The 121896-nt window shown below is 44.9% G+C and overlaps 1 protein-coding gene across 12 annotated transcripts; it reads left to right on the top strand.

The window, feature by feature from the left end:
- The first annotated feature begins 456 nt into the window (after positions 1 to 456).
- On the top strand, positions 457 to 68618 carry LOC112236864 (GRB2-associated-binding protein 1). Of its 12 annotated transcripts, none has more exons than XM_024405462.2 (14): positions 466 to 782; positions 864 to 911; positions 1020 to 1149; positions 51419 to 51547; positions 51841 to 52006; positions 54919 to 55135; positions 56109 to 56779; positions 57916 to 58010; positions 58262 to 58574; positions 61402 to 61491; positions 62592 to 62685; positions 63103 to 63220; positions 66308 to 66436; positions 66513 to 68618. In XM_024405462.2, the coding sequence occupies exons 3-14, from the start codon at positions 1078 to 1080 to the stop codon at positions 66669 to 66671; spliced, it is 2253 nt and encodes a 750-aa protein (XP_024261230.1). In that variant the 5' UTR covers positions 466 to 782; positions 864 to 911; positions 1020 to 1077; the 3' UTR covers positions 66672 to 68618. The 12 variants fall into 12 exon arrangements, with proteins under 12 accessions (XP_042185567.1, XP_024261234.1, XP_024261232.1 ...); XM_024405463.2 differs by having other exon boundaries at positions 864 to 919; XM_024405466.2 differs by lacking the exon at positions 63103 to 63220 and adding an exon at positions 65867 to 65942 and having other exon boundaries at positions 458 to 911.
- Positions 68619 to 121896: the final 53278 nt, after the last annotated feature.

Raw genomic sequence — 121896 nt, 5'->3', positions numbered from 1 at the left:
GAGATATGTTTTATTTATTGTTGCTGAAATTATAATATTCCTACTCGAGTTGTTGTTGTTTCTGGTTTTGGTGCTCACACTTACACACATAGATATAATGTAATGGCAATCGCCAACTTTCTAATTGTACGGTCATTTCTACGCTGTCCTCGAGGTTGCGTGACTTCGAGCGCACAAATGGCGCGCATTGTGGTAAGTGTAGTTTCCACGTGCACATGGTAGGAGAGGTCCTACATTGAACACTGGAATGCAGGTTCTTTGTTATTCCGTTCAATCATAAGAAAGCCATATTTTCCCCCGGTATTCAGTCAGATGGGTGTAAATCTATACTAACCATATGCAAACATTTTTTTTATCAAAATGCGGTTATTTGTTTTAGGGGGAGAAACGCCAAACAATTGAGAACTACATGTCCCATGGTGTGTTGGTTAATTTTTCCTGCACGCCGCCTCTCCCTCTGCCTGCGTGTTCCAAAGGAGGCTGTCAGTCTGAGTTCAGGGAAAACACAGAGTTGCCTATCTGTCAATCATAATTAGCAACCACAGGGAGTGAAACTGGGAGGAAGGTCGGTGAAACGCTACGTTTTTGGGTGAAAAGGCTTTGTACTTCCCGTGAAACAATTATGCTTCGGAAAGGAGAGGGAAATAAGTATCCTAGTGTGCTTAAAAATATTTGATCTACTTTGGAAGGAATTGCATAAAAGCGCGTTCACTGAAAGCCAAACTCGGCGAGTTTCACTTGCAAGCAACTATTCTGCTTGGAGTACGAAACATATCCAGAAGGTAACCACGGACGCACGACACTTTGGGATTTAATTTGGCTATTTAACACACTTCTTGACAAAAGTGGTTGACACATTTCAGAGGACTGTCTTAAAGTCGCTGTTGGTTACTCGCAGCGCAGACTAGGAGGTGTGACGGTATTTATCGCTTACCCAACTCATAAAATCTCAACCAATGCGACATTCATTTTTTTCATATTATTTTCTTCCATTGACCGCTCCCTGTCAATATTTGCAGGTTCACTCAAAACAATCTCGGCCCAAACATCCAGACGGCGAGGAAGAAAGGAGGAAAGATGAGCGGGGGAGATGTGGTGTGCTCGGGCTGGTTAAGAAAATCTCCTCCAGAAAAAAAGTTGCGACGTTACGTAAGTCTGAGCTTGATCATATTCATGTCTTGCTTTGGATCGTTACCACAGAGCGGATACATTGTAGCTATGCAAATGAAACACTTTCGATTATTTCGAATTTGCGTACGTTGCCTCGCTAATCACCTCCCCCAGCTGCACAAAGTTTATGCAGCATCTCGAATCTTTGTTTGCTACAACAAAACTATCGACAATTCATGAATAGCAAGAAGTGGATTTAAAATCCGATTGTAGTATTGACAAGTGACAATGGCCTCCTAGGCTACATCTTGTTATGATGACAGCCTGCATGCTGTTGAGCTTTTCAGTGATTTGATGCGAATTCCAACACGGGGCCTATTTCAAAGCATTCATGAAAATGGTCCTATACTGTGCAACATTCGCATTCCACGGCAAGGCAACTGAAATGCTCGTCTAAGTCATAGCATAATAGTTTATGAGCACATGTTTTAATGTCAAAATCCTAAGTGTAGGTTTGACTAATGTACGAATCTAAAAAACAGATCACGTTGACAACTCTCACAATGTCGTGAATGAATTCCAATTGACTTGTGTTCTTAAAAGGAATGCTTTTGAAAGCAGTTTCTGGTTGTCATAGGAAATTAGAATGTTCAGTCTTCTCCATAGTCTAGTCTATGTAGACTATGTAGACTCACGCCACCTCGATACCGAAGTGACTTTTTTTTTTTGTAGCAGGTTAGGAGAACTTACGCATCAGGTTAGGAGACTGAGGTTAAGGTTACCAAAAATGCTATGCTAACCTGCAACGACAATCACTTTGTATCGAAGTGGCGTGAAGAGTGTCCCATGTAGACTCAAGACTCGGCCTACTTACGAGACGGGGAGGTATGCCCATATAAATCAGTACAGTATTGAAATGATATGAAAATACATTTCTATCACAGTTGCAAAGCTAGAACACAGTTATGCAAAATAATGTTTCTCTCTATGAATCACACACTTCTTTGGAAGCTGGATGTCATTGTTGATAGTCTTACATGACCTTTGTTTGTTTTTTTACCTGAAAAGTATTACCATTTTCACACCCATAATGAAATTGCCACCCTGTATATGTCCCCTTTCTTTACTGTGTGAATCAGTGGGTGAATCAGTTGGCTGTATATTAGTTCCCATGATATTGGATCTGTTATCTATCCAAAGAACATCTATCGCCATTGTATTCGTGGGCCCTCTATCAGTTGTATTTGCTCCTAATCTACAAAGATGGCGTGGTAAAGAGACTGCACACCACAACTCTGGGACACAAATGACCATTTGTAAAAGAGTCTTGCTGTGTCCAAAAGGCTGTTAAGTGTTGTATTTGTGGCTTATTGGATATCTCTATTGATGTTTGCATTAGGAACTGGACGGCCCTGCGCTCTACATGTTTTCGCAGCAACCACAGTTCTCCTCAACCGATCTCTCCGAGAGAATCTCGATTGTATACCCCTCGCGTCCTCTCTCCTCAAAACCCACTGGAGGCGAAGGACCTCTGGCTTTCTCAGCCAACGGGTTTTGAGAAGGAGGCGGGGCAAGAGGAGGATGTGAGGAGTATACAATTGAGATTCTCCCAATGTCTCTGGTTGGCCATACTGAACCAAGGCATTGCCTGCCAAATACCATTCCTTCTGTCCTCCCTCCACTGATGTTATGATCAATCTGAATCTGCACAGAACTCAGTTCATTGTTCTCCTTGTAACTACATGCCTAGAACAGGAGTTTTTCCTGACTGCAGCCCTACTTAGAGCCTGTTTTTTTATTTTATTTAACCATTATTTAACTAGACAAGTCAGTTAAGAACAAATTCTTATTTACAAGGACAGCCTACAGTGGAGCAGTGTGTTAACTGCCTTGTTCAAGGCCAGAAACCTTTCGGTTACTGGCCCGACGCTCTAACCACTAGGCTACCTGCCGCCCCAAAGTTAGAACCTCTATCGAGGTCCCAGAGCGTTTCCTGTTCAGGTCACATGGTCAGGATAAGAAGTCCAGCCCCTAGTCATGATCAATCGGCACCCGGAGCTCAACACTCCCTCTGTCATTGTGAAGTATGACAGTCAGTCAGCCAGGGGGTGTAGGGGTTACTATGGAGTGGTTAGTGGTGGTGACACAGTAACCATGGTGATACAGTAAGTAACTATGCCTTCCCACAGCAGGAACAGATGAGACAGGAGACTCTGATCACATGACACTTAGTGACCAAGACACTGTGTGTGTGTGACGTTTTAACTGAATGGTAGTGTAGGGAGCCAGCCCAGCTGCTGTAGGTCACTCTGAAGTGACAGACTGGGAACACTTATCCTTATGTGAATGGAGCACTGAGAACGGTCTACTTCCTTAAAAAGTGGACATTTTTGTTAAGGGCATAATCCAATGGGTAAATGCAGTGTGTTGCATTTCACCAGGCCCCTGAGCAAACTGATTGTGACCTGATTGCACTGTAGCCTACTACTTCACTACCCTCAGGTCTATAGACTAGTGTGTATTTATCTCACCCTACATTCATTAGACCCTAAGAATGTGTTAATCTATTTGTATGATTTGGTACGTGTCCATTCTGGCCTAAATGGCTTCATTGTGCCCCTATAACAGCCTGTTTTGCTGCTGCCTCTTTGTGGCCCTGTAGGAACAGCCTGTTCTACTGCTGTCTCTGACCAATTCTTTGACCCAATTCATCTGATTCACACTTCTGCCAAAGCCTGGCGGCGTCTGTTTAAACACCGCTTTTGTGACCTTTTGTGTGTGTAAGTTTTGGAACTGTGTGTGTAACTGTGTGTGTCCTTAATGGTGTTCGACAATATGAATGGCTGTATTTTGACCCTCCAGTGTTAATAGGATCTGTGTGGTGTAGATGAGGCCCTGCATGCAGTATGAGAAGGAACACTGATCACTGGCGAATTGTTGTTTCTGGTTGAAGCTGTTAGCTGGAGCCCCCACTGAGTTACACTGGGCCAGGTGTGTGTGCGACCCACTCGCTGAGTGTGTGAGACTTGCCGGTGTGTGTGGCAGTGGCTAACGACAGCAGCGGTTGTGGGTGGAGGCGACCTCACTTGAGCCCTCTCAGAACAGCCTGGGACTGTGAATAACCGAACCCAGTATGCCTAATACAGCCTACTGGTCCTCAGGATTACGCCGTGACATCATGACCCGGTTTCAGGTGCCCCATCCAGATTATAGGCCAACCTTCTAATATACACTACCGTTCAAAAGTTTGGGGTCACTTAGAAACTTCCTTGTTATTGACAGTAAAGGCCTTTTTTTGTTTTTTTTTGTCAATTTTAAAATAACATCAAATTGATCAGAAATACAGTGTAGACATTGTTAAAATTTTAAATGACTGTTGTAGCTGGAAATGGCTGCTTTAAAAAATGTTTTTAATGGAATATCTACAGAGGCCCATTATCAGCAACTGTCACTCCTGTGTTCCAATGGCACGTTATGTTAGCTAATCCACGTTTATCATTTTAAAAGGCTAATTGATTATTAGAAAACCCTTTTCCAATTATGTTAGCACAGCTGAAAACTGTTGTTCTGATCAAAGAAGCAGTAAAACTGGCCTTTAGACTAGTGGAGTATCAGCATTTGTGGATTTGATTACAGGCTCAAAATGGCCAGAAACAACTTTCTTCTGAAACTCTTCAGTCTATTCTTGTTCTGAGAAATGAAGGCTATTCCATGCGAGAAATGGCCAAGAAACTGAAGATCTCGTACAAAGCTGTGTACTACTCCCTTCACAGAACAGCGCAAACTGTCTCTAACCAAAATAGAAAGAGTGGGAGGCCCTGGTGCACAACTGAGCAAGAGGACAAGTACATTAGTGTTTCTCAGACTAGACACTGACGCCTCACAAGTCCTCAACTGGCAGCTTCATTAAATAGTACCAGCAAAACACCAGGTCTCAACGTCAACAGTGAAGAGGCGACTCTGGGATGCTGGCCTTCTAGGCATCTTTCATAAACTAGACACTAATGTACTTGTCCTCTTGCTCAGTTGTGCACCGGAGCCTCCCACTCCTTTTTTTTCTATTCCAGAGCCAGTTTGCGCTGTTCTGTGAAGGGAGTAGTACACAGCACTGTACGAGCTAATCCAAGTGTTATCAAACAAACCATGCCATTGGAGCACAGGAGTGATGGTTGCTGATAATGGGCATCGGTACGCCTGTGTAGATATTCCATTAAAAAAATCAGCTGTTTCCAGCTACAATAGTCATTTACAACATTAACAATGTCTACACTGTATTTCTGATCAATTTGATGTTATTTTATTGGACAAAAAAAATTGCTTTTCTTTCAAAAACAAGGACATTTCTAATTGATCCCAAACTTTTGAACGGTAGTGTAGGTCTACCTCTGGCAAGGGTTCTGAATGTAAAGGTGACAGATACAGGGATGGGTATTTCGGTTGTGTGTGGAGGCGTTAACTGAGAGGGGGGGGGGTCAGAGAGGTGGTTCTGCTGCTTTTGTCAGGGTGACGGGTCATCTATAGACTGTACAGGTTGATCTAAGTAGACCTTCTGTTTGTGTGCCCTCTCATTCTCCAGTGTTCACCCTTACTGTATGAGCATTCAGCCTCTACTCTCCACAGTAGCTCCAGGCCAGACACGTAGCCCTGCTGGCTGCCGGGAGGTTAACCACTCTGGGCAAAGTTTGTCCCCGGCTGGCCAGCTCAGCCCCTGATTGGACGAGATCAAGGGTTAAACTGTTCAGCGGCCTGCCTGTGTCTGCAGCACCGCCCTGTTTACCGGCAGGCAGAGCACTGGGCAGCTCAAAGTGCACACTAAGGCCTTTTTTCTATTTTGTGGAGACATGTAGGCACACAGACGGCGTATATAGTGGGAGCTTAACCATGACCGTGCAGGGCCCCAGAGAAAGGGGTCTCTGTCCCATCTAGGGGCCATACGCTGGCATATAGACTTCATGGACCACAGTGTTGTGGGTGTTTAGTGTGTTACAGGTTTATCCATACACAGGATAGGTATTTTATTCAATTTGATATACTATAGCCATCAAATTCAACTCTGGACCTCAAAGCCAGTTCCGCTGCTTTTGTCATTGTTTCCCTCTAATCAGATGCTGATTTCGACCTGGGACACCAGGTGGGTGTCATTTCATTATCAGGTAGAAGAGAGAACCAGCAGGCTCCGGACCTCGTAGAGTAGGCGTTGAATACCCCTGGCCTATATGATGTATTAATGTAAGGTCACCTTCAGAACTGTTGCGTTCTCCTTTCTTGTCTTGGTGAGATGGTATGAGGAAACCTACCACAACCACTCCAGTCTTTTTTTTTTTTTTTCCCAGCCGCAGAAATGTAAACGTTTGCTCTGAACATGCAACTCTGTTAGGTTTTCATTTCATTGACATTGCACTTTCCATCTTTCATTTTTAGACTTCCTCTTTCGTTTCTCGCAATCTGGGAATTTATGGAGGTCCCACTTGTAAAGCGTTCATCAAAGAGAGAGCCCTGCAGGTTGTGTGTCTTGAGACATCTGCGCTGTGTTTTCTAAACTACCCAAGGAAATTAAAGGGGATAAAAGTTGGTTGTTACTTCGTCAGCTCCACTTAATGTGCGGAGACAGTTGAGGCCGGGAGGCAGCAGGGGGAATCTCTCTCTGTGTCCCCTCCCCATATGGCGACATGGATCGCTCCTCTCCTCTCCTCATAGGAAGCTCAAATGGTTGGTCCCATCCAAAGCATTCAGAGGGGTTATTCATGCTGTGCTTATCCCATCCTTTCCCTCACAGGGCCTCAGTGTTTGAACAACAATACTCCAGAGACAGGCTGACACAATGAGCTGAGAGGGAAAATGTTGAACCCTAAAGGTCCCTTTTTGAGTGTCTCTCTGTCCCAAATGAGCCCTGATCAAAAGTAGTGCACTATATAGGGAATATGGTTCCTTTGGGACGAACCCATAGGGTGTTGGCAGTAAACTCACTGAGGACATCCTCTAGCCGGCTCAGAAAATATCCTTCCACTTCTGTGAATGTGTCTTCACCAGTTAGCAGCTTGAGGGAGTCTGTCTCCTGACCTGAACCACTTACTGTATGTAGCTCGCTGCAGCGCCCTATAAGCCATTACTTGTGCTCAAGCCTAATTTAACATTTTTGAATTGCGACCAACCAAGGAGGAAATTCTGCAACTTCTGAACAAACAGAGCGGACGGATAGACAGATGGGAATCAGTGGAGTGGTCAAACGAAACAAAGGAATAGCTTTTTTGAGTACAGGATTCATTTGCTCAGCAAGTGGAACAGAGAAGTGCTTGTGTGGCGTTAGCGTAAGAGGCTATTCCTAGCCAGCATACATTATTGTTGAAGACCAGGGCTCTCCAACCCTGTTCCTGGAGAGAGACCCTCCTGTAGGTTTTCACTCCAACGCCAGTTGTAACTAACCTGATTGAGTTTATCAACCAGATATTTATTAGAATCAGGTGCTCTAGATTAGGGTTGGAGTGAAAACCTACAGGACGGTATAGCTCTCCAGGAACAGGTTTGGAGAGCCCCTGTGTCCCAAACAGCACTATTCCCTATGTATTGCACTGCTTTTGACCAATAAGTAGTGTACTGTATAGGGAACAGGGTCCCATTTGGGATGCAGAGTATGTCCTCCTGGCTACCACGACAACAGAACAGTCCATTTTGAAAAGCAGCAGACTGCTGCTGCTGTGTGGGAGCAGTCATGCCCAGAAAATAATGGATTGCATCGGCCATCAATTATTTAAATGTCCATTAGAAATATAAAGAAAAAAAGAGAGACATACAACATTAATGCAGGGTGATATCTTGTTGACACAGCAATTACAATGCTGTTACGTACCACATACACCCTGTTTATCCCTCTTTTCAGTCGTTTTCAAAAGGCTGCTGATATATTAAGGTTGAAATATTTTCCAAACCGATTAACTGCCTCAGACCCATTCATTGTTTGTATTTGAATGATTCTCCAAAAAAGAAAACGACCACCTGACTAGTGTTTATGTACCCAGAGCTCCACCAGTATCGCCAGACGACCCAAGGCGCTTTTCGGTTGTCTAAGTTTTCATTTGCTTGTTTGCGTTGCGGGGGCCGCTTGAAACCCAATCACGACAAGATAAACAATGCGCACAACCACAATAACAAAGCATCCATTTAAAGCTAAGCCCTATGAATAAAGTTTTGGTTATTTTACAGGGACACACACACATGGGTGAAAACCTCGGGCAGTGTTTTTCAACATCGAAGAAGCCTGATTTAACATGAGCTGTGGTGTATTTGAGCGTCTTGTTTTTCACTCAGGTGTGTGTGTGTGTGTGTGTGCGGCAACGGTTCGCCTGATTTGGTTTTATTGGTGTAGTTAGCAATTCAGTGATGAAAGCCATAGGTCTTTTATAACAGACACTAGACAGTTAATCTATGCACACTTTCTGCCTGATAGTCTGTCTGGGACTCAGGGACCAAGAATAGGCCTGGAGTTGACCCACGGCCAAAAACCCACGGGCTTAGTCCTACAGCAGGTACGTGTAGCCGGTCAGACGAAGCACCCTGTCTGACAGTGGACTGCAGTGATGATATAGCAGGGATAAGATCATTTCAACTTTTAAGTTATAACTATTTAAACATCTATCTGTATTTCATTGTGGTCTGACTTGTCCTATTAGTGTTGTGGAGTGGGAAAGCCCACCAGCACAGACCCCATCCTTCCCCATATGTAACAATTTCCTTGCGTCACTCACTACCACTGTGTGGACAGTCCTGGTGACCAGTTCTCTGTTTCTGTGGCTATTCTCGTCAACTGCGGTGGTGGTCATGTGGCGTTCTAGGCCCATGTCGTTTTTCCAAAGTCCGCCCGTTATAACTCCCAACGTGCTCTGCTGACAAACACAAACACAGCAACAAGTTGGAAGTTAATCTCCCCCCTTTAAACAACACTTTTTGCTTTTTGTCATGTTGCTTGGTGGCTGGGCTGCTGGCCTCGCTTGGTGCAGTCTGTTAACAGATTTGTTCCTTTATTGCCTGGCTCTTGCTGTTTATACTGTCATAGATGAAAGACTCAATCTCCTGCTGAATGTATAAAACATTACAAACACCTTCCTAATATTGAGTTGCACTCCCCTCAACATCCTCAAGTCGTCGGGGGAAGGACTAAAAGGTGTCGAGCGTTCCACAGGGATGCTGGCCCATGTTGACTCCAATGCTTCCCACAGTTGTCAAGTTGGCTGGATGTCCTTTGATGGTGGACCATTCTTGATACACACAGGAAACTGTTGTTTGAGAGACCCTACAGCTTTGCAGTTCTTGACACAAACCAGTGCACCTGGCACCTACTACCATACCCCAATTGAAAGGCAATTAAATTGTTTGTCTTGCCCATTCACCCTCTGATTGGCACACATACACAATCCATGTCTCAATTATCTCAAGGCTTGAGAATTCTTCATCCTGTCTCCTCCCCTTCATCTACACTGATTTGAAGTGGATTTAACAAGTGACATCAATAACTTTCACCTGGATTCACCTGGTCAGTCTGTCATGGAAACAGCTGGTGTCCTTAATGTTTTGTACACTCAGTGTGTATACACACTTTCTGTTTTATTATTTTTTTGTGTGGAAACTCTCCTGTGGTTGTTGTAGAGCTCCACAGTCACATGGCGTTATGGTTGAATAGGCGAACTCTTAAAACTATCCAGACCCAGTTCTTATGAAGCACAGGTAAGACACTTCTCCAGACTCTTGGCTGGATAGGTTTAAATGCCTGTATCCAAGGCAGAAAATGAAGACAGATTTATACAATGCAGGCTACATAAATGAAACTTGCAGTACGATATAACGTAAACGTGTTCAGAGTTCAACTTTAGAAATCGTTATTTATTGTTCCATGTTAAGCCCGTCCAGTGACGTCTGGCTGTAAAGATATTACCTGGCTACCCAAACACTACGCCACGACCACGGATGCTAGTTTCTTCTCTGCAATTTATGAGTACCTACTACCTCCCTGACGCAAACATTCTAACTGCTCTGACTGGTCTCAGAAACCCGCCAGGTTAGGCTGGGACACTCGTGGGTAAAGTGCCGTGAATTTCTTTTTCCATTTGTCATTGGCTTTGATACTCTGATTGGTTAGAGATGATTCAATCGCTGATTACTTTGTTCTGTACAACACCCCTTATCTTGCCGTTGCCATCGTTGAAGTAGTTTGTTGCGGTCTCAGACTGAATTATGTAGCAAACAGAGCAGCGCTAGAATTCAGTTGGAGTCATCGGGCTAGTAAAAATAGACCTTATGACAGAGAGAGAGGTTATTTCAAGCCCCAACTTTGAGTCCTACTGCTGCTCCAGAGAGAGGGGGCTGCTGCAGGGACCCAGGAGCACACAATGTCCAAAGATGGTCCCTTTTGCTTTGGCCTCTCAGGCAGAGCTGGCTTCCCCTTCCAGCAGCTCACGGGACCAGACCATAGAAATACAAATATGATCTGCAGGCCATCCACCCATCACAGAACATTGACTTGAATGGGGATGCTTTTTCTAGTGATCCTGTTTCTATGGTCCAGACCACTGGATTGTTTGTGCAGTCATGGGAACAAGTCTCTAAAGCTGAGAGTGTATGGAGCCTGTGTATAAGCACATGTGAAATCGTCCTGGAAGGAGTTCAGAACCAGTTACGAGGCTAAGTGAGCAAGGTGTGTGTGCATGTGTTTGGTGTGTGCATTTTGGGATATTCCAGAATGTCAATCAATAATCCACTCCACCTCCTCATAGGCCATCAGTAGGCAGAGAGAGTGGGAGGGAGAGAAAGGAAGGAAACTAAAAGATGCACCGAGCTAGCCTCAAACCCACACCATTAGCCAGCCTCAGTCAGCCTACTCTCTGTCCCTCTCCCTGCTCAGGGCTCCTCTTGGCAGGCTGTGGCAGTAGGAATGTGAGCCTCTTCTGTGCTTCTGCTGTGTTCAGTGAGGGCTGGCCTCTGCTGCCTGATTTGTTGTTTCTGCTGAGCGCAGCGCTGAGTCTGACGGAGGAAAAAGGCGCAGCTCCCTGGCGCCCCAGCACGGCATGGCGGCCGCTTCCTGTGTGCGGTGCTGATGGCTACCAGATGTCTGGAGGGAAGAGAGACTAGTGGTCTACCACGCTGGTGTCTAGTGCTTTTCGTTCTGTTTCACTTTCGTGCTACCTCTTTTTTTTTCCCCTCTCGGTCACTCCCTCTCGGTCACTCTCTGACAACTCCTCTCTGGGTCGCTCGGTCACTCTCTGATAGAGGTTGACGGATTAATCGGCATGGCCGATTTAATTAGGGCCGATTTCAAGTTTTCATAACAATCGGAAATCGGCATTTTTGGACGCCAATTTACATTTAAATTATTTTTTTTTTACAATTGTTTACACCTTTTTATTTAATCTTTATTTAACAAGGCAAGTCAGTTAAGAACACATTCTTATTTTCAATGGCGGCCTAGGAACGGTGGGTTAACTGCCTTGTTCAGGGGCAGAACGACAGATTTTTTTTTTTTTACCTTGTCAGCTCAGGGATTCAGTCTTGCAACCTTACGGTTAACTAGTCCAACACTCTAACTACCTGCTTTACATTGCACTCCACGAGGAGCCTGCCTGTTACCAGGTAAATTGGTAAAGGTAAATTGCCAAGGTAAGTTGCTAGCTAGCATTCGTAAGCATTCCTTCAAACAGCACTTTCGTGCATTTTGCCAGCAGCTCTTCCCTGTGCTTCAAGCATTGTGCTGTTTATGACTTCAAGCCTATCAACTCCCAAGATGAGGCTGGTGTAACCGATGTGAAATGGCTAGCTAGTTAGCGGGGTGCGCTACCTCTACTCTCTGACAACTCCTCTCTGGGTCGCTCTGTCGTTCGGTCACTGACAACTCCTCTCTGGGTCGCTCTGTCGTTCGGTCACTGACAACTCCTCTCTGGGTCGCTCTGTCGTTCGGTCACTCTCTGACAACTCCTCTCTGGGTCGCTCTGTCTGTCGCTCTGTCTCTAACCTAATCACACACCCACAAACTGTGGATCAGGGTGTGAGCTGCTGCTGTGGGCTGTTTAACCCAGTAGAGGTTAACTCTGCCTGTCTGTCTTAGTCAGCTTATAGTTGAGCCTCTTCCCAGATCCGCTCTCATGGAAAAGACATGCTTCATTAGAAACTACCATTAAATCATCTTCCCCCCCCTCCTTCTGCATGCCTTGGCCACATCCCATTTTGGGACGCAGACATGAACTAGATGAGCATAACTGGGCCGTAAAGCCTGTAATGCTACATTTCAATATCCAGACCTCATACATTTTATAGCCGCTGTAATTCGTGGTCGTTGAGAGAGAAAAAGGTGTGCTCTTCACATTTCAGTGTTTAGTGACTTGACTGTTTGATCTAGAGATCTGGACTGTTTGACTCTTATCAATCCACGTGAGTGGTCTACTGTTGAGAGTCGACCACAAGGGACCATGTGTAAGTGGCTTTACTTCATTACATAACTAATATTATGCGCATGTTTCAGTATGTCACTCATTTTACGGTTTGGCATGGATTGTCAAACGTGTGCGCAGCCCCCCGTGGCGGCTCACCTGTCGTCTCCGCCACATGGACACCTGTGCTTCTGCAGGGCCTTCGTACAGCCTCTAGACCCACTGCTGCTGTGGTCCAGCCCCTCTTTGTGTGGACCAATCTCCCCTCTTGAGGATTCCTATGTGTGTTTGTGCGACGGGGGGAGGGGGCACCCTGGAGACAAGCTGTGAAATGCCCACCGCCGCCCCGTGTAATTTCTCGGGTTACTGCGAGTCGGCCGGCCCATACGGACAGACCACACACTCCTCCCTACCTCTGTCGCTCTCTTTCTCGCTATTTTTCTCTTTTCGTCTTGTTCTTTCTCTTTTTAAAAATCATTATCGAAATGCGATTATACCAGAGAGATGAGATGTGGCTAGTCAAGAGGGAGATGGCGAGAGGGGCAGGCCAGTCCTTTCTTAGCCTGTCCCCAATGAGTGTCCTGCGGGCAGCCTGATTGCATTATAGAGCTCTGCTCTGGTGCTGCTCGATCTCTCTGGCCTGGCTACCAGCCAGAGGAAGGGGATGAGACACCCCCCCCCCCCACTCCCTGTGAAGACCCTGTTGTGAGAGCGGGCTAGTTTACACACTCCCTCTGATTGGTGGCTGAGAGACTGAACTCCCACCTTCTCTCTCAGTATTCCTGTGAACTCTCCCAACGTTATTTCCGTATATCTCTCGGGTACATCTCCGAACCCTGTGGAATAGCTTGAGTGCTCGACCCGTCGACATTTTGTAGGGCCGACTTCATCTCTCGCTCTGATTATACCAATGGCATTTGGCTAGGCGACTGGACTGGTCGATCAGGCATTGAGTTCCAGGTCAGTACTACTATGCAGAATGTAAGCATTTTTGTTGTATTTATTGTTGAGGGAATTCTATTGAGTTTACTGCTGCTTATCTGGACATTTTGGGGATTTCCAACTATAGACCCTGGCTTTATGGTTCCCAGGTGGACTGACGACCTGCAGGTGTCCACACAACTCAAGCTCCGTTGGAGCTTAGCTCTTACCTGCTACTTTAACACACACCAACTCAGCTTCCCCTATTCAGAAACCATACAGCCTGTGACAAGAGTCTCTAAGTGTTGGGTTAGTGAAAGTGATGTGGTTTTGAGCTGAACAACGATCCTCCCAAAAAGAAAAGATCCTTCCTCATAGTTTATTCGTAAAGTAATGACAACATTCCACAATGTATTCTGACATACTGGTTGTCTGGAAGGGATTTGTTTACAGTAGATACGCCTCAGCCACATACTGCTCTTTCATCTAGAATTTATTGATCAACAGGCCATTTATGTTGATCAGTGTTAAGCCCATGCATGTGGTTATGTGTGGCTCCCGAGTGGCGCAGCGGTCTAAGACACTGCATCTCAGTGCAAGTGTCTTATGCAGTCCCTGGTTCGAATCCAGGCTGCATCACATTCAGCCATGATTGGGAGTCCCATAGGGCGGTGCACAATTGGCCCAGCGCTGTCTGGGTTTGGCCGGGGTAGGCCATCATTGTAAATAAGAATTTGCTCTTAACTGACCTGCCTAGTTAAAAAAAAAAGTCAAAGGTCTGGCATTGGCCATGCATTCATTGTCATACTTCCTTAACATATAACATAACACATGGCATAGCCTTGTCTTGGTCTGTTTTGCGTGTTCAGCTCCACTATGCCAGTGTGTGGTTTGGACCACTACTCTGATAGCCGTTTGGCTTGTCGAGTTGTGCGCTCAGTCATCCTCTTGTGTGTACAGACCAGACACGCACTCGCAGGCCGAGACAAACCACGGCAGAACTAAGAGGGGAATTGTCTGGGCCGCTGGTCTTCCCCCTCAGCCTGGCTACTCGCTCTCTGCAGCCAAGAAACACTGATCATGTGAACGGCCCAGCCCTGCTAATGGAATGTGTTGAATTCCTAAAGATGCAGTTTTGACAAACACATGTGACTTGGGGGGGGCTGCTGTACATGTTTTGATCCTCAACCTTTGTACAGATGTTATTGTTGAGAACCAACTTGAATATCAGGTAAAGAGGAGATGTAGAAGGGGAGGGATGTCTCTGCCACCTACCTCCCCCATGCCTGCTCCCCCACGTTAAGTAGACGACCTCTGAACAGCCTAGCTAGAAATGCCACGAGTAGAACCTACAGTATTCCTCCTAACATGAGAGAGCATGTTTGTTCCACGTAATATATTTATATCTGAGCCTTCCACATTGTTGTGCAATGTACTGCTATAGTCGGATGACCTAGTCCGAGCTCTTATGTCCTGTCCCCCATCAGTTCTCACAGCTAATCGGTTGCCAGTTCCACTAAAAACAATCCCCCTAACTGAATACTTTCCTGCATGAATTGAATAGGCTGCTGTATAGCAACAAGGGCAATTAACAACAGAAATATGGGAATCGCTCTTAGTGGCGCTTCCCGTTGGATAAACAATTAACGCTAGTGTGTGTGCATCTGGAAGTAACAGTAGTCCTATGTCATTGCAGGCCTATTAGGAAGGAAGGACACATTTCAAACTCAAATCAACCAATCAATAACTCAATAAAACTACAAATCAACTTGTCAATTCTCAGGTTATTGGGTTAAGCTAATAGTAGGTTGACCCCTGTATGACTGACTAAATCAGATAGTATTTAGTGGTACACTTCTCTGCAGTCTATCCGATATAAGGAATTATACATTTAAATTCTAAACTAATCTGAAACATGGATTACTGTTGCCTAATTTATTATTTAGGCAAACAAAATTCTGTTTTCTGTAATACAATTGGAGTACAACCCATCTGATTTGATGACGTAGGCCTACACCACAAATGGACTCTTTTCACGTAGTTGAAGAATTCTCCCATACATATACAATAGATGACTCTATTTCTGTGCTTTCCCTACAAACATGCATCAAGAGAACACATGGACTCCACCTCTGTTCAGTTGTCAGTTAGTTAGAAGCCAGTGGGTGTTGTGTTCTCCATTGGGCTAATCAGTGCTTAACTTTGGCATGAGCTCACCGGAGCTGAGTACTGGCACATCAGATGTTCTACTGCTTGAGCTCCTGCTCCTCTTATAGAATATTAGCTCAAAAGTATTGTGGAGCTCCTGCACCTAAATATAAACAGTACTGGGCCCCAAAACTAGTACTTGAACCTATTTCAGTCCAAGTCAAGCACTGGTGATAATAGCTATTGAGCTTTGGTTTCTGTTGCTCCATCCCTCTACCACAAACCAACATCTATACAGCTTCACCAGCCAATAGCGAAAGTGCATGAACATGGCGGCCATTGTGTACTTACCACAAGTCACATAAGTTGCATGGACTCACTGTGTGCAATACTAGTGTTTAACGTGATTTTTGAATGACTACCTCACCTCTGTACTCCCCATATACAATTATCTGTAAGGTCCCTCAGGTGACAAAACATTTGATTTGACTGTGTTGGATGCAACAGGTGTAGTGTGAAATGCTTACTTACAAGCCCTTAATAACCAACAATGCAGTTCAATAAATAGTTAAGAAAATATTTACTAAATAAACTAAAAGTAACACAATAAAATAACAATACCGACGCCAAATATAGGTGGTACCGAGTCAATGTGCAGGGGGGATCAGGTTAGGTAATTTGTACATGTAGGTAGGGGTAAAGTGACAATGCATAGATAATAAACGGTGCGTAACAGCAGTGTAAAAACAGAGGGGGTGTGTCAATGTAAATAGCCCAGGTGGCCATTTGATGAATTGTTCTGGGGGGGGGGATGAATGAATCACTTTGATTTTCATATGGGTGCACTCAGAAGACATTCATTTTATTCAATAAATGTTCCTTTTGTTCGATAGTCTCTATTTATATCTGAAAACCTCAGTTTTGTTTGCGTTTTCTTCAGTAATCTACAGGCTCAAACGCAGTTACAACAGGCAAACAATCAAAATTGTATCCGTAAAGTTAATAGAAACATGTCAAACGATTTTTCAATTTCTGCCTGAAGACACACCAAAATCTAACTGCCTGTAGCTCGGGCCCAGAACCAAGGATATGCATATTCTTGGTTTCATTTGAAAGAAAACACTCTGAAGTTTGTAAATGTGAATTGAATGTAGGAGAATATAACACAATATATCTGGCTTAGATAATACAATGAAAATCATGTTTTTTTCATTTTTATTGTTGTATCTTTAAAATGAACAAGACCAAACAAACATTCAGATAGGATGATGGGAAAAACATAAGAGGGCAACAGTACTTGTGCAAAGTTTCAGAATGATAACTTCCCAAATGACTGTGCTACATGAAAATTTATCATGAAGTCACCCAGGTGTCCCAAACAAGTAGCCCAAATGTACCCAAGTGGCCAAATTGGTGAAGTTATACATTTTGAATGGAATAACTATATACAAAATACCAAAATGGTATTCTAACACCCCCCCCAAAAAAGAAAAAATATATATATATATACACACACACATTTACATTTACAAAATAACACTTTCAATATTTGGAAGACTCTCAGTCCTCTACACAATATTGTGCTGCTGATGCCAGGTGCCATAGCAGTCTCTTTCTGCTGTAAAGCAGAGGGTCACCAAGTATGTGGTGCATATGATGAGGGACTTCATTTTGCAAAGAACACAGCAATGCCTCCATGCTGTGCCCTTTTGGCCCTGAGGCACATCCATGCCTGCAGAAATACATTTGGGCAGATGAACACCACTTGTGGCAGGAGCAGAAGGGACAGAGGTAGATAGGCCAGAACGTGGTGCTGTAGCCATAAGCTCCTCGATGAGCAGCTTTCTGAAGGCTAGCTGTGAGATGGGGGGCTTTCCACAGCTCTTAGCCATTTCCTTGTGTAGGATGAATGCATTTACCACAGCAATGTCAATGAAATGATAGAAGGTCTTGTGCCATTTCATCATCTTATGGAGAACATAAGATATAATGGCCTATCAGCGCATCTGACAGGTCCACACCTCCCATGCTCTTGTTGTAGTCCTTTATTGCAGTTGGAATGGGGACATTTTTTTGCAGTCCATGCCCCAGTAGCGCTGAGACAACAGGTGTCCGGCTGGATGAACCAGCTTCAGTGGGGGATGGACACCTTGGCACTGGTGGCTCCCATTCGGAGTCTGTCACTGTGAAAGAAAACATAAGGTTTAATATATTATTATAGACCTGCTAGATCTACTGTCGATTTTATATTGACATTTCAGCTAGATCTACTGTCTCTATTATATTACAACAGACCAGCTGTATCTACTGTCTCCATTTCACTTTGGCCATTGTTGTGGGCCTGCCCTCCACTCAACAGCCTCAAATAGGCTATTTCATGTGGGGGTGGGCTGGAGCGGCAGACACGCGTATCTCGGACATGCTCCCTCTAATTCAAAACATGTGTATATATACACACAACATAGGCTATGGGTCATACACATACATACAAACAAACCCCCACCCACAATGTATAGCCAACGTGTACTTTACACATTTCATTACATTTTTATATATTGCTACTAAAATGTTAAATCACAAATAATATTTTATGTTATTAATTTCAAACAATGGCATTAGCATGAAGAACTTACCAGTTAAAAAAAATATTTAGCTATGTTAGCTAAATTAATCGTCCTCCAACAATCTGTCTCACTTTCCCGATCAATTTCTTCTAAAATTGTGTGTACATCTGTATATCTAGACTTAGATTTAGCTTTCCCTGACTTAGTCACCATACTGATTGATATATAAACAGCTGAAGATGCGCTTTACCAAAGAAGTGCTGTGCGTAACTCTTTACGCCGGAGTTTACTACATGGGTTGGTCTTCCAACACAACCATTACATATTGCCGTTTACCTCTGCTCATTGGCTATCTACCCAGCTAGATTTCAAGACAATCAGTGGTCATTGGGTTAAAATACAGTCACTCAACGAAACAGAGGTCATATCATTGGTGCACAATGATGTCATTACTTGTTGTCTTCAAATCGGTTTCTTTCAGTCAATACGTCCTGCGAAATGACCCATCACATTTGGTTGTGTTACAAACAAACCAGTTGATTGCAATGAAACTAAACATGACTGGAAAAGTCACGTTTAGTGTGTGTATTTACATCGACTGTCGTCAAATTGAATGAGACGGAATTCATGACACAAGCGGTTCACAAAATGTTTCATGTTCGGTTATAAAAATTGATTTTATCAAACAAAAGACCATTCATTGTGTGTCAATGAGCATTGAGATTGCAAACAGAGGAAGATCGTCAAAGGTAAACATTTTATTTTATTGCAAATTGTGATTTTGTTACGCCTGTGCTGGTTGTAATCCTTTTTTTATGGAGCTCTATCCTCAGATAATCGAATCATATTCTTTCGCAGTAAATCCTTTTTTACATCTGACAATGCCGTTGGATTAGCAAGATTCTAGGCTTTCGAAACATGTGAGACACTTGTATTTTCATGAATGTTTGACTATTTATGTAGCGATCACCGTATGTTGTCGAATTTAATCCTGCTAACGGGTTCGGTGCGCAGCGAGGTTAACAGTTTTGGAAACTTCAGAGTTTTCTATCCAAATCGACTAATTTTATGCATATACTATCTTCTGGGCCTGAGTAGAAGGCAGTTTAATTTGGGCACGCTTTTCATCCAAAATTCCAAATGCTGCCCCCTATCCTAGAGAAGTGAAGGAGCCTTTTGTACCTAGACTTGGTGATCCGTTACCGCTTGCAGAGAGAACAGTCTATGACTTGGGTGACTGGAGCCTTTGAATTTTTTTGGGGCCTTCCTCTGACACCACCTAGTATATAGAGTTGAAGTCGGAAGTTTACATACACTTAGGTTGGAGTCATTAACTTCTTACGTCGAGCCATCCGGGATCGTGAATACAGCCTCAAGCTCATTACCATAACGCAATGTTAACTATTCATGAAAATCGCAAATGAAATGAAATTAATATGCTAGCTCTCAAGCTTAGCCTTTTGTTAACAACACTGTCATCTCAGATTTTCAAAATATGCTTCTCAACCATAGCAAAACAAGCATTTGTGTAACAGCTAGCGCAGCTAGCGTAGCTTTTAGCGTTAGCATCAGCAGGCAACATTTTCACAAAAACCAGAAAATCATTCAAATAAAATCATTTACCTTTGAAGAACTTCAGATGTTTTCAATGAGGAGACTCTCAGTTAGATAGCAAATGCTCAGTTTTTCCTGAAAGATTATTTGTTTAGGAGAAATCGCTCTGTTTGGTGCGTCACGTTTAGCTACGAAAAAAAACTGTATCCAGGAGTGTAATTATCCCCGCAGCTCATTAGCATAACAACGTTAACTATTCATGAAAATCACAAATGAAATGAAATTAATATGCTAGCTCTCAAGCTTAGCCTTTTGTTAACAACACGGTCATCTTAGATTTTCAAAATATGCTTCTCAACCATAGCAAAACAAGCATTTGTGTAACAGCTAGCGCAGCTAGCGTAGCATTTAGCGTTAGCATCAGCAGGCAACATTTTCACAAAAACCAGAATCATTCAAATAAAATCATTACCTTTGAAGAACTTCAGATGTTTTGAATGAGGAGACTCTCAGTTAGATAGCAAATGCTCAGTTTTTCCTGAAAGATTTGTTTAGGAGAAATTGCTCCGTTTGGTGCGTCACGTTTGGCTACAAAAAAAAAACGAAAATTCAGTCTTCAAAACGCCAAACTTTTTTCCAAATTAACTCCATAATATCGACTGAAACATGGTAAACGTTGTTTAGAATCAATCCTCAAGGTGTTTTTCACATATCTCTTCATGATATGTCGTTCGTTGAAAGCCTCCTCTCTCCTCTCAATCACTGGATGACTGCGTGCAGCTTGTAGATTACGCACCAATTTAGACATAGGACACCGGGCGGACCCCTGGTAAATGTAGTCTCTTATGGCCAATCTTCCAATGATATGCCTACAAATACGTCACAATGCTGCAGACACCTTGGAGAAACGATAGAAAGGGCAGGCTCATTCCCGGCGCATTCACAGCCATATAAGGAGACAATGGAAAACAGAGCTTTAAAAATTCTGCCCATTTCCTGGTTGAAGTTTCATCTTGGTTTCGCCTGTAGCATGAGTTCTGTGGCACTCACAGATAATATCTTTGCAGTTTTGGAAACCTTAGAGTGTTTTCTTTCCAAAGCTGCCAATTATATGCAGAGTCGAGCATCTTTTCGTGACAAAATATTGCGCTTAATACGGGCACGTTTTTTAATCCATAAATTAAAAGAGCGCCCCCTATATCCAAGAAGTTAACTCATTTTTCAACCACTCCACAAATTTCTTGTTAACAAACTATAGTTTGTTTCGGCAAGTCAGTTAGGACATTTACTTTGTGCATGACACAAGTAATGTTTCCAACAATTGTTTACAGACAGATTAATTCACTGCATCACAATTCCAGTGGGTCAGAAGTTTACATACAGTAAGTTGACTGTGTTATTAAACAGCTTGGAAAATTCCAGAAATTATGTCATGGCTTTAGAAGATAGGCTAAATGACATGATTTGAGACAATTGGATGTTTACCTGTGGATGTATTTCATGGCCTAACTTCAAACTCAGTGCCATCTTTGCTTGACATCATGGGAAAATCGAAAGAAAATTCACCTAACTTATTGTGGGAAGCTTGTGGAAGGCTACCCGACACATTAGACCCAAGTTAAACAATTTAAAGGCAATGCTACCAAATACTAATTGAGTGTATGTAAACTTCTGACCCACTGAGAATGTGATGAAAGAAATAAAAGCTGAAATAAATCATTCTCAACTATTATTCTGACTTTTCACATTAAAATAAAGTGGTGATCCTAACTGACCTAAGACAGGGAATTTTTACTGTCAGGAATTGTGTAACTGCGTTTAAATATATTTGGCTAAGGTGTATGTAAATTTCCGACTTCAACTGTTGGTCCTGAATAGCAGGAAGCTTGGCCACTGATCTACTGGACCATACGCACTACCCTCTGTAGCGCCTTATGGACGGATGCTGAGCAGTTGCCATACCAGGCGGCGATGCAACTAGTCAGGATGCACTTGATGGTGCAGCTGTTGAACTTTTTGAGGATCTGGTGACCCATACCAAATATTTTCAGTCTCCTGAGGGGGAAAAGGTGTTGTACCCTCTTCTCGACTGTCTTGGTGTGTTTGGACTAGGGTTGCAAAGTGTCGGAAACTTGCCGGAAAATGTTCCATTGGAAGTTAAGCCCTGAAATTTTGCTTAAATGCTATGCTATTGAGGCCACTACATGCTTTCGGGTAAGTTTTGATTACGATACTGGGTGGGGTGAATATATTTTCTATTACATGTTTTTTTTTTAAACTAGTAAATAGTAGCCTACAGCAGTGTTTTAGATCATTTCATACTTGTTAACCATTTCTTCTAGTAAGTTTTTGCTACCATGTGGGTTTTAGCTTGCTTGAGCCTGCTAACTGAGGAGTGTTAATTCACCTGTGTCCATACATGTTACATTTTAAAACATTTATCTTACAAAGGAGTTGTTTAATCTAACTGCTTAACTATTTATCTGTATGTGGAATTGCGTTTATTTTTTTACTCATTTTTTTTCTAATCTTTACAGGAAAATGCCACGGGCACTATCTGATGTGTGGAGACATTTCACTGCAGCTAATGTAGAAGGAAAAACTGTGTACATTTGCAAATACTGTGCCAAATCATATGTGAAGAATGCAACAAAGAAAGTTTCCTCACCGCTCACGAAATGCAACCTCTGACAAAAGTCCATCTACTTCTATTCGAGGTGAAAATGGTGAATCAGACACCTTATCGATGGCAACAGCTCATGGTCCTCCTGGAATCAGACATGTTTTTGACTCAATGGAGGAACGTAGTCAGAGAAATGGTGATGAATGTCTTGCTCGAGCTGTGTAAATCAACTGGTTTACCTCTGATGCTCACAGGCAATGTGTATTGGAAGAGATTTCTGAATGTTCTTCGCCCAGCATACACCCCTCCAACCAGACATGCTTTATCTACTCATTTGCTGGATGCAGAGTTCAGGTGAAGGTCAAGCAAATCATAGAGAAAGCAGACCATATTGCAATCATCTCTGATGGGTGGTCGAATGTTCGTGGGCAAGGAATAATTAGCTACGTCATGTCCACCCCTCAACCAGTATTCTACAAGAGCACAGACACAAGGGACAACACACACCGGTATCTACATTGCAGATGAGTTGAAGGTATTACCACAGAAGGTAAATACCACAGAAGGTATTTGCACTGGTGACAGACAGTGCTGAAAACATGAAGGCGGCTTGGTCTAAAGTGGAAGAGTCCTACCCTCACATCACACCCATTGGCTGTGCTGCTCATGCATTGAATCTGCTCCTCAAGGACATCATGGCACTGAAAACAATGGACACACTCTACAAGAGAGCCAAGGAAATGGTTAGGTATGTGAAGGGTCATCAAGTTATAGCAGCAATCTACCTCACCAAGCAAAGTGAGAAGAATAAGAGCACCACATTGAAGCTGCCCAGCAACACTCGTTGGGGTGGTGTTGTCGTCATGTTTGACAGTCTCCTGGAGGAGAAGGAGTCTCTCCAAGAAATGGCCGTATCAGTCTGTTGATATGGACAGCCCCATCAGGATCCTCCTGTATGATGTATTTTGGGAGAAAGTGGTAAGCAGCCTGAAACTCCTGAAACCTATAGCAGCTGCCATTGCACGGATTGAGAGAGACCATGCCATCCTGTCTGATGTTCAGACTGCTTTCAGATACAAGAGAATACATCTGTATTGCCCTGCCCACTTCATTGTTGCTCCAAGCAGAGGTAACTGCAGTTCTGAAATGCATCAAAAAGCGTGAAGACTTCTGCCTGAAGCCCAAACACGCTGCAGCGTACATGTTGGACCTCAAGTATGCTGGCAAGAGCATCCTGTCTGGTACAGAGATCAACAAGGCCTATGGTGTCATTTCTACCATGTCTCTCCACCTTGGCCTGGATGAGGACAAGGTTCTTGGCAGTCTGGCGAAGTACACTTTCAAGCAAGGGCTTTGGGATGGAGACGAAATTTGGCAGTCATGCCAACATATCTCATCAACCACCTGGTGGAAGGGACTTTATGGATCTGTGGCTCTTTCCCCTGTTGCCTCCATTCTCCAAATCCCACCAACATCAGCCACCTCAGAACGCAACTGGTCCTTATTTGGGAACACACACACCAAAGCACGCAACAGGCTGACCAATACAAGGGTTGAAATTGGTGGCCATCTGGGCAAATTTGAGACTTTTTGAGCTGGACATTGAGGTCGTTCCAGGGAGAAAGACATGTAAGCCTGAAAGAAAGACGTACAAAGCTTTAGTTTCTAGACTATCATTTTACAGATGTATGTTAAATATTTTTGAGAGATGCGATGGATCTTTGGGATCATTCAATATTCCCTTTTTGATCAGTGAAATCATCCCATGTGAAGAGTCAACTTATTTACTTAAAGTTCAATTTGTAACAAATGTTTTTCTTCTATTGGAAGGATTTAATAATTTGCAATTATGTCTACTTATAAGGTAAAAAGTTTGTTTCTGTCTTTACCATATGATATGGTAAATATATTCAATGCAAAAAAACATCTACATTTAAATGGTATTAATATTAATTTGCATATATTTCCATAAATTCATATGGAAAGTTTCCAACTTTTGAATATTCCCCAAAATGTGCAACCCTAGTTTGAACCATGATAGTTTTTGTGATGTGGACACCAAGGAACTTGAAACTCATGAACCCGCTACCGCCCCGTCCAATGTGAATGGGTGCGTGTTCGGTCCTCCTTTTCCTGTAGTCCACGATCATCTCCTTTGTCTTGCAAAGGGGGGAGAGGTTGTTGTCCTGGCACCACACTGCCAGGTCTCTGACCTCCTCCCTAAAGATACAGGCATCCTCCTTCTTAGTTGCAAGAGAGGAAGGAAACCGCTCAGGGATTTCACAATGAGGCTGATGGGGACTTTTTAAAACAGAGTTTAATGGTTGTGATAGGAGAAAAACTGAGGATTGTAGTTACTCCGCAATGCTAACCTAATTGAGAGTGAAAAGGAAGCCTGTACAGAATAAAAATATTCCAAAACATGCTTTCTGTTTTCAACAAGGCACTCACTAAATTAATACTGCAATAACTTTTTGTCCTGAATAAAGTGTTATGTTTGGGGCAAATACAACATTGAGTACCACACTCCATATTTCAAGCATAGTGTTGGTTGCATCATGTTATGGGTATTCGTGTAATTTTTAATGACAGGAGATTTTCAGGATAAAAAATAACAACGTAATGGGGCTAAGCACAGGCAAAATTCTAGAGGAAAACCTGGTTGTCTACTTTCTACTAGACACTGGTGAATTAATCTCCCATTCAGCTGGACAATAACCTAAAATGCAAGACCAAGTCTACACTGTAATTGCTTACCAAGAAGACAGTGAATGTTCCTGGGAGGCCAAGTTAGTTTTGACTTAAATCTACTTTAAAATCTATGGCAAGACCTAAAAATGGTTGTCTAGCAATGATCAACAACCAATTTGACACAGCTTGAAGAGTTTTTTTGAAAATAATAATGGGTCAAATGTTGTACAATCCAGGTGTGGAAAGCTCTTACACTTACCCAGAAAGACTCAAAGCTGTAATCATTGCCAAAGGTGCTTATACAAAATATTTGCTCAGGGGTGTGAATACATATGTAAATTAAGTACTTCATTTTCAATATTTGCACAAATTTAAGAAAATATATTTTTCACTTTTGTCATTATGTGGTATTGTGTGTAGATGAGTGGATTTTTTTAAAATTAATTTTGAATTCAGGCTGCAACACTACAAAATGTGGAATAAGTCAAGGGCTAAGAATACTTTCTGAAGGCACTAATTGAGAAGACTAGGCCACCAGGCTTATTGGCACTTTGTGTGTGTGCGCGTGCACACAAGTGTGTTTATTTTCCTCCACTCTCACTTCCCTACAATTCCTCCCAGATGCAAACAAATGTAAACAACAAAAATGTGTCACAATACTGATGTATACACGGTCATTTAGAACGCAAAAACCAGCCCATTGTTATGTGGCAGAGCGTAATATAGTGCGTAGTAAGACATTCCAGTGGCTTGGGGGAAATTGCTGCTGTAACACAGTAGGCTGTCATTAGACTAGCCTTGTTCTATCTATGGGAACACATACACAGCAGACTCACAGCCTACGGGCCATTGGCTTTCATTATTTTAGATTATTAAAGTTTATGTCCACTGGGTTCACGGAAACCCTCTGTCCTGTGGGCCAAAACAGTCAGAGTAATGTTATGGAGGGAGTGAAGGCCTGGAGCTGGGCCGCTGCTTTATTTGGTGGTGCTGCTGCTATGGCTTATGCCGTTAAGAAAACGAGAGACTGGCTGGCTCTGTTGTGTAGCGGGATGGAGACATTTTAGTAGTGGTTTGGTGGAGTGGGATAGGAGGAGGGAGGGTTGCTGTGGTCATGGAGGGGTGGGCCGTGGTAGTGGGGTTTTCTTGACGGATCACTGGAGAGGAGACGCAGACACAAAAAATACAAAATCCCATTTGGATTGGTTAGTCCAGAGTCTTGTCTCCAGCAGCAGTGTAAGCAAACTGTTATGCTGTCTGTCTTGACTACTGTAAACCACATAGACAGCCGTACAGTTCTCTACTCCTGTCTTCTCATTGTCCATCAGGGTGTCTTTGCTCTGTTAGTCACCGTCTGCTCCATGAGGTTCTTCGGCTACCCGTAGAGTCCTAGTTGTGTCTTGAATCTACAGTGAACTGTTGCGCTCCACCACTGTCAGATACATTATGCTTGGAAAAGTTAGCGTTCCATGTGAAACAGTGCTGACCTCATGCAGTTCAGTTGTGCCCATAGTTTCTCACATCTGCTGTGTTATGAACGGTTGCACTCCTGAATGCTGCACCACTGGTGTTAACAGAGTAGCATGTCAATAGCCCACTGCTCATAGTTTCAGAGAACTGCTTCAGGAGTAGGAAGTGGGGTGGTTGCTGTTCTTTCCAAGAACACAGTGGTGTTTATCCCATTAAGGAACTGAAACCCCCTGCAGGTTCTCAGCTGTGGTGTGCAGAGTTTAACAGGAGAGACGCATCATGACACAATTCTCAGGAACGCATACACACACTGACAGATGCGCGTATCCCAGTCAGACTGGCGCATCCCAGTCAGGGACTCTCACGCGCATCCCAGTCAGGAACTCTCACGCGCATCCCAGTCAGGAACTCTCACGCGCATCCCAGTCAGGAACTCTCACGCGCATCCCAGTCAGGAACTCTCACGCGCATCCCAGTCAGGAACTCTCACGCGCATCCCAGTCAGGAACTCTCACGCGCATCCCAGTCAGGAACTCTCACGCGCATCCCAGTCAGGAACTCTCACGCGCATCCCAGTCAGGAACTCTCACGCGCATCCCAGTCAGGAACTCTCACACCACAGACAGACAGAGAATTTGATTTGTCACATGCTTTGTAATTAACAGGTGTAGACTAACAGTGAAATGCTTATTTATGGGTCCTTTCCCACAATTGATAACCTAACTCGTTGCACACGTCATAGCACTTAGTCACACCCCCATGTGTACAAGCCTCCTGGGCCTGAGTAGGCACAAGTCAACCCCCGTCCTCTGTAAAAAAAATTAAAAGGGCCAAAAAACATCTAGAGAACTATTTGAGAAATTGCTGACATTGTTTTGGGGCTGCTTGCGTTAAACCTGACTTGGGAAATGGTTCACATTTCTCCTCCTGCTGCTGCCTCTGTTGCCTCGCGGCTCTAATCACAGACACTATGCACGAGCTCACAGACGATCGAAAGTGAAGCAGGTGTCGGTATCAGTGTGATAATCTGGGCCAGTGAGCAGGGTTCCTTGGGACTGGAGGAGAGGGGGAGGTGTCTCTCTCCTTGCTGTCTGAACAACGTGCCTCAACAGGCCTCAACAGGCCCAACACCTTTTAACGCTTCTTAGAGGAGAAACACACAGGAACGTCATGTGACTGGAGTCACTATAGAAAGGGCAGGATTATGATCCTCAAAGGGATGTACCTGCACTTGTAGGAGGAGACAGGTGTGGTATAACTTGATTTAAAATAAACTGCTTCTTACTCACTTGTTGAAGTGTTCACATTTGCAAGTAGTGTGTGAGAGCTTTTAGCCCCCATAAGGACTGTTTGATTATAGAAGGTCAAGTATTGCAGTCGTGTTGGTCGCTATATATTTTTTTTTTAACCAAATCATTTGTAAATACTCATTTTACACTGAGTGTACAAAACACCTGCTCTTTCCATGACATAGACTGACCAGGTAAATCCAGGTGAAAGCTATGATCCCTTATTGATGTCACTTGTTAAAGCCACTTCAGTCAGTGTAGATGAAGGGGAGGAGACAAATTAATAAGGGATGTTTAAGCCTTGAGACAATTGAGACATGGATTGTGTTTGTGTGCCATTCAGAGGGTGAAAGGGCAAGACAAAAAACATGTAAGTGCCTGTCAACGGGGTATGGTAGTAGGTGCCAGGCAGAACATGTGCCAAGAACTACAACGCTGCTGGGTTTTTCCACGCTCAATAGTTTGTCAAGAATGGTCCACCACACAAAGGACCTCCAGCCATCTTGACACAACTGTGGGAAACACTGGAGTCAACATGGGCCAGCATCTCTGTGGAACGCTTTCGACACCTTGTAGTCTAAGCTGCGATGAATTGAGGCTGTTCTGAGGGCAAGAAGGGGTGCAACTCAATATTAGGAAGGTGTTAATGTTTTGTACACTGTGTACTCCAATGGTTTGGTGAGGAAACACTAACGTGATGTCCCTTGCGACATCAAGCACATCCACAAACCACATGCCTGTGACTGTCTGTTGAGTCCGTTCCATTTCCTTTATCTTTAAATATAGTCAGTGCGACTTCAGGCACATTTCCTTTCCCTCAGTCATAGAGCAGAGGAATTGGATTATGGTTGAATCAACGCAGCCTGGGGCAGTAAATGTGATTTAGTCTGGGTTAGCTCTGCTCTCTGATTGGATTAGAGACGGTCTGTGTCGTCTGCTGGTCACTGTCTTCAGACACTCAGGATGGGACCCAGGAGAGAGAGGGAGAGAGAGAGGGAGAGTGTGTGTGTGTGTGTGTGTATACCGGCCAGGGATTCCCCATTGGATGCATACACACTTATGTAGACACATGCATTCACTATGGCTGCCACAGTAATCGTATGAATGTGTAACTGACAATTATGGGCATTAAACGTGTGTGTATATTTTTTGTCATCGTCTCAATATATTCATTTTAGGAAGAGGGGGATTTGAACTTGAACCATTTTCCATTTTTCCGTGAAGAGGGTAAGGTTTGTAATTATTTTACGAGCAGAACCACATGGTCGGAAGTGAAATCTTTAAGAAAGTATGTCATAGCTCAATTTTGAAGATTCATTAGAAGCTCACATTTTTTACAAATAAAAAATGACCATGACTGTCATTTGCATGAGAATTAATCGTTACCCAAAATCCCGTAATCGTCACAGCCCTAGCATTCACACTCAAGCACGCAAACCCACATGACACAGGCATGCACGCACACACACACACACACACACACACACCCTCAGTGGGCAGTGAGAAGGTCTAGTCATGTGTCTGGCTGGCTTCTCCACCACCCACAGCCTGCTGCTGTAGTGTGGAAGCTCTACTGATTAGTGCTGTCTCTCTCTGGTTCCATCAGCTTCATCAACTGTGGTTGTGTCTGTCAGAAGTTAACCTGTCCTTCATGGGTAGTGGTGAAGCCCTGACTTATTAGGCATATGATCATCTTTTGACCATCTGTTAGTAGGATCATGAACTTTGCATGACGACGTATGACGACAGGTTGGATCGGACTCAACAGGTTGTCAGCAGGCCTTTTGGGCCAGACATAAGGAGAACTAAGGTCCTGCCTCCATTTGGCCACAGCCTGGCGAGGGGCGGACGGTGAGGGTGTTTTCTGTCCTGCCTCGCCGCTGTACCACTGGCCTAGCTAGTGTAGGCCCCTCTCCTCTCGGTGGAAACAGCCTGTCGTAGCTGAGCAGGGAATAGGAGGTGGAGGGGAGGTGGCCTCTGTTATTTTCAGTCCATTGTGTCTACTTCCTGTGGGCCAGTGGTTATTAGAGCAGGGTGTTAGGCTTGACGGAGGTGGGGAGGAAAGGAACCAGACTTGGTCGGCTCAACGCTGGCTGGCTGGCAAGCAGCTTGGATGACTAGCTACCACGCTCCTGTCTTCTCTTCCCTATACCCGTCTCCACTCCGAATCGGCACCACCAGGTAAAACATTGCCCCCTGATTTCGTTGGCATACTAGTGGTAGCCATGTTTTCCTCGTTGTTATGCAGTTTTTTTAAAAACTTGTTGATGGGGAAATGTTCGAACCACACGTCTGGCGGGTAACACCTACCCTCACTCGGCGCCTATGGTGCCTCTTTATTTCAAGTCAGACGTTGTAGTTCGTCTGTCCGCAGCTTGTTTGTTTATCTGTTGCGTGTTGACAGTGTTTGACGCCGCTGCTAAAAACCCAGTAACACGGGGGACAGGAAGTGGGCGGTGGAAGTGTGCCATCCGCCCTCACTCTTATGTAAGGTGAAGCCTCCTCCAGGGCGGACGTTGTAGGCGACGTGTATTATTTGAAGACGAGGAGAGGAAGCTGGGCAGTACCTGTGGTAATAACACCAGGTAATAACACTCTCAATAAGAGCCTTTCTGTCTGGTAGCATTGGGATAAACAGTAGACCTTTCTCAGGGGAGCTAAATCTCATTTAGGTTTACTTGCATGTCCATGTCAATGGGGGTATTGAGTTTGTAACCTGCACTATACAGTATATTATCTAACCTGTGTAATCAGTGTGTGAATCCTTTCCGTCCGTATTGCATTGAGACAACCAAATGCCACATTTGTGGAGTTGTGGGGGCCCAAGGGGACATTGATTGGATGGATGGATGCATGAACAGACAGGACATCCCCAGTTCCCCCTCACACTCAGGACAGGGCCCCTCTCCTAAAGGATTCCCTCCTCCCATGGTACCAAGCCCAACAGAGAGAGGGGGGGGGGGTCTATAGTTAGCCCTGACCAATGGACCCCCTGCCGCATGACAATTGAGGCAAAACAGGAAGTCTTTTTGCCGTGTGTGTGTGTCGGGAACAGATGACCAGGAAGATTTTAAAAAAGATGAGAAAAATGCCAACAAAGTGGAAACTTCCAGCAGCAAGGGATGGTTTTTCCTTGTGTGTTTGTCTCTCTCCTCTCTCGCTCTCGTGTTTTTCTCTTCTAAAAGACCCTGTTTCCTGGTAAACATTGAGAGAGAGGGGGAGGAGGGGGGGGGTTTATTTGGTTTGGCGTTCGAGCAATGGATTGGTACCTACTGTTCAGTCGGTGGTTGTGTTTGTGTGTTCAGTCGCTGTGTGAGAGCTGTTACTTAACCACGCTCTCTCAGCCATGAACGATGGGAAATCAACCGACACGTTAATGTTTAAGCCCACTCACTCATAGTTAATGCTTTACCCGCCTTAGGCCTCTGCAGCCTAACCTGGGCTGACTGGAGCTGTACATACTGGGGGATGTGGTGGGGAGGATTTCTCCACTCTGGCAACCATCAACCCTGTCTGTCGCTGGGGGTTTCGGGTTGCAGGTGGTGGAGAAAACTGAACCAGTTGAAGAGGGAGATGAAAACGGTCCTCGGTTTCTAAAACCAGGCCATTCCCACGGGAACACTGTTACTGTTCAGTGCTATTGATCTCCCACCCTCCCTTGTTCTCTCGCCCCCCCTCCCTCTCATTCTCGCTCTCCCCCTCTTTCTTTCTCTGCCTTTCCTAATGAATGATTGTGGCCTGGCCCCTGACTGAGAGCTCCCCTTGTCTCTGCCTTAAGAGTCAGTAACAGTCAGTCACACAGTACTAACCTAGCCTAGCCGTCACAGCAGCAGTAGTACGGCGTTGGGTGACAGTATGACAGAGGGACAGCAGCAGAGATGGGACATTGGGAAAGTAGGATCTGGTGGACAGGGGAACTGCCTCTAACTGTGCCTCTTCGGATAACACATCCCAGCTGACCAACACTCCCACAGACCGGTAAGAACTAAAGTACCTCCGTTATCTCAACTGGGAAGAAGCAGAAGGTGTTGTTCCAGTACTGCACACTTGTGGTCCCAAGACTACAGGAAAGCCTTTGAAGAAGTGTGTGTACTGTTTGGCTGGATAGCAGGGCTATCCAACATGGATTTGTGTTCTTTGGACTGTCAGTGTAGAGGGCGGTTGGGGGATTTGAGGTCTGACGGTGACGGCGTCTCGCTGGGTGTGAATTTCACAGCTGCACATCAAAGAGCGGGACTGTGGGACGGCGGAGAGGGAGGGAGGGAGGGAGGGAGGCTTGTTTTGTTCATCATGGTAGATCAATACAGTGATCACATCCAGCCAGCCAGTGCAGCTCAGGGTCTGATGCATACAGCTACAGCACCATACTGGAAGGCTATGTGGATGGGATGCTCTCTATGCATCCTCACTTAGGATATATCCTCTCAACAGGACATGGAATTGTAAGGTGAGGATGCTTCTCTTGCCATTGTTTGTGTGTGTAGGGCTTTTTGGCAGAATACTGTACCTTGGCTGTTGGGTCACTTCATTGTTAGCGTCATATGAAAACAAGCTGAGAGAAGTGGAGCTCCTGTTTTCAGTTTTTATTTTTATTATTTTTATTCTGCTCTCGCAACGTTGCAGAAATCATCATTAGTCAGTCTTAGTCTCAGCAAAGCAAACGTTTTATGAACTCTGCGTCGGGGGGTTTGGGTCGCCATATTCTCCAGTCTGTCTCCTCCGTTGTTATTGCGGCCTCATGTGTATGAAGACTTATGCTGATTCCATGCCTTTTCCTGTTGCTGTTAGCAGTGCTGGCCTTTCCCTTACAGAGAGGAGGAGAGAGAGGATCGTCGATGTTACACGGCAGATGTAGGTCCCTGCCAGTGTATTTCCAGGGGGAGGAAATTGTTTAAGGTCACAGTATATGATGATGACATTAGGTGGACTGGCCACTGTTTTTCCTTTTGATTTTGGCCCTTATTCAGAAGAGCCCATCCAGAGTCAAATCTTGTCTCCTGGCTATTTGTACATCTCTGTTGTGTTACTGACTAGTGTAGGAAGAAATGGAGCACAGAGAGAGGAGTTGGATGTGATCTTAGTTCTGTAGTCCTATTCCACAGCAGGATGAGCTCTCTCTCTCTCCCTCACCACAGAGAGAAAATAAACAACCAGAAATACGTTTATCAAAGTTAACTGGCTAACTCATTGATCTTGCTTGGTAGTATACCCCTCGGGTGTTAGCCTACACCTGGCATGGTTGTTGTTTACAAGGTTGCTGTAATAGGTCATGGGTGCTCCTCAGCCCATTCCTCCTCCTACGTATCTTTCCTTACCAGTTTGACTTTATTTTTCTCTCCTTTTTCCCTCTTTTTTTCCCTCTCTATTTTGCTTAAACACACACAGGAATTGAGGGGGATTCTCCATGATTCATATTAGCCAAGGGCTGTGTAATGGAAGTGTGTGGCCTCCTCAGCCCTGTCTCCATCAAGCCTGCTGCTGGCTCACATATCAGCTCAGGTGCTGGGGATAGGAATTAGGGACTGACTCTCTGTAGAGTGGTTGTGTTAGGGCTACGGGGCAATCAGTATATGGTCCTATGGTGGTTTTCCTGGAGACAGCGTTACTTAATGACCTCAGACTGGATGTGGTAGTCCGTCCGTCCGTCCCCCCCCCCATTTGTGGTTTTCAAATACGGTTTTCTTTTCTCCTGCTTGTGATGCGGAAGAGTAGTTTTTTTATTGGGAGCTAAATTAGTTTGAACTGAAGTTTTGTAACTGACCTAATGTCAAGTTAATCACGATGGGTTGGCCGAATATATTTATTTTCCCTGTTTCATGGTAATGCCTCAAATTAGCCAGTTAAACAGAGCAATTTATGCAGTGATGGAAAGAAAGTGAGAAGGTATAAAAAGCAAGCACCTTAGTCAGTATGCACAGAGCTGCAGTCTAGACTGTCATGCGTGACCTCTCCCTGGGTGCTCGGCAACGTCACTCGCTGTGTGCCTTTAAAAAAAATATAAAAAAATGTTTTAAGGGCCACTCGTATTCTATTTGGACAAAAATCCCCTTCCCCCACCGTATGTGTTCTAAATGAGCACGTAGACTTTGCCCATAGAATATCCTGTTAAAGGCAGGAAAAGTCTTGGTATCAACCACTCTCTTACCCAGCCCCCTGTTTCAATCAATTATCAACAAAGTGTCTGTTTGGTTTTAAATATGAACTCTTTGTTCAGTTCATGCTAGTCCATTTCATACCAGTCAGTCGACACTAGTGGACTTGAGAGGACCACAGTCCGCCCCAGTAACTCCCCTCAGTAATAGTTTTGGTGACGTAACGTTACTAGAGTGCCTCTGACAATTGGCTATGAAATGACCTGCTGTAAACAAGCAAAACAGAGCAGTGAATTTAACAGGTGTTTTCAATAATTAACATTCAGGATAATGTGTCTCCAAGTCTTTACTGTGTTGTAATGTCAACAAATTGCACATCCTGCTTTCACTGGACATCTTCATTGTTTTAGAAAAATATCAGAAATAAACAGCGCAATGAGGAAGTGTCAATTTTCAGTTGGCAACGGAGCTGATAAAGAGGTAACGAGGTGATGCTCTAGCAGGGGCCGTGTGTGTGTGTGTGTGTGTGTGTGTGTGTGTGTGAGCGAGTGACATGAACAGTGAGGAGGGAGAGACGAGCAACCAACCAATCAGACATGTTCTATAGTAGACTAATAGTATAGCGTGAGTCCTACAGTTACAAACAACTCCATTTAGAATATAAACGTAGCAGCCTACTGTTATACTTGGTCATTGTAGCCTAACCTTCTCTCCTTTTAATTTATAATTCCAATATATCTCCTAATTTTATCTCCTAATTTTTGCCCCACATGGAGGCTCTGACTGTACCCTATTGCCACCACTTTTGTGAAAAGCAAAGAGCTGCAGCATAAATAAGTCTCACGGTCTCTCTCTTTGTCATGGGAAACATATATGTTTACATTGTCAAAGTAAGTGAAATAGGTAAGAAATTAACAATAAACATTACTCAAGTTTCAAATGTCATATTATGGGTATATACAGTGTTGTAACAATGTGCAAATACGCTGAACAAAAATATAAACAACATGTAAAGTGTTGGTCTCATGTTACTTGACTGAAAAAAAAGACAAGATAATACATTCACCAAACACCAAGCTCTGGTGGACATTCCTGCAGTCATCATGCCAATTGCACGTTCCCTCAAAACTTGGGACATCTGTGGCATTACGTCGTGTGACACAACTGCACATTTTAGTGGCCTTTTATTGTCCCCAGCACAAGGTGCACCTGTGTTATGATCATGCTGTTTAATCAGCTTCTTGATATGCCACACCTGTCATGTGGATGGATAATCTTGGCAAATGAGAAATGCTCCCTAACAGTGATATAAACAAGTATTTTAGAGAAATAAGCTCTTTGTGCTTATTCAAAATTTCTGAGATCTTTTATTTCAGCTCATGAAACATGGGACCAGCACTTTACATGTTTGGTTTATATTTTTGTTCAGTGTAAGAGGGGACTGTGCTCTGTTAATGGGGAGTGTTTGGCGACCAGGCCCGGGAGGAAACTGACCACGCAGACCGTGCCGTCTCTTTTATTGACCGTGCAGGAACAGGACCATAAACTGCACAGGAAGGAAGACTTCGCTGGCTCAGGATTCAGGAGATTGGTTGAAGTCTGAAGATGTGACACTGTCTGGAAAAATAATTAAATCCTGCTTCTTTGTCTGCAAGGAATGTGGCTGTCTTACTGAGAAGCAAAAGTCTTTCTTTCAGTTTAGGTGTTTTAGTCACTGGTAGTGCTGAGATGTTTTTTGTGGTTGTGATGAGGCCTGTGAAGGTTAATGAAATGACCATACTCACTAACAAAAATTTAAAGGGGGGGGCGTTGCATAGGCAGACCAAATTCTTCTTGTTTGCCACAACATCTTGCTTGTTTCAGCAAGGAGCAACAAAGTTATATATCATGTTCAGAGGTGATATTTCTGTGGAAATGGCCTGACCCGTGTGAATGCCCGGCCGTCCCCTCTTCAGTCAGTTGTTCGCTACGCGATTATACAGTAATTGTGGCAGCCCGAGCAACCAAGCACAGGATTAAACTAACCGAGCACGGGAAGTAAGACTTAGCTGGCCCAGGATTCAGGAAGTAGGATAAAGTCTCAAGAAGTGACACTGTGCATATTTACATGCACATTAATATTTCGATATCAAACTGATTATGGCATTAGTCACGTAAACACTTATCTGCTTGTCTTAATTGGGTTAAGGTCCTAAACAATGTAACACCTAGTTCTGAGCAATCTTTTGAATGATTGGGATATGTAAACAGCTTTTTCAGCGTTCCAGTTGTCTATTTGTTCTGTGTATGTGCCAGCAGCGGTAGCGCAAACCTCATATGAAGTGTGTTCGGAAGAACTGAACGGATTCACACTTGGTCAATTTCAGCCAATTTTTGCCAACTCTGCATGTGCCAGCACATTGATGGCTTAATTTGTTGTGCGGTGTGAGCACTCCATTTTGAGAGGTGGCTTGAGTTCGGTTCGCTTGAATTACGAGGTCCGGTTCCCTTTTTTGGGGGGGAAATGTGAACAGAGCTCCCCAGGTTCGTGATTGTTCCCACACCACAGCAACACTGTTTACCCTACCATAACCTCTCACTTTGGTACCACAACAAAGAGAACGTGTGGGTTTGCAGAAAAATGCCAAGTTTTTAGTTCAAGATTATTTGTTGGCCATATGTGATCTATAGTATAGGCTTAGAGCTTCATAAGCTGTTTATTGATTTTGAGGGGTTTGAATAGTGTGAGAAGATAACATATTTGGTGTAAGTCATAACAGGGTACCAAATCTATCTCTAGTTGTCACATACAAACGTTATGTCTGAACTGCGAATCCGAATATTCTTTGCAAAAATAACATGGTCACTGTAGTAGAATGTTGTTTTTTTTATTTTTATTTTTTTATTTTTTTTATTAAATATTTTTTTATATATATTTACTATAGTCCCATGAGGTAGCCTGATGTCCACAACAGGATTATTAGGGATATTTTTCTGCTTGCAAAGCATGTAAACATGTCTTACTGAAAAGGGAAGGGGATACCTAGTCAGTTGCACAACTGAATGCGTTCAACCGAAATGTCTAACGCAACCCTTCTGAATCGCCCGGGGAGCAGTTGATATTGAGGGTTAACTGCCTTGCTCAAGAGCAGAGCGGCAGATTCCTACCAGCAATATTTTGGTTACTGGCCGGAAGCAAGGTTTTTGTCTTTCAGTTTGTCTTTTAGTTACTGTTAGTGCTGAGGGTAATTTTGAAAATGTTGTGGTTCTGATAAGTTGTGCGTGTGAAACGATGACCATATCCTCGTTCTCAAAGAGGAGGAAAAGAGTGCCAATATTAGAGGAAGACTCATGACTGCTGAAGTCCCTTATCCATCAATGTCAGTGAAATAAAACATGATCAACTTTTTTAGTGGAATGGGAACGTGTGTGTGTTTGCTTTTCAGAGATGCTCTTGGGTAATCGTTTCACTATCTTTCCAAATATATGTGTGTATTGGGGTGCATTTTAATTTTTTTAACACACACACACTCCACCCCTGCCTGTCTGGCCCTCCCCCTCTGATTTAGTGGTGGGTTGGTGGCTGCTGCTTTCTGCTGTGTGCTGCTGGCAGTTAAGGAGGTCTGGGACCACCTGATTACACTACACAGGAAGTCAGAGGGAGAGGTCACACTGCAGCCCCGCGCAACACACTGCACATCTCCATAAAAACAGGAGGAGAGCAGACAACAACACTCACAATTTAACCAGACGCTCAAGGAGACTCAAAACCCTGCGCGCAGCACTCGTAAGGTACAGTAAAGGGAACGCTCGGTCTCCTGTGTTTGTTTGGACAGTGTGTCAGCCAGGGGAGGTAATATCAAATACCTAGAGATTGTGTGTGTGTGTGTGTGTGCGTGCAAGGGGATTAAAGCTGCCAAGAGGGTTGGTGGGAGAGGCCAGGTGAGATGACTGAAACTCACCTGTGGAGTGCGTGTGTGTGTTAGTGGAGCAGCATGGGCTGAAACTCTCACTCATCTGTGGTGGAAGGCGTTTGGGGTGGAAGAACGGGGTCACAGAGGGGTCGAGGTGTTTTGCGGTCTCCTTTTTGGCTTGATCTCTCTCAACGTAACAGGAGCTTCTGTTCTGCTCCTGCTGTCTCGTTGACTTTGGGCGACATGTGAGAGGCTGGCGTAAGGAGGACCAGGCAGCCATACACTTTTTACTGAACAAATAGATCCAGATGTTTGTTCTATTCAGTTTTGGAGGGAGTACTATTAAATCCACTCATGCTTGTTGAGGTGTTAGCTCAGTATTTTATTACTGATTGAAAACCAATGGCTTTACAATAGCTGTGAACTGAAACACTTGCCACCTTTTTGTTTAACTATTTTATTTGGGCTTCCTATGTCCGTTTATGACATGAACTGTACCAGTGGTTTAGATGGGTTTTGAATTCCCCTAACGACTGTGCCAGGTTGGACAGAGCCAGATGCTGACAGTGCTATCACAGAGACCATTTTCTCTCTGTTCGGTCTCTCTCCCGCTCACTGACGGGAAAACTGCCATTGCTCCTCAGTCTCAAACTGCCATTGCTCCTCCAGCTCCCAGCCCTCATTTCCTGTCCCTGCGTGGCTCTTTCCCTCTTTCCTTCTCTCTCTTATTCTCTGGCTCTGTGTGTGTGTCTGCAGGGGCGGCTGGCCCGCACCCTGTACCTCTGTCTCTCTTCTCTCTCCCTGGGGTTCCTGTCTGGCCAGGGAGGATTGTTAGGACACATACCGACTCCCACTGATTAGAACAGAAACAAGGGAGGCCTTTTCTCACTTCAGAGGAACCTTGAATGAACTCACATTGTGGCAGTTGGGTGGTTTGTCAATGGCCTTTCGACACACTGACAGTTACCTTCTCTAGTAGAAAACTGTGATAACACTGTTCTATGTATCAGCACCAGTATCATCACTCTATTGTTTTGTTTCCCCAAACCTCTAGAGGTGCCATACTCATGTCTTTGTGTGCACAATTTGCCGTTTAAAAGCAGATCCAGGACCTGTTATGTTGTTGCTAGTGATTAAAGTGACAGTTGCTGGCAGGCAAAGCTGATCCCAGGTCACATGTTGATGGCAGTGAATAACAGGAGAAGGGACTGACCACTGACCACCAGTCTCCAGGCAACTGGACCTCAGGCCTGCCTGCCTGCAGATGGAAGTCCCCCTTCCCTCTAGCGGAGGAGGGGGATGACGCCTGGACAGACACTCAGCCAAAGGGCATACACACTGCTTGAGCGTCAACTGGCCTTCGCTGACCGCCATATTATCTCTTGTGGCCTATGAGGATGTAAAAATAGCTGTTTAGCAGCAAGAATCTTAGCATGCCCAGAAAACAAAGACTGATTTATGCAAGCTGCTGGGCTAAGCATAGAGAGGCTTTTGTGCCCCCAACCTCCCTCTCTCTCCAGACCTCATCACCAAGGCAGCGAGCGCCAAAACCTCTGACGCTCTCTAATACTCTACTTTAAGAACGGGCATTGTTTGGGACGGCCTTGGGGTCCTTGCTGATTGGCTTGGCGTACCACAACGGTGTACGTGATTGCATTTGTTTATAAGCCCTGACGTTGGACTGCGGCGTCATTCAGAATGTGTGGTTGGTTTCAGGACATTTTTGAGTAGGCAGAGAGCTATTTCACAATTTAAAATAATAATAAATAAATGTTTATCCTTATCTGGTGGTGGGGGTTGATTCTCACTAGTGCTTTCACGTCTAGTTCCTCTAATACTATTTCCAGCAGGTCTGTGTTTTTATTGGCTTCTCCCAAGTCATTACTGGAAAGCTTGACTTGTATACCTGTTACAACACTGAGCTTTTAAAGAGGACAGCATTATGATGAATGCCAGAGCCAATAGTATTGCAACTGAATGCGTCTCGCATCTGTCATGAACAGGAAAGGTTCCAGAATGGCTCCTCCCACTGTTTTTCCCTTTTCCCAGCACTGTTGCACAAACACAGTCCTGCGGCCTGCCTGCCTGCATGAGCAGATCTATAAGAAAAACAACAAATGCTCCACCACCCGGAATGCCCCGTAGATTCTAGGCTACATATTCTCTGAAACGCACTTGATTAGAACACATGCTTGCTGGGAAAACAAGATCACAACGAGGGTTATTCTGTTGAAATGACCTGCATTTGCACGGCACCGTCTTTGTTTGTGGGACCTTTCAAAGCACAGTTCATGCGTTCACAGTCTGGAAAAGCAAAGCGTAATCAAAGGCAAACCAACCAACGTGTGAGAGATGACTGCAACGTATCGCTGTGTGGTTTCTAATAAGAAGGGCCAATGACGCGCGTACACCGTGGACGTGGTCTGTGGGTTTTCCTCATCTTGTTCTATCCTGGTGCTCGAGCGGAACCTGACTTGAGAACAAACAGACCTGTTTGTTCAAGGTAGAGGGAGCAATATGGAGAGCGGGAGGGAGAGAGGAACAAGTTGGTAGTTTGGTTTACAGGCAGAGCTGAGTGGAGGTTGTTGTCGAATGGGGGGTGGCAGCTGAACGCTTGGTTCTCGGGTTACCGCACCTGACTCGTCAACTAGCTCCCTGCTCCTTTCTCCCTGGCTGCCGCAAGTCTCCACTCAATTCACCACAACGCATGAACAGAGGCTGCTACTGTTAGTCAGGGCTAGATATGTAGTCGAAGTTAGAAGTTTACATTGGAATCATTAACTCATTTTTTAACCACTCCACAAATTTCTTGTTAACAAAATATAGTTTTGGCAAGTCAGTTAGGACATCTACTTTGTGCATGACATGATATAATTCACTATCACAATTACAGTGGGTTAGAAGTTTACATACACTAAGTTGACTGTGCCTTTAAACAGCTTGGAACATTCCAGAAAATGATGTTATGGCTTTAGAAGCTCCTAATAGGCTAAATGACATAATTTGAGGCCATTGGGAGGTGTACCTGTGGATGTATTTCAAGGCCTACCTTCATACTCAGTGCCTCTTTGCTTGACATCATGGGAAAATCAAAAGAAATCAGCTAATAACTTCAATTTTTTTTTGTGAACCTCCAAGTCTGGTTCATCCTTGGAAGCAATTTCCAAACACCTGAAGGTACCACGTTCATCTGTACAAACAATAGTACGCAAGTATAAACACCATGGGACCACGTAGCTGTCATACCGCTCAGGAAGGAGATGTGTTCTGTCTCCTAGAGATGAACGTACTTTGGTGCAAAAAGTGCAAATCAACCCCAGAACAACAGCAAAGGACCTTGTGAAGATGCTGGAGGAAACTGGTACTAAAGTATCTATATCCACAGTAAAACGAGTCCTATATCGACATAACCTGAAAGGCTGCTCAGCAAGGAAGAAGCCTCTGCTCCAAAACAGCCATAAAAAAAAAAGACTGGTTTGCAACTGCACATGGTTACAAAGATCGTACTTTTTGGAGAAATTCCCTCTGGTCTGATGAAACAAAAATAGAACTGTTTGGCCATAATGACCATTGTTATGTTTGGAGGAAAAAGGGGGAGGCTTGCAAGCCGAAGAACACCATCCAAACCGTGAAGAACTGGAGTGGCAGGATCATGTTGTGGGGATGCTGTGCTGCAGGAGGGACTGGTGCACTTCACAAAATAGATGGCTTCAATATATCCACATAATTTTCCTGACTCGTGATGCAACATCTCAAGACATCAGTCAGGAAGTTAAAGCTTGGTCTTCCAAATGGACAATGACCCCAAGCATACTTCCAAAGTTGTTGCAAAATGGCTTAAGGACAACAAATTCAAGCTATTGGAGTGGCCATCACAAAGCCCTGACTTCAATACTATAGAGAACTTGTGGGCATTACTGAAAAAAACGTGTGCAAGCAAGGAGGACTAAAAACCTACACCAGCTCTGTCAGGAGGAATGGGCCAAAATTCACCCAACTTATTGTGGGAAGCTTGTGGAAGGCTACCTGACACGTTTGACCCAAGTTAAACAATTTAAAGGCAATGCTACCAAATTCTAATTGAGTGTATGTAAACTTCTGACCAACTGGGAATGTGATGAAAGAAATAAAAGCTGAAATCAATCATTATCTCTACTATTATTCTGACATTTTTACATTCTTAATAAAGTGGTGATCCTAACTGACCTAAGACGGGGAATTTTTACTAGGATTAAATGTCAGGAATTGTGAAACTGAGTTTAAATGTATTTGGCTAAGGTGTATGCAAACTTCTGACTTCAACTGTACCTCTCTGGGTTGGGTCTCTGCCTGGTGTTTTCCCCTTGGACGACTGACTGCTCATTGTTTCTTTATGGCTTAGGTTAGGCTATGTAGTCCATATGAGAGGGTTTGGTCGTACTTCACCTCCAAGTGACCTAGTCTGGAAGAAAAGCAGCCATTGGCCGGCCTGAAAATATGTAACCCCGTTTTTTTGTTAGTGTCACCAAGCCATCTTGTTATTTGTTATGGCATCATCGATACCCTGACCTCTTCTCCCCCCTCCACTCCTTTCCTCTCCCTCTCTCCTCCTCCATGCTCACTCCTGCCTCCTCTCTGGTTCTGTCCTGTCTCTCTCGGGTTCTTTCTCTCTCTCTCTCTCTCTCGCTCGCTCGCTCTCTGTCGCTCTCTCTCTCGGCTTGGAGAGAAGCTGTTTTCAGAGGAACAAACGGAGAGGCTGTTCCCAGCCGGGGATGAGTCAGTGCAGCTGGAGCTGCAGGTCACTCCCCCGGCGCCCTCTCTCCATCCCACCTCCCGCCAAGATTGCTTTTGCTGGGCCCAGCGCTAAATGCTAACGCACCCAAAGCCACAGAGAGCTATGCTAGGCTTATACTGCTAACAACCACACCAGAGTCACTGAGGGAGCTAGGCTATTATAATGCTAAAAACATGTGCAAAGTGAGTTGTGCCAATGCTATGCTACAAATGCGTAAACGCTGTTAGCCCCATGCTTTTGCTAATACCAAACATAGAAAAACAGAATAAATCTATCCACAGGTCTGACTTTAAGCGGAGTTCTATGCTAATGCTAATCGGAGTAAGGGATAGTTCCAGAGTAATACTGACAACTGACTCAGTCATGGGAGCAAAAGGGTTCAGGACACGATCATCCAGACGTTTCCTTTCATAAATCAACAGACTTTAATACGCTACTCTTTTGTCAGTCTCTCCCTTTGAAACTCTTAAGAGAAAAGATGGTTTACAATTGTATCATTATTTTCTGGTCTTGACCTGAATAATCTGACCTCACCTCACCCCTTACTAAGCACACACAATGTCTGAAAGAAGAAAGGGGGACTGAGAGAAAGGGATATTTCATGAGGCACCTGCTGTCTTGAGTGTAGGAGAGAGACTGTAAAAACTGAACTTTAAATGGATGGAGAAGCTAACATATGCTCTTGTTTTGAACCAGAGAAACAGATGGAGAGGGAGAGAACACTGGACCAGAGGGGTAATGGTTGACTCTCCACCACGACACTTGCTTAACCCATTAGCCCGGCCGCTCAGACATAATAGCCTCAGAGCTAACCACTGGGCGTGTGCATTTAGACCTCATGCAGATACCACCTCCCGGAGTATCGTCTAGGAAGATGCAGTATGACCTATTCTAGCCCTTGGAGCACAGGGAAGTGGGAAGGAAGGGAATCCCAATCCATCTGGTAATGAGTAGATGGGGAAATGAGGAAAGTGGCTTTTGATGTGGTTGAGGTTGGTGAGTTGGTTAGGGTTTACCATAGCGTCAATAGTGAGTGACATCACTCCCCTGCAGAAACTGAGTCTCAGCCATTACGATGCATTTAATGGATGTACTTTGAAAGGTGAGGCAACGTTTTCAGCGGTCAATTGCCTTTGTAAATGGCAACCTTATTTCCTTAACACTAATGATCTACTTTTTACGTGACTTGTATGTACAGTAAGTCGCTCTGTATGAGGGTCTGCTAAATGACAAAAACATTTAAAAGAATGTAAACTTGGCCTTGATTTTTGTTTTCATATTGTACCAACCAACATGCTTTCACTTGTCACTAGGCAGCATAGGCCTGCAGTGTTAAATATAATGGAGCAGGAGGTGAGAGGTGGTTGTTGTCAGCGAAGGTGACTGTCTGACTGTGCTAGGCAGACTGCTGCAGCTGACATGTGTTGGTGGCAGTGCCAGCAGCACGAGCGGTGGTAGCCCGGGACTCTGCCCTGACATGTTTGACACACACTGAACACAAGCCAGTGTGCCTGGCTCAGTCTTTCCTCTCAAAGGTAGCAGCTGTGTGTGTTTATATATGTAGTTGGGACAGCTGGGCTCTGGTCACAAATTCCGACACAAACGGCCCCAGTAACCTCTGTAATCAGTTATGTAACCCAGTCAGTCAGTGGGTTATGATTCGTCTCGTGGTGTTACGTTGGTTCGCTACACTTATCAAGACAGATTAAACCCTTCAAGTTAATTTCCTGGTTTACTGTAGTGCATATCCGATTCCAGTGCCAAGTTTGTTTTCGGTCTTCTTTGTGTGCATCTCCTGTTCTTGGCTCATGCCTGGGTGAGTCAGTTGATTACGAGGCCAATCTGTGGTACTCCTTGTTGAGCTGCTGACATCGTAACACACCCCCTGAACCATTCACCACCCCACCTGGCTCAATGTGGGAATATCTGTTCAATGTGCAGGTAGGCCCTTTATGAAGAAGCAACCAAGCTAAAGTTGGCTGTAACAGCTAATTTCCCCCGCAAGACTAGCACCATGGCTAAATCCCTGACCTGTCCAACCAAACACTGTCAGTTTCCACTATTAGGACCAACCCAAGAGCTTATGGTTAGCAGTGGCTATGTAGTTAGTGGGTCCTGTTGTTGCTCCAAACGGACTGGACTCCGCTGTTCCAGCCCATTGGTCCAGCAGGGCACACGCTGTGCCACATTAGCCCTCGTTGGCACACGAGCCAGGGCCCATTTCACACTTACAAATGACTTCAGCGTCACCTTTCGCCTGCTAGTCAGTCGCTGGCGCTGGTATCCTAGGAACAACACCGTCCTATATGTTCAATTGACGGTTCTCTCTTTTGCTCCAAATGCTACTGTGGCAGGCATCCCAAAAAGCCCAAGGCCTGCCTTGCTTAAAGTTGAACTATTTGTTTGAAACAATAAAGCCTCCACCCGCTTCTGTTTTGTTAAGGAATGGACCTAAAGAAATAGAACCAGTCTCATTCATAGACCGACCAGCCATGATATCAAAATGATAGTTTTAACCATGTTTTGAGGCTTGTTTGTTTACATTTACTTAGTTAACAAACATGGGAGTAAAACAAGCTGATATTTTGGGTGCTGATGGGTTATGACAGTTGAACTAAGTTAATGGGTATATATCATTAATTTATAAGACCAAAAATGATTGTAGTGCAATTTAAGGATTCTAGCTTTAACTCTCAAACCATCAGATATGTCAAGTATATGGATGTGCTTAAGTGTGCCATTTATCTACCCTGGAGGACCATCCATAGCCATCTGCGCTCTTAAAGGCTCTTCAGGTGCATTAGCAACCTTTTTAATTGCAATAGAATTAGCCCTCATAAGTGCAGGAAGAAGCTACTATGTAGTTAGCAATGATAAAGAATATATTGAATATTATGTTGCTCGGCCCATATTAACATAGTATCTCAAAGTAGGAACGCTGATCGAGGATCCAGGTCTGGCCTGTCTATGTAATCGTATTCATTAAGATCTATCGAAAAGGTGAAACTGATCCTAGATCGGCAGCAGTCCTACTCCAAGGTGCTGCAGTCTCACGGTTGTTAAACACCAGCCAGCTCCTCCAGCTGTCTGGCCTCATTTCTAGCTACAGTACCGGAGCTTGTCATTAATCACTGTCCTCAATGGTGGCATAATGTCCCATTCTTCTTCTCTCTTCCCCTTCCAGAACATTCTTTGATTAGGATTAGAGCCCGGTGGAACTCCCCAACCAGCTGGTGCGCTTATCCTTCTGGAATGTTCACTTTCACTATTACATCATCATTTGGTTGTTTATTATGAGAGGTGCCACAGTTAGACTATGTAATAGATGTTAGTTTGTTAGAACAGTCGAGGGCGGTTGCACAGAGATTAAGCCCACGCCTGGACTACTTTAAATAGCTTTCAAAGAAGATTCTCCATTATAAACACTAAGTACAGGAGTGGTTTTAATCGGGGTCCGTGTGGATCACTATTATAAACCAGACGCTAGGCCACATCATGCTGTATGATGGGTTGGTGTTAGGTTTTAATCTGGGTCTGTGTAGATCACTATAATAAACCAGACTCTAGGCTACATCATGCTGTATGATGGGTTGGTGTTTGGTTTTAATCTGGGTCTGTGTAGATCACTATAATAAACCAGACTCTAGGCTACATCATGCTGTATGATGGGTTGGTGTTTGGTTTTAATCTGTATCTGTGTGGATCACTATAATGAACCAGACGCTAGGCTACATCATGCTGTATGATGGGTTGGTGTTTGGTTTTAATCTGGGTCTGTGTGGATCACTATAATAAACCAGACGCTAGGCTACATCATGCTGTATGATGGGTTGGTGTTTGGTTTTAATCTGTATCTGTGTGGATCACTATAATGAACCAGACGCTAGGCTACATCATGCTGTATGATGGGTTGTTGTTTGGTTTTAATCTGTATCTGTGTAGATCACTATAATAAACCAGACGCTAGGCTACATCATGCTGTATGATGGGTTGGTGTTTGGTTTTAATCTGTATCTGTGTGGATCACTATAATGAACCAGACGCTAGGCTACATCATGCTGTATGATGGGTTGGTGTTTGGTTTTAATCTGTATTTGTGTGGATCACTATAATGAACCAGACGCTAGGCTACATCATGCTGTATGATGGGTTGGTGTTTGGTTTTAATCTGGGTCTGTGTAGATCACTATAATAAACCAGACTCTAGGCTACATCATGCTGTATGATGGGTTGGTATTGTTGCCAACTTCCCAGTATGTCAGTGTTGGTACAGTAATCAAATCAAATCAATTGATTACTGGTCACGTACACAATTTAGCTGATGTAGCAGATGCAGAGAATGGTTTACTAGCTCCTAGCAATGCAGTAAAATGTAAACTATCTTTTTTTTTTACACTGGTAATCAAGAAATATCAGCATAAATCAAATTATCAGCCAAATAGCACTGCATGAATTTACACAAGATCTACTACATCATATGTACAGCAGTAGATATGTCAAGACTCCAGTATGTAAATACATATGAATGGGCAGACGATTAGGTAGTTGGGAATCTTTAAAACTCTGGGCCCCTTTTGGCCCCTATCTATCAGGCAGAAGGTTCAAGCCCTGGAGCTCCAGATATTCCAGGGGTCAGCTTGATAAAGTCAAGCCCAACAAAGGCCACTGTTCTCTGGATAGGAGGCCAGGGCTGAGGGCAGGACCAAGGCCATAGCCAGGAATGTGGCGGTTGAGGGCCCTGTGCCCCACCCACTGTTACCCCCTTCCCTAACGTCTGTCCCTGTCACTCTGATTCACCCACCACACCCCATAACCAGTCTTCAATGGGGGAGAAACCCCCAATGTGGTAAAGTGCTTCAAGTATATTGTATTAGCTTTCTCTCTCCCGCTTATCTTCTTTCTCACTAACTCTTGTCGTCCTCCTTTACCTCTCTCTTCTCTCAGACACTCCATCTCTCTCCCCTTCTCCCCCCTCTCCTCTCTGTCTTTGTCTCTGGGTCAGTGGGGCCCTGATGGCAACAGTGTGACTCCACTCGGATGGCATTCCCCCATCCAGCCCTCCCGGTCATCCCCTCAATGGTGTCTCTGTCTGGCTGGAGGCTGGAGCGGGCACAGGGGTCTCTTCCTGCATCACACCCTATCAGAGGGCAGGGGAGGGCGCTTGGAGAGAGGGAGGAGGGGGGGACAGCTGCTGCACCAGGGGCTCCTCTGTCTTGTCACACCCCGTCCCACTCCACTCCCCCAGACAGTGAAGAGTCAACACACACTTGGTTACTACTTGGATTGTTTGGTTGGTTGTATGTAAGGACTGATTTGGGATCAGTTGAGATCTACTCTATCGTCTTGGGCCTTGTGAAGTAGATCAACTTGGATTAGCTGTGTTCTGTGATCAGTAACGACTGCTCTCAGATCAGTTTGTGGGGACTATTGGATTATTGACTGTTCTGTGCCTCATTGACTACAATGGAGGAGAGGACAGTAACAGGGGTTCAGCACTGCTAGAGTCTTCATTGCCCCTGCTGGCCTTTTCAGGATCGATAGCACAAGGTAGGTCTGTGCTGGCCTGGTTCCAAATCTGTTTGTGCGGTCTTGCCATCTCTTATGGTAACTGTCACAAGTGTTAACTGTCATAAGAGTTGGCAAGACGACACAAACTGATCTGGAACCAGGCTAGGTCTGTGGACAGTTACTGTCTAACACTGCTGCTATTCAGCTACTGTGTGCATCACACACTGTCATGTGTGGTTGTTGTGAAGAGCTTTTTGGACTGTTTTCCACTGACAATAGAAAGTATGTGTCAGCGAGATGCCATTGGCTGTCTGGCTGGAGACACCAATGGCATTTCTGGTTGCGTGCAGTTTCACTGGATAGGAACATGGCAGGGGTTTACAGGGACCAGGTTAGCTAAGTGTTAACTAGAGGCGAGGTGTGATGAATGGAATGGCCACATGGGGTGTGTGGGTCGGTGGAGAAAGAGCTTTTGAGAGTGATTCTCATTGCGCATGTTCTCACACAGCTCTCCATCCCTGACCGTTTTCCTCGCACCACTACACACTGTCTACTATCATGCTAATATGGGAAAAGCACCCATGAATCAAGTAGGCTTGCAAAACTCACTCTGTATTGAAGCTGCAATGAAACACCACTCAAACAAGGCTTCTTCAACAAGCTCTTAACCAGCACCTTTGAAACTAGTCAGACCAGCTGGTACTATGGACAGCAGCAGAGTGGCAGGTAGCCTAGTGGCTAAGAGCGTTGGGCTCGTAACTGAAAGGTCTCTGGTTCGAATCCCCAAGCCAACTAGGTGAAAGATCTGTGTTGAGCAAGGCACTTAACCATAATTGCTCCTGTAAGTTGCTCTGGATAAGAGCATCTGTCAAATGTCCCCATGTCTGTTTAAACCAGGGTTGTTTTCATTAGGCACCAAATGGTATAAAAAGCACTGAAACGGGAAGGGACTACCTGAGCTTGTCCAATAAGAAATTCTTAGCAAAAATGAACACGACCCAGGCCTGGCCTAACCTCTCGCTCTTCCCCCCCCAGTGTAACCTCACCCCATGGCCCTGTCTGTGTCCCCACAGGGTAACCTGAGCCCAGAGTGCTTTGTCATGTACCAGAGAGAGGGGTCGCACTCCTTTTGTCTGACCGCAACAGAGCAGCACAACAACAACATGCTAATGTGTGCTGCTTGGGTTAGGTTAGGCTGCAGTTCATGCTGGACAGGACCAGTTCTACACAGACGGAGTTTATTGCTCTGTGTATTGATATCTAGAGGCTGTTTTTGGTTGTTCATGTTTTATGGTTGAATAAACAGTGATTATTAAATGTTGATATTTTAGGGCAGAGTTTCTTGTGGAGCATACTGTGTGGGAGCAGGGCGGGGTCAAGCAGACCTCTTGAACCCTGCGACGGGATGTTTACTTCATGACTGTAAGGAGTGTTAGGGTTTTTTGCAGGGTTGTGCCATGAATGTAGGTCTATTAGAATTTCGAAGTGTGTGTGAACGTGCATTTCTCTGTTTGTGTTTCTGCCGTGTGTGTGTGTGTGTGCGCGCGCACGCGCCCGCTCGCCCATGTGAAGTTTCTCCTTCAGCCAGCCTGTTTATTTCTCCAGGGTCGACTCTCCTGTTGACAGAGTAGGACAGCAGGACGATGCTCTTCCCACCCGGAGTTCTCTCTCCTCTCCTCCTGGCTGTTCGTCCCTACCCGGAGCTTGGCCCGCTAACAAAGGGAACTCTGTGGATGGAAAAACAATTGAAGGGAGGGCGAAAAAAATACACAGCATTGTTAATCCGGTTAAAATCTTAACCCGAAAAAACAACAACAAAGCTTTTAGTTTGCATTCCTCACAGGCCGTTGCTGTGCTCGGGTGAGGCCAGGGCTCTGATCTCCAAGGGGAGTTGTTTTTCTACTGGTTTGGTTTCCCCTCCTAGTTTGAAATTCCATGAACAGCATTTGTTTTCTGTTATGTCATCTTTTGTATCCAATTTCACTGTTCAATATTCAATACCTCTATCAAGTGTCCATTGATAGGCAGTCTATTTCGCTCCACAATATTGCTCAACCTGAAGCGGAGTGATTAAGCACAATTAAAGCTGCAATCTGGGTATGAATCCTTCCAAAAAACTCAAGCTTAGCATAAGTGACTCAGCGAGTTGGTGGCTCATAGCAATTAGCCACAGTTTGTTTTCATCATGTGCTTTTTAGCCCCTATTATCCTTGAGTTAGCTTCTCCTAGTTCAGGGAGCAGGTTTCATTGAACAAATTAACAAGGTGACAAGACATCTAGATGGGCCGGGCCTCATTTGTAAAAAAAAATAAAAGCATTAGTGAGCAGACTCCTGTTTAGGCATCTCACTTGGTTCTGTCTCGTTCCCTCCTCTGACTGACTTTCAGATGGTAGTGCCTGATGATCATTGACACCTGGGATTTTTTCTTAGTGCCTTTGTGCAACTAAAACTAAACCACTCCACATTGTCAACCCTATCCATCCCACAGTCTTAAATCTGCCATAGAAATAGAATGGGTTTCTATTTGGATAATTTTTCTATGCAATATCCCATTGTCTGGGTCTTGTGCCCTGTGTTTACACCCTATCTGCCTTGGAAGCTCTGTGGTTGTGTACCAAATGGAACCCTATTCCCTATAGGCCCTGGTTAAAAGTTTGGCACTATATAGGGAATAAGGTGCCATTTCGGACGGAACCTGTGTCTCATAGACAAATCCTATTGTAAAATCCTAATTGCCTGTGGCCCTTTTTAGAGTGGTTGGTTGTGCTCTTCCGCAGTCGGGCTACTAGACCTAACCAGACCAAACTATGTCTGTCTGTGGTGACTGTTGGCTCTGGGTGTTCCAGACACACAGTTCTGGCATGTCTGTCCTAGTGGGGCTCAGAGGAGAGAGATGGAGAGGCTGTAGAGGGATGGATTGGGATATAAGAAGAGGGGGAGAGTGGGTGAATTTTGAACACAGGCATGTCCTTGTGTGGCTTACAGGACCAGAGGAAAGAGCGATAGAGAGGGAGGGATAGCTAGAGGGAGAGTTAGAAAGAAGCACACAGAGGCCAGGGTGGAAAAACAAAGCCCCTGTCCAGCCTTTGGTCAGCCAGGAATGGAGCCGTATGAGCGAACACAGTGACCTTTCTCTCTCGGTCCGTCTCTCTCTGTCCCTCTTTCTCTCTTTCGCTCTTCTCTAGTCCCCTGAGCCACTCTAGGACAAGGCCATGCCCAAAAATGTGGGTTGTTGTGAAGTCTTCAGGGGTTTGTTAAGCTTTTCAAGAGGGAGTGGGGGAGGTTTTCGGGGTGTACTGTGGAATTTTTAAGTAAGGGATGCTATGTGAACAGATCATCAACATTAAAATGTCTCCCGTCTCTCTGCAGGCATGGAAGAAGCGGTGGTTTGTTCTCCGCAGCGGCCGTCTCTCGGGCGACCCAGACGTGCTGGAGTACTACAAGAATGATCACGCCAAGAAGCCCATCCGTGTGATCGACCTCAACCTGTGTGAACAGGTGAAACACTACTTATGCTACGGCTGATTAGGGCCCGGAGTTTGTTACTCTGGACCCTAGTTATGTAATACGTTTTTTGTCAGGTCACGTGATCAGGGAAAACTAATGGTCCTAGTAATGCTACAGTACCACTAGCTAATACTGCTAAAAGGCAGTTATAACAGTAATGACATTGACTGTGGCTTATTGCTACTGTGGCTACAACGGATATTGTTACCCCTATTGTTTGTTATGCTAATGCTAAGCCCTACTGTAATGTGGTTGGTAATGCTACAGCTACATGCCCCCCACAGGTGGACGCAGGGCTCACGTTCAACAAGAAGGACCTGGAGCACAGCTTCATCTTCGACATCAAGACCATCGACCGCGTCTTCTACCTGGTGGCCGACACGGAGGACGACATGAACAAGTGGGTCCGCTACATCTGTGACATCTGCGGCTTCAACCCCACGGACGACGGTAATGATGCTACACACATCCCTGCGCAGGCACGCACACACGAGAGGAACTCAGATGTGTCTATACAGTGAGAGAAAGGCAGAAATGCAACAGAACAGTGATATGCATGAGGAAACGGTAGTCTTTCCCCACACGTGTCATTCACATAAGGATCATATCCTGGTGTAGTGTAGGTTTGGACACTGTGCCAAGCAGCCTTTGTTTCCAGCACAGGCTTAATGAGGCCTAATGAGCCGTGTCTTCAGGTGGGTTCACGTTACCACGTTTCCCTGTATTGTATAATTAAAGCATTGTGTGCCCCCCCCCTCCCTCCCTAAGCTGAGCCCCACTGCCACTTTCTCTCCTTCTCTACCTTTATTGTTCCCCCTTTCTCAGTTGCTCTCATTTGTTTTCTCTCGCGGTCTTTCTGTCAGTCCTATGTTCTCCCTCTCATTTGTTCTCTCACATTCGTTACTTCATTTGCACGCGCGCGCTTACTCAGGGAAAAGCGAGTGAGTGGGGCCCACCAAACCAGAATTGTGGTTTATTTAGAGTTCCTCTTTCTACGTCCATTCCCACCGTCATCAGTGGGGCCACATACAGGTGCCTCCGGACCTGAACTTCCCTCTCAGCTGACATGGGAGGTACTGTCGAGTTCAGGGCCTAAAATTACCTCTATTTTTTTATATTGAAAAATCTACCAGCCACTCAAAACGGATGAGCATGCTTTGTAATTTTTCTAAAACAATACATTTATTACTAGTAAGAAGTAATGTGGTAAATTTAATTAAATTTAACAAAACTATCACAGATGAGACCGATGTTAACCTGTCCCTTTAAGAGCAGGGTTACCGTGGAAACGCAAATCCAGTCTTCATGTTTGTGCCTGTGAGATTGAGTCTGACTAGTAAGAGAGTGTCTTGTCCTCTCTAGCTGTTGAAACCCAAACATAGAAAAACAACCTAGCTTGTGAACAAAACAATGTAAATGGCCAAAAAACACAAGGACAAAGTCTCACATCAGTAGACTGACATTTTTCTGGAAATTAGATTGTTTATGCCTGTGGGTAGAGCTTCTAAAAATGAATCTTTCACTCTTCAGGTGCACACAGCCTCCAGCCCAGGCAGTGTTGCAGCAGAGGTGGTATAGGCTATATATGATTCGTAGTTCTTTGACTTTGTGCGATTCATTTACCAGCTAGGAAACAAAACCAATGCCAAAATCTACCTGCATTTTGCAGCTGGTGCGTGTTAATTTTAGGCCGTGGTTGAGTTGCAGAAATGGACCCTATAATCTAAACTCACTATTGTAATGCATGTGGGTTTAATCAGAAGGTTAGAGGCCCTAGTTGAGGAGAAATGACCTGGACTATGATATCAGCAGTACCCGCTACATCTATGACAACGGGGCGACCATGTTTCCAACAAGGTCAGCTTCACTCCTTCCTCAGTGTTGTGGCTGTATCCTACCCTCCCTGTTCTAGTGTAACTTCAACCACAACGTCTCTATGGGGCCATTTTGGAATGTTGAGTTTATTATGGTTTCAAGCAGCAAGTTTGTCTTAATACCCGTGCAGATTTCTGTGGTGGAGCGGCGTGGCTCTCATATTGCCTTGGCTACTGCTCTCTGTGCCTCGCGAAGTCTCGCTCGTTGATCATACAGCCCAGGGGACAGTTCAGCCCACTCCCGCGCCCAGGCGAAGGTGCACCGTGGCTGGGGAAATGTCAGCGAGTGGAGGGGGCTGGAGCAGCAGGGCTGTATCCCAGCGGTGTGGGAGGGGGAGATGCTGCTGCCTGGGTGAATCAGCACATAAGACCAGACAAACAAGGGGATGGAGAGAGTGAGTGATAGTGTATAAAGCAGTATAGTAGTGAGGGGAGAGTGGTAGGGAGAGAACTGAAGAGGGGAATGGGGAGAAGAGGCGGAGAGATGAAGGGATGCAATGTATAGGGAGTGATTTAAGGGCGAGAAGGAGAGTGCACAGGATAAAGCAGGAGAATAGTGACTGATTGGGGCGCGATTTGAGCGAGAGGGTGTACAAGAGAACAGTGGAGGAGAGGAAGAGCGGGATGGGACAAGCGGGAGAGTAAAGATTCAGAGAGCAGCTGTGATCTCAGGGTGCGCATCCTTGAGCTTGAGCACTTAGGGAGCCACTCAAAGATGGTGTACGTGTGCGTACACTGAGAAGTGTAGGTGGGGAGTAATGCAGGCAGAGAGAATACATTATGAATAGAGCCCAACCAAGCACAGTAGTCTCCACACAGACCTATATGGAGAAGGACAAGGCAGAGACCTTGAGGAAATGCTGTCTGGCCATGGTTGGGATTCAAAAGGCAAAACAGATTTGGATAAAAATATAGCTGAGTATTAATGGTGTGAATAACATTGGCAGATACAACAGCTGTAGGAAGAATGGAAGCATTTGGGTTTGTTATATTTTCCTCAGTAGATTCCATCAAACTGTAATGTACATGTAATGCTACATTTTAATTTCATGGTTGTACTTCTCATGCGTAATCATTGATTGTGAAGACTTGACAGTCTAGTGAAAGTCGGTGTTTGCGTGGTTCACATACGTGTGTGTGTGTGTGTGTGTGTGTGTGAGAGAGAGTGCGCATGCATGCCTGTGTATGTACAATGTGTCCTTCAAGTCTGACTCATCACCTGTTTTGTACTGATGTATCTTGCGGTATCTCAGTCATGTGTTCGGTATACAATTCCCACTACTCTGTAGTGCTTTTATAGAACATTATACTGTTTTCTGTACACAAACAAGTCAGAAATCTAACCATACAAACACCTATAATCTCACAACAGAACATGTACGTTTTGGAAATAACTGTTGTGCATGGCAGCATTCTCAACATTGTCCTAACTATGTTCTGACTGTCTCCCCTCTTCTCCCTCCCTCCCCCCTCTTTTTTTCCCCACAGAAGCGGCAAAGGCTGCCCACCAGGCGGCCAGCGGTGGCTCAGTGGTGGACACGCCCCCTCACCCTGGCCTGGGGGGTCCTCCGGCCATGCTGACCAACGTGCCCCCTCCCTACCAGCCGGTCAGCGTGCGCCACCTGGACTCGGAGTCCAGCCTGGACGAACCCCAGGACTACCTGTGGCTGGTCAACTGTGAGAGCAAGAAGCCAGAGCCCAACAGGTGGGTGTGGGGTCCATGATGTGACAGGGCAACTCTGCCATCAGTACAGAGTGGAGAGGTGTTGTGACATTTCCCTCGGTGTTTCTCTGACATCTCATCTCCATCTGTCTCCTGTTAGAATGTACTTTAGGTTTGTCACTCTTGTTTTTTTTAATATGAAGTATGGTGTCTTTAGCCTCACCCCACACTGCTCCCCCCCTGCCCTCTCTCGCTCTCCTCCCCCGCCCTCTCTCGCACTCCTCCCCTACCCTCTTGTGTGCTTTAGTATGTTGTGTGCTTTAGTAGGTCTCTTGTACTGTCTCTATATGTTGTCCATATTTCAGTGCCTCTTCTCTCTTGTTGATGTGGTTCTCCTCCTCCTCTCTGTGTGTGGTGGTGTAGCTCTGTGACTCCTCTCCCCCAGGAGTACCTCCTCCTGGAGGAGTGTGAGAGCAAAGGGGCTCCTTCTCCTCCCCAGGTTAATCAGTGAGTCTGGAGCAGCCTGTCTAGTGTGGAGTGACACACACACGCATGCATGCATACACACACACTTGTGCACAAAGTCACACAGGTTCAAAAACATGCACATATATATGTAGACACACATACACACACAAAACTAACCCAGCACTTAACCTCTGGGATTGATGTGTTTGAGAAGTGATCATGAATCCAAAATGAAGCACCTGGCTGTTCTCACAGGGAAGTGAGGAATGATCCAGAATAGCTTAATATGTCAATAGACCTTTGGCAAAGGACCGTGCAGTGTTTGACCCTGCATGTTTTGAAATGATCCACAGGATGAAACATGGATCATTATACTGAACCTACAACTCAATACGATCTGCTCAACAACATATCCAGTGGGCCTCAATAGGAGTTATTGGTGGTTCTGTTGCTGTAACCCATATCACTAATCTATGTTGAAGTGTGTGTGAAATGTTCACACATCATTCAGCCTTCTGATGTTTATATATCTGTGCCGTTGCCACAGAGCCCACGCTGAGTGTTCCAAGTCAACCTCGTCAGAGACGGACCTGAACGACAACGTCCCCGCCCACCGCACGCCAACCTCCACTAGCTCCTCCTCTAAGCACGCCAACGGCTTCTTCTCCTCTGTCCTGCCCCCTCACCCCTCCTCCGCCTCCTCCATCTATGACTCTCCGCCTTCCCGAGGAGGCGACCTCTCTTCCAGCCTCTACCACCTCCCCCGCTCCTACTCCCAGGACACTGTGCTCCTTCCCAAGTCGGCCTCCGCCTCCTCGCCCCCCGTCCCGGTCGACGGCGACGCCCCGGAGCTCTATGTCTTCAACACGCCCTCGCGGAAGCCCTCCATGGAGACTCAGATGAGGAACCTGTCGGTTAGCTACGATATTCCTCCCACACCAGGCAGTAACTGTACCTATCAGGTGCCTCGAGGTCCAGCGAGTGGTGGGTCTGAGGGTGGGGATGGGATGCCTCCGCCCCGGCCCCCCAAGCCTTCCCTCAGCTCCCTGACCCCGGGGCACCCGCCGCCCCCCGCGGAGCGCTCACCCACGGACACATACTGCGTGCCGCGCTCCATGTCGGAGACGGATGGGAACTACTGCGTGCCCACCAGCGCCGGGAACAAGGCCCTGAGGAGCAACACCATCGGCACCATGGACTCATCACGCCTCAGGAAAGGTATGGCTCATTGATTGATCTTGATTAATTGTTCCTGATTTATTAGTCCTGTCAAATAGATGAGAAACATATATAATTGATCACAAGCATTCCATTTCACTCTCACTTTTTGCTAAGTGACAGAGTACCACATCCTTTCACTAATCATGAGGCTAAGTGATATATGTGTGCATCATTATAAAGGCTAAATACGCTAGCTAGCAACGACAGGATGTTCATAACGACACATGGCTGGTGTGTGCTGTTGTCAGCCAACACTATCATCTGCAGAGCAAAGCAAGAGTCTAATCCTCCAGGATAATTATCTTGATGCGACAGATGTGTTTTTGAATGGCTAATTACAAATACTTTTTCACAGCTGAAGACTGCCTTGCCTCCAACGACATCTGGTGTAGCAGTATTAGTGGTGTTCGGTTACCATGCAGACAGACAACACATACTTCAGAGTTTAGGAGAAAGCAGTTTGGTGTCTCAGTCCCAACCTCCATGTACAGTCGATGCTCCCAACCCATTTTCTCGACTAGCAACAGAGAAACAACACTGAGGCCCTCTCCTCATCACCCCCTCTGGTGGTGGCCTCTGGTAATCCCCCCCAAAACAAAACAAAATATAATAATATTTTACTTGTTGAAGGACAATCATTTACACAACCAAAAAAGCATCAGAGGTTAAAGTTCAAGATAAAACATTATGCCCAGCTACATCCGGTCCAAGTCTGTTCCTATCATTTTTAACATGAAACGGGTCTGTTAAACTAACACAAAGACATTTTGCAAATGTCCCGGGATTCCCCGTTTGTCTAGTCCGTTGTGTACCAGAGTAGGCTTTGCTTGCCTTGGCTTTAGAGTCTGGCGGCCTTCCAAGTCGTATCATCCTGTTTGTCTGAAATCCATTAGTGTGAAGTTACCCATGATGACCAGAGCAAGAACGGCAACTATAGTCCAGCTGCATTAGTGCCGAGATGAGACTTCCCTGTTCAACACTTACTGTGGTTCCAGTGGTGCATTTGTATTCCCTTTTTATTTAGTATTTAACCCCATTTTGATTCATAATGCTGTAAGCCCTACCTAGACTACTATACTGTTGGTTATGTTGTGTTTACACTGGTTTTAAATGTTCTGTCATGTTTGTTGCAGATTTGGGCTCCCAGGACTGTTACGATATCCCTCGGACGTTTCCCTCTGACAAGAGCTGCTCGTTTGACTTCAACGAAAGCTTCAACAGCTACTTGGTCAGTCTTTACACGACATGCTCCTGAAATCAGTTTAAAACGATCAACGTAAAGGACCTCTCACATTGATACTGATCCTTCCAAGTATTGGACTGTTATGACGATGGAGTTTTGAAGTGTACTAAGGTGCAGATTAAGATAAGGGAAGCTTGTATGCTCTTACTACTTTTCTTGTGTGTGTGTGTGTGTACGTTCTTTTTGTCTATGCCCTCATGTAGCCTGCCTCTCTCTCTGCCCCCCCTCCCCTCCAGAAAAACAAAGGCATGATGCCAGTGGGCAGCCAGTCCATGGAGGAAGTTGACCAGAACTACGTACCCATGAGCGCCAACTCCCCGTCCCACCACCGCTCCGGTAGCCTGTCGGGCTGTGAACCCATCATGGAACCCAACTATGTCCCCATGACCCCGGGCCCGGGCACCTTAGAGTTCTCCCTGGGCAAGCAGGTTCCCCCGCCGGCCCACATGGGGTTTCGCTCAAGCCCCAATACCCCACCCCGCAGGCCCATGCTCATCAGCGATTGTCAGCCCCCGCCCGTGGACCGCAACCTCAAACCGGACCGCAAAGGTGAGGGGGGCAGGGAGGATGGGTGGATGGCTGGGGGGTGAAGGGGTGTGGCTGTGAATGGGAATGGGGGTGTAAAGGGGTGTGTCTTTGAATGAGAGAGAATCTTGGTACGTTTGTCTTTATCTGCTGTTGCATCAACGTTTTCACAACTGCTTGTCTCTCTAAATCCTGGCATTCAACTCAAACTCACGCACATTTACATGTGCTGGCTCATGGTTATGAAAGGCAGATTACCATTGCATTATTTTGAATTATAAACTGGGTGGTTCGAGCCCTGAATACTGATTGGCTAAAAGCTGTGGTATATCAGACCGTATACCACGGCTAAGGACTGTATCCAGGCACTCTGCATTGCGTCGTGCTTGAGAACAGCCCTTAGGTGCCCCTGAGGTGCCTTATTGCTTAAGTACAACACTTCAAAATGTGTCATTATACAATTCCTGTATGGCATCAGACAGGAGTGCAGATTGTTGATGCTCACCCTTTGCTCCTCTCCTCAATGTTGGCAGTGTTCTAGACCTCTCTCAATGTACACAGTGTTCTAGACAAAGCCTCCCCCACCCTCCTCTCAGCCTTCTCTTTTAGTTTAGCCCACTAGCCTATCCTCTCCCTCTCACCTCATCCACCCTCCTCTCAGCCTTCTCTTTTAGTTTAGCCCACTAGCCTATCCTCTCCCTCTCACCTCATCCACCCTCCTCTCAGCCTTCTCTTTTAGTTTAGCCCACTAGCCTATCCTCTCCCTCTCACCTCCTCCACCCTCCTCTAAGCCTTCTCTTTTAGTTTAGCCCACTAGCCTATCCTATCCCTCTCACCTCCTCCACCCTCCTCTCAGCCTTCTCTTTTAGTTTAGCCCACTAGCCTATCCTCTCACCTCCACCCTCCTCACAGCCTTCTCTTTTAGTTTAGCCCACTAGCCTATCCTCTCACCTCCTCCACCCTCTTCTCAGCCTTCTCTTTTAGTTTAGCCCACTTGCCTATCCTCTCCCACTCACCTCATCCACCCTCCTCTCAGCCTTCTCTTTTAGTTTAGCCCACTAGCCTATCCTCTCCCACTCACCTCCTCCACTCTCCTCTCAGCCTTCTCTTTTAGTTTAGCCCACTAGCTCACTAGCCTATCCTCTCCCTCACCTCCTCCACCCTCCTCTCAGCCTTCTCTTTTAGTTTAGCCCACTAGCCTATCCTCTCCCTCTCACCTCCTCCACCCTCCTCTCAGCATTCTCTTTTAGCTTAGCCTGCTCTCCTCATTTTCTATCCCCCTCACCCCATTCAAAGGGACCTTTGTCCCTGAGTTCAGGGGGCCCTCTCCGGGGCTTTGGGGGAGGTGACCGGCCTGGGCCACCATCACCATGGAGCGCCCAGAGCGGTCACCTCTATCCCCATTGTCGTGCCCCCCTCTGAAAGGGCCTCTTTGATGAAGCAACAACCCCCTCCTGACCCACCAGGGGACATTTCAATCTAGAGCAGGAAGGATTTGAATATCCCACGGGGGAGGCAGACCCAAAGCAGAGGTCATTACCAGTCACTGTCAATGGTAGAGAAGAAAGGGGAATATGATAGAAATCCTGAAGTCAGTCCCTCTCTGTTCACGGCTTAGAGCTTTAACTTTCAGGTCACTGACTCTTGGTTATTTTCATTCCTGTGTCTTCCATGGTGTCATCATGGGGTGCTGGATGTGAGTGGTTCGGTGCAAGGACATGTTAGACTGGAATGTTACTGTAGTCAGGGGCTCCTTATTACGGCGACAAAGGGATCGGCAAACAGTTGCTTGAGTTTTTCATAACCATGGGCCATCACCGTGAACTTCCATCTCAATGCAATCTCTGTCCTCACCTAACCACCACTGCTATCCACCTGCTGAGTTTCGGACCTCTGTTGTCCAGCCTGTGTGTTCTTGTAGGGTTGTTGTGTTCTGTTGGCTTCAGGGTTAATCTCTCGAGCCTTCCCTCTGGCTCGCTGGCTCTGGTACAAATCCCAAATCAAATCCACCGCTAGACCCTATGCACTTGGTGGAAGTTTGACCATATTGCTTTAACAAATCAATTCCTCTCAGATCTCCACAATTGAATAGGGTCCAGGGGTCCATTTGGGATTGGGCCTCTCTTGCTTGGTTTGGTTCTGTAGGCGAGGTCTTGTGAGGCTGAAGCATCTGTGGTCGATGCCAACAAGTAGCATCATTCACTTTCCTTATGGCTCTGTTCTAAATGTCTGCCATGGTTTTATCTGGGGTGCGCTGTGTTCTCTGGCTGTAGTGAGGGTTATACATGAGGTTATAACGTCGGTCTGCTGGTGTACAGATACATGTGCGCTTTTATTGTCTGCTGTTGTGGATGTGTTGTTGCACTAAAAATGATCTTCCACACTCATACTGGTGCATGTTGTTGTCCTGTCAAGTCTGAGGCCAGCCATGTTACAGGGTTCTGACTAGAGGGAGTACAGCTACGACCGGAAGTTAGTTTTTCATAGCTGGTTAGGAGAATTGACCCAGCAGGTTAGGAGACATAAGTTAAGGTTAGGAAAATGCTCTCCTAACCTGCTATGAAAAGTCACTTCCGGTCGTAGCTGTACTCCCTCTAGTCACAACCATGTTGCGTGGAGTGAGGTGCATGATGGGAAATGTTAGCGGCCGCTGTTGCCATGGCGATGGTCCTGTCTATACTGGTATACACCAATAGGGACGAAGCCATGGCAGGGTGGAAGTAGTGAGTTGTCTCTGTCTGTTGATCTGTCGGCTTTGCATGGCAGGGTTTTATTAAAATAGGGGTTACAATGATGTCATCGTTTTATCAATGATGGTAATGTGAAAAGTCTTCTTTTTTTAACCAATCAGGTCAGAGTCCTAAAATAATAAGAGCAAAGGGGGTTGGTTTAGAGCGAACCGACTCTCAGACCGTAGGGGAGTTCCCAAGACGACGCAAGGGTAGGTACTACCAAACAACGACGCCTGAAACTTGGTTCTGAATACTCATCTCTCATTCTCTCCGAACGTGTCTGAACTCAACGCATGCTTCTGAATGTTCTCCTGTGACCTATGACATCACCATGGTATCCTGTCTCATCCAATCAACTAACTCCTGGACCAGCGGGGACCCTCTTCAGTTCAGTTGTCGTTTCCGATTCCACATTTTGTTCTCATAACACGTTTTTGAACCTCACCAACACCCTAGAGATGTTATCCTCTAGGCTTCTTCAGGAAATGGAGCAAAGATCATATCTCTGGGTGGAAGATCTCCAGTACGTAGGAGAACGTTGTCAGTGTACTAGTGTACCGCACCAACAACCAAATCTCAAGCCCACATATTCGAAGTAATCAATAGCATTTATGATTTACACCAGTACAGTAATTGATTCTTAGGTTAGTGACACACACAAACACACCAGTGATGGACTGTTCTAACCAACTACCTCTTGTATTTTTAACACTGTTCCGCATGCTCCTGTTTCAACATGTAATTCTATCATGTGCTCTTTATTGTATTTGTAATGGAAGAATGTTTATTGCTCAGGTACGATGAATTATATTTTCCCCTCTTTATGTTCTGTTCAGATATGTGTGTGTATATATATATCTCTCCGGATTGCATGAAGGGTGTTTAGTGCTGTACTGTAGGCTGAGAAGTGTTAGTGCTGCTGTCCTGTAGACTGCAGCACCAGATGGTGTTTTCTAGCCAGGCTGAGGGAGCTATGCTGAATGTGTTTCTATAGCACCCGGGTTGCCAGATTGGGCTCTGTTACGTTAACCATGCGGGAGCAGTTGGCTGTGGACACTCAATGTGGACGTGTTCTATAAACCTATAACCAATTGATTACATTTTTGTATTACACTCAACTTCTCATATTGGAATCTAGCCTACAGTTTTAGTCTTACAAGGAGGTATTGTGGCTTTTAGGGACCTCTGTTGGCCAAATGAAAGCCTACATCCCCACCACCTTTTGTATGGTGGAATGGAATGTATTGTGTTGCAATGATGGTACGTGATGAGAGAGATTGACGGGGGTGTTTGCCCCTCCCCTCTACAGCCAAGCCCGCCCCTTTGGAGATCAAGCCCCTACCTGAGTGGGAGGAGTCATCGGCACCTGTCCGCTCGCCTGTCACCAGGTCTTTTGCTCGGGAGTAAGTGTCTTACCCTTTGACCTTTCACCTCTACAGCAGCTCAGGGTCAAAGTGGCCCTTAGACACACATCTAGGATTATTGTCGCTCACCGCATACTAACCATTTGGGAGTAAAACGTAAAGCTGACCTTAGGTCAGTGTCAACTTAGTTGAATTCCTTTCTACTGCATGTGACTATAGGTTTGGTATTCTATCAGAACACTAACCCTCCACGCATGACTTTAGTCACCTCATAACAAATAGTCATGTCTTAGAAATTAGCTTTTTGTCTTTTTCCAGTGAGTCATTTTTTCTCTGCAGGGAACTCTGCAGGCACTGCTGCAATTTGTGTGTGTACCGACGGTGTGTTAAACAGTGTGTGTGTGTGTGTGTACCGACGGTGTGTTAAACAGTGTGTGTGTGTGTGATGCTGCTCAGTCCCTCCAGGTTCCCCATGCCCCCCAGGCCTCCCTCGGTGCATAGCACCGCCTCCAGCACCGACTCCGAGGACTGTGATGAGAATTATGTAGCCATGGTCTCTAAGGCAGACGAACTCGTATGTAACACACGTCCTCAACTACTCTCTTCTAAAATATTCATGTTAAATCATACAATGATTTATGTACATTTTCCAAAAAAACAACTTGTCACATTAATAAGCTAATGTTCCACATAAAGTCAGTAGCCAATGAATGTATTGCAATTAAATTATATATTTTTATTCATGGTAAAGTGCAGCATTTGCAATGTAATTTGTCTGATGGCATATCTATCTTAGTGGGCTGAATATCCATAGAACATCAGTATGCAGAAGAATTTAAATACCTTTGGTCATGTAGTGTATGTGGACACCTGCTCTTCCAACGTCTCATTCCAAAATCATGGGCATTAATATGGAGTTGGACCCCTTTTGCTGCTGTCACAGCCTCCACTCTTCTAGGAAGGCTTTCCACTAGATGTTGGAACATTGCTGCGGGGACTTGCTTCCATTCAGCCACAAGCATTAGTGAGGTCGGGCACTGATATTGGACGATTATGCCTAGCTTGCAGTCGGCATTCCAATTAATCCGAAAGGTGTTCAATGGGGTTGAGGTCAGGGCTCTGTGCAGGCCAGTCAAGGTCTTCCACACAGATCTCGACAAACCATTTCTGTATGGACCTCGCTTTGTGCACGGGGGCATTGCCATGCTGAAACAGGAAAGGGCCTTCCCCAAACTGTTGCCACAAAGTTGCTCATTGTATGCTTTAGCATTAAGATTTCCCATCACTGGAACCTAATGGGCCTAGCTGGGAACCATGACAAACAGCCCCAGACCATTATTCCTCCTCCACCAAACTTTACAGTTGGCACTATGCACTGGGGCAGGTAGCGTTCTCCTGGCTTCCGCCAAACCCAGATTTGTCCGTCAGACTGCCAGATGGTGAAGTGTGATTCATCACTCCAGGGAATGCGTTTCCACTGCTCCAGAGTCCAATGGCGGCAAGCTTTACACCACTCCAGCCCACGTTTGGCATTGTGCATGTGGCTGCACGGCCATGGAAACCCGTTTCCTGAAGCTCCCGGTGAACAGTTATTGTGCTGACCTTGCTTCCAGAGGCAGTTTGGAACTCAGTAGTGAGTGTGGCAATCGAGGACAGACGTTTTTTACGTCCTACATGCTTCAGCACTCAGCGGTCCCGTTCTGTGAGCTTGTGTGGCCTACCACTTCGCGGCTGAGCCGTTGGTGCTCCTAGACGTTTCCACTTCACATTAACAGCACTTACAGTTGACCGGGGCAGCTCTAGCAGGGCAGACATTTTATGAACTGACTTGTTGGAAAGGTTGCATCCTATGATGGTATCATGTTGAAAGTCACAGAGCTCGTCAGTCAGGCCATTCTACTGCCAATGTTTGTCTATGATGATAGCGTGGCTGTATGCTTGATTTTATATACCTGTCAGCAACAGGTGTGGCTGAAATAGCCAAATCCACTAATTTGAAGGGGTGTCCACATACTTTTGTGTGTATATAGTGTAGTCTGACTTCACTTCAAAACATACTACTGGTTTTTGTTAGTGTGATGACATTGAAATGATGAGTCCACGTTTCTTGTTTCAAATTTTCCATGTTAGTATAGTATACCTAGTAAAAATCATAGTCCGTTATCATCCTCCTCGGCCTACCAAACCTCATATTTTATGGAGAAAGAGATGGTTGCCACAGAAGGACTCCTCTTCAACACTTCTATTTTCTTCACCTCTTCTTTCCCTCTTCATCACTTGTCATCCTGCTTTTTTGTATTTTTCGTTTGCGCTTTCACTCTTTTCCCCCTGCAGGTATTCAGTCCATCTGGTGGACATCTCCTTCCCCCTGCAGGTATTCAGTCCATCTGGTGGACATCTCCTTCCCCCTGCAGGTATTCAGTCCATCTGGTGGACATCTCCTTCCCCCTGCAGGTATTCAGTCCATCTGGTGGACATCTCCTTCCCCCTGCAGGTATTCAGTCCATCTGGTGGACATCTCCTTCCCCCTGCAGGTATTCAGTCCATCTGGTGGACATCTCCTTCCCCCTGCAGGTATTCAGTCCATCTGGTGGACATTTCTTTTTTGCTCCTTCTATTCTTCTAACTTGTTTTTCTTCCATCAGTTCTCAAGGACCCTTTTTGTTGACTGGTCAGATAAAAATGATTTTCCCTGGCTCAGACTCCATGATCTGGTGGTGTAGGCATGTGAACACAACCACGGGTCTCTTTCTTTCCCACTTTGTCTCCCAATTTGTCTCACCACTGTTTAGTCTTCCCGCTGTTTCTAATCTGTCTGAATACAGCAAAAATGTCCTAAATATATATTTTTTTAAATATATATATATATAAATATTTTCCCGGTGGGTGTCAATAAATTGAACAGCACAATCGCTGTTTAACGTTGTTCCGTTCTCTCCTAAAGGAAATTCTTAACTATACTAAATTGACTGGTTAACTTCACCAACAACAAAATGGGTAATTTCCTGTATAGTATGTCTGCTTGATTGTTTGTTTTCCAGGTCTTTATGACCTTTTTATTGATATGTTTTCCCTTATCATTTCTTCGCCTTTACCTAATGTTTACATCCTGTTGCTTTTTACACTCATTTATATTTTTTCCTAGTCCCTCTCTTCCTCTTCCCCCTCTCAGTACAGCCTGTGTTGTTTGACCTCTGACCTTTCCCTGCTGTCTCTGTAGAGAGGAGTCCTTCTACTGCACTGTCCCCATCACCCCTGTTAAGAGGGAGATGGAGGGCCTTGACACCGTAGAGGAGGTGAGACGGGTTGCAAAAGTGTGGTTAAACAAGCTGCCTGGGTTGCCAGTTTGGAGCCTAACCGGAGATGCCCATAGAGCCTATGCTCTCACTGCATGGCGTGGGTTGTGGTGTAATTTCCCCCCAAAACCCCACTAAGATTTCAGACACCATCTGCAGTGGTAGTGTACATGCTGACGTGACTTGAGGTTTGCGTAATAACTCAATGTAGTGTTTAGTAGTAGACTGTCCTAGAACTGTCTCCATTGTAGCTGTACTACCACTCCTCTTGCCCACTCCTAGAGTGTAGCACTAACATTTAACACTCTGTGAGTGTCATCATCCCCCTATCTCCACTGTAACATGGTATCTCCCTTGTTGCTTAGAACATGAAGCTGGGTGCGCCCATGACGGCGGACGGGGGGAGCAGCCCAATGGTGAAGCCCAAGGGAGACAAGCAGGTGGAGTACCTGGACCTAGACCTGGACCCCGGCAAGTCTACCCCACCACGGAAGGTGAGACCGATCTCTCTCTCTCTCTCTCTCTCTTTCACTCACTCACTCACTGTGACCTGTGTTTCTTCCTTTCCAGAAGAAGAGTAATGGGATTGGTCTGGCGGTGTCAGATGAGCGGGTGGACTACGTGGTGGTGGACCAGCAGCGGACGCAGGCCCTCAAGAGCACCCGGGAGGCCTGGAACGATGGACGCCAGTCCACAGAGACAGACACCTCTACCAAAGGGCCCAAGTGACCCCCAGCTCACCCCACGCTGCTGGGCCGCAGACATTACTCCAAGCTCGGGCCCCGGCCTTCACCTCCTCCAGACTCCTAGTGCCGAAGTGAAGGGGCCGGCGGACCTCCAGGGCCGCTGAACTGTCTTTAGTTTACACTGCCATCAGTCAGTCTGAGGACAGAACAGCGACAGCACAGCGCCCCTCTGTGGCAGACAGGGGGTATGTGCCAGGAATAAGCTGAATGCAGTATGGATGCAAGTAGGTTTGATTGATGTATCAGTCCTCACCTGCCTGATATGGGGACTCTGTAAAGACATTACCACATCCACAAAGACTTGGAGTCTGGAACACTTACTGCCACTTATGGTAGATTTTTCCTCTAGTTGGTTGGAGAATGACCAGGAGACAACTTAAAGACATTTCCTTTATGATTAAATCACAACACTGTGTGACACTGTCTGGAGTCTGTTTTGGGAGAGAATGAGTCATCTCTCTTTCAGAATGCTTAGTGTCTACTTAATACTTTACTGCCAAGGTTGCCTAGTTTTGCTGGTAGGAAATTGGGCCATTTTTCTCTTGTACAGGTCTAATATTATCCAAAACATTGTAAGAGAGAGAACCAGGTTTTCTTAGTGAAAACTTGTTGTGAATGCAAGAAAATAGAAAACAAGTAACTTTTTTCTGAAACGCAACTGACCAAGTGCTCAATCAAAGGTTTGGATTCACTGAAACGTCATTTAATCGTCTGAGAAATGATTCTCTTCCTCGTTTAGTTTTTAGTGGAAGAGGAAACGGCTTTATATTTGCAAAACAAAAAGAGTTGTACAAAGTGTTATGTATATAAACAGAAAGTGTCCTTTATTCAACACTATATACGGTGTGTGGTAATTCTGCAGGGTGGAATTCTATACGCTCTCCGAGATGGTATCGGGACATGTGATATGAAATGACAGAATCAACTGTGACAGCTTAAAAACGGGAAGCTCCCCCGACACTTTCTGTGAGTTATGCAAAGGTATCAAACGTAGGTTTATAGGAGAGAGAAATCAGGTACTCATTCAAATACTAATAACAGCTATTTCCATTTCTAATTTATTTAGAGTTATCTCAACGATAGATGTCCAAGTAATCTATAAACGGACAGATTTGATGCTATAGAGCAAAGTGCTGTTGAAAATGCCTTCTCAACGAGCGCCAGTCAATTTTGTTTCAGGAGTTTTATTATTGTGATGGCGTGTCGATTTCATTCTCTCTTAGGTTTTAATTTATTTCAAAAGGATTTACGTGCACACCGTTCTGGGGTCTGATGTATGTATGCCTTACGATCTACTTTACTTGATATGTCTTTGTAAATAGTGACACATTGTGATGTTTTACCTAAAAAGAAAATACTTCAGAATCGTAGTGTTTTTTTTTCATGACTATTGGCTTTACTAACTTTCCAGGGACCCTATTCACTGTCTGAGTAGGAGTGCAGAAGCCGCTTTCCCAAAAGCATCTTAAGGCTAAATGCATTGTTAGAACCATAGGATCCTACGGTTCTAATGATGAACTTAGCCTTGAGATAGTTTTGGGAACCCGGCCCTGGTTTAGGATCAGGTCTCCACTGTCGATGTAATCTTAGTCATTGTAAAAGGCAAACAACTGATTCTAGATCAGCACTCTTAGGCTGAGATTATTCATGAATACAGGCCCATTTCTCTCTCAAAGTCCTAAGCATGTTTTATCAGGAGAATTAGTCTTTGCTGTATATATTTGCACCAACTATTCCAGCATGTATCATTTGAATTGAAAAACTGTGCCTGTACTGTCATTTCCATACTACTTAATTCTCACCATCCCATTGCAGGGTTGTCTTGTCTCGAGACCAACTGCAAAACGTTGATGCTTTATTTTTTCTTTAATGAATCAAAAGAGAAACATTTCCATTTGAAAGTAAACTAAATAAAACAACCTTTTTTGAGTCTGTTTGTCACCGACACCCTACAGTATGTCACCTATGTTAAAAAAATGTTGGCGTACTATAGGGAGGAAAACAATGACAGAGGAAAGAGAAAAGAACAAAGGCCAGGAAGTCCCACCCACTGAGGCTGGTGGGAGGAGCTGGAGGACATGCGCATTATAATGACTGGAATGGAGTCTGACATGGTTTGTGTTTGACCGTCAATTCCATTCCAGCCATTACAATGAGCCCATCCTCCTGTAGCTCCTCACACCAGCCTCCTCTGGACCACAGACATTTCTATAGAGGAATGAGAAATGGGCGCACAAAGTGATGTGCTGTACTAAATTGTGCCATTCTGTTTCAGGAAGTGTCCAAATGCCTACCACTTCCCCAATCAATGATTACCTCACCTGTTCACTATTCTCTCATTTTAATTTGATAGCTCTCCATTTAGCCACCAAGGGAAAAAAAAAATCTTCAACATGCAGTAATTTACATACAAATCTAATCTCTCACATTTCAGTAATTTCCCTTGAAGATTTGGAGCAACATGTAATCTGGATGAAAAGGGGACAGTTGTCAATGTATGGGAAGTGTGCTTGGACTGAGTGGGTAAGTGTCTGTAGAAAGATGAGAGAATTGATTGCACTTAGGGTTTTTGTACTACATTGGCTGCGTTAAGAGGGGCAGCCCAATTCAGATTTTTTTTTCTCACTAATTGGTCTTTTGACCAAACCGATCAGCCCTGAAAAACATCTGATGTGATTGGTCAAAAGACTAATTAGTGAAAAATCAGAATTGGGATGCCCGTGTAAACGCACCCTTCTAGCCTTTACTCCTCTTGTCACTGTTTGACACAGTAGCTTGCAGAGACTTATGTGCACTAATTCATTAGCATGTTCCTGTCATTTTGACACATTTAAATGGGAATCTAATTATTATAAAAGGACTGTAATCATATTTAGTCAAATGTACTTGAGGAGCATTGTAAATGTGGCTGGTGGAGGATGGCCTGAAGTATTCCAGTTTCTTCTGTGATTAATCTTCAACACATTCTTATTTTTTATTTCTTTATGCGTCTGATCCAAATTTTTAGCATACCCGATTCGAACAACCAAAAATGACATGGAATCGGATATTTCAAGGTACATTTCAAACCACCATATGTGGTGTTATTATATAAAAGTCTTATTCCAGGCCTTGCGACTTGTCTGAACAGTCAAATTTACCCTCAAGTGGTTTTTAGACTTACGTGGCATATCTTGTTGCTTGCTAGCTGGTTTCAAATCAAATTAAATTTTATTTGTCACATACACAAGGTTAGCAGATGTTAATGCGAGTGTAGCGAAATGCTTGTGCTTCTATGATATATGCAGTCGATGATATAGAGTACAGTATCAACGTATGCATATGAGATGAATAATGTAGGGTAAGTAACATTATATAAGGTAGCATTGTTTAAAGTGGCTAGTGATATATTTACATCATTTCCCATCAATTCCCATTATTAAAGTGGCTGGAGTTGAGTCAGTGTCAGTGTCAGTGTGTTGGCAGTAGCCACTCAATGTTAGTGGTGGCTGTTTAACAGTCTGATGGCCTTGAGATAGAAGCTGTTTTTCAGTCTCTCGGTCCCAGCTTTGATGCACCTGTACTGACCTCGCCTTCTGGATGACAGCGGGGTGAACAGGCAGTGGCTCGGGTGGTTGATGTCCTTGATGATCTTTATGGCCTTCCTGTAGCATCGGGTGGTGTAGGTGTCCTGGAGGGCAGGTAGTTTGCCCCCGGTGATGCGTTGTGCAGACCTCACTACCCTCTGGAGAGCCTTACGGTTGAGGGCGGTGCAGTTGCCATACCAGGCGGTGATACAGCCCGCCAGGATGCTCTCGATTGTGCATCTGTAGAAGTTTGTGAGTGCTTTTGGTGACAAGCCGAATTTCTTCAGCCTCCTGAGGTTGAAGAGGCGCTGCTGCGCCTTCCTCACGATGCTGTCTGTGTGAGTGGACCAGTTCAGTTTGTCTGTGATGTGTATGCCGAGGAACTTAACTTGCTACCCTCTCCACTACTGTTCCATCGATGTGGATGGGGGTGTTCCCTCTGCTGTTTCCTGAAGTCCACAATCATCTCCTTAGTTTTGTTGACGTTGAGTGTGAGGTTATTTTCCTGACACCACACTCCGAGGGCCCTCACCTCCTCCCTGTAGGCCGTCTCGTCGTTGTTGGTAATCAAGCCTACCACTGTTGTGTCGTCCGCAAACTTGATGATTGAGTTGGAGGCGTGCATGGCCACGCAGTCGTGGGTGAACAGGGAGTACAGGAGAGGGCTCAGAACGCACCCTTGTGGGGCCCCAGTGTTGAGGATCAGCGGGGAGGAGATGTTGTTGCCTACCCTCACCACCTGGGGGCGGCCCGTCAGGAAGTCCAGTACCCAGTTGCACAGGGCGGGGTCGAGACCCAGGGTCTCGAGCTTGATGACGAGCTTGGAGGGTACTATGGTGTTGAATGCCGAGCTGTAGTCGATGAACAGCATTCTCACATAGGTATTCCTCTTGTCCAGATGGGTTAGGGCAGTGTGCAGTGTGGTTGAGATTGCATCGTCTGTGGACCTATTTGGACGGTAAGCAAATTGGAGTGGGTCAAGGGTGTCAGGTAGGGTGGAGGTGATATGGTCCTTGACTAGTCTCTCAAAGCACTTCATGATGACGGATGTGAGTGCTACGGGCGGTAGTCGTTTAGCTCAGTTACCTTAGCTTTCTTGGGAACAGGAACAATGGTGGCCCTCTTGAAGCATGTGGGAACAGCAGACTGGTATAGGGATTGATTGAATATGTCCGTAAACACACCGGCCAGCTGGTCTGCGCATGCTCTGAGGGCGCGGCTGGGGATGCCGTCTGGGCCTGCAGCCTTGCGAGGGTTAACACGTTTAAATGTCTTACTCACTTCGGCTGCAGTGAAGGAGAGACCGCATGTTTTCGTTGCAGGCCCTGTCAGTGGCACTGTATTGTCCTCAAAGCGGGCAAAGTTATTTAGTCTGCCTGGGAGCAAGACATCCTGGTCCGTGACTGGGCTGGGTTTCTTCCTGTAGTCCGTGATTGACTGTAGACCCTGCCACATGCCTCTTGTGTCTGAGCCGTTGAATTGAGATTCTATGATAACAGTTTTACTGAAACGTGGTAGCTAACTAGCTAGCTTGTTAATTGTTTACAAACAAATTAGTGAATGTGCTAAACAGCTACCTAGGTAGCTATTTGATTGCTGTGGCTTGTCAAAAAATACGGGTTTTGAAAGTTGGATCTTATCCTTCGAGGCTTTAAAAGCTTTTTAACACCGATTTTGAACATTCGGAGCAACCGGCAAATAATCATGGCAGGCATTGTCACTTTAGCATGCTACACACTTAGTTGTGCTCAATCTGATGTGAAATTATCTGATGTGATTAGTCAAAAGACCAATTAGTGTTAAAAAAAAGAGATGAGAATTGAGCTACCTGTGTAAACGCAGCCTTCAAGCCTCTACTTCACTTTTCTTGTCACTGTTTGCCACAGTAGCTTGTAGAGAGACTTCTTACGCGCGCACTCATAATAAATGAGCCTTTCATGTCATTTTTGACACATTTTAAATGGAAATCAGCAGAGGACCGTAATCATAATTAGTCTCAAATTGAACTTGTTGAGGAGCACTGGAAATGTGGCCGGTGGAGATGGCCTGAAGTATTCCGGGTTCTATTATGATTCATCTTCAACACATTCTTATTTTTATGTCTGTGTTTTCCATAGTTCCCAATTTATTTACTTCTACTGTCGGGATCTTTAAGTTGGGTGTATTCCATAAATTATGAGCATGACATTGTTCTTGGATGTCTAAAGTTGTTTTGTTCTATTTTGTCTCACTGTTCCTCCGGTTGAAAAATAATGGTTAGAAAGAGGAACCACCTTGTAAAACAATGGGTTGGGACTTATACGAACCACCACGTAAACTAGTAATTTATCAATGTCAGTCTTGCCATTGCTGTTGATCAATTACACCACTAGGAGGCATGGTTGCTTGATAAACCAGTGAAGAAGTTGACGGGCCACAATGGGCATCACGTTGTGCGCGACAGGGTGCTGCAGTACATTCTGAGAGATTGATGGACATTGTTTCTTTCTTGACAACAACACTCACCCGAGTTGAATGTTCAACTATGTTATTATGGAGGATGAGTACTGATGTGTATGTGATAAGTTAAGGCTACATATTAGAAGATATTTTTTTATTTTTTTATTGGACTTTATATACATGGGAATGGTAGAAACACCTTCAGGACCAGTATCCTAGACACAGATTAAACCTTGACTAAAAAGTGTCCTTAATGTAGAATCTCAACTGGAAGTGTTTTTAGTGGAGGACTAGACAGGGAAACTGTCCATCTGTGTACATTAAAGCTGCAGGATCAGCTAAAGGTTGAATTTGATAGGTTCTACTCCAGTGGTTATGATGAAACAACTGACACCACTTCAATGAATCCACATTGTTTTCCAACCCAAGTCCTGTAGGTGGACAATAAACCAAGACACCCTCTTAAATCTCACACTTTTACTTTTAGCCACACATAACATCAAAGTAACTTTGCAAAGGGCATACATACTATATCACAACAGTCCACTAATACAATATATCACTGTCGATATATCACGGCAGAATTCTCCCCTTTTCCCAGTCCCAAAGACATTCGGCAACACCTCAACATAAATCTCGGAGTACTTCCTCTAACCCGCGTCATACAGATTTATGCCGTTGAAACCGGTCTCCCATTTATTCCTCAAATACAGAAGTGCTAGAGCAAATGGCGCTAGGCTAGCTACTGTTGGGCGGCCATCTTTAATCCTATAAATCACTACTACTCCACATCTGATGATAGATTTACTCCTTGGCTACAGTCACAGATGCCTGTGTTTTGCTGTACTGTATTAAGACTCTGATTGCTGAGTAAAGACCCTAATTTAAGTAAATTAGTTGTGATTGACTGTAGTGCATGGGTGTCAAACTCATTCCATGGGGGCCTAGTGTCTGCTGGTTTTAGGATTTTCCTTTCAATGAGGACCTAGACAACCAGGTGAGGGGGGCTCCTTACTAATTACTGACCTTAATTAATCAATCAAGTTCAAAGGGAGAAGCGTAAACCCACAGACACTCGGCCTCCATGGAATGAGTTTGACATGTGGTGTAGTGGGACAGAGTGGGAAGCTGTGATATTGCTACTGGGTTAGCTACATTACCTGGGTTAGCTACATTACCTGGGTTGTCTCTACCAGGGCTACTGTATGCAAGCATTCATATTACTGTAACATCATATACCCAAATGTTATGTTTGTCTCAGCTGTTTACCACAAAAAGAGACGTGGTGTCCACTTTGTTGTTTGAGTCACAGATGGCCCCTTTAATTTCCCTGCTTTCGTCCAATAGGTGACTAAGCCTGTTGACTATCACTCTGCTACTCGATGCTCATGACCATATTTTTTTTTAGTTGTACTAAAACATAATACACATTTCCATAGATTACAGTATACGAGCTGGTGTCTGTGACCTTTTTTTTACCTCACATTCTCTGTGGTGCTGAATGTTCGAGGTACTGATATGCCTCGTTATGATAAGAATAATGGCATACATTTGTTTGGAGAATGTAGAACCCATTTAGCGTTCCTTGATCAGTGTTATTCTGACTTCAAACACTTTGTAGTCAATAGAGATGAAGGATAAAGGTGTTTTTTTTAGGTTGCTGACAAGCATTTTAATGTAGAGATGTTAGATATCAAACTAGCCTGGGATGTTGAGAAGCCACTGTGTGTGTGTGTGTGTGTGTGTGTGTGTGTGTGTGTGTGTGTGCTAAGGCTGTGACGATACCAGTATCGCAATATTTTTTTCATGCCAAAAATGAAAACACGAAGCAGACCAATCTCTTTGGCCCTTTAAAAACCTGCTGTATGTAACATATTGTACTACAGTTTAGAAAATAAATACATGTGACTCTGGATGACATCATGATGTTTGTTTCCAACATTAGAGCTGATTTCTAAACAAGTTCAATCGGCCATGTGTTGTGTTCCTTTACCCCCATACTAACGAGTATCACCATACTGGTATGGTCCCGGCCCTAGTGTGTGTGTGTGTTTGACAATGTGTTCATGTTGAGAAAGATATAGAGACAGGGTGTGGGTGCATTTTGGGGAGAAAGAGCGGGCAGTAGAGGGAGTGTGAGTGTGTGCTTTTGACACTGTTTGAGAGATGGAGAGAGACTATGTGCATATTTTTGGGAGAAGGAGAGAGAAAGACGGAGGAGGAGGGAGTGTGTTCCTATGTGTGTGTGTGTGTGTGTGTATGCTTCTCCATGCAGATTGGGATGTGAGGCTCTCTCTGCCGTATCTTTGACAGTGTGTGAGTAATGGAACAGTCCCTCGGTTCCAAACAGGGCCAACAGAATAATGATGAGGCTGGGGGAGGGTGAGAGCTGCTCCTGAGTGAGCTGTGAGCTCCGGGCCTGACTGTCCTGCTGGACCTCTGCCTGGACTGATGGGAGCTGTCAATAACTGAGCCCGAGACTCGCTTGGGCTGCACAACCCTGCCAGCATGTCTCTGGCTGTGGGTCTGCCGGTCTGTCTGTCTATCTGCCAGCCTCTTCTCTAAGTCTGACTGTTTGCCTGCTGTTTGCCTGATTGGGGGAGTGTGTCTATCTGTATTGGGTGCATTATCCTGTCTGTCTGTCTGTCTGTCTGTCTGTCTGTCTGTCTGTCTGTCTGTCTGTCTGTCTGTCTGTCTGTCTGTCTGTCTGTCTGCCAGCCTCTTCTCTACGTCTGACTGTTTGCCCCGCTGTTTGCCTGATTGGGGGAGTGTGTCTATCTGTAATGGGTGTATTATCCTGTCAGTCTGTCTGTCTAGCTTATCAGTGTCTATGTGGCCACCTGTATGTCCTTGTGCGTGTCCATGTGTCTCACTGGCAGCCTGCCTGTCTGTCTACCTCTCTAGCGCTCTTTCATTCTGCCTGTCTGTCTGCTTCCCTCTCTCCCTCCAGACTCCCACCCAGCCGTCTCCCTCTCTCCCTCCAGACTCCCACCCAGCCTTCTCCCTCCAGACTCCCACCCAGCCGTCTACCATTCTCCCTCCAGACTCCTACCCAGCCTTCTCCCTCTCTCCCTCCAGACTCCCACCCAGCCGTCTCCCTCTCTCCCTCCAGACTCCCACCCAGCCGTCTCCCTCCAGACTCCCACCCAGCCGCCTCCCTCTCTCCCTCCAGACTCTCACCCAGCCGCCTCCCTCTCTGCATCTAAAATGTTTGAATCCCATTAAGACCCGAACAGTGTCGGGGTGAATCTCAAACACTTCCAGATGCGTCATCAATGTTGTGGGCCTCCAGTCAGACAGAATCGATCCATTCATGTGTCTCCCAAATGGCACCCTACCCCTACTTACTTCTTTCAATAGGGCTCTTGTCAGAAATAGTGCACTATGTAGGCAACCTCCCCCTCCTGGCTCACTTCACCAAGCCAAAACCCTCCTCAGGCACAACTCTCCCTCCTAGCCTGCCTATCCTGTCAACTACACTTCACATCATCGCCTCATTTCCTCAACTTCCTGGAAACAAGTTAGTTCTTGTTAGTCCATTCTATTCATTCTATTTCTATGCATTTAATCCTCTCCAATAAGTGAAATCCGGATAGATAACTTTTGAAGAACAGGGCCCAGGGGATGCGGATTGTTCTGTTCCACCCTCTCACATATAGGCTGGTTGTAATGAGATTTAGGGAGGATCAAGGACCGTGTTGTGTGGGACTGGAATATAATTAGAGCTTTGGAGAGGAAAGACATTAGTATATTCTAAATAGTAATAATAGTATTTAAAGTGTGGGATTGAATGAGGATTCATAGTTCAAGTTATGAGAACAATGATTTGAGTCATTATCCACTCTGCAATTTTTACTGCAGTTATTATACGTTGTTTTTTAGGCCCATTAAACAAGGTTATGCTAGGTCATTGAGCTGGAACTGCTCTGGTTTGAGGAAATTGGTTTGAGGAAAAAGTTTATCTGCTGTGTCTTAAGCGCAATGTAATTAGTATATAACGACTCTATCATTGCAAAACTATCCGCTTCTTTCTCTTCTAGAATGCCAGTAGTTGTCGTTCAGCAGTTATGATGATGGCATTACTTCCTCATGTAAAGTAGGACTAACTTTTCTGTACGTGATCAATGATTGGTTGAGAAGACACGTTTGCACCAATTAGTTAAGAAGTGAATTAGTACAGAAACATGAGCCGAGCACAGCTTCACTCATGTTCAATTGAACTGGATGAAAGCTACATTATTTGTTGACTGATTTCACCAACATTCAGTGACAAATGGGCATCAAAGAGCGTGACATATTGGCAGATGAGATCAACTGTTAGTATTCCATTGATTGCAGAGAAGAGAAATAGACATGCCACGTGTGCTCATTCACTCTCCTTCGTCTACAGTGAGGAGGAGTGTTAATTGCGGGTGAAGAGTGAGGGATCTGTGATGTGTGCAGATGGATTTGTCTCTAATTGCTCAGCTGCATGATCTCTGTGTGACGGGATATCTTGTCTGTTTCCAGATCCAGTCCCTCTCAGAAACGGATTCGCATATCTACTCTACAATCAGTAAGTCATCTAGCCTACAGCAGGACTGTACTCAGAAGTGGATATATATATATATATATATATATACAGTGCCTGTCAAAAGTTTGGACACACCTACTCATTCAATAGTTTTTCTTTATTTGTACTATTTTCTACATTGTAGCATAATAGTAAAGACATGAAAACTATGAAACAACACATGGAATCATGTAGTAACCAACAAAGTGTGGAACAAATCAAAATATATTTTATTTTCAGTAGCCACCCTTTGCCTTGATGACAGCATTGCATAATCTTGGCATTCTCTCAACCAGCTTCATGAGGTAGTCACCTGGAATGCATTTAAATTAACAGGTGGGCCTTAGGTTAATTTGTGGAAGTTCTTTCCTTCTTAATGCATTTGAGCCAATCAGTTGTGTTGTGACAAGGTAGGGGTGGTATACAGAATATAGCCGTATTTGATAAAATAACAAGTCCATATTATGGCAAGATCAGCTCAGATCAGCAAAGAGACAGTCCATCATTAATTTTAAGACATGAATGTCAGCCAATACGGAACATTTCAAGAACTTTTAGAGCTTCTTCAAGTGCAGTCTCAAAAACCATCAAGCGCTATGATGAAACTGGCACTCATGAGGACCACCACAGGAAAGGAAGACCCAGAGTTACCTGTGCTGCGGAGGGTAAGTTCATTAGAGTAACCAGCCTCAGAAATTGCAGGCCAAATAAATGCTTCAGAGTTCAAGTAACAGGCACATCTCAACTTTAACTGTTCAGAAGAGTCTGCGTGAATCAGGCCTTCATGGTCGAATTGCTGCAAAGAAACCCCTACTAAAGGACACCAATAATAAGAAGAGACTTGCTGGGAGCAATAGACATTAGACCGGTGGAAATCTGTGCTTTGGTTTGATGAGTCCAAATTTGAGATTTTTGATTCCAACCGCTGTGTCTTTGTGAGACACAGAGTAGGTGAACGGATGATCTCCGCATGTGTGGTTCCCACCGTGAAACATGGAGGAGGGGTGTAATGGTGTGGGGGTGCTTTGCTGGTGAAACTGTCAGTGATTTATTTAGAATTCAAGGCACACTTATACAGCATGGCTACCATAGCATTCTGTAGCGATACGCCATCCCATCTGGTTTGCGCTTCGTGGGACTATAATTTGTTTTTCAACAGGACAATGACCCAACACATCTCCAGGCTGTGTAAAGGGCTATTTCACCAAGAAGGAGAATGATGGAGTGCTGCATCAGATGTCCTAGCCTCCACAATCACCTGACCTCAACCAAATTGAGATGGTTTGGGATGAGTTGGACCGCAGAGTGAAGGAAAAGCATCCAACAAGTACTTATATGTGGGAACTCCTTCAAGACTGTTGGAATAGCATTCCAGGTGAAGCTGGTTGAGAAAATGCCAAGAGTGTGCAAAGCTGTCCTCAAGGCAAAGGGTGGGTACTTTGCGAATCTAAAATCTATAATATATTTGATTTGTTTAACACTTTTTTGGTTACTAAATGATTCCATAGTTTTGATATCTTCACTATTATTCTGCAATGTTGAAAATAGCAAAAATAAAGAAAAACCCTTGAATGAATAGGTGTGTCCAAACATTTGACTGGCACTGTATATATAAAGAGAGTTTTCTGGGTTAGTTTATTTGCTTGTGTCAGCTAAGTCTATGTATAGTCTCATAGCAAAGGGTCTGAATACTTATGTCAATTATTTGTATTTTTAATACATTTAATACATTTGCAAACATTTCTAAAATCTGTTTTTGTGTGTGTGTGTGTGTGTGTGTGTGTGTGTGTGTGTGGATTGATTGATGAGGGAGAAAAAGTATTTTAATACATTTTAGAACAAGGCTGTAATATAACAAAATGTGGGAAAAGCCAAGGGGTCTGAATACATTCCGAATACACTGTATTGTAGCTAGAAGCCATGCACAGCATTTTGGACATTCAGACCGTTCAGACAATGTCAGCAAGTGTATTGTCACATGCCTCCTACCAGGAAATAGCAACTCCAGGGTCAAGGAAAATGTACTTGTCACTGAACGTCCATTGTACCTGAGAGGGTCTGTAGTTTTGAGCTTAAAGGAATAATCCACTCAAAAATATATAATAGGTATATATTTTTTTCATTAGTTCACTGTTGATACAGTGCCAAAGTGTTTTGCATGTCAGCAATCAAGTTTTCAAGATATTGGACTTTCAAGAAGCGAATTGTCACTTGCCACCATCATGATGATGCAACATCCATCATATGATGCAGAACACAGTGGATTTTTCCTTTTAATGCAGAGAGATGGGTCTAAATCTTTAACTACTCTACCATCCTAAGAACCAAACTATATACAAGGGAATACCCCTGGGCCCTAAATCAAATGTTTATGTTAATACATAGCTAGATAAGTCTACAAGTCCATTTCTGTTCATCTATCTTCCCTACTGAGAAAATGTTGTCTCCCGGTGACGGCCATTTTAGCTAAGTGCAGATCCTTTTCCAAATGTCCAACTCCTTTATTCAAATCATCTTCATGTGAATGAACAGATAAGTCCCATATCAGTGCACTTATCTTCCCCAGTGAGAGAATGTTGCCCTGAAGGTGGCCATCTTGGCTGAGTACTGCTGAGCGCAGGTTATTTTCAAATACATTATCTTTATTACACTCCCTTTATTCAAATCATCTTCATGTGAATAAACAGAAAGATAAGTCCCATATCAGTGCATCTTTCTTCCCCCAGTGAGAGAATGTTGTGGCCCAGTGGCGGCCATTTTGTCTGAGCAGTGCAGCATTGTCCTAGTGAATGACAGCTCCAGCTGCATTATTGATTATTAGTGCTCGGGGGGGGCGAGCGCAGCAACTTGTGTTGATGAAGCAGACACATCAGATAGGAGTTGACTGGAGCTGCTTTTAGCAGCCCTTGAGTGTCTGTGAACGTAGGAGACAGACGGCTGGTGAACGCAGCCCAGTGCGCAACGGTAGGAGACAGGCGGCTGGTGATCGCAGCTCGGGCTCCGCAGCAAATACCCATCCGTCTGTGTAATAGGGCTTGTCAAAGTTTTAAAGTGGATCAGCAGTTCACTATGAGCGGGGCGCGTTCTTTCCGAAACGAGAGGCTGATCAGCTGTGAAAGCCCCATTGAGGGCTCTCTAAAAACGCTGTTGATGCGGAACGATTTTATTTTTGTCAGTGTGTGACTTCCTTCCTGTCCCATTCTCATTCTGTCACTGTTGTCAGGCCAGGTTTTTCTACGTTTAATCTGTACCATTCATTCGCTCCTCTCCTCTCCTCAACCGCATTGGTTATTTACCAACAAACGGAAGCGGAATGAATTAATAATTGAATTAGTTTTCTGCTCTTCTTGAAGCCTTATGTAAATGGTTGACATCTATAATTGGGCCGCCACATCCCATCAGCGGTATAGGGACCTTTTTCTCTGTGGTTAGTTTCTTTTCAAAATAGATCCTTGTTGTGCTTGGGGTGAAGAGACTCGTTGCTGCTATCCCTGTCTTATCTCTTGATCATTCTTTTTCTCACTTTCTACACACACACACACACACACACACACACACACACACACACACACACACACACACACACACACACACACACACACGTATGCCTGCGTGCGCACACGCTTTCCACCTCTGTTAGTCGAATGGTATGCCAGCAGGATACCACCCTATATCCCACTGCTGACTTGCTTCTGAAGCTAAGCAGCTAAGCAGGGTTGGTCCTGGATGGGAGAACAGATGTTGCTGGAAGTGGTTTTGGAGGGTCAGTAGGAGGCACAGTTTCCTCTGGTCTAAAAAAATGTATCCAAAAGCCCCAGGGCAGTGATTGGGGACATTGCCCTGTGTAGGGTGTGGTCTTTCGGGTGGGACGTTAAACGGATGTCCTGACTCTCTGTGTTCACTAAAGATCCCATGGCACTTATCGTAAGAGTAGGGGTGTTAACCCTGGTGTCCTGGCTAAATTCCCAATCTGGCCCTCATACCTTCACGGTCACCTAATCATCTCAAGTTTACAATTGGCTCATTAGTCTCCCTCCTCTCCCCTGTAACTATTCCCCAGGTCGTTGCTGTAAATGAGAATGTGTTCTCAGTCAACTTACCTGGTAAAATAAGGGTAAAACAAAAGATTATGAAGTCGGTAAGATGAAGAAGCCTGCCCTCAGGCAACCCAGACAGCCCACCCACTCCCCCTCAAACTAGACATGTGATGTCTGTCTGGTTCTGTGTTCAGCAGTGTGGGGTTGGCAGATGAGGAACAAGACAGCCAACCCAGAATGGCCAACCACGAGTGAAGGACTTTGTAAAAGGTGGTAATTCAGTCTAATCATCATTACACAGTCATTACATTAAGACATCACTTATTCGTTTCTCTCTCTGTGTGTGTGTGTGTGTGGGTGGGTGTGTTCTCCGAGGCTCTGCCTGTCTCTCCTATTAATTCTCAATCCTCAATGTAATCACCAGTCTTGGCTGCAGCAACCAGAAGCCTACTACTCAGACATGTTCTTAAAATTTAACTTTTCAAGCTTTGATGCATGTTTACTTGGCTTTTCGCCGGCCTTGGAAGTGCTGGGAGTTGTTGTTGTAAAAATTCTGGAGGCAATAATTGTTTGTCTCAGAGAGAGCGAGAGAGACATAAGTGAGATATTTTAAAGCAGCGTTGTCCTTCGGTTAAAGATGGAACTACTGACATCATTATTGCATCATCTATTTGGACTAAGAGTACTGTACAATACAACCAGATAACTTTGTGACATCTGCTGATTTGATTTTCTGCTTTATCTCACAAACACGTTCTACACATATTTCAACTGGTAGACAGTTATGGAAGATATTTTCTTTTGACAGTCTCGTTACAATCAATTGAGGAATGGTTTAATCTAATCAGGGCGGCAGATAGAGGGAGAGAAACATGCTCAGTCATTCTCCACACACTTTTGAACCGCTGCCATCCACTTCACACAGTCTGCACTCCTAGACTGCCAGGACATGACAAGCAAGAGTAACTCCTAATGCAACAGAGAGGGGCAACGTTGTTATATCCAATGCCTGTTTGCCTGAGGCTGATGCCGATGCCGCACAGGTGCTTGTACGCGTCTACACATGCATATACACACACTCGCATTCAAACGCCCACATGTGCATACACACATGTAAATAGTACTCAAGCGTATTGAGCTGGTCTTGCTCTTTTGCTTTCGTTGTCCTTTTTATTTTTTGCATTGTTGATTTCTTTTTTAATTTCTATTTTTCTTTTGTTCTTTTTGTTGGTGCATTGTGGGACTGTGGCTTGGGTGGGGGGGGATGTAAGGAGAGGTTTGTTTTTCGGGGTGGGGGATCTTGAATGGTTGGTGGCCTGGTGGTTGGGAGCTTGGGCCGGTGACAGATAGGACACTGGTTCGGGTCCCCGTTTTGACTTAGTGGGAGTTCTGTCGAGGTGCCCTTGACCAGGGCGTTGACCCTGGTTACTCCTGTGTGTTGCTCTGGATGGGAGGCTGTTAAATGACTGAATGTAATGTAAATGTTGAGTGGCTTCACTGCAGGTCGATTGTATGTTTTACTTTTCGATAAATCAACAATGATAATCAAAACATTCTAATGCAACGTGGTTGTGTGTATGGACACATGTCTGTGTGTGTGTGGACAGATGTCTGTGTGTGTGTGTGCAACCTGGCGTCAGTGTATGTGCATTTGTGTGCGTGTATTCGTTGTATGTATCTGCATACACACCTGCTTGTGTGTACATGAATCCATGTATTTCTGTCTAGGCATCTCTCCAGACACTACAGGTCCTCAAAAACAACCCATCTGGAACAGAAAGAGAGCAATCTATATTACTTTATAGTATACATATAAATCATATCCATGAGGTATTGAGCGCATATTCTCCAGTTATGGCCGCCCCACAACAAAAGCAGTTAAACACTTGGCCTGGCAAAGTATCTGTGAAACGCCCGGGCCGAGGAACTTTGAGTGATACATTTTATGCGTCCTTAGCTGCCTGTGGTAAAAACGCATTTTAAAGCTGGAGTCTGTCCAGTGGTCAATGATGCTGATTTATTAGGGAAGGGGTAAGAGGGGGTCCGACAGGATTTGTTTGCTTCTTAAGCACTTCGTTTGGGAAATGACGCAGAGAGAGGTGGGTATGGTGATGTCTCTCCCAGGACACATTGCCCCTCCAAGTACAGTTGCATCATCTGCATAGAAATAGATTGGGTAGAAATGCTTGGTTGAATGCAGAGCAGGCAGAGCACAGTGAGAAAGCTGTGGTCAGTGGAATACTTCAAATGATTCCGTCCTGATTCCCATCTGGTTGGCAAACATCACTTCTCCCATATGTGATAACAGGTCTATGGATTCCATTTCTAGTTCTGCCTCTCTAAAAGGGTTACAGACAGGAAATGTTTAAAGACATTTTCAACAAGCAACACTTGAAAAATAATCTGTGTGTGTGTGTGTGTGTGTGTGTGTGTGCTCCATCTTTACTGATTCCTTTGCCGCTGCCCAAGGAGAGCTTATGAATTTTACATAACTGTGCGCTATTACACACACACACACACACACACAGACAGACACACACAGACACAGACATAAGCATTCCCTAGTGTGGTGCCCTCTACAAGAGCAGCATGTCAACCACCCCCCTTCCCTCCTCTCTCTCTCACACACACTCCCTTGCTCAAGAAGGGGCCATCTATCTCTACTCTGGACAGAGGCAGCAGGAGCCAATGAAAATAAAGTTAGTTTGTGCTGCAGTCACCACATTGCCAGAGCTGCAGCGAACCCACACAGCCATCTGGGAACCTCTCTGGTGTTCAGCTGCACGCCTGCCGGTCCAACCCCAATGCTCCCCTCGCCGCCGCGCCACTGCCAGGGCACCAATCGTTAACAATCCCCCTTTCCCCTCCTCTCTCCTCTGTCTCTCCCTCGCTTCCTCCCTCCCCCCTCCCTCCGGTCTCTCCCCTGACCTTTCCCAGGCAGTGTGTTTCTCCGCTCCAAGCGGGTGGTTCTGTCCAGTCAGCCAGCCAGGCTATAGGACAGCTGCACTTGCTGCTGCTGTTGACATTGTTCTCAGAATCTCTGTCTGTACTGTAAACACAGCAACATAGATCTGTAGAGTAACTAGTGCAGTGCCTAGAGGTGCTCTGTGTGAGGCTGTCTGTTTACCTCCCTGTTCTCCTCTCCATCAATAGCACATCGACAAGACCGAGAGGCCGGACACACACGCAGAGGGACGGACGCAAGCCTTTTGTCTTCCTGGAGACGTCCTTCGACACCAGGTAGGAGAAGTTTATTTCGTGAATTTGCTGAGCGTGTGTGATTGTGACAGTGTGTTGGTGAATCTTGTGGCAGAATTTGAAGCCGACGTGAGGGGCGTGTGTACATTTCTATGTGGAAGTGCACGGACCTATCAGCATGCAGATGTGCATTATTGTGCCATTGTTTGTGTGATATTTCCTGCATTGGAAAACATTGAAAAAGTCCACTACACTGCTGCAACCATCGTCCTTTGTATAAAGACGGTTGTACATTTCACATAGAGTTGCAAGGTGAGTCCATTTGTGCAGTAGTGGCTTCATTTTTTGCTGGTAAGATGCAAAACTAATAGTCTTACATGTCCCTGGCTCTATCAAAGTCCTGCCTCAACTCAGTCCCTGGTCATCTTCCCTGGTTTGGAGTGTTCCCAACAACAGTGTCAGTACTACTGTAGCTTCCATTCTGCCATGTCATTCCACTCTCCGATGTGCTCTAGTCATTTCCAGATTTTCAGTTTCTACATGTAATGAAAGTGTTCTGACCTGGACAGTGGTCAGGCCACCAGTGCAGTGTTCTGATGTTGTGGTGGGTTCTGGAACCCAAATGTAGTGGCTTGTATTCTCCAGTACCCTCCAACGGCAACGCCAAGTGCAGAAGCAGGTTGTAAGAACGTCTCTGGATGCCTTTTGCCCCCTGGCCGGTACAGCGGTCACCCGAGGTCCTTTACCTCATAATCCCTTGCACCACTAACTCACTCAGGCTGACTCAATGATACAGTGGCAATGGTGATTAAGCCATGGGTTGTAAGAGTGCGCAAGATGCTAACCCACTCGGATGAGTGAGTTTTCCCCTCAGCATTTGGTAGCCAGTGCCATTAGCATCCGGGTTTATAGCTAGCAGGTTGTCTAAGTGTAGTCTGTCGACAGAGATGGACTGCTTCACTAGGATCAGATAAACCCGAACTCAGTGTTCCCTGGCAAGATGGATGAGAACATTTGCATGCTGGCGTTGTCTGTTTCTCCACCTCTTCTCCTCCTCCTTTCCAGTTCCCATCCGCTCTTTCTTTTTATCCCTGCCCGGGCTTCTTTATTTCTTAAAGAAGCGACGGCTGCCACATAAATTACGGGGTATTCAGGAGGGATATCATGACGGTTAATGTATTATTCACAGGTGACTGGTGTTTAATTAATTGCCCCTGCAGTGAATAGTATTTGAGCACATGGGGTAGAGAAAGACAAGTGGGCCCCTTCCAAATAAAACCCAGGTCCTCTGGTTAATCAACGGGCCTCGATAGCGAGTCAGTGGAAGACGCAGCGTTCGGTAAACCAGAGGTTTAATCATACTGACAGGAAGTACACGTGCTGCACAGTCTGGATGTTAACGTCTTTGTCATGATGGATCCTTAATTGCGGCTGGCGCAATTTGCGGCGTGGCAGCTCGTTATCAAAGGGTGGGGAACGTTTTTAACCAAAGCAGTTTCACGTATTGGATGGGAGATAGAGGTGGGACTGTGAGATTTAAAGGGAGACCACTCTGACTGAAGAGATGCCCCGTTGTCTTATGTCGTTATTAGTTATATGTCACGTGTGGTAGGATACTGTTTTCCTGAGCGCTGGCTCAGGTGGCTTGACATTCCTTGATGCCATGTTGTATCTCTCTCAGCCAGATAAAGTGGGTTATCCCATTTGGAAAACAACTGCAGAGATCCTGAAACACTCATGAGTCATGACGTGCTGTTGTTTTAAGGGCTACTTTACCATCTGTACGCAACATGTTTTCCTGTAGTCTTATACATGAGATGGATTTCTTCCTACATAATCTATTATCTTTCTAAAGCCCAATGTTACATTATGTTAATGTTGTCGTAGCGCAACAGCAGTGCTTGCCATGGTTGATTCATTACAGACAAAACAGATGTCTTATCATCAAATCATTAAAGGCCCGGTGCAATCAACATTCTGTTTACCCTTCGTTGTGTATCATGTTGTACAACAGCTGATGAAACTAACACTGTAGAAGTGTGGAAAAAATGGGATCGGTGTTATTTTCTGATAGTTATTTCCTGGTTGAAAATATAATCTACACAGGACCTTCTAATCAGCAGGTTTGCATGGTGACATCACCATGAAGTAAATGAGTTATTAGACCAATAACAAAGAGTTGAAAAACCTCTCTGCCAATAGTTTGTTTTCAGTCTCCCCCTCCCCACTCAGAACACTCCCTGACAGTCCTAGCAAAATCCTTTCTTGACAAATCGTTTTTTTGTTGCCTAAAAGCTATTTTTGCCCATTTCAATGGAAATCTATTACAGTAAGGTGCTCTCTTGTACCCTCAAATGATTTGATATTGATATAAAAATGGCTGCATTGGGAATTTTTAAGGAGGGAAAACTATTGAGTTTTCACATTCCCTCTTCCTCAAGTTTCTATTTAATACTTTAAGAAATCTTCAAGCTGTTACTGGCGGACTTCAATGGTTTCTGAGGCAAAGCATCTCTCGCTCTCTCTAACTCTCTCTCTCTCTAACTCCCAACCACTCGCCTACTTTCTCTTCTATGCACTATCTTAGTCAGATGAAATGTGTTATCCCATTTGGACACAATGGCAGAGACAGTGAACATGGCATGCTGTATTTTAATGGTGTGATCATTGTTGCCAAAGGCTACTGTGTGTACACTGTCTCTCATGCTGTTAGATAGCATTCTGTTGTTTTACATACAAATGTCTTTCTTTTTACATCCTTTAGTGTCTTTCTAAACTATGTTGCATTATGTACATTTTTATGGAGCGCAACAGCACTGCTTGTCATGGTTTATTCATTACAGATAAAACAGATGGCCTTATCATCAAATCATTAAGGAGGGAACACTATTGAGTTGTCAAATTCCCCCTTCTGAAGTTTCTATTTAATTCTTTACCAAATCTTCAAGCTGTTACTGGCCGACTTCATTGGTTTCTGAAGCAAATTGTCCCTCCCTCCCTCCCTCCCTCCCTCCCTCCCTCCCTCCCTCCCTCCCTCCCTCCCTCCCTCCCTCCCTCCCTCCCTCCCTCCCTCCCTCCCTCCCTCCCTCCCTCCCTCCCTCCCTGGCCCTCTGGCTCTCTCCCTCCCTGGCTCCCTCCCTCCCTGGCTCCCTCCCTCTCTGGCCCTCCCTCTCTCTCCTCCCTCCCTGGCCTCTGTCTCCTCCCTCCCTGGCTCCCTCCCTCCCTCCCTCCCTGGCCCTCCCTCTCCCTCCCTCCTCCCTCCCTCCCTCCCTCCCTCCCTCTCTGGCTCTCTGTCTCTCTGGCTCTCTGTCTCTCTGTCTCTCTGTCTCTCTCTGGCTCTCTGTCTCCTCTCTCTCTGGCTCTCTGTCTCCTCTCTCTGTCTCCTCTCTCTCTGTCTCTCTCTCTCTGTCTCCTCTCTCTCTCTCTCTCTCTCTGTCTCCTCTCTCTCTGTCTCTCTCTCTCTCTCTCTGTCTCCTCTCTCTCTCTCTCTGGCTCTCTGTCTCTCTCTCTCTCTGTCTCTCTCTCTCTCTGGCTCTCTGTCTCCTCTCTCTCTGTCTCTCTCCCTCTCTCTCTCTCTGGCTCTCTGTCTCCTCTCTCTCTGTCTCTCTCCCTCTCTCTCTCTCTGGCTCTCTGTCTCCTCTCTCTGTCTCTCTCTCTCTCTCTCTCTCTCTCTCTTTTGCCATCTCTTCATTTAACTCCCACCCACTCCCCTACTTTCTCATATCTGCTGTATTGTGTGACCTTATTCTAGTCACAGCATCACCTCCATCTCCCTTGGGTTGTTAACCTCATAACTAAACCAAACCACTATGTCCCTCTCTTGTCATAGAGCCACAGATGTAGTGTTGGTGGAGAATAGTATACAGATGCTCTACTAGTACATCATACCTACACAGCCTAGAATTTATCCTCGGATACAAAATTCCCATGAAGCTACACAGAGAGACACATGACAGCTAGGTCTGCTGTCATGAACTTTCAGCGAGCCCGAGGTATGTGGTTTCAGTGAGTCCGAGGTACAGTATGTGGTCTTAATTAAATGTTTGAATATGTTGTAAAGGGGATTGGGCTAAATGAAATGCTTTCTCCTGTTTCCCGAGGCAGGTTTAGAATGCAAGGTGTACGTGGCGACCTTCGTGTCAAACATTAGCCTCGACCACAAACAAGGTGCGGCAGCTATCTTTTCTTTCTCTAGCAGTGTTTGTTCTAGTTCTGTTCAGAGTGATGATCTGGACACCATTTGTAACTTTACGACTCTGTATTAAACACTGCGGCAAAAGCTTCATTAAGAATCACTTGAAAATAAGGTCTGATGCATAAAAGCCTGACAGACTTTTATGCGCTCATTAATAAACATTTATGACTTAATTCTAATGTGACTGACAGCCTATTTATATGTAATCGTTGCTCATGCATAAAAGTCCTTTGAGTTCATCATAGTGGAATGCACTGTGAAAAGTAACTGCCTGATTCATTAAAGAAATTGAGTAGTGGCTACTCAAACATCTCCTACGGTCAGGTGAACTCAAACCATATAAGTGGTACTAACTACTAACTATCTCAATAAGATCTCTTATCGCTTAACGTTTTTGAGAACTGTTAACAAGTTTTAAGTTATTGAGTAAACTTTTTATTTGTTCTGCAAATCTAAAGTTGAGTTATTACAAGTTATGATTATTTAATATTTTAAAGTCAATCTAACATTTATTAAATAAGTTGTTCTTACTTGATTTTATCACATTTTACATCTTTACTTAAAATAAAGTAGTAGTCAGACACTGATATTTGAGTAAAAAACACTATCTGTGTAGTGCTGAGATAGAATTCTAATGTTTTTGCAAGTTCTGAATACTTAACAGTGTCATTTGGGTCTGTTTTTAGAGGATTGTGGGTAATTCAACATTTTTAGACTATGATACTTTCACACAATGTTGTATGCATATGTGAAGTATATTTCTAAAATAGTATTAAGCGGTTTGTTGTGTAATTGTTCATGATGAACGGATGTCAAAACCGTTGTACAAATTGATGTTCAATAACAAGACAAGCCATTCCCACCATCAACAAGGTCATGTGCACCACTCTTAATGACTGTGGCTAATGCAGCTTCCTGTAATGCTTACAGTCAGTGCTGATTGGCATGCTTACAGTCTGGCGTGCACGTGGGATGCATGCAACTACACAACACTAAACAATACATTAATTGCACTGTACCACTGTTACACCTGGCTATCAGTGGAACCTTTTCTGGCAGTGAAACAGTTAATTCAGCCTCATTTAATGCCTTTAAAAAAACATAGCTGATATGGCTGACTTGCTAAAACATACGTGGTTTCTACTGACTATGGCATCAGGGAACGTTGAGCTCATAAGAGGCAATCTGTGATTTTGAAGACATCAATGAGCGAGCTAGGACAGGAGTAGTCAATATAACTATTTGTTCAGCACTTTTGAAATGTACAGCGACAGAATTCAAAACATGGGCTGTTCTTACAGTGTACTCCCTGTACACCAATTCAGAACCATTGGATAAATAAAGGGGGCATATAAGCAAACAATGAAAGCTCTTACAATTTTCAATGATTACATTTCTCAAAAACAGGTTATAGGCTACATGTGAACCACCAAGTCAGAACAGTAGGTGAAAATAAGAGGTGAAAATAGACCAAACTATTAGAGTGAGGCACATTGGCTACTAACAGCTTACTACACAACATACACTTAGTATTGCTTTCTTAGCTACAGTATACATATCTCCCAAGCATATTATATAATTTATGCAGCAGCATACAGGACATTTTTGGACTCACCTTGTTGTGCTGTGCTCACTTGAACAGGAAGGTGGCACGGAGGTCCTTCGTGGCAAATTTTGGCATCAAACTTTGTCATCAAATCTGGCATTCGCTGGATTTATCGTGCTTTCAAGACAACTGGGAACTCAGGAAAAAAGGTTTTAATCACGATGACGTCAGTGATCTTTAGGTCGTAACTCTAGAAAGAGGCCTGAGTTCCCGATTGACAATTTCCAGTTGGATGAAAGTTCAAAACATATTTTCCCAGTCGTAGCTCGTTTTTCCCGAGTTACCAGTTGTCTTGAACTCACTAAAGTCAGAATTTGCAGTTCTGAGTTAACAGTTGTTTTGAGCACGGCACAAATCATGCTTCATTGACAGCATGGCCAATGTTGAATGTTTATCATTTTTAACTAGGAAAAGAGACCCTTAATCGTAGTCTTGGGACCTCACAGCCACTCCACTGAATAGCAGACTAATGATTGATTTGCAATGCTTGCAGATAGCTACGGATTCCTTCCAAACCACTCATTGTTGAATTTGCGATTTCTAACTGGACATAAACATTGTGTAATGTTTATGTCCAATGGCCGATGAGCACCGATACGTTTTATCTATAATTTCTCTTCATTATTTACCTTCATATGACAAGGATTAAATAGGATTTACTAGTAGATTGTCGACTTGATGACTGCTAGCTAAGATTTTGAAAGTATGATGTTGACATGATCAGTCCAATCAAAGCTACTGTAGATATAATGTGATTTGATGTCATTTTATCTGTGGCCTATGACCTTGAGCCTTCTTGGATGGGCACTTCTAACGTAACTCTTTGGCAGCACCCAAGGGGATAGAATTTTAGAGCTCTACCCTTAGACTTGGCGGTGACGTAGTGTCCCCATGAGTGACAGAACACTAAGCCAATCATGGCGCAATGCTCCGTATTTTCTGCTGGCTTTCCCCACCACCACAGAAAGCACTGAGCTAGGCTGAAACATCTGCATTTTTGAGCTGTCTTACTCAAGAAAACAAAAAAGAGACCGTGTTTGTATGTGTCTACATTAACTCCATGATATACAGTTGAAGTCGGAGGTTTACATACAGTACACTTACAGTGGGGCAAAAAAGTATTTAGTCAGCCACCAATTGTGGAATTTCTCCAACTTAAAAAGATGAGAGAGGCCTGTAATTTTCATCATAGGTACACTTCAACTATGACAGACAAAATTAGAAAAAAATCCAGAAAATCACATTGTAGGATTTTTAATGAATTTATTTGCAAATTATGGTGGAAAATAAGTATTTGGTCACTTACAAACAAGCAAGATTTCTGGCTCTCACAGACCTGTAACTTCTTCTTTAAGAGGCTCCTCTGTCCTCCACTCGTTACCTGTATTAATGGCACCTGTTTGAACTTGTTATCAGTATAAAAGACACCTGTCCACAACCTCAAACAGTCAAACTCCAAAGAAATCAACTGTGGGAGCAATTATTAGGAAATTGAAGACATACAAGACCACTGATAATCTCCCTCGATCTGGGGCTCCACGCAAGATCTCACCCCGTGGGGTCAAAATGATCACAAGAACGGTGAGCAAAAATTCCAGAACCACACGGGGGGACCTAGTGAATGACCTGCAGAGAGCTGGGACCAAAGTAACAAAGCGTACCATCAGTAACACACTACGCCGCCAGGGACTCAAATCCTGCAGTGCCAAACGTGTCCCCCTGCTTAAGCCAGTACATGTCCAGGCCGTCTGAAGTTTGCTAGAGAGCATTTGGATGATCCAGAAGAAGATTGGGAGAATGTTATATGGTCAGATTAAACCAAAATATAACTTTTTGGTAAAAACTCAACTCGTCGTGTTTGGCGGACAAAGAATGCTGAGTTACATCCAAAGAACACCATACCTACTGTGAAGCATGGGGGTGGAAACATCATGCTTTGGGGCTGTTTTTCTACAAAGGGACCAGGACGACTGATTCGTGTAAAGGAAAGAATGAATGGGGCCATGTATCGTGAGATTTTGAGTGAAAACCTCCTTCCATCAGCAAGGGCATTGAAGATGAGACGTGACTGGGTCTTTCAGCATGACAATGATCCCAAACACACCGCCCGGGCAACGAAGGAGTGGCTTCGCAAGAAGCATTTCAAGGTCCTGGAGTGGCCTAGCCAGTCTCCAGATCTCAACCCCAAAGAAAATCTTCGGAGGGAGTTGAAAGTCCATGTTGCCCAGCAACAGCCCCAAAACATCACTGCTCTAGAGGAGATCTGCATGGAGGAATGGGCCAAAATACCAGCAACAGTGTGTGAAATCCTTGTGAAGACTTACAGAAAACGTTTGACCTCTGTCATTGCCAACAAGGGGTATATAACAAAGTATTGAGATAAACTTTTGTTATTGACCAAATACTTATTTTCCACCATCATTTGCAAATAAATTCATGAAAAATCCTACAATGTGATTTTCTGGATTTTGTTTTCTCATTTTGTCTGTCATAGTTGAAGATTACAGGCCTCTCATCTTTTTAAGTGGGAGAACTTGCACAATTGGTAGCTGACTAAATACTTTTTTACCCCACTGTAGGTTGGAGTCATTAAAACTCATTTTTCAACCACTCCACAAATTTCTTGTTAACAAACTATGGTTTTGGCAAGTCTGTTAGGACATCTACTTGGTGTAGTCATTTTTTCCAACAATTGTTTACAGACAGATTATTTCACTTATAATTCACTGTATCACAATTCCAGTGGGTCAGAAGTTAACTTAATCAAAGTTGACTGTGCCTTTAAACAGCTTGGAAAATTGCAGAAAATTATGTTATGGCTTTAGAAGCTTCTGATAGGCTAATTGACATCATTTGAGTCAATTGGAGGTGTACCTGTGGATGTATTTCAAGGCCTACCTTCAAAATGCTTGACATCATGGGAAAATCAAAATAAATTAGTCAAGACCTCAGAAAATAAATTGTAGACCTCCACAAGTCTGGTTCATCCTTGGGAGCAATTTCTAAACGCCTGAAGGCACCACATTCATCTGTAGAAACAATAATATGCGAGTATAAACACCATGGGACCCCGCAGCCGTTATACCGCTCAGAAAGGAGACGCGTTCTGTCTCCTAGAGATTCATGCACATTGGAAAATTATGTGGATATATTGAAGCAACATCTAAAGATATCAGTCAGGAAGTTAAAGCTTGGTCGCAAATGGGTCTTCCAAATGGACAATGACCCCAAGCATACTTCCAACGTTTTGGCAAAATGGCTTAAGGACAACATGGCTTAAGGACAGCAAAGTCGAGGTATTGGAGTGGCCATCACAAAGCCCTGACCTCAATCCTTTTGAAAATTTGTGGGCAGAACTGAAAAAGTGTGTGCGAGCAAGGAGGCCTAGAAACCTGACTCAGTTACACTAGGTCTGTCAGGAGGAATGGGCCAAAATTCACCCAACTTATTGTGGGAAGCTTGTGGAAGGTTACCCAAAATGTTTGCCCCAATTTAAACAATATAAAGGCAATGCTACCAATTTCTAATTAAGTATGTAAACTTCTGACCCACTGGGAATGTGATGAAAGAAATAAAAGCTGAAATAAGTAATTCTCTCTACTATTATTCTGACATTTCACATTCTTAAAATAAAGTGGTGATCCTAACTGACCTATGACAGGGAATTTTTACTAGGATTAAATGTCAGGAATTGTGAAAAACTGAGTTTAAATGTATTTGGCTAAGGTGTATGTAAACTTCTGACTTCAACTGTATATATTTTTGTTTCATTGTTTGCAAACTGATATGTGACATGTGTTAAAGCCAAAATAACATGCAAACCATGCAAGCCCCCCAAAACATGCATGCCCCCCACCTGCCCTGAATGACGGGTCGCCATTGCAGCTATACCTCCAGTTACTGCTCAAGGAATGAGCATTGTGCTCAACAAAGCCTGCTAAAGTGGGTTAAAATTACAAATCGTCAAATACATAAAACAATGGTAAACATGGAATGATGACCACTTAAAATTACTGATCAGAACAACCTACTACTTACAAATAGTATTAAAGGTTAAAACATTTAAGTAGAAGGGACCCTTCAACTTTATGTTCACTACATCAAATATTCATGTTCAATTCACTTCATTGGTTATGGTTCAGAATACATAATGCAATTTAGTGTAAACAAAAGTTAATAAAACACAAAACAGTTAAGTATTTACAACTTTGAAAAGATAACCATATGGGTGACTGTCACGCCTTGACCATAGAGAGCTTTTATTCTCTATGTTGGTTAGGTCGGGTGAGATTTAAGGGTGGGTGTTCTATGTTGGCCTAGTATGGTTCCCAATCAGAGGCAGCTGTTTATTGTTCTCTCTGATTGGGGATCATATTTAGGTATTTTCCCATTGTGCTTTGTGGGATCTTGTCTATGTATAGTTGCCTGTGAGCATTATATTAGCTTCATGTTTCGTTTGTTCGTTTTGTTCTTTAAAGTTTTCTATTCCAAAAATAAAGGATGGAAACATACCACGCTGCATCTTGGTCCACTCCTTATAACGATCATGACAGTGACAATGTCACTTTATTATATTATTTCTTGGACACTGGAATACTTGGAGTTGGAATACTTGGAGTTGGAATACTTGGAGTTGGAATACTTGGAGTTGGATACTTGGAGTTGGGATACTTGGAGTTGGGATACTTGGAGTTGGGTAACTCAAATAGTTCTAGGCAACGAAGTTTCCACAAACAGTTTTTGTTAGTTGAACTAAATGTTTTTTTTATTTTTTATTTTACCTCCTGTTTCGATCATCTCGTCGCTGCAACTCCCAAAGGGGCTCGGGAGGCAAAGGTCGAGTCATGCATCCTCCGAGATATGACCCGCCAAACTGCACTTCTTAACACCCGCCCGCTTAAACCGGAAGCCAGCTGTACCAACGTGTCGGAGGAAACTGACGACTGTTCAACTGACGACCGAGGCCAGCCTGCAGGCGCCCGGCACACCACAAGGAGTCGCTAGAGCATGATGAGCCACGTAAAGACCCCCCCCGGCCAAACCCTCCCCTAACCCGGATGACGCTGGGCTAATTGTGCGCCACCCTATGGGACTCCCAATCACAGCCAGTTGTGATACAGCCTGGGATCGAACCCAGGTTTGTAGTGATGCCTTTTAGCACTGCGATGCAGTGCCTTAGACCGCTGCACCACTCGGAGGCCCGAACTAATGACTTTTTATAGTGTACAAGTCTCAGAATCTTTTTCGAGCATTCTGTTTTAGCAGTTAATGGAAGCTAACTGACTTGGAAGGTTGGTTTGGGAAGATTAAATATTGTGGGATAATACATTGTTTATCCAAAGTCTTTTCATAGTTCTAACATGAACTTCTTAAATTGAATAAACTTGGTAAATAGGAGATGCCGGATGACTTCTTTTTCGGCAAGGCTGGCAAAGACGAAAACTTGCCATATTGAAAGAGGTCATTTTGAATTCTTCTCAATAGGACTGTGGCTTTGTCTGGATTGATTGTTGAGCTTTGGAATGCAACTCATGTCTCACAATGGAATGCTAACAATGTCCCCAGAGCATCCTGTTGTCATTGACATTGACAGACGGAAGCTGTTGATCACAGATTGGTCCTCACAGGAGATTACCGTCACCCCCACTTATGAATATTCACAAGTCTTAATGAGATGATCCAAAAAGGCTCTGTTATCATGGATCCTACATTTACCAGGTGTGTGTTTGGATGATGACAGGGATGCTGGTCTTTGGGGAGTTATGTGGAGAAGCGAGCCTCGCTCAAGCCTCTGTATGAAATATCCGCTCGAGAAGACAAGTTGGCATTAAACGGTAGGAAAGGAAAGGAGGCAGTCTGGAACACATTGACGACTGGCAAAAAATAACTCTAAACTCATTTTTCTTAGTTTCTGTCAAATCCCCTTTTCCAGCGTTTCCTTTTTAGATTCCATTAGTGTTGGCAGACGTCTTTTAGAAGAGAAAACAAAAACACCCACATGATTCTGCCTAGAAAGTGGCCGCCAGTCATTTTGACAGTTTTCCACAGCCAAGTCCAGGCAATAAATCATGTATTACCTAAGTCGTTCATTGTAAAAGTTGGAGTTTGCCGCAGGCTCCGTGGGCGACGGACCAGACACACTAGCTTCCCTTTGGGAAGAACGGAGGGAGACAGAGAAGCAGAAGAGATTAGTTCCTCTGTTAAAACAACCTCAATGGAAATAATGGACATTCTCTCACTATTAATTCTCCCTGTCAATTTGAAGTATTGCCGCACCTCTCTGTCTCTAGGCACTCTTCTTCTCCAAACCCAGAAGGGCCTTCCCGTGGGACTAATTTTAAGAACGCACTGGCACTAAATACCTCATTAGTAAGACGGGGCTGTCCACACTGAAGGACAAATGTATTGTCGGTCTTGTTTTACCTACGGGGTCATGTGGATTTACCAGAGAGAGATGATCACTTTTCTGTCCGTCCCTTTTAAAACAGCAATACATTTAAAAGAAGTGAATTGATATTTAGCTTCAAATCAAAGTGAAGTCTTACAATTATGAGGGTGTTTGCTAACGTGTTTGCTAACTAAATGAAAGGGATGAATGTACGATAACTTTGGCAGTTCCCTCCATGATGATTTCGAATCCAAACCGCAGGAGCTCTATTCTAATTAACCAACAAACAAAAAAAGAACTTGCTTTGTACCGAGGACTCAGGAAGGAAGGATGCTCTTCTCGCGCCGACTACAGATCACTAATTAATTTGCATTAATGCAAAGTTGATCATATTCTGCTGCCTGGCGCATCTCCTCAATGTGTGGGTAGCTCTGCAGTTATATAAAGAGAATGCAAAGCGTACATACATACATACATACATACATACATACATACATACATACATACATACATACATACATACATACATACATACATACATACATACATACATACATACATACATACATACATACATACAGATTTAAATTCTGTTATCACAGATGGGATCTGCAACAGTGTTAGTCTTTGGAGATGGGAAGTAGCTGCCAAGCCACCTCCATCAGCCTTCCTAGAACCCTCTATCTAGTCCTTCCTCGTCACTCTCTCCATCCCACCTCTCTCTCTCTCGCTCTGTCTTTCTCACTCTTTCTCTCTTTCTCGCTATCTCTCTTTCTTGCTTTCCCGCTCTATCTTTCTCTCTCTCTCTCTGTCTCTCTGTCTCTCTCTCTCTCTCTCCCCCTCCTCCTCCCTCCCCCTATCAGCTTAGAGGGAAATAGATTGTCTCCTGGCTCCCAAAATCAATTTGTGTCAGCACACCAGGCCTTCTTTCTGGAAGTGCCAATGCAGGGGAACACTTGGTATTCACAAAATGAAATAATGGGTGACCGTAAATCCTGCCGAGAGAGACCCTGTCGGCTTCACTTAGGTTTAGGGGAGATCTCTTCTACAGATGCATCTTGTTAGCATCTCCTGTTGGCATGCTCCTTCAGTCTGGCTCTCTTCCCCCTCTCTCACTCCTCCATCTTCAAAGTGTTACCCTGAACGGCTTGATGAGGAAGAGTTATTTAAGGCAATGGACAGGATGTAGAAGCGTTGGCTGAGCATTTTTACTTTGATTGGATGTGTGTGTGTGTGTGTGTGTGTGTGTGTCTGTGTGCTTTAATGGTGGCCTGTGAGTGTCAAATTGGCTTGGTTTGGCTTGGACGTGTGTGTGTCTGTGTGCAGAAAGCATTTCTCTCCTCACCGCATTATGCCAAGAGATTAATTGACTATGTCTACCCGGGACATCTGCCTCAATGTCCCCTGACAATGCCTATCGTTTTTAACAAACGACCTCACGCTGGGATATTTCTGACCACCCTAAATATAGCCATTCCTCATGTTCCTTTTACCCTGGGGACAATAACAAACGCCGGCTACTGCGGTAACGGCCACTCCATGACGTTCTGTCATTGAAATTCACGGGGGGGGGACAAGGCATGTTATTTCAACAAGGAGGTTCAGGAGCAACGCCGTGGCGCTTGAGCCATTTGTAAAATCCCGTTCAGATGAATTGACATGAAATAAATGTTAAGTCGCCTGACAAGCCATTAATAAGGACTGCGTTTTGATTTAGAGCCGCGGCGAGGGGGGATGCCAGGGAAGGGAGAAATGCTATTAGTGGACACTGGGAAGGAGAAGCCTTATCTCCGTCTAACCGCTGTCTCTGGGCTCCTTCCCTCCCCTTAGGGTGGCTTTGGCACTGGCTTTGTAGTCAGCGATACACACCACACAGGTGGGATTAGTGGGCCTAGCAGGAAGTGGGGACATTGGAGTTAGACAACGTAGATGAGACCAGACCCTGTCATTCTCTTGCCTGACAACTCACCCTGAATGCAGTTCCACAAAATGAGGGGCGTTGTACAAGACAAATTCATCAGTGATTGGATCATCTCTAACAAATCTAACCAATCAGAGTGTCGGAGTTGATAACGTGATGGAGGCAGGCTCTGGCCAAACCCATCAGTTTCTGGGATCAATCAGAACGGTCAGAATGTGTCCATATTGTAGAAATCGTAGGGCTAGGAGGCAAATCCAGACTCATTGTGGAGAAGAATTGTCAGTTTGGACAGAGCGATATGGATGGGTAGACAGGAAACCCCCCAGATCGATAACGTCCTCAAATACTTATTGAGATGAACCCAAGATCAGATCTACTAGATGGAATTACATTTCTGGGAAGTATTGGGGTCTAAATGTGATGCAGTGTGTTGGCTAGTGTGGGACTTGGAAGTAAGTGCATGGCTGTGTGGTGTTTTCAGTCGGACAAATATAAACCCACACATACCCCAGCTGATAAGTGTTTTTGCAATTTTGGGGTCCTTGTTTGAAGACTTCGTTGGTTCATGCGAATGCACCTCAGGTGTCCTTATTGTTATTAAAGCCACTCCCCTCCCAAGCAAGTGTTTCGAGGATAGAATTTTGATTAAGGTGTTTGTTTAGAAGCAAGGTAAAACGACCTGTTTGAAACCCACCTCACACACAAAGCACTCCACAAACAAATTCTAAATAAAACAAATACCTTCCCCCAGCCTTCAGTTATCCAGAGAAAATCCATTTCCTTGTTTGCTTTTCAAGTGCTTACTCATGGAAGGGGACGATACAGTACCTCAGCGTTTTTAAAAAGATGAAATAAGAAATAATCCCATCAGTGCGAGAGAGAAGTGCCCGAGGTGGCGCCAACCAGACGGGCAGCAGTCAGGAGCCTCATGCTGGGGAGGCTGACAGAGCCAGGCTTCATCCCAAATGGTACCCTATTCCCTACATAGTGCACTACGTTTGACCACAGCCCTTTGGGAAGCCTATGGGTCCTGGTCAAAAGTAGCGCACTATGTAGGGAATAGGGTGCTATTTGGGATGCAACCCCCGTGTTGATGCTTGGGGCTGTTGATTAAGTGTAGCAGGGGAGGCATGACTGGTGTTTACCTTGCAGTGGCCCTGAACGTTATTCTCTGCTCTCGGTAACCTGCTGTGGCGGCTGATTCAGGATGTCTCTCTTCCAACCTGGAAAAGCAGCGTGTTTGCGAATATTAAAGCACATCTGCCGGGCCTCAGCGTGTCACGGCCTAACAGGCCACTGTAGGCTGTTGGTTCACGACTGTCTCTGTCACAACAGACTCCTGACAGGTTCAAACTCCTGTTTAGAGGGTGTGAGTAATGGGGCGTAATGATGGTTTAGAGCTCATTGGATCTCAGTACAAGTTCAAAGCTTGGTAGAAGCTTCTCCTGCTACCCAAGCTTTGCATATCATCAGTCCTGTTATACTTGGTACTTATCTAACAACGTGCACTCTGGTATTACCTGCAAAGAATTCAGCGAAATACCTAATTACCCTTTCACCGTGTTATTACTAGGTGAATATCTGATGAACACGGGACTATCAAATGAAGTGTAGTCCATTATTGCCCTAAAGCGAGACATGCATCTCAGACATTAGTGATCGTTAAGGGAATGTAGCATGTCACCAGGAAGAGAACGAGACCGCTAAGAGTCCAGCAGAGAAAATACAGCATGCAGGAGAGAGACGTTCAAAGCAAGGTGAAATATCCTCTGTAATGTATGACACTGTCAGGGTAAAAATGGGACCCTACTCCCTATACAGTGCACTACTTTGGAGCCCTGGTCAAAATGTGTGCACTACAAAGGGAGCAGGGCGTACCCTCCAGCTATATAGGCCCGGGGCATGAAACTATTATTAGTTCATGTTTAGAAAGAACCGTCATGGATTAAAGCTTAGTGAGAACTGACTGGGCTGTTCTTAAAATGGAGAGAGAGAGACGGTTGATTAGCATATACTCAGCAAATACCGGCGACTAAGCAGTTTTGGGGCCGAGCGGAAGCTACTCAATCCTCCTCCTAAGTTTTGTTTGCAAATCCTGTACTAGGAATGTATTTTCCAACCCCTCCATACTGTGTGTCACTCGCTAATTCTCTGAGGAGGAGATGTGAGTTCAGTGCATATGTAGTGGATGTGTCGTCTGCAGTAAATCCATTAAACCTGCGTTATTCAGTTGTTTCATGTAATGTAGGCTACCTGTGCTTGATTGACCTTCTTCATGGATCTGCCTTAATCGATTTCAAAGATTTCAAATAGTTTGATATACATTGGAGTCTTCGTTTTTTTGAACTCCTAAGTCACATAATGAAAGGTTATGTGACATTATGGTTGTGTTGATGGAGACTAGAGAAACAGGTGGGCTTCCCTTCATATGGGACTGGCCTTCATATGGGACTGGCCTTCTTATGGGACTGGTCTTCTTATGGGACTGGCCTTCTTATGGGACTGACCTTCATATGGGACTGACCTTCTTATGGGACTGGCCTTCTTATGGGACTGGCCTTCTTATGGGACTGGCCTTCTTATGGGACTGGCCTTCTTATGGGACTGGCCTTCTTATGGGACTGGCCTTCTTATGGGACTGACCTTCTTATGGGACTGACCTTCATATGGGACTGACCTTCATATGGGACTGGCCTTCTTATGGGACTGGCCTTCTTATGGGACTGGCCTTCCATCAAGTGTCCCTGTGGAAAACTATTGGGGCCTTGTGTTCAGGTCTATACTCATGCAGTTTTCAAAACATACACATTCAAATTCTTTAGTTATGGGTTAAACTACATGAAATACATGAAAAGCAAAATGATCCACTTGTTTATCCCGACCAGATGATCAATTGATAGGATATTAAAAGGCATGATTGTAATAAAAACATGATTTGTTCTTATTTCAGTCTTTAGTGTGGGACCAGTGTCTCTGGTAGTGCTGTGAAAACTTGCCTGTTTGTTACCAAAGCAAATGTTGTTTTTGAAGTCAGAATGGATATGAACCAAAATAAAAAATTCTAACATTTTCTTTAATCATAAAAGGAACCGTTTTGCTGTAAAAGTCTAAACTATTTTGCAACTCCTCTTTAGTTTTAGCGTTCATGCTTCTTCAGATGTGTTTAAGTATCACACGTACTTATTAATAAGTCATTCGTGTCCTGTAGCCCCTGCTAATCTTCTAACAAGTTTAATTTGATTCTGTTGGATTTGAATCAGGGAAGCATGTCAACCTTCTAAGAGTACATGTATAATATCTGCAGGCCTAACTTAACTTAACTCCTGAATGCTTACTAATCTGACATGTATTATGCAACAATAAGATAAATAGTCCTAAAAGTGGACGATCAAAACATTGGTGAAACAACAACGGTCTAATTTCCTCTTATTCATGAGCTGTAAAGAAAACACACAGAGCTGCCTGTCATCCATTGACCCTTTGGCTGAGGAGCTGCCTGTCATCCCCATCATCCCTTTGTCTGAGGAGCTGCCTGTCATCCATCATCCCTTTGGCTGAGGAGCTGCCTGTCATCCATCGATCCTTTGGCTGAGGAGCTGCCTGTCATCCATCACCCTTTGGCTGAGGAGCTGCCTGTCATCCATCATCCCTTTGGCTGAGGAGCTGCCTGTCATCCATCATCCCTTTGGCTGAGGAGCTGCCTGTCATCCATCGACCCTTTGGCTGAGGAGCTTAGAAGACAGACACAACAGACTCAACAGCAGAGCCCTCAAACACCTTCTAATATTTACCTGTTGAGCACACTGAGTTCACACAGAGAGATACACACATGGGAGAGACGGACATAAAGGGGGAGAGACGGACATAAAGGGGGAGAGACGGACAGAAAGGGGGAGAGACGGACAGAAAGGGGAGAGACGGACAGAAAGGGGGAGAGACGGACAGAAAGGGGGAGAGACGGACAGAAAGGGGGAGAGGCGGACAGAAAGGGGGAGAGGCGGACAGAAAGGGGGAGAGGCGGACAGAAAGGGGGAGAGGCGGACAGAAAGGGGAGAGGCGGACAGAAAGGGGGAGAGGCGGACAGAAAGAGAGAATGTTTGTTTCGGGACTAGTTGTGTGTCTTTTGGTTCCACAAGTAGTGTGACTCAAAATGACTGTTGGGCTTCAAAACAAAGTGTAACCCCCCCCAACACACACCAATCAGTAGAAGCAGGTCTCAGGAAACCCAATCAGACTGGAGAGCTCTCCCCAGTAACACTCTAGGAGGTCGCTTTGATAGCATGAGAAATGAGGGTCCTCTTTCTTCTGTCTGAGAGAGAGAGAGAGAGAGGATCGAGCGGGAGAGAGGAAAGGATGGAAGGAAGGAGTGATGGAGAAAGAAAGGGAGATGGAAGGGGTAATGGGCCACCCCACCGGTTTTCTTTATCTCATCCCCTGTGAAATTTAAGCGCCCTTATGTTTTTCATCAGGTCTGGAACGGGGGGCCAATCGCCTGCAGGCACTTCAGGTAGTGTGTCCTAAAATGACACTTGGAAAAAAAGAGTAAAACACACATAGACACACAGAACCACAGTCTTCCATCATGGTGTTTTGTAGTAGCCGGCCTCTGTTTCGGTTTGTCTCAGGAAACCCAATCGGGCTGGAGAGATCTCTGCTGAAACTCTGGGAGTCTGGGTGGCCCCTTTGACAGCACGTGAAAAGAAGAGGCCTCTTTCCACTGTCTGAGAGAGAGGGAGAGAGAGAGAGGAGAAAAAGAGAGAGAGGAAGGGATGGAAAGAAGGATAGAGAAAGACAGTGAGATGGATGGGGTAATGGGCCACCCCACCAGTCTTGTCAATCTCATACCTTGTGAAGTTTAAGCCCTCTTCTGTTTTTCATCTTGACTTGGTCGGTGGGGGCCAATCGCCTGTGAGATCTCTCTGGCAGGCCTTTTCATTATCCGGTCCAAGAAAGCCCTTTGGTTGTTGCGTTTTGAACACCTGCATGTTAGACATTGGAGTGTTAATAAAAGGCTGTAGGTCATTTGCTGCATTTAATAGAGGAGAGGTTGAGAATGAAGGTAATGGTTGTGTGGATAGGACATTAATGATGATCCCCACGTGCTCAAGTTGAAGGATGTCTCCTTTTGATTTTGGGGCGCTGAGGATCTTCAAAGGACTTTTTCAGGAGGGGAGAGTTTGGGATGAAAGTGTAGCGAGGAGGGGAGGGGGATTAGGGCAGCACCCCTGTGAGGTGGACCAATTTCCAAGGCTGACACAGATCTGAAGGGGGTTTGATCATGTCCTCTAAAAGATATGGCATCGCCACGGCTGCCGCTCCCATGGCGACCGTTGATCTCGGCGACTGTCGGGGGCTCTCTCGCACCACACTGTCATCAAACGGCCATTAAGATGTCATTGTGTTAAATGAGATGCATTAGCCTGTGAGAAAGGCCGTCTTCATTGGACTGCCTTTAAACGCAAGTGATTAACACATCCTTGAAGGGTTGGACACACACAGAGACACACACAAATAGAGACACACACACACACACACACTGGGAAGGGGGGAGGGATTGAAGTGGAGGGCCAGTGCTCCCATTTTGCTCGTCAGTCAATTTGTCTCCCGGCATCTCCTAAATCATTATCTAGCCTCCATAACTCACAGGCTTCTAACCATAACGGAAAAGACATTTAGGAATCCGCCACACACGTTGTTTTACTTGGTCATGAGTTTCAATGAAAAGTCAATGAGCTACGACATCAATTAGCAATTAGCAACCTTGATGTAATTGCATTGGGTTTTTTTTTTTTCGTGACGAGAGACCTTCATTTTTGCATCATTCATTAAGTAATTATCAAACCCAAAGGGATCATTGCATGTTTAGCATCCGTGCTATGAAACAGTCAATTCGAATAATACTTTGACCTCTCAATTCTTTGTTTGCTGTGTATTTACATGATATGCTAATTGAATGCTAATAATGTGTCAAATAAACCATGCTAGCTACCTCTTTAGAACCCTGGTTGGGAATGGGTTATGGAAGTGTGGAGAAAGCAACATTTACATGGTCGAGTTCAAAAAAACTTTCTCTGCTTCAATGTAGTGAGGAGAACATTGTATATTATAATCACAACATGTGGCAGCCATTTTGCTTTTTCCTCTTATTGTAAAGGCCTTCGTCTTCTCAGAATTTAAAGGAAAATTCAGAATAATGGAACCCAAGCCAAGAAATTAAGCATATCAAAGGCAATTTGGTCGTGTTTTAGTGATTGGGTATAGGCGTAGACTAAGGGCCTGGGAGATAGGAGCGATAGGTTGAAATAAACATGTCACGTCAGCTTGTTTTATCTCATTTAGACTCGAGTTACATCAAATGGAGTAGAGAGGAGAAACTGCATGGGAAAAATGGGGGGAGGGAAAAAAAGACAGGAACCTTCTTTCTTTTGCTTTCAGTTGAAATACTATTTAGAGATTCAACATTATCTCCCTCTTTTTTTCTCTCGCTCTCTTTTCTCTCCATCCCCACAATTTCAATATTTTCCCTAAGACGGCCCATTTCAAAGAGATTTCTACGCCTTAAGAGGTGGTCATTTGTAATAATAATCATCTCTAGTCTGCGTTTGGACTGACAGACATCACCCTGCAGGCAGCGTAGCTTTTGAAATTATTAATTGGAGTCTGATGTTGCAGCATCCCAGTAATTTGCTGTCAGAGCGCTGGCATTTTGCTGGACGCTTCATGTCAAATAGTCAATTTCGCTGGAAAGTAACATAGAAACTATCAAGCAATTCATGGCTTTGCCAACCGGCCATGTCATATTCCTTTATCCCACTCTGCCAGGCTCTGTCACTCTAATTACAATGTGTTGAGAAATACAATACATTTTGAAAGTGTGTGTTTGGATATGCATGTGCGTTTATTTGGCATAATTTCTCTTACAATCTCTTGTTTCCAAGGCTACACTAGTTTAATATTCAGTTGGTGTATGACAGAGTGAGTGGGATAAAGACAAGTGGAAATATCTCAGACACTAGAGCACTATAGGAAGACTAGCCTATGTGCTACTTCCTCACACCTAAACCACACTAGTCATCGCCTCACTACCAATTCTACCTTTAAACTGTTAACGCTTTTACTGTGACGACAACCCAACCGAACACATCATACTTATCATTACACACACCTGCTACCATCATTACGCGCACCTGCGCCTCATTAGACTCACCTGGGCTCCATCACTTCTATGATTACCTCCCCTATATCGGTCATTCCCTTTGGTTCATTCCCCAGGCAGTATTAGCTTTGTTTCCATGTCTAGACGGTACTCTTGTTTTGTATTGCTCCATGTTTATTGTTTTATTAAATTCACCCCCTGTGCTTGCTTCTCAAACTCCCAGAGTCTGCGTTACACATCAACGTGACACACATCAGAAAGCCTACCTAGTAACAATACTCTGTTTTCAATATAAACTTAATTCTAATAGTACCAAACAGTGGGTTCAAATAGAGTGTAACAACCAAAGCACACCAACATCTCTCCAGGCAGGCAACACACACCTTCAACACTCAGCAGTCATACACTCCTTCACTTCTGTCTGTCTGTCCAAAAACTGTCATTGTTAGATTTGTTCTTATTCTTCTTGATTTCTCACTTTGCCAACAGCCCCCCTCCCCCCGCTGACAGTTCTTTGAAAAGTCTTCAACCCTCAGCAATAAAATAATAATTGAAGAACATAATCCTGATGCAATGGTGGGGAAGAAAGAGACAAAAGCTCCCGCTGCATAGAAAGAAAGAGAGGGGGAGTGGAAATCATTTAGGCACCACCGAGAGCCATTGTAGTGTCTGTGATGTGGTAGACAGGAGGGGGAGTGGAAATCATTTAGGCACCACCGAGAGCCATTGTAGTATCTGCGATGTGGTAGACAGTGGGAGAAGACAACAGTAGCAGTCACGTGGTGGGTACGTGACTTCTCCCAGAGTGTAAAGAACTAGAAACAAACCAACAATACTATTAGGCAGATAGAGCTCTAAGACAATGTGGGAGTTTTCTAGTAATGAACTCCTTGGCTAATAAACCTTCGCTTTGTGTAAGAGAGAGAACCAGCGGGTGTGACGGCGTTCATTTCGTTTGTGACTTCTCTTGTAATTATTTCAAAGTACCTCGCAGATTGGGTCACCCCAAATGTGACCCGCGCAATGAAGTGTGAAGTCTCGCTTTCTTTTCTTCTCTCTCACTGCAAAAACATGTCTAGGGAATTCCGTAGTCTTCTCTTAAATTGCATATTGGAGCAACAACTCAAGGGTTGGACTAACTTTTTAGCTACCAAACTATTAATCACAGAACAATTTAAGTGATTTGAGGATATTCAGAGGCTGTATACCGTACAGGGTAGCAGCGGCTGAACTTTGGCATGTAGTTTCATTCCAGTCCATTTAAAACAGTTATTAATGGACCAGGGCTTCCAGAAGAGGCCAGTGGGGCTCAGACGTAACCCGCTCTGCAGGCCTCCCACCTGGGCCACTCCTCACCTCTCCACCACCTCTACCATAAATCAACCAGTGCACAGGTAAAGCCCTGCATCAGGTCATTCTCTCTCCTTTGCCTCTCTTCCTCCCTTTATCTTCTTCCTCCCAATCCTTCTCTACCCGCTTCTATTAATGAATGTATTGTCATGTTTTAGTCTCTTCTCCCTTTCTCCATCCTCTCTCTCTCTCTCCCTCTCTCTCTCCCCCTCTCTCTCCATCCTCTCTCTCTCTCCCTCCCTCTCTCTCCCCTCTCTCCCCTCCTCTCTCCATCCTCCTTTCTCTCCCCCTCTCTCTCTCTCTCTCCCCTCTCTCTCCATCCCCCTCTCTCTCCATCCTTTCCATCCTCTCTCTCCTCCCTCTCTCTCCCCCTCTCTCCCCCCTCTCTCTCCATCCTCTCTCTCCTCCCCCTCTCTCTCCCCTCCTCTCTCCCCCTCTCTTTCCATCCTTTCTCTCCCTCCCTCTCTCTCTCCCCCTCTCTCTCCCCCTCTCTCTCCATCCTTTCTCTCCTCCCTCTCTCTCTCTCCCCCTCTCTCCCCCTCTCTCTCCATCCTTTCTCTCCCTCCCTCTCTCTCTCTCCCCCTCTCTCTTGGCTCTCTCCTCTCTCTCTCTCTCTGTCCCCCTCTCTCTCCATCCTTTCTCTCCCTGGGACCCTCTCTCTAGGATCGGTCTCCATCCTTTCTCTCCCCTGGGACTCTCTCTCGGTCCCCCTCTCTCTTGGACTTCTCCTCTCCAGGAGCGGACTCTCTCAGGAGCGGACTGGGACTCTAAGATGGAGCCGGTCTGTCCAGCGGAGTGTGGAGCCGGTCTGTCCAGGGTTCTAAGATTTTCGGACTGGGACTGGGCTCTGTCCAGGAGCGGACTGGGACTAAGATGGGGCCGGTCTGTCCAGGAGCGGACTGGGACTAAGATGGAGCCGGTCTGTCCAGGAGCGGACTGGGACTAAGATGGAGCCGGTCTGTCCAGGAGCGGACTGGGACTAAGATGGAGCCGGTCTGTCCAGGAGCGGACTGGGACTAAGATGGAGCCGGTCTGTCCAGGAGCGGACTGGGACTAAGATGGAGCCGGTCTGTCCAGGAGCGGACTGGGACTAAGATGGAGCCGGTCTGTCCAGGGCAGGACTGGGACTAAGATGGAGCCGGTCTGTCCAGGGCAGGACTGGGACTAAGATTGAGCCGGTCTGTCCAGGGCAGGACTGGGATTAGGATTGGGGCGGTCTGTCCAGGGCAGGACTGGGACTAGGATTGGGGCGGTCTGTCCAGGGCAGGACTGGGACTAGGATTGGGGCGGTCTGTCCAGGGCAGGACTGGGACTAGGATTGGGGCGGTCCAGTCCTGCATGGGGAGGCTCCTCAGAAAGGATTTATAAAAGAATGATGAGGGGCGATGCTTATGATGAGGGAAGGGGAGAAGAGAGAGAGAATGATGAGGGGTGATGCTTAGGAGGAGGGCAATAAGGGAAGGAGAGAGGAGAGAGAGTGAGTGTGCATGCACGCATGTGTGCGCGATTGTGTCCATGTGAGTGTAGATCTGTGTGGTTTCTGTAGATCTGTGTGGTTTCTGCAGATCTGTGTGGTTTCTGCAGATCTGTGTGGTTTCTGCAGATCTGTGTAGTTTCTGCAGATCTGTGTGAGAGAAGACAACAGTAGCAGTCACGTGGTGGGTACGTGACTTCTCCCAGAGTGTAAAGAACTAGAAACAAACCAACAATACTATTAGGCACATCGAGCTCTAAGACAATGTGGGAGTTTTCTAGTAATGAACTCCTTGGCTAATAAACCTTCACTTTGTGTAAGAGAGAGAACCAGCGGGTGTGACGGCGTTCGTTTTGGTTGTCTTTACTTGTAATTATTTCAAAGTACCTCGCAGATTGGGTCACCCCAAATATGACCCGCGCAATGAAGTGTCTCTTTATCTTCATCTCTCTCTCTAACTCTCTCTCTCTCTCTCCCCTCTCTGCAAAAACATGTCAAGGGAATTCTGTAGTCTGCTCTTAAATTTCATAATTAAATAGCATATAGGAACAAAAACTCAGAGGTTGGACTAACTATTTTTAGCCACCAAACTATTAATCACAGAACAACTTAAGTACCTTCAGAGGCAATTCTATTGCAGGTACTGTACAAGGTAGCAGCGGTCAAATTATTAATGGACCAGGGCTTCCAGAAGAGGCCAGTGGGGCTCAGACGTAACCCGCTCTGCAGGCCTCCCACCTGGGCCACTCTTCACCTCTCTACCACCTCTACCATAAATCTAGCTGAGAGTGAGCCGGCAACCGTAGGTTTGTTGGCATCAATATCTCAGGTGCCTTTTACCACCGATGTTTCCTTGAGCCAGAAACTTAACTCCCTAAACTGCTCATTGGGCGCCGAGTTCAAGCAAGGCCAGGCCACCCTTGTTGTGCATGTCTCCAAGGACAACGTGCAGTCCCCTTTGTGTGGTTGCTCCCACGAGGAAAGCAATACCGCCACAATAACGAGGTTGAAACGGTGAAATCATTCGTAAGTTAGATCCTGACATACCAGCAGCTCTGAATGAGAGCTGTGTTTTTGTTTCCCTTTTCTGTGGGTACACAGGTGAATTAGAGATCCAAGGACATCCTACTGGAGTCAGGAGCAGCCCGCTTCGCCATGCTTAGATCTACAGCGTCGGTCTCTATTAAAACATCTATGGCCGTGCACGGCGCTGTTCTTCCTCTGTGTTCGTACGCTCTTTATCAAATCAGCACAGAAGTCCCCCCCACGGTGTGTTAGAGGCTGACAATGGGCTCAGCAGAGTAATACCCAGGAGCACCCTCTTCAAGTGCAGGAAATGTAGCGTCTGATTGTGTAGCATGGGATGCCTTAAGCCCATGAGCTTTAGCTCGTAGTGTAGGAGCCGTGTTTTGGAAGAGGGGGAAAACAGAGGGATGGGAAGGGGGGGATAACAGAAAGAGAAAGAGAGAAGGACCTGGGGGGTGAAGTACTGTAACAATGCAGCAACAACAGTGTCTCTCTCTCTTTCTTCTTTACGTTCCACTGTCCCCCCTTTCTTTACTCTCTTTGTTTTGGAGCTTGTTCTGTCTCACTGTGTGGGTGCCATGGCGACATCAGAATCAATGATGAGTCACTGGGTGTTGTTACCCGTCCCCGCTGTCTCTCTCTCTCACTCTCTCTCACTCTCTCTCTCACTCTCACTCTCACTCTGTCTCTCTCTGTCTCTCTCTCTCTCTCTCTCTCTGTCTCTCTCTCTGTCTCTCTCTCTGTCTCTCTCTCTGTCTCTCTCTCTCTGTCTCTCTCTCTCTCTGTCTCTCTGTCTCTCTCTCTCTGTCTCTCTCTCTCTCTCTCTGTCTCTCTCTGTCTCTCTCTGTCTCTCTCTCTCTGTCTCTCTCTGTCTCTCTCTGTCTCTCTCTGTCTCTCTCTGTCTCTGTCTCTCTCTGTCTCTGTCTCTCTGTCTCTCTCTTTGAAGTTAATTTACTGCACTTCAACACAATTTAAAAACACCAAAATACTATTTGGAGAAAAAAAGAAGATCCCGGCCATTAATTATCACCGCAGTATTAGGTTTAAAGTCTGTGAAACGGCATATACAATGTCAACCACTACAACCTCATCCTAAATTGACTCATTTACTTGTGGAACTGCGCACACAGTGCAACATGGAATAGATGCATAATACACACTATCAAGTCACTTGTGAGTTGCTGTGTGAGTTTCAAGTTTGAGGAAACTATTTTTTCACCATAAATTGCACCTTTATAATAAAGGACTGCATGCGTCTGTCCTCGCCTTTGCAGGCTAATGTAAGACCTAATGTGATGAGTTGATTGAATCGTCATCATTTAGGTTCATAATATCACTGTTCGCAAAATAGACAATTCTGAACAACACATGACATAGTCCGAGACGTTTCTTATTTGTGCGGGAAAAATGTGGAGACAGATTAGTATTTTTTTTGTCTTCTCTTTTCAGCAATAGGAATTTGTTTTCTAAATGGTTTTCCTACTCAACAATCTATTTGGTAGGCCATTTGCTGCCCTCGCTGTGCAAATTGCATGCTTAAAACAATCCACAGCACATTTTTAAAAGAAGCGAATGATCCTCTGTGGCCAAATCATGCTCTCTGGTGTAGTATGGTGAATGATTTGATTTATTTCTGTGTAGGCACGAGTAATTATACAGCACATTTTGGCAGATTTGTATTCAATTTACTTTAGGGGAAGTGTATATTCCCCGAGCCAATTGGACACGTCGCCGATGCTGACATCAGTATGAAAGTTACCGGTGCATGAAGTAAAGCTTATAAGGCCCAGTACAAACGCCAACATTAAATTCAAAGCAATTGGCCAGGCTAGCAGCACTACCCCACCCCCCAGGCACCGTAAGGGTCCTGTGTGTGTGTGTGTGCTCGCTTTTGTGTGTGTGTGTGTGTGCATCCGTGCATGTAGAGTTAATACCTTGATGAACCCCCCCTTCTGTCTCTGTCATGGCAGTTGGTCTCCTTCTCTCTTTCACCTCAGCTGGGTTCTGACGATATCGACACCTCTAACCTGACGAGATGTGACTGTTCCAGGTCTGTGGGACCCCAGAGATGACATGCCGCTCTTTAAAAAGCCCACGTCCCTCCTCCTCTTACCTGTCTGACAGTCCCATTAACAGACAGTCAGAAAGCTACAGACTACAGAGCCCCGTTTGAAACTGCAGTTGTGTGCACTTCAAAGACCTAGTACTGTACAGTAACGTATGGAAAGTCACTTTGAGGTCAGGCCCACTCAAATCTGGCCTCCAACTAAAAGATCTACCTTTGTTTCTCGACCTAAGCTAATAGGTTTACGGTGAAACCAGAAAGAGATATATTTGTGTCCTCTAGCGTGATGAGGATAAATGCAGAGCTTTCAGGACAGTCTTGTTTGTACATGGAACATTTCTCTCTGAAGGCTGCTGCAGTAAGATGGATGGTCGGGGAGATTGTTCCATCTGTTGACCTTAGAAGTCATGAAGAATTATGAGGCTTTGCTTTGTGTGTGCGTGTGTGTGTGTGTGTGTGTGCGTGTGTGCGTGTGCGCGTGTGTGCGTGCGTGTGCGTGTGCGTGTGCGTGTGTGTGTGCGTGTGTGCGTGTGTGTGTGTGTGTGCGTGTGCGTGTGTGTGTGCGTGTGCGTGTGTGTGTGTGCGTGTGTGTGTTTAAACCTCTCTCCCTGGCAGATAAGTCTGTTGTTCTTTCTTCTTTGTCAGTAGTTCAACATGCATGTAGTAAAATACACGCACACACACGTGGTATACGCAGCACACACAACTACTACACTTTGTACTTGTAAACTCATGAGTACACACATATATTCATGCTGTACACTATATAGTGCATTCAGAAAGTATTCAGACCCCTTGACCTTTTCCACATTTTGTTGCACTACAGCCCCTTTTTCCCTAATCAATCTAAAGTTTGAGAAATTTTTGCAAATGTATTAACAGAATTTTTTTTAAATATCACATTTGCATAAGTATTCAGACCTTTTACTCAGTAGTTTGTTGAACTTTGGCAGCGATTACAGCCACAAGTCTTCTTGAGTATGATGCTACAAGCTTGGTGGTGCTTCGGAGATGGTTGTTCTTCTGGAAGGTTCTCCCATCTCCACAGAGGTACTCTGTGGAACCTTCCTGACCAAGGCCCTTCTCCCCCGATTGCTCAGTTTGGCCGGGCGGCCAGCTCTAGGAAGAGTCTTGGTGGTTCCAAACTTCTTCCATTTAAGAATGATGGAGGCCACTGTGTTCTTGGGGACCTTCAATGCTGCAGAATGTTTTGGAACCCTTCCCCAGATCTACGTTGGTGTTCTACGGACAATTCCTTTGACCTCAAGGCTTGGTTTTGCTCTGACATGCATTGTCAACTGTGGGACCTTATATACACAGGTGTGTGATTTTTTTTTTTTTCCCAAATCATGGCCAATCAATTGAATTTACCACGTGGTTGTAGAAACATCTTAAGGAGCTCAATTTTGAGTTTCATAGCAAAGGGTCTGAATACTTATGTAAATAAGGTATTTCAGTTTTAGATTATTCATAAATATGCACAAAAGAAATTGACCCCGTTTTCGCTTTTGTCATTATGGGGTATTGTGTGTAGATTGATGAGGAACATAAATAACTTTAATACATTTTTTGAACAAGGCTGTAACGTAAAAAAAAAATTGGAAAAAGTGAAGGGGTGTGAATACTGTACGAATGCACTGTACACACAAGTATTCAAATTAGCGGATTTGGCTATTTCAGCCAAGCCCATTGCTGACAGGTGTATAAACTCTCCATAGACAAACATTGGCAGTAGAATGGCTTTCCTGAAGAGCTCAGTGATAGGATGCCATCTTCATAGGATCTCACCTTTCCAACAAGTCAGTTCGTCAAATATCTGCCCTGCTAGAGCTGCCCCGGTCAACTGTAAGTGCTGTTATTTTGAAGTTGTAACATTTAGGAAAAACAATCGCTCATCTGCGAAGTGGTAGGCCACACAAGCTCACAGAAAGGAACCACCGAGTGCTGAAGCGCGTAGCGCGTAAAAATAGTCTGTCCTCGGTTGCAATACTCATTGCCGAGTTCCAAACTACCTAAACTAAGCAGTGTCAGTACAAGAACTGTTCGTCGGGAGCTTCATGAAATGGGTTTCCATGGCCGAGCAGCTGAACACAAGCCTAAAATCACCATGCATAATGCCAAGCGTCGGCTGGAGTGGTGTAAAGCTCGCCGCCTTTGGACTCTGGAGCAGTGGAAACGCATTCTCTGGAGTGATGAATCACGCTTCACCATCTGGCAGTCTGACGGACAAATCTGGATTTGGAGGATACCAGGAGAACGCTGCCTGCCCCAATGCATAGTGCCAACTGTAAAGTTTGGTGGACGAGGAATAATGGTCTGGGGCTGTTTTCCATGGTTTGGGCTAGGCCCCTTAGTTCCAGTGAAGGGAAATCTTAACGCTACAGCATACAATGACATTCTAGACCAAGGGTGGGAAACTCCAGACCTCAGGGGTCTGATTGGTGTCACACTTCTTCTCCATCCCTAGCAAACCCAGCTGATTAATCAAACTCCATTCTAAACTGAAGATCATGACTAGGTGATTTTTGGAGTCAGGTGTGTTAGCTGGGGCAAAACTGTGACACCATCAGGCCCTCGAGGACTGGAGTTGTCCACCTCAGTTCTAGACGATTCTGTGCTTCCAATTTTGTGGCAACAGTTTGTGGAAGGCCCTTTTCTGGTTCAGCATGACAATTCCCCTGTGCACAAAGCGAGGCCCTTACAGAAATGGTTTGTTGAGATTGATGTGGAAGAACTTGACTGGCCTGTACAGAGCCCTGACCTAAACCCCATCAAACACCTTTGGGATGAATTGGAATGCCGACTGCAAGCCAGGCCTAATCGCCCAACATTGGTGCCGACCTCGCTAACGTTCTTGTGGCTGAGTGGAAGCAAGTCCTGACAGCAATGTTCCAAGATCTAGTGGAAAGCCTTCCCAGAAGAGTGGAGGCTGTTATAGCAGGAAAGGGGGGACCAACTCCATATTAATGCCCATGATTTTGAGATATTCGACGAGTAGGTGTCCACATACTTCTGGTCATGTAGCGTAGTTTGGCAGGGTTTCAAGCAAGTGTGTGTGTGTGTGTGTGTGTGTTTGACCCAGCAATATAGGCAAAAATGCTTAACCTCCATCGCTATTAGCTTTTTACTGTTTCCCAATTAGTGTCTTGAAAAACAGAACACTCGTGTGTGTGTGTGTGTGTGTGTGTGTGTGTGTGTGTGTGTGTGTGTGTGTGTGTGTGTGTGTGTGTGTGTGTGTGTGTGTGTGTGTGTAGCCTGTAGTAATGACAGGCTAAAGAGATTTTGTGCTCAAAATGTCTCTCTCCCCTGTTGTTATGGTACATCTGGGATCAGGGAAACGATGGAGACTCACTTCGTCTGGTTTGCAGCCATGAGATAAGCTGGAAACAAGTTAAATGGCTATTGAATGGCCACATATCTTTTTTTGTCCACTGCAGTTGTAAGTGAAATACTCACTGGATGGATGGACGGAGTGTACGCAGTGCCTTCACACCCCTCTCACCACTTAAACTGTGGTTTCATTCCCTGCATGTACAGTAGTACTTTACTCGTTCTATATCTTCCACACATTGATTCATAACTATTGATCTTTTGATATACTGACCGAACACAAACTCATTCCTGAACGCACCTATTAGCCGTCACACCGCGCTACTGCATAACAATGTCTACTCCTCCCAACAATTCATCTCTCTTTTCTAAATGTCCCCCCTGTAATGGCATTAAACGGTGCCAATATTGTCTTCTGTGTGTGATCGATTTCAGTGTAATTTGCAATGGCAGGTATACCCCAGACATTTCGTTTGCAATATGCACCAATATTGTTATTCTACTTAGCATGCTACGCTAAAACTGTGGATGCATCCCGAGTGGTACCCTATTCCCTTTATAGTGCACTACTTTAGACCCGAGCCCTATGGGTCCTGTAGGGAATAGGGTGCCATTTGGGATGTATACTCTGTTAATTTAAAGCGGCTATCCTGCAGACAGAATTAGAAGTCCAATTCCCGTCTCCTATCGCTATCTGTGTAATGATTCATTAGAGTGTATTTCCCAAGGGTGCAATAACTCACCCCCACAGTGTGTGACGTGAAAGCAGCCCTGTAATATTACACCATCTGATTGGGTCTATAAATGTCATGAGGCAGTCAGCGCAACGCAGGGCATGGCTCAGAGTAGAATGGCTCGTCTATGCAGTATATCCTCAACAGACGTACGGCAATACACTGTGCGTATAGCCTTAAAACAAACACCCATGCTCATAAACGAGACAAAACAGAGCCTCTCACTGTAACGCGCCCTCTACGCGTCTTCCACGCGACAATGCAGCTCGCCATTGTGTGTGTGTTTTGTAAAGTGGGTTAAGAATGCTAACTGAAGGTCAGTAGAGCTTTAAACCGAACAAAGCCCCACACAGTCAGACAGCAAAGGTTAATTACATGACATATGAGGACAACACACCACACTTTTCTCCCCACAGTCCTCCATCCCTTCTCCTCTTTTTTTACATCCTTTCTACTCTTCCCGCCATCTTTTCTCCCCACAGTCCTCCATCCCTTCTCCTCTTTTTTTACATCCTTTCTACTCTTCCCGCCATCTTTTCTCCCCACAGTCCTCCATCCCTTCTCCTCTTTTTTACATCCTTTCTACTCTTCCCGCCATCTTTTCTCCCCACAGTCCTCCATCCCTTCTCCTCTTTTTTACATCCTTTCTACTCTTCCCTCCATCTTTTCTCCCCACAGTCCTCCATCCCTTCTCCTCTTTTTTTTACATCCTTTCTACTCTTCCCGCCATCTTTTCTCCCCACAGTCCTCCATCCCTTCTCCTCTTTTTTTTACATCCTTTCTACTCTTCCCGCCATCTTTTCTCCCCACAGTCCCCCATCCCTTCTCCTCTTTTTTACATCCTTTCTACTCTTCCCTCCTTTCTCCTCTTCCCAGACTGGAGAGCCCCATTTTAAAGATGATGTGGGTTGACTCAGGGCCTCCATCTTAGTTTCAAAAGGGACCCAGGGGCCCCCTCTGCAGGCCAGAGTCATCACCTTTCACTGATAAAACGTTAGATACAATAGTGTTGTCTATCATGACATGTAGAAAAACAATGGCCGACAGTATCTTGGTACAGGAGAATGAAACACGATGGTATAAAAACCTCATTCGATGTCCACTGAGGCGCTAGCTAATTGAGCTGTTTGCTAACAATTTATCATGTTTAATTAAAAAAATCTAATTTTATTTGTCACAATCACTGAATACAACAGGTGTAGACTTAACAGTGAAATGCTTGCTTATGAGCCTTTCCCAACAATGCAGTTAATAATAAAATATATTTTTTAAATGTATCACGAGGAATAAAACACACAATGATATGTACATGAACGCAGGGTAAAGTCACTTGGCATCAAGATAGATAATAATAAGAGTAAAATAAATAACAGAGTAGCAGCAGCAAAAGATGAGTGTAAAAGTGTGTGTATGTAGGTGTGTGTGTATGTATGGTGGGTGGGTGAGTGTGCGTAGGGTCAGTGCAGATAGTCTGGGTAACCATTAATTAACTAAGAGTCTTTGGCCATTTTTGGGGTCTTCCACTGACACCGCCTGGTATAGAGGTCCTGGATGGCAGGGATCTTGGACCCAGTGATGGACTGGGCTGTCCACACCACCCTCTGTAGAGCTTTGTAGTCGGGGGCAGTGCATTTGCCATTCCAAGCAATGTTGCAGCCAGTCAAGATGCTCTCGATGGTGCAGCTGTAGAACGTTTTGAGGATCTGAGGGCACCATGACAAATCTTTTCAGTCTCCTGAGGGGGAAGAGGCGCTGCCGTGCCCCCTTCATGACTGTGAGGGTGTGTGTGGACCATGTTAAGTTCTTAGTGATGTGGACACCAAGGAACTTGAAGCTCTCAATCCGCTCCACTACAGCCCTGTCGACGCGGAGGGGGGGCGTGCTCTCCCCCCTTTCTCCTGTAGTCCACGATCAGCTCCTTGGTCTTGCTGACGTCGAGGGAGAGGTTGTTGTTCTGGCACCACACTGGCAGGTCTCTGACCTCCTCCCTGTATGCTGGACCCAGTTGCAAATGAAGGGATTCAGTCCCAGGATCCCTGGCTTGGTGATGAGCTTGGATAGGACTCTGGTGTAGTCTATGAACCGCATTCTCAAGCATTTATTTCCCCTCTTGAGAGAGGGCAGTGTGAAACGCAATTGAGATTGCGTCATCTGTGGGTCTGTTGGGGGCAGTATGCAAATTGGAGGGGGTCCAGGGTGTCTGAGTAGATGGTGTTGATGTGTGTCATGACCAGCCTCTCAAAGCATTTCATAACTACAGATGTGAGTGCTACAGGGTGTTAGTCATTTAGGCAGGTCACCTTGGAGCTCTTGTGTACCACTACTACTAGTGTGTTTTTCTACGTCTCCTGTTCTGTCCTCATCTCCTCTCTGTCTCTCGTGTGTCCTAATCATTTAGCCACACGCCAGCAGGAGAAATGACTCTGCCAACTACCCCCCCCAAAAAAAGGAGGAGAAACTCTTCTTTGTGTAGTTTTCTTTCCTTCTCTTTGTGTCTTCATCCCTCGCTCCCAGTAATAGTGGATACGAGAATTCTCCATTTCCCTCTCATTTTCTTCTCCCCTGAACGAGGGAGGGAACCTCAATGGAGGGAAGGATGTTTAATCTTCGTCTGGGTCTGAATCAGGTAGAGATGTTAGAGGACTGCTGAGGATGTTTTATATTTATGTTTCAAAATTGAAAGCAGAGCCCGTATCCACAAAGCACCTCAAAGTGGGAGTGCTGATATATATTGTATGGACAGATTCTAGATCAGCACTCCAGCTCTGAGAGGCTTTGTGGATACATGCCTTTTAGGTCTCATTGCCTCGCTTAACTCCCAAGTCAAATCCCAATTCCTTCCTTTGCATTTTTCGGTACCTCTTGACTGTTGGAAATTGCTTTGGAAACAGTGAGGAGTTGGATGAACTTTGACCTAAAAACCTCCTTTAACACCAAAGAAACACTAGAATAATACAGTACTAATGAATTGGAAGTGTAGTGCTTTTCCAAGTGAAATCAATCCCTCTATTGCCTTACCTTGTAAGGACACCAACTCCCCTGCACGTTATTCACAACCAATGGAAAATTGGTGTTAAATGATCTCTAGGTAGACTACACAAAGAATATTACAGTACCAAACAACCCTGTATAAAGTCACATCCCATGTTTTGAATGAGTACGGTGTCTCAGGAGGTCCATACAGCACCAGAGATGTTTCAGTTTTGAAGGGGAGAAATGCAGGGGGTAATACTAGGGGTTCCAGTGGTGCCGTCTTGTGAACCCTCCAAACTAATGTTTACAATTACAGAGTTAGAGTATCGGAGATCCGCGGAGAGATTGCATATTAAACGATGCAGAGATGGGAAGACTCAGGCTTTTGAATGGAGAATGTGTTTACTCAGCAAACGGATTTTAATTGGGAAAATACTTCTTCCAGCTGCTCTGGGTGTGTGTGTGTGTGTGTGTGTGTGTGTGTGTGTGTGTGTGTGTGTGTGTGTCAGTGTGTGTGTACACAACCTGCAATATCCACAACAGCTTCATTAATAAGTAAAAACCCTAGTTTGGAGAGAGAGCTAATGGGGTCTGCATGTCTTAGTGAACCATCTTGAACATTCCCACCAACCATACACTCCTCCAAATGGACCTGCCAGCCTCTCTGGAAGTGGCAGTTACCATGTATGGGTCCCAAATGACCCCCTAATCCCTATAAAGTGCTCTTCTTTTGACCAGAGCCACATGGGCCCTATATACTGTCGTGCCATTTGGGACACAGATCTTCCCTCTAATTTCTCTCCTAATTGATCCTGATGAAGCCAGCATGCAGAGATGAGCAGGATGGGCTTTTTATTTCAGCTCTGGGGAAGTATAGACAAAGTGTTAGGAAACTCAGACTGAGGTACAAAGAGGTATTGATGTGGACAGAGAGGCTTCTGATGAAGCCACGTACAGCAGATCAATAGGACAGTTACAGTATTGGCCTAATGGATAGAAAGCTGCTCCTGTGTGTGTGTGTGTGTGTGTGTGTGTGTGTGTGTGTGTGTGTGTGTGTGTGTGTGTGTGTGTGTGTGTTTGGCCCTATTGCAATTGTACAGCAGTTGATAAAACATGTAATAGAGAATGTTATGGAGAATGGAGAATGTTATTAAATTGGTATATTTAATTAATTAGGCTATGTCTACTCTTGCTTAATGGTCAAATAATAGCTGAAGGATATGTGCGTGGGTAGGTGAGGGGTGTGTGTGTGTGTGTATGTATGCGCGCGCACACGTACGTATACAGTACTTTGCCCCCTGATGGCTGAACCACTCAAACTCTGTGGGATTCTGAGTGTGTGAAGCTTTTCAGGTTTTGATGATTTCTGGGATTATTCCCCTTTTTAAAGGACCACTGTCACTCTGTGTGGATGTCAGGTCTGAGAGGAATATAAGGCTAAGCGATGCTCCAATGCTCCACTCTTCATACATCATGTTCCTCTCTCTCTCTCTCTCTCTCTCTCTCTCTCTCTCTCTCTCTCTCTCTCTCTCTCTCTCTCTCTCTCTCTCTCCCAATCACTCCCTCTCCTCTCCTTCTCTCTCTCTCTCTCTCCCAATCACTCCCTCTCCTCCTTTCTCTCTCTCTCTTTCCCCATCTCTCTCAATCACTCCCTCTCCTCTCCTTCCTCTCTCTCTTTCCCCATCTCTCTCAATCACTCCCTCTCTCCCTCTCCTCTCCTTCCTTTCTCTCCCTCCCCTCTGCCCCCCCGTGATTGGGGAGTGATTACCGAACGGGGCAGCTGCACTTTGTCACCATGGCCACCAAGTCCCCGGGCTGTCAGGCAGAGCTAGTCTGGCCCGTATGGGGACACCCCACTGACAGGGTCCAGCATGGGGAAAGAGAAGGGGAGAGAATGGAATTGATTGAAGGGAAAGGCACAGGTATATGAGTCGAAGGAGAGAGAATGGAAAAGGAAGGAGGGAGATTGGGTATAGAGAGGGTAAGTGTAGTGAGATAAAACAGGGTTTCTTCATTAGTCCTTCATGGAAGAGTATTTCAGTGTGTTCCACTTCTCCTCTCTTCAGTCAGTACAGGACAGCTTGAGGTGGTTAAGTTAGAGATAAACCCTTTCCTCAGTGTTTAATTCAAAAGTAATTATTCCAATGTAGTTATCTCTCTTATTGCTTTCTGTGTTGGACACAATTAATTAAGTACTTAACTGCCTTACCTAACAGTTAATGCCACAAGGAATGACAATAAGTAGAGTTTGTATCAAGCCCAGTTTGAATTGCCTTGCACTGTAATTACTTTACCGGCTTTTCCGATAATGTGACATCCTTTTGACTTTCGAATAACTTTGTGTCGCACCCAAAAACGTCCCCATACATTATTTGCCCTTCAATAACCTGGTGTCCCACCCAAGAAATTCCTGACACATTTTTCCATTCAATCTTTATTTATACAGGCTAGTCTTATTGAGATTTTAAAAAAATCTATTTTGTAAGAGACACCTAGCTATTCATTTTTCCTTTGAATGACCTGGTGCCGTGCCCCAAAAAGTCCCCCGACACTGAAACTGCCCAGCAGAGTGACTCTATGGCTTCCTAGCTAGCTGTGCCAGTTGTCACAGCCAATCATTGGCTCCGGCCGGAATCTCATTTGCTGCCACTGAGGTGGTTTCAGAAGTATTAGGGTTCCCAGTAGAAGTAGACTCACTGCTCCTGTGTGTGTTTGACCGAGGAGAATAGAGAAGGGGGAGTGAGAGGCGAGTCTCTGACAGAATAGTGTTGCTTTTCTACTGACTGAAAACAGACTTTTCTCACAAGGTGGAATTAATTGTTTAATTTCTCTCTCTCTCTCTTTCTAACTCTGTTATCGCTCTCTCACTCTCTTCCTCCTTCAACGGAATAGTGTTTTTTTTTCAGGTTTAGATCAGAGGTATCAAAACACTGACTGTACAAAACATTAGGAACACCATAATGTTCATGTTCATTTGCACCATCTCCCCCTGCCCCTCTCCCGTTGAGGCATTTACTCTACAAGGCGCTGAGAAAGCGGTCCACAGGAATGCTGGCCCATGTTGACTCCAACGCTTCCCACAGTCAAGCTGGCTGGATGTCTTTTGGGTTGTGAACCATTATTGATATACACAGGAAACTGTTGAGCAGCGTTGCAGTTGTTGACACACAAACCGGTGCGCCTGGCACCTACTACTAT

This window comes from Oncorhynchus tshawytscha, linkage group LG11 (genome assembly GCF_018296145.1).
Source record: "Oncorhynchus tshawytscha isolate Ot180627B linkage group LG11, Otsh_v2.0, whole genome shotgun sequence".
NCBI lineage: Eukaryota > Metazoa > Chordata > Actinopteri > Salmoniformes > Salmonidae > Oncorhynchus > Oncorhynchus tshawytscha.
The sequence above is the reverse complement of the archived record's forward strand: the minus strand, read 5'-3'. Positions and strand labels throughout refer to the sequence as shown.

Excerpts from the sequence above, each read along its gene's own strand:
- LOC112236864 (XM_024405461.2), top strand. The coding sequence starts at position 1,078 with ATGAGCGGGGGAGATGTGGTGTGCTCGGGCTGGTTAAGAAAATCTCCT. Across the intron at positions 51,548-51,840 it reads ACCTCAACCTGTGTGAACAG|GTGGACGCAGGGCTCACGTT; the intron begins GTGAAACACTAC and ends TGCCCCCCACAG. Across the intron at positions 52,007-54,918 it reads CTTCAACCCCACGGACGACG|AAGCGGCAAAGGCTGCCCAC; the intron begins GTAATGATGCTA and ends TTTTCCCCACAG.